This window comes from Phyllostomus hastatus, unplaced genomic scaffold, assembly GCF_019186645.2.
Source record: "Phyllostomus hastatus isolate PE091 unplaced genomic scaffold, TTU_PhHast_1.1 phas_scaffold_200, whole genome shotgun sequence".
NCBI lineage: Eukaryota > Metazoa > Chordata > Mammalia > Chiroptera > Phyllostomidae > Phyllostomus > Phyllostomus hastatus.
Window position 1 is genome coordinate 11,804,157 of NW_025334016.1, and position 144,179 is coordinate 11,948,335.

General features: G+C 41.7%; 5 protein-coding genes, 1 non-coding gene and 2 pseudogenes across 14 annotated transcripts; 3 read left to right on the top strand and 5 right to left on the bottom strand.

The window, feature by feature from the left end:
- Nucleotides 1-4,041: 4,041 nt before the first annotated feature.
- On the bottom strand, nt 4,042-9,857 carry LOC123832644 (complement factor properdin). Its single transcript, XM_045860403.1, has 9 exons — nt 9,592-9,857; nt 9,356-9,506; nt 7,722-7,897; nt 7,146-7,316; nt 6,818-7,009; nt 6,458-6,631; nt 5,997-6,188; nt 5,728-5,839; nt 4,042-4,269 (listed from the first exon to the last, which is right to left on the bottom strand). The coding sequence occupies exons 1-9, from the start codon at nt 9,668-9,670 to the stop codon at nt 4,104-4,106; spliced, it is 1,413 nt and encodes a 470-aa protein (XP_045716359.1). The 5' UTR covers nt 9,671-9,857; the 3' UTR covers nt 4,042-4,103.
- A 4,420-nt stretch (nt 9,858-14,277) lies between these two features.
- On the bottom strand, nt 14,278-27,531 carry ELK1 (ETS transcription factor ELK1). The gene is made up of 6 exons (XM_045860404.1): nt 27,340-27,531; nt 19,966-20,239; nt 17,549-17,998; nt 16,497-16,916; nt 15,728-15,829; nt 14,278-15,642 (listed from the first exon to the last, which is right to left on the bottom strand). The coding sequence occupies exons 2-6, from the start codon at nt 20,173-20,175 to the stop codon at nt 15,544-15,546; spliced, it is 1,281 nt and encodes a 426-aa protein (XP_045716360.1). The 5' UTR covers nt 20,176-20,239; nt 27,340-27,531; the 3' UTR covers nt 14,278-15,543.
- Nucleotides 27,532-28,722: 1,191 nt separating this feature from the next.
- Nucleotides 28,723-36,291, bottom strand: UXT (ubiquitously expressed prefoldin like chaperone). The gene is made up of 7 exons (XM_045860406.1): nt 36,246-36,291; nt 35,955-36,061; nt 34,730-34,811; nt 34,523-34,590; nt 34,151-34,258; nt 29,051-29,114; nt 28,723-28,816 (listed from the first exon to the last, which is right to left on the bottom strand). Exons 2-7 carry the CDS (start codon nt 36,050-36,052, stop codon nt 28,763-28,765), a joined length of 474 nt encoding a protein of 157 aa, XP_045716362.1. The 5' UTR covers nt 36,053-36,061; nt 36,246-36,291; the 3' UTR covers nt 28,723-28,762.
- Nucleotides 36,292-49,661: 13,370 nt separating this feature from the next.
- LOC123832647 lies at nt 49,662-50,325 on the bottom strand (annotated as a pseudogene).
- A 3,708-nt stretch (nt 50,326-54,033) lies between these two features.
- On the top strand, nt 54,034-76,125 carry LOC123832709 (CXXC-type zinc finger protein 1-like). The gene is given in 9 exon segments (XM_045860440.1): nt 54,034-54,201; nt 73,005-73,088; nt 73,205-73,368; nt 73,734-73,941; nt 74,043-74,150; nt 74,473-74,522; nt 74,739-74,835; nt 75,750-75,902; nt 75,979-76,125. Coding segments are annotated over 9 exon segments (1,179 nt in total).
- Nucleotides 76,126-81,195: 5,070 nt separating this feature from the next.
- LOC123832638 (zinc finger protein 81) lies at nt 81,196-133,940 on the top strand. 9 transcript variants are annotated; one of them, XM_045860390.1, is made up of 7 exons: nt 81,196-81,298; nt 86,628-86,674; nt 87,780-87,841; nt 88,242-88,479; nt 118,653-118,779; nt 126,005-126,100; nt 131,090-133,940. In XM_045860390.1, exons 4-7 carry the CDS (start codon nt 88,408-88,410, stop codon nt 132,781-132,783), a joined length of 1,989 nt encoding a protein of 662 aa, XP_045716346.1. In that variant the 5' UTR covers nt 81,196-81,298; nt 86,628-86,674; nt 87,780-87,841; nt 88,242-88,407; the 3' UTR covers nt 132,784-133,940. The 9 variants fall into 9 exon arrangements, with proteins under 9 accessions (XP_045716346.1, XP_045716345.1, XP_045716340.1 ...); XM_045860389.1 differs by having other exon boundaries at nt 86,628-86,670; XM_045860384.1 differs by lacking the exon at nt 87,780-87,841.
- Nucleotides 106,051-106,190, bottom strand: LOC123832868. The gene has a single exon (XR_006788127.1). It is a non-coding gene; the product is annotated as a small nucleolar RNA SNORA48 (small nucleolar RNA).
- On the top strand, nt 106,319-106,481 carry LOC123832848 (annotated as a pseudogene).
- Nucleotides 133,941-144,179: the final 10,239 nt, after the last annotated feature.

A 144,179-nucleotide genomic window follows, 5' to 3' on the forward strand; every position in this document is an offset into this window, starting at 1 on the left:
ATGCGCAATTTGGGGAGTGGGGGCGGGGTGGGTGCTTGTAGCAAAGGTTGGAGTGGGTGGTCATGCAGGCCCCCCAACCTGTCTCATTCTGATCTTCACACCCAGTCGCACCCATACACAGGACCCTCAGCAAATACTCGGTTCCCAGTGTTGATATGCACCGCAGAAGGCATGTGGGGGTAGGAATGGAGGCACATCCGGAGACACAAAAGTAGAGGACGCCCTCACAGCAAAGGGTGGGGGTCACACGCAGTACCCCGCGGATAAGTTGCCCAAGTACACACAGGCTCAGCTAGGCAGAGAGGTGCAAGGGAGGTATAGACAGCGTTAGACAGGTGGAGGTTGGGACTTGGGCAGGGTACACATCTCTGCCCTGGCAGGGGTGCTGGAGGCACACAGGGAGTAATATACACATAAAAATACATGTAGACACCCACAAAAGTAAGGAAACACACGGAGGCATGTACAGACAAAAAACACACACCAATCTATGTATCTAGGCATACATACAAACCCAGGGTAACACACAAGGGCATACATGCATACATGCACACATATACACTTACACATGCACACAGGCACCACACTCAACACACACAGAACCTGGAAAACTCACATAAGTATGGACATCCAGACAAAACACATACCCACAGACAATGATGGACAAATCTAGATCAACCACACAGACACAGTCCCTGAACTCTAGCCCCGATGTACCTATACCTATGCCCCTCTACACACACATTAGGTTGCACACACTGGGTCCAATCGTTTGCCCTGGACACAGTCAAAACCCACAGTAACTAAGTATCAGTGCCCACAGCTGTCTCCCTCTGCACCACAAAACTTTCCACAGAGGAAGACACACCTTAGGGTATGTACACAGTAGGTGCCAAATGTTTGTGACATGAGCAAATGGCCTTTATAGTCTTGACAGAGGTGGACTGTGAAAGCCATTTTGTCAGCTCCTATTAAGATCCTGATTACAATGAGAGCACAAGTCTATTTTAAAATACCCAATGCTTAGCCATTTACATGTATTGTCTTATGCAACCCTCACAACAATCTTATGGGGTAGTTAATATCATTTCTATTTACAGATGAAGTGACCCAAGAATTCCAATTCATTCCTAAAGCATCATGTTCACTATGTGATCCCCACATTTTCTTTTTTTTTTTTAGATTTTATTTATTTATTTTTAGAGAGGGAAGGGAGGGAGAAAGAGAGAGAGAGGGAGAGAGAGAGAGAAACATCAGTGTATCAATGTGCAGTAGCTGGGGGTCATGGCCTGCAACCCAGGCATGTACCCTGACTGGGAATCGAACCTGCAACACTTTAGTTCGCAGCCCAAGCTCAATCCACTGAGCTATGCCATCCAGAGCTAATCCCCACATTTTCAAAAGAATGTTCCAGAAACAGGTGAGAGTATGGCTGGAAAAACTAATTCAAGGGGCATTATGGCAGGAGATGAGGTCAGAGAGGTTATCAAGGACCAGATGGGCAGGGCCTTGTGGGCCATAGTGAGTGATGAGGGTGGACCAAATGAGGTAGAAGATATGGCAAGAAGTAGGCAGATTTGGAGCCTCTTCTGCCTGCAGGATTTTCAGATGAATCATCCACTTACCTATTCATGTGTCCACTCTTCATTCATTAAGTTATTGGCCTGTTTAAACAACATAGTAATGGTGTGGGATCTGGAGTCAGAGTGCGTGCCTTCAAACTAAAAATGATTGACTCACCTCTAAGGGTGTGGGATGGGAGAGAGAAAACTCCATTTTTGTATGTGCTGTGACTTCTGTCAGGAATGTTCTCCCCCTACCCTCCCAAGGATCATCTTTGACCAAGGTCTTCAGGAAGTCTCCTCTTCCAGGTCTTGTATTCCATTTCCTTTTCCCCTAGGCTCCCACAGTCCTCAAGTCAAATACCTCCAAAACGTCCTCTACTTCCTCCCCCATCCCAGTCAGCTCCAGTCTCACCTCCAGTCCTTTGCTTTGGACATTCTTTCCCCATCTCTCCGGGATGCCTTCTCTGGCACTTAATACCCCAGTTTTCCCCACATTGTGTAACTCCCCAAGAATTGGGTATTTCCCAACATTTCAAAGTATGTGTGCCCCAGTTTTTTTCTCAATAAGTGAAGTAAACAAGTTATGCTGGACCTATGGTGCCCTCTCTGGGGGACAGGAGCAGTTGCAGGGCTACAGACCTTTCTGGCTCCTAAGGAATCTGTTGCTAGGCTGCTTCTTCTCAGGGGTTCTATTTCTAGTTTCCTAGTACTTATGGACCCCAGCACCATTCCCTTTCTGCAGGTGGTTCAATTTCTATAAATTAATATTTGTAGATTGTTTTGCAAAAGAATGAGGATTCCCCCAGGAGTGTGTCAAGTCCTTGAAGCAGAGGTAAGGCTCCTCTTCCATCTTCTCCAGTAGGAATTTAAAAGAAGGCCCCAAGAATGCTTTCTTTGTTGTGTGTACCTATGTTTATAACATACACATCCATGTTGTCTTAATGTGCATGTGTGCACATACACACCACTATAAGTCACATTATTACAGTACACACATGGTTGTAACTTCACACTCACTGCACAAACTCAATACATCCTTAATTTTTGTACAGACCCATAGGCAACTTACACTGCACACACACAAAGTTCCACTTTCTTGTAAACACATATCTCTCTCATACTCTGTATTAGCAACCAGAACACCTCACTGTGGCTTATTCCTGCCAAGATGACCAAATACTTAATAAACTTTGTCTTCATCTCAACCCATCAACTAGCCCATTTTACACAAGGGGAAATCAACCCAGACAACTGAGTGTCCTGACAGACTTCGGGTGTCACAAACCTTCCATCTGAACCCTCCCACACACAGGTGCCCCTCCACTCACAGGACTAAGTCCTAAACTCTGCTCCTGACATGGGGCTTCAGAAATGTCCAGTCCACTACCTTTAGTGTTTGTTTCCTTCTTGGTAAATGGGGATAATAATAACCCTCATAGGTTCATTGTAAATTAAATGAATTCATGCTATGGAAGCTTAAAACACTACCAGGCACACAACAAGTACTCTCTAAGTACTAACTATCACCATAATTATGATTCTTATACTTTGTCTCATTACAAGGGGCCTAGCATTCATAATTGCTAAATGAATGAGCAAGTGCTAAGGGCATTGGTGTATGGGTTTGTTCCATTCACCATGGAGACACATACTACTCTGACTCCTCTTCTTCCGTATCCCCCACAATGTCCAGGACTATTGTTAGTAGGTGTTGACAAGATGTTCCAAGGAAAGGATCACCTATTCTGAGTCTGTTCCCTTGTTCAGATGTCCTCTCCTTCTACCAGCCCTTCTCCACCCCAGATGCCCAGACTTAGTTGTAGTATACAGTAGATGCTAATGACTATTGAATGAATGAACAAATGCTAACAGGAATCTGTATCTGGGTTTGCACTTCTCCTGGCAGATGCTGCCTCCAGCTTCTCTTTGCCCCTACCTCAACTTAGAGCTCTTCATAGGCACTTCCTCACCAGCTCCCACCCTCCAGAGCTATTTGTTGCCACTAATTGCAGCATTGAAGTTGGGCTGTTGGACGTGCGTAGGTGCACATGCTGGTGCAGCAGGGTGCCCACCCCAGCCATGCCTCTGCTGCCTGCTGCTGTTCACCCAGGACTGATGTGGAATCCACCAACCCAGAGGCTCTGGTGGGTGGGAACCTAGGGAGCTTTAGGAGGTGGGGAGATGGATAAAGTATGCCAGCTAATCAGAAAGTGCCTGGCAGGGCAGGTAGCCAAACAGGAAACCCATAATGGAGTTCTGCAGAGGGACATGATGGGTGGCCCCAGGCACTAGGGGGTAGGGGTGGGGGTGGGGGCAGACACTGGGGTTCTGAAAGCAGCAAATGGGTGGAAGGGGTGGATACTCGCCTTCATTCCTGCCAAACTGTGGCCATCATGGAAAATAGTTTTCCACAACAGGCCACTGTGACTTTATCTGTGCTGTGCCTTTTTGCCTAGAAGATGCTATTGCTCTACTCTTGGGGAAGAGGCTGCTTTATTGAGGACTGGGAGGTTAGGGTGTCAGAATGGAACAGAGGTGTTAGAGCTCCTCATCCTCAGGGTCTTTGCAGACAGGTGCGTGTAGACATGGACGTTTCTCTTCCACTACCACCTTCTGCCCCTGTAGCATCTCACACACTGATGATGGTTTCCCCCAGAAGGTCACATTCTTCTTTCCTTGACCTTCAACGATGGTAACAGTGGGCCTGAGGCATTGGGGGGGGGGATAGAAGGGAGAAGCTCAGAGAAGGCAAGAATACATTCAACAAACTCTTATTGAGTGCATATTATGTGCCTAACACTATTTTTAAACTGTGAGATATTGGGCAGTATCTTTATCTTCCTTGTGTCTCACTTTCCCTCATCTGAAAAAATGGGAATAATGGAAATAATAATAACAATACCCACCTCACTGGGCTGAGTGAGGATAAGTGAGTTAAGTCAGGTAAACTGCTCAGAGTTGTGCCTAGTACACAGTAAGTACTCAATAAATGCCAATGATTGTTACTAGTTGACACAAGCTACATTCTCTTACATCCAGAACTCTACATCTCTCTCTCCATTGCCCACTGGAAAACAACCAAATGCTTAGCCCTGACATTCAAGGTCTTATTTTTGTACCTAAATCTCTGACCCAAGGCAATCTCTGCCTCTCTTCCACTTTATCCAGACTCAGTCCCATGTCCAGAATGGGCTTTGCCTGGGTTATTTCTCCCACTAGGCAAGCCCTCCATTCACTCACATCCTGATTTTCTCAATCAGCCCTTTCCCCGTTCATTCCCTTACTCTGCCAAGTCCTTCATGCCTCCATTCAACACCCTTAAGTCATCTTCAGGACCCCTCAAAACCTCACAGCTGGAGAGAACACTTTCCAAATTGTAGGCTTTTCATGAGATGGGAACAAGCCACTTAATCTAGTAGCTTGATGTACATTATGTGGAAATAAGAAGGGATGAGTGGGTGTTTTATCCCTCTCCCATATCTGGGCTACCCTGGCCATGGAAACACTTTGAGCGGCTCATCACCTGTGTCCAGGACTCTGTTCACACAGTCCCGACACCTTCCTGTCAGGGGAGGCCCAATCAGTTTCCTAACCCCAGGTTCAGGTGGCAGTCCCTTTTCCACATACCAACCATTCCTCATATGCCTTCTGTCAGGGCCCTGTCTACCATGGGTCTCTTGGGAAATCCATGGGGTCTGGATTGTGTTTGTCTGCAGCTGTTGCCAAAGAGGCTTTAGAGTGCCTGGGCACAGTGAGACACCATGTGAGACACTGAACCAGCCATGGAGGCATGGGTGACTGAAGCAATGAGTAAGTGAATAGAAGCATGAGTGACTGTACAAGCCAATCAAAGCATGAGTAACTGAGAGAGCGAGCAAATGGACACAAGCAGGAGTGAGTGAATGGGAGAATGGCTGAGTAACTATATTAGTGACTTGAGGGCAAAGAGGCTACTAACTCTCCCTTCAATATCTTATTTCTCAGCTTCTTCTTTAGTTTCCCCCACTTCCTGCAGCTGGGAAATGACACTTGGTGGAGCAGGCACCTTAGGCCCACTGGTGGAAGCACTGGTTGGGGGTAGCTGACTCTCCTGCCCTAAACACTGACATAGCAATATCATCACCCCTTCTTGTGTGATTGCACAATTTGCCTCCTCACTCACGAGAAGTTGGGGAGATGGGCCTTGCAGAGGCGCTGGCGACTGCGGGTGGGGTTGGGTCCACATGGGGGCGTGCACAGCCCCCAGGTACTCCACTCTGACCATGAGCCTTCCCCTGAAATGAGAGGAGGGAGTTACTGAGTCAGAATTAGTGGTCTCGGGGGGTTAGTGAGACAGAGGCTACAGGGACATGGGATCCATGGCAGACAGTCAGAAATCTCCATCACTTCATGGGCTGCCCACCCTCACAGGAGAGTCTGGGGAGCACTCACAGGAGCAGCGCTGGATGTTGTAGCAGTGCCGGATATCCTGTTGTTCCCCAGGACATCGATGTCCATTAAATTTGCGGCCCTTGCAGCTCCTTGAGCGTGTCTGCTGGCCTGGGATCTCCTGACAGCTGATGCGTTGCATCTTTGGGCGGATACAGGTGCTCCATTCCTCCCATGTCCCCCACTCTCCATTTACTGCAGAGACAGAAATAGCAGGGGCTTGCACCAAAGAAGGGAGCCAGCAAGGGGGTTGGTTCCCCCCCCCACAGGAAAGGAAGGAATGAGTGCTGGGGGAGGGAGTGGGGGTGATCAGATGTGGGAATGGGGGAATCAGAGGTGGAACCAAGGCATCAGGGCCTGGAATGAAGGAATTTGAGGTAGGAACAAGGCATTAGAAGCAGGAACTGGGCAGCAGAGAAGGGTGGAGATTTAGGCATGGAAATGGTGCATCTTGAGGTGCTTACCAGGGCAGGGCACAGCCGTGTTGCAGATGTGGGTCCGGGTAGCTTCACCAGCACAGAAGGGGCCGCCATGCTGGGGCACAGGGTGATCACATGTCCGTTGTTCTGTGGTCTTGCCAAGGCCACAGGTCACCGGGCAGGGGCTCACAGGGCCCCATGGCCCCCAGCCTCCAGCCACTGTTGGGGGAATAGGAGTGAGGGAAAGGCCACCTCAATCTCCCCCCATCAGCCCATAGACTGTTGAGGCAGACCATCCCCAAATGAAGAGCTCCATGGTCACATGGTCTAAGATCTATCCATGAAATGGCAGAGCATCTGTGCCCAAATCAAGAGCAGAGCATCAAAGGCCTTATCACTATGTACCTGGGCAGGGTGGCAGGCCGCTGCAAGCCCGCTGCTCATAGGCTGACCCTGGACATGGCTTCCCAGGGGGCTTCGTGGAGGGCTCAGGTGCAGAACATGTGCGACTTCGTCTTTCCACAGGCATGTTGGGTCCACCATGGCAGGAGCCTGAGCAAGGGCCCCAAGGGCCCCAAGCAGCCCAGGCCCCATGTGCTGTGGTGGGGTGGGGTGGGAGGAAGCCAACTGTGGTCACGCATGCTGAAGTCCTCCCACCCTGGCAGTTCCCTGCTATAACACTCAGACCCACCCTGGGTGCCTGCATCCGTGCCCTGTGGCTGCCCTCACTCACTGGGGCAGATCTGCTTCGTATCACAGTCCTCTGACTCCTGTGCGTCTCCTGGGCATTGGCCCCCACACTTGGGGGCTGGCTGATCACATGTTCGACGGCGAGTCCGGGTCCCTTTGGAACAGGTGACAGAGCAAGGTGCCCAGGCTCCCCAGTCGGACCAGCCGCCTATCTCTGTGGGAGAAAAGAGAAAGGGACAGGATGGAGTTGGAGGTGTTATTCAGGGTCCTTGTTTCCTCAGGTACCCCACATCAGCTAATCCTGTCCCTGCATCTTCTGTCGCACTTGGTCCACCATCATTGCTCATCTGGACTACTGCAGTAACCTACACACCGATCCCTCTGCCTCACCCCTCATCACATAGACTGTCTTCCTCTGGACATCAAGGAGGTCACAACCCAAATCAGATTATATTTCTCCTCTGCCCGTACCTCATATCACTTAAAATGAAAGCCACACTTGCCTCCTCCTTAGAGCCTTACAAATATCAGGCACTGTCCCACCCTCAGGGCCTCTGTCCCAATTATTCCCAGCGCCCAGTAACAGGCAGTGCATGCCTGTCTAGCTGATCCTCCTCACCGGGACAACATGGCTTGTCCTCACAGGCCTGCAGCTGCCACTCGAGGGTCCCAGGCTGCACCTTCTCAGGGCATTGTCCGCCCCAGCCTATGCAGCGCCGGTGCCGCAGCTGGGAGCCCTCAGTGCAGCTCACTGAGCAGGGAGTCCAACTGGACCACACTGACCATCGTGGGGGCCTGCAGAGAGAAGTGTGTGTGTGTTTGTATATTTATATATCTCCCTCCCATCCTGGTGCAAGCTGGCAAGGATAGCCTATAGGGCTATAGAGTGTGCGCAGGCATAGTTTGGGGTGTGGGATAAATATGTGTGAAATAATGAGAGTATCTACCTCTTAAGGATGTTGGGGGACTGAATGGGAAGAGATAGGCACACAGTAAGTACTTAATAAATATAATTTACCTTCACGATCAGGGACCTGGGGCTGCTACCCTTTCAAGTCCCCCAAGGATAGTGCCAGGCATGCAATAAGCAAATGTAAGGACTAGGGATCCAGAACTCATGTCAGAAACCCACTAGGCCACTGTTGTACAAACAGGAAGTGCTTAATAGATAGGATAAATTATCCCCATGAGCTCAGAGAACCCATCAGATATATGCCAGATCTGTCCTCAAACACCTGCACAACATAATGTTAAATAGATGTGAACTGTTCACATGACTAGGGATCCAGAACTACCTTCAAAAAACTTGTAAGCTTCTCATCCCCAAAGTGTATCTGGGATATACAGTAAGCAGTTAGAAAACATATCTGGCATACAGTAAATGCTCAATACATCTAAGTGGCCATCATGACTATCCTCAGAAATCCTCCCACTGCCCCTCCCACTGCCTCTGCAGTGCACTTGGTATGCTGGAAGTACTCAGTGAATGTAAAGTGCTATCATAATTAGGAGCCTGGAGCTGCCCTCAGAATTCCCCAAACTATCTCGCCCCCACAATGCATCTGTATATAGAAAGTACTCAACATGAGCAGTCACCACAATTAGGGGACTCAAGCCACCTTCAGAAATACCAGAGTTAGCCCTGACTGCTGTGGCTCAGTTGGTTGGGTGTCATCCTGCAAAGTGAAAGGTCACCGGTTCGATTCCCAGTCAGGGCACATGCCTGGGTTGTGGGCCAGCCCCGGTGGGGGGGGGGGAGGTGAGAGGCAACCGATCAATATTTCTCTCACACATCAATGTTTCTCTCCCTTTATCCTTCCCTTTCCCTCTCTCTAAAATTAAATCAATAAAATCTTAAAAAAAAAAAAGAAATACCTGAATTGCTCCCCAGTCACAATGCTTCCAGTATGCAGGAAGTGCTCAATATATGTAAGCTATAGCAGTACATTTACCAATGTCTAGAGACCTTTTGGGTATTACAACTGGTGTGGGGAGTTGTTATTGGCATCTAATAATTAAGAGGCCAGAGATGCTACAAAACACCCTGCAATAAGTACATAGGTCAGCCCCCACCCCAATAATAATTTTTTGGCCTCAAATGTCAACAGAACAAAGACTGAAAAATCCAGAGCTATGGTCATGATCAGGACCTTGGAACCATCCTTAGGAATCCCAGAAAAGGAAAGAGTCCAGTTCTGGGTTGCCCTGCAGACAGTCCTTCTTGCCTTCCCTCAACCCCAGGCTCCCCCTAACCTGCATGCCTGACAGAGCTTACTGTCAGGCTCCTGGAAGGCATAGTTAGGGTTGAGACAGCAGTCTTCCTCACGGACATGTTCCCCCAGGAAGTCCTTACACTTCCCTGAAGATTCCTCATACTGGCTGAAGCAGAGTACAGGGTCTGAGCCTGTAAGAGAGTGGGGAGAAGGGGTATGGTCAGGGATGTGGTGGCCCCAGGCCCCCCTGGGGGCAAGCTGATCTCATTCACTTACCTGTGGCTGGCAGGGTGAGTAGCAGCAGCAGTGGTGGCCACAGAAGCAGTGACCAAAAGGCCTGTGCTAAGGTAGGCATGTTGAGCACTGCACTCCTGCAGCCCCGCCTGGCTTTATGTGAGCTGACCTGCTCTGGGAGTCAGTGGGAAAGAGGAACCAGGGGCAGGAGGAACTGAGAGGGCAAAGAGCAGCAGTGGTGGGGAGGGCAGGTCTTTACAGCTCCCACCTCTCCCTTCTTGTTGCTTCTGCCCCTGTGCCACCTTCTCCACTCAGCCCTCCCTACTTCCTGTCTCCCTCTCAGTCCAGTTTTGTTACTGTATCCCTAGCACCCCATGCTCCGCCCAGCAACCCTGCAGCACTGAGTCAATAGTCTTTGACCAAATTCTTACTAAAGGGAAATGAAGCACAGGAGTTTGGAGCACGATGAATTTCCTAGCTGTGTAACCTCGGGCAAGTCACTTGAACCTCTCTGAGACTCTGTTTCTTCACCTGTAAAATGCACACTCCCTATCATCATAGGATCAACCTCATGGGGATATTTAGCAAGGCTGAAAGGAGTGTGTCCCTCCTCATGGGGTGAAGTTACCATTGAGGTAATTGCTTAATTTTCCATCCTGACTTAACCCACCCTTCTCTTTCCTGAAAAGGAGGTCCCTTGTGGTCAGCATGGGGAAGGGAGGTCAGCACATGGGAAGTGAGAAGGGGAAGTGGCAAGACCATGGGGACGATTCAGGAGTGAATTGGGGATGGCCACTGTCCCAGGGGCCCGGCTGGAAACAACCTTAGGGCCTGTGGAGGGGTGGTAGGGAGGGAACTGGCCTGGTCATATTTCATCAGAGTAACTTGGGTAGGTGACACTCCCCTCCCTGAGTCTATATCATAGGGTTTGTTGCCAAGCTTGGGAGCTAAGTTTTTTTTTTTAAAGTCCTTAGCACAGTGTCTGGCATATAATAGATGCTCTGTGTTTGTTATATACATTTATCCAACATTTATTGGTCACCTATTGGAGCCAGATGCTATTCTCAGCATTGGGTGGAGCAGAGAATAAGACAGCCCCAAATCCTGGTCTTCAAGGCGCTTACACTCTAAAAGAATACACAGATAATAAATGTCACCTCCCTCACAGAGGCCTTTCCCAGATACCCTTTTTGTATGGCACCCTCGTCACTCTCTAGCCCAGTGACTCTCAAACCTTAGTGTGTGTCAGAATCATCTGGAAGGTTGGTCAAATCATAGACTCCTGGAACACACCTGCTTCTGATCGTGCAGGTCTGGGGTCAACAACATGCATTTTTAAGAAACTCCCAGGTGACAATGACACTGCTGCTCTGGGGACCACACTTAAAGAACCATCATTCCAGTCCCTGACCACTCTTTTTCCTTTGTAGACCTCATCTATGAAAACTATTCTACATGCTTATTATACTGTTAATAATTCCTCTTAAACCCATTTTCCATGCAGGTAAAACTGAGCTCCATGGACTTGCTATCTTTTTATAACCATTAATGAGCCATCTTAAAAACAAGAACATTTAAAATAACAATAAGGCACTTAAGAAAGGTAGGAAAGCAATCTTCCCTGCATTCAGAGGGAGAAATACCATTCTGCACATTAAAACCAAGTAAAAGAATTTGATTTAGTCAGGCTTACCATTAAAACAGAACTTCAAGAATATTAATCTTGTTTTATGGGTAATAAGGTGTGTTGACACTGAGATGTACTTGTTTCCTGATAATAGAAGCCTGTCTCAAAAAGTTTGCTTTGAACAAAGAGGTCTTGTTAGCATTCTAAGACTTCAGACGTTAGCACTGTGTTATCTTGTGAAAACAAATTCGAGAAACCTGTACTTCTGGTTGGCTGCTTTATCTAATCATCCACTGCCCTGGTAATAATGTTATAACTGGTATTTCCTTTGATCCTAAACTGTATAAATAAATACTCATAGGATTCACTGTGGAAGAGGACTGTCAGTGCTTTCTTCTTCTCTCACATATTTGGGCAATAAAATGACTCTGCAGATTTCTTATTTAAACAAAGAGTGAGTCTTGTCTCTCAATGCAATTGCAATGCAGTTGTCTCTAGCAATGCAATTATTGCACTGCCACCTTGTATGATGTATTTAGGTTTCTTGTCTGTCGCCCTCTCTCAAATGCCAGCTCCACGAGGGTAAGTTGTTTTGTCTGGTATGTTAACTGCTGTCCCTGCAGAGCTCAACAAAGATTTGCTGAAAGCAGAAATAAATGAAATAAAACTCGAGAGATTCTGTGAACTGCTAAAAGGGAGAGTCTAGATTAAAGGGTAAAATATGGGTGTCACAGGGGTGGGGGTGGGGAGATAGTGTCTCAAGTGCCCAGACTGGACCAGAGTTCTGAGAAGGGGGAAGGGAACCAAGGCAAAGCACAGGGGAAGTCCAGCATTTCAAATTTTGGAGAACTGAGGGGAAATGGAACACAGGGGTTGAGAAGGGGCCTGAGAAGGACGAGGACAAACCAGGGGATTTTCTCATAGGCCTGGCACATTTACTCCATGGTCTCTCACGCACTCTCATTCTGTGTTGATCATTTCCTCTATTTTTAAAGATAGTTACACACACAGTTCTAGATTTATGGCCTCTACTGTAGTCTCATAAGAACAGCTCACATACATACAGGATCACTCAGCTTCTCAGATATTCTCTCAGTCACTCACTCGAGGAGTCATTTTCTCTGTCATGGAGTCCCAGTCTAACAATTATCTCCTACTAACAATTCATACACACAATCATGTCTTATAGCCTGTCTCATTCGGTCAATATGACCAATATTTACTCGCATCAGTTCACACAGACTCACACCTTTTCATGTGTCAATCACTTAGGCCATAGGTGGCAAACACAAGGCCCTCGGACCAAATCCAGCCTTCCACCTTGTTTTATCAGCCCGGCACTTTGTTTCTACCCGGTGGCAGCACCGAGCTCCTTGGCCCTGGTTAAGGAGTAGTTACATTTATACAGCCTGAAATTACATTTGGCCCTTTGAAGGCAACTGCAAGGTCAATGTGGACCCCAGTGAAGATGAATTTGACACCCTTGATTTAGGCCGTCATTTTCTCACATACAAAGTCACTGATTTACAGCCACCACTAGTTTCTCATGAAGTTTCTTGCGCGCGCGCGCGCGCACACACACACACACACACACACACACACACACAAAATCACCATCTCCCCTACTTCTTCATACTCAAGGCCCCATTTCACATATCCAGTTTGATTATAACTAAGTTTCACACATATATATAATCAGACAGTATCTCAGACATTGTCTTACTCACCTAGTCTCACATTTCTTCTCAAGCAGCTTCCAACATACCAGTCTTTGATTTATAGGCTTTAATAAAGTGTTTTGCAAAGAATTTTACACACAGCCACACAGCCAGTTTCTCAGGTACTGCCTCAGTCACCCATTCAGTGTTATGATATTTTTCCCTCAGTCAGTTTCTGACATCTGTGATCACTAATTCACAATTTGTACTAGGTTCTCAGTAAGCCTTATACACAGTCTCTCGGGGTCCATCTTAGTCATTTTACACCATCATTTTCATCAGTTAGTTTATCATGTAGCCTCAAGCTCAACTATAGCTTTGCTGGTTTCCTGGATACACCAATCACATGGTCTCTCAGTGTCTTGCAGTCTGTTTTTCACAAAAAATATAGTCTGATTTACACTCTGTTATGAAATGTTTCACAGACCCACACTCTCACACGACTGCTCAATTTTCTTTCACACAGCGCGGACTTTATTTCTTATCATCTTACAGTTATGGGGCCTCTTGCACCATTTCAGACACACTCAGTCCCATCATTTTCTCTCCCTTTCACAGTCCTTGAACCTGTGGGCTAGACTGCAGTAGTAACTGTCGATTAATTTCTTACTAGTTCTAAGTATAGATACACACACGCATGTATACACACAATTGCAGCTTCTCATACTCTCCCAGCCCCAGCCATTTTTTGTTTCTCAGTCTTTGCTACTCTTACATAAACAATATTCATACACATAAATCATGCATTATTATTTTGTGTGTCAGGCAGCCATTTGGCCTCACAGCCATTTTCTCTCATACAATTAACTTTGCACATATACTCCCATGACTTTAACTGATACAACAGCCTTGCATGAACAGTTTCACACACAATCCACCTCCCAACACTGAGATACCTGTTTACATACCGTGAAGTTTTTTGCCTACACATAGTCCCTGACAAGCTGACAGGCTCTCGCACCTTTTTTTGATCACTCTGTTTGTCTTGTTCACCATCACCTGGTCAAACAGTGGCTGGTATGCAGTCCCTACTACCTTCTCATAAATATTACTTCACACGCATCACCAGTTTCTTGTACAGTATCTTAATCATTCATTCATTTGTACAGTGAATTTCTCACACAAACACAATGTCAAGTTTGTGGTTATAACTTCTACTCTCTCACACATGATTTCACACACAGATACACGCAACCAGAGATTTCTACAGTTTCTTTTTCACACCCAGTTACCAAGCTGCAGTCTCTACTACTGTTTCTGATGCAAAATATCACACACTCTCTCTCAGTCAATCTCACACCCTCATCACCTTTTATGCACAGCAATGCCAGTCACGCTGAGCCCTCATAACATCAGGAAAAGAAATGCTAGCAGCCTCCAGCATCACCTTTAAAAATATATATTTACAGGAACAATTCCCCATTCTCTGGGACTCTTAGAAAAAAAATGATCCATTTTGGGGGAAGTAAATTGAACAGTGGAGACAGGTGTAGCACCGTCCCCCAAATCACCAACCCCCAGGTCTCCAAGCCTGGGCTGGGCCGGTGCTGACAGGTGGTGAGCCAGGAGTCCTTTGAACCCACCCTTTCCAGCCTGGAAATCATACAGGACAGGCTTTATGCCCCTCTATTCCTCCCTCCCAACTCCAGGGACACTTAAAGGGTCCTTTGTACCCGCCCGCAGGAAATTGGGGGGCTGGGAGGGAGGGAGCTGAAAATACACATTTGGTATCAAAAATAAACAGTTGGGGGTGGCAGGAAGATACACCCCCATCCCTTCCTTCCCACCCACCCCATCTCAGATATAGGAAGAGATGACCCCTCTCCCCTATCGAAAAGCCCTGTTTAAAAATAGATTATACTATCAAAATGGCAGAGGGTGGGGGACAGGGAGACCTGGAGTACTGTCTGGAAGGGTCCCCCAGACGGGGACTACTCCCCCAAATAACCCTCCATTGGGAGGTAAGAGGCAGGACCCCAGGAGTTTGGCAGACATGGGAATGGCTTCTCAGGGGCAGAAGAACAAAAGGGGCATTCATCCCGGGCCAAAAAGGTGGCTGATAAAGGATAGGCTGTCTGAGAAAAAGGCTGGGGGGTGTTGGTGAGAATTCCTATTCCAAGGGTGAGTCTGACTTGGTCAAGACTCCAAAACCATTTTAATGGCACAAATTCTTCCCGGACCCTTGGGGACAGCCAGGAATAAGAAACCACAGCATGCGAGCTCTTCTACCTATACCCCAAAATGGAGACAGGGCTCCCTCAGCTTCCCAAGGGCAGGCTGAGAAATAAATAAAGGTCCTTCTCAAGCCAGACCCCAACTGTCTCATCTTGGGGGACAAAATGTGAAGCTGGAGATGTCCTCACCACTGCCCCGAAAAGGGTTGGGCCAGGCTCCTCCCAGTGGCCTTCAAAAAATAAATAAATAAACCATCCCCACTACTGCAGTAGGAGATGTACAAGTGCGGCCACTGGGAGACTGACCAAGAATAGAGAATAGATAATTTTTCTACGGAAAAATTATTGAGAAATCTTTCTTCCTAAGAATCCCCACCCCACCATGACTATAGCACGAGTCTGTTCTTGAGACAGCTGGCTGGAGAGAAGTTCAGGGTGTGAGTAACCCCAGAAAAGGTGGTGGTGGTGGTGGTAGTCATGGCTTCTGGGGCCCTGGGGAGAGCACCACGGGGGTGGAGAGGCCGTCCACGCTGATGGAAGGGATGTGCACCTGGGCGCTGCCACTGGATGGAAACTGGGAACAGAAATAGAGAGAGGTCATGGATAGGGACCATGCTAGGTTCTCTCATTCACTCCGAGATGGGGGAAGAGGAGCATACCTGGAAGGAGAGCTTGGCCGGGCTACGGGGAGCAATGGGACTCAGGGTGCTCCAGAAATGAATGCTGGGGGGCAGCGAGCTGGGCGTCAGCAGCACCGGGGTCTGTGGGAAAGCGGTGGTCAGAGCTCAGGTAAGCAGAGGGCAGGTGTGGGAAAATGGAAGGAACTTGATACATGCCCTACCAGATTTTCTACTAAGACTTCCGAGGTTAGTCCCCAGAAGTACACAGACCTACACCATAACTACTAAGGCTGTGTCCGTGAGATCTCTCCAACTTTACAATGACAAACCGTCCCAACTCTTAAAAGTCCACCCTAGCCTCACTGGGTAAGACCCCCTACAAGACGCTGTCCACAGGAGGATTTCAAACCGTATGAGTCATTATCCCAAAAGCTCAGGCTCAACCCCCAACTCTTATGTTCTACCTTTTACCTCACAGAACCCACTAAGCAAATCCCAGGTCAAAAAGCCCCGCTCAGGTTCTGCATTCCAAGCCCCAACTGATAAACACTTCCCACACATGGCCTCTCATTCCTTCATTCTCCGCCCACAAAAATTCCCAGAGTTGCCCTTCATTTGACTGAGATCCCTCAGCCTTGGAGCCTCACTCTTGCCCTTCTTTTATCAACCTGTATCTGCACCTTCCAGCTCACTCAGATAAGATAACCACGTTGGCCCTTGGGGTCGATCTTACGCCTCTGTCCCCTGCCCCACGCCAAACAATTCCATTTGTCCAGGGAGCCAGCCCCGCCCCTCCGCAGGCACTCACCAATGTGTGCGTAGGTAACAGGGATGGCGTTAGTGCCGGCCCAGGCGCCTGCAGACCGGAGCCAGTTCCCGATCCTGGAGTCCGTTCGGGTCCTGGCCCACCTAGCAGGCTAGGGCTGAGTGGAAGCTCCAGATCCCGGGGCTTCCGGCCCTTCTGAGGCTGGGGGATCTCTGTGCTGGAAGCTGTGGAAGCCCCGAGGCTGCCCGAGGGTGCTGCGGTCTCCATAACAACTGCAGGAGGGACTTCCCGCCCGGGCCTAGGGGCTTCCGGCACAAACCCCGCCTCCCCACTGGCTGCAGTGTTGAACTCTTCCTTGGGCTCTTCTACTTTGACTTCTGGGGGCAGTGGTCGGCCCAACCCGGGCTCCACATTCAGCTCTTCTGATTTAAGGTTCGGGGCCTCGGGCGGGGTCAGAATGACCTGGGAGAGGAGGGAGTATGTTGGATTGCTGGGATGGCGAAGCAATGACTTCCCTCGGAAAGCAGCACTTGGTACTAGGGGCATAACTGCATATCGGAGCAGGTCCTCCAACAGGATTGGGACTTTGCCAAGGAACTAGGGCTACTTCTGGGGCAGTTTCTCTTGAGGGCAAGGTTGCCCCTAGGGATGGGGCGGGGCGGGGCTGGACTCCTGGGGATATTACCCCAAGTCTTGAAAAACGGTAGTTCTAAAAAACTAAGGACCAGCTGCATCTGCCTCACCTAAAAACTAATAAATATGCAAATTCTGGGGCCCATGCCCCCAAACCTGTGAGTTAAAAGGCCCTGCAGTTGATTACAGGAGTGAAGTGAAAGAAACAGTGCATTAAGCAAACACATAGGTTCAGGGCACCTAAAACAAGTTGGGTGTACTACTAATTGTAAGCGCACTTAATCTAGCTACCTTCTCAGTATCAGCATAGCCCATCTCCCCAACCCTTTCTTCAAAGGCACCTGTGTCCCTCCTTCCACTATATCTCCTTTAATAGAATGTTTATGTCCCTTCTCTTACCCATCCTCATTTACAAATTATACATCCCTCCTCTTACTGAATTTCCATATTCCAGCCCTTACCTGCAGAGGCAGGCCAGCCTCTTCTGCCTCTAGGCAGGCCTCCAAGGGGCTTGGACTGGTGCTCCTGCTCCCCGAAGGGGGCACTGCTGCTCCTGCTGAGGCTGTATTGGAAAGCACTGAGATGGACCTCGGATGCAGGGGCAGCTGTAGCTGTGGCTGCAGGGACTGAATGGTGAAGGTGGAATAGAGGCCTGAGCGCATGTACTCGTTCCGGCTGCTTCGCGCCAAACCACCTGGGCCTGCCATTCCTGCACCCTTGGGTGTTCCTGGCTTCCCAGAGGCAGATTCCCCAGGGACGGCATGTACAGCAGCGGGGGCCACATTTGCCACAGTGGAGGTAATAGACACCTCAGGCTGGGGTGGACAGTCCTCAGTGGAGCACCCTGCAACCTCAGGATAGGACACAAACTTGTAGACGAACTTCTGGCCACTCACTTTGCGGATGATATTCTGGGAAAGGAGGAGACAGGATAGGGGGCCTTAGAAGAAAAGGCCAGGGTGCAAGGAGGGTGTGGCTTCAGGGGACAGTGGAAGGGTATGTCTCCTAGAGTCTTCTCTCAGGTCCCTCTCCTGTCTTTTTACATATACCATCCCGCCTCTGTGTCTGCCTCCCCGTTTGTTCCCCCTCCCAGCCCATTTGACATCTCACGCACCTCTCAATTTTGGACTCCTCCCTTCTCCTCCTTCAGTTTCTCCCTCTCTTTTTTCCCCATCCCAATTCCCCCTCTGTATTTGCCCCAGTTTCTCCCCTTTCTCAATTCTCCCCTCCTCCACAATTCTTCCTGTGGCCTCCTGCCCTTCTCTTTCCGTCTCCCTTCCATGTCTCCCCCAATCCATCCCCCTCCAAGTCTCCCTCTGTCCTTTTTCACTTTCATCTGTCCAATTCCCTTGCCCCCATCTCAGATACCTCCCCACGCACACACCTAGTGGCTCCTCTCCATGATGGGGCCCACCTAGAGAAGTAGGTGCAGGAACAAGCTTTCCTCCTGGCTCCAAGAACCAGGGGTATCTAGGGTTAACAGGGTCAGGCCTTGGGGGTGGCTGCCAGGACACAGGTTTGGAGTCTAGTTAATGCAGTAAGACGGGAACATGAAGTAATTGACATAAATGTTGGAAGAGACTAAAGTAATATAGAATGTGGTGATGCATTACTAATATAGAGGATTATTTAAAGCTATTGATACAGACATTGAACAGGGCAAGGTCAGGATGAGGAGCTACATTCTTAATACTTTTGTGGAGGTTTAAGCTAAGGCAAATAGAAAATGAAGTAACTGATAGCAACTAAACAAGAACATTAAAATACTAATAATAAATTTGGGGGAGACTCTCAAGGCTGGCTTGGGTGGGTCACAGAGCATGTTTGGGATATTTCAGGATGGGTCTTGGAGTGTCACAGATGTTCTGGTGGTCTCAGAGCACAGTGAGGTTGCCTCATTATTAATATTGTTTTGGAGGTTTGAGCTAAAGGAGTGAAATATGAAAAATGGAATAAATGCTATAAATGATTAATGGTGTACGCATAGGTCCAGGGCTGTTCTGGAGGAAAAGAGGCTTCCGAGGGTGTTGGTGGTGCTGGGCTACCCTGGGGATATCTTCATGCTGGTCAGGTATGTCACAGGGTGGGTTTTTTTCTCAGAAAAAGAATGAAAAGGGATATTCATTAATGTGGTTTTGGAAGTGTCAGATAAAGAAATAAAATAAATAACTTGTATAAATATTGGGGGAGAAGGAGAACTCAGCACTGGTGTGGGAGTCTGAGAGGATGAGGAACATTTCAAATTGTAGCTACAGGAATAAGATGATAAAATAAGAGAACTGATATAAATATTGGGGTGGACCAGTGTTTCTCTGGAAACACAAGAGGATGGGGTGTGGAACTGGCATTATATATTTTGTTTGGGAGGTTTTAGCTAAAGGATAACAAAAGAAAATAAAATAATTAATGAAGAGGTTAAGGGTCTCAGATGATGAGATAAGGAAAAGCTAGTATGATACTGTCATGGAGGTTTTGGTTCAAGAATCTTCTGGATTTCTTATACTGGAATAACAGCAGATTATGTAAAAAAAAAAAACTGTGGAGTGTAGGAGTGATCCAGGGGTTCCAAAGCACAGGATGAGAAAAGTCATTATTCATAGTGTTTTCAAAAGTTATGGCTATAAGAATAAGGTAAGAAAATGAAATGTGTGGGACATGGTGGAACAGTGTGACTTTTAAGGTTTTAGCCAAAGCAGTAAGACAAGAAAATAACAGATAAAAATGTTGGGGAGTCCAACATCGGTCTGAGAGTACCACAGGATAGGGTAAGAAATGGCCAAGTTTAATATTGGTTTCAAAGTCATAGCTATAGTGATTAAGAAAATGAAATAACTGATATAAATTTTGGGGTCCTCAGCCCTACTTTCTGAGGCCTTACCTTATCATAGTAGTACCGCAAGGCCCGGCTGAGCTTGTCATAATTCATGTTGGTCTTGTTCTTGCGCAGTCCCCACAGCCGGGCCACCTCCTCGGCATCCACCAGCTTGAACTCACCACCATCCCGTGAGGTCCAGGAGATGATGTGGCCATTGCCTTGTTCTCTCAGCAGCTGCAGCAGAAACTGCCACAGCGTCACAGAAGGGTCCATCGTTGGAGTAGTGTTCACGCCATCCCAGGGGTACCTGGAGGGTAGATGGCTCAGAGCCAAGAGTCTGTGGGCACAGGATGGACGAGAGGTCAGCAGGAGAGGATTCTTTTCTTGCTATCTTGCTTCTACCTCTGTCCCCAAAGCCCATCATCATTCTCTAAAGACCCTCAGACTCAATTCTAAGCTTAGCCCAGCTTTGGATGACCCCTGTAATGGGTTAAGACTTTTGGGGACATTAGGAGAGGATAAATAAATTTTACATGTGGGACAAATATGAATCTTTGGAGGCCAGAGGGAAGACTGTAGTAGACAGACTGTAGTCCCTCCAAAGATGTCTGTATCCTAATCTCTGGAAACTGTGAGTATATTATCTTATATGTCAAAAGGAACTTTGTAGATTAATTTAAGGTTCTAGACCTTAAAACAGAAAGGTTATTCTGGATTATTTGGGTGAGCTCAATCTAATCTCAGAAACTCTTAATAAAAGCAGAGGGAGAAAGGCAGCTCAGAAAAATGTGATGACAGAAGAGGCAGAAGAGATTCAAAGCACGAGAGGGACTCAAACTGCCATTGCTGGTTTTGAAGATGGAAGGGTGCTGAGCCCAGGAATGTGGCAGTAGCCTCTTACACCTGGGAATAGCCCTTAGCTGACAGCCAGTGAGGAAACATAGACCTCAATCCTACAACATCAGGGAACTGAATTCTGTGAACAACCTGAATGAGCAGGAAACAGATCTTCCCCTGGAGCCTCCAGAAAGTAATGCAGCCTTGCTGACGCCTGGATTTAGCCTGGTGAGACCTGTGCTGGACTTCTGACTTACATAATAAATTTGTTATTTTAAGCAGGTAAGTTTATGATAATTTGTTACAACAGGAATAGAAAACTAGTATAATGCCCTTCACCTGAACATTTTCATTTGCATTTTCTACCAAATCACACGTCCACTTTTCCAGGAGGTTCCTTCTGCCAGCTCCTCTCAAAGGCTGTTCGCTCCATGTAGGGCCCCCTTCCTCTGTGTAGAAGTCTTCCTCATCGTTTGAGTCTCAGCCCCAGGGGTCTAGCCTTTATGAGACCTTTCTAGAACTGAATGCCTGCTTTCTTCTGTCCCTCTATCCACACTCCTCAGACCTGTTCCTGTCTCTGTATGTTCTCCTTCTTGATAACAGCCATAACTACCATACATGCCAGGCATTGTTCTAGTCAGGCAATATGGCCTAGTGGACAATTACCCAGGCTCTACAACCAGACTGCCAGGGTTGGAATTCTGCCTGGTTCTGCAACTTGGTAGCAGTGTGATCTCTGGGCATGTTCTTTAACCTCTTTGTGCCTCAATTTCCTCATCTGTAAAATATGGATAACAATACCACCTAGTTCATAGGGTTATTGTATAGAATGAATATAATATGCTTGGGGTATGATAAACTCTAAACAAGTATTAGTTTCTGATTTGTTCATAATCCCTTAGCCCCATTCCAAAAAACTCTAAGAAGAGAAGGCTTCTTTGTAACCTTTTTGGCAGCAAAACCTGATTTGAAACAAAACAAGGTCCTTTGTGGCTTTTATTCATCTCTACTTAGTGTGACTGTTCATGTATTTTGCTGCAGAAATCTGAATGTGGCTATTTTGGAGCCCACTAAGGGTGTTATGTAACATCTTGTATGTGCACCTCGTTATCTTTCTAAAATCCGAATATTTTGAAATTATGAAACATCTGGCCCCAAGGGTTTCAGATAAGGGCATATAAACCTGTACTGTTATTTTTACAGGTATTTACACATTTCTCCCTTGTCATGACTCTGGGAAGTAGGTACTGATGACTGCTAATTTATAGAGGAGCAAGCCAAGGCACAAAATGTCTAAATGATGTCTATAGGCCACACAGCTTTAGGTGGCAGAGCCAGGATTTGGACCCAGGCAACCAGGTTCCAGCTGTCTAAGCTTTCAAACCCTTAGGCTAAATTTCCCTTCACACTAACTGCTGTACACTGACCTCTCCCTTGGCCCATTCTGCAGAGGACAGGACCTTCCCTGTCCCCCTATAACTGCTCTCTTTGCTGAACTTCCTGGTCCTTACAGAATGAGCTTTCGTCAACTGGTCACTGGCTGGGATTGCTGGGTTAAGAATAAGACCTTCCAAATCAGGTTTCAAAGAGCCTCTCTCTATTATTTTTAGCTTGATTCTTCAATCTGTAATTAAATATACGGTATGAGCTTCTTATGTCTGAGCTGTTTCAAAGTTCATTCCACAGACACAATTTTAGGCAATTACACAAGCCATAGAGCCATGAAGTGTGCAGATTAGAGAGTCCTGGCTTTGCAGCCCTCGCAAAGTTTATTTCAAAGGCCTGCTTATTTCAGAGGCACAGAGAGTTCAGGGGGACTCCTGGTGGCAAACACAGGCAATTTTAGCAGTTCTTCCTTCAGTGGCAACAGAACCTATCAATTCAGGTAAAATCTGACAGTTTGCTTCAAGCCTTAATAGCACACAGGGTTTCATATTTTATTATTGTATTTCTCATTTGACCCCTTATAAGAGTTCTAGTAATTGGTGTTATTTGAATGTTTACCTTTCTTCATCTCATTTATTTAGCAAGCATTTATGGAGTGCCTACTGTGGGCCAGGTGCTCTAGTGCAAGTGACATTTTAGTGGGGAAAACAGACACAAAGCAAGATAAACAAGTAAAGAGTGTGAGATGATGATAGAGCTATGGGGAAAAATGAAACAGGAGAAGAGTTTTTAAAAGACTGGCAGGGGAGGGTCATCACTGAGGAGGTGACATTTGAGCAAAGACCTAAAAGAGGTGAAGGAGTTGGTTTGTGATGCCCTGGGGAGCAGCGATCCAGGCAAGGGAACAGCCTGGGCAAAAGGGTCTGAGGCTCGAGGGTGCCAGGCAAGTTGGAGGAAGAGCAGAGAGTCTGGCATGGCTGGCCAGGAGGGAGCAAGGGGACAGTGGTAGGAGATGAGACCAGAGGGGCAATGGGGGCCAGACTGAGTGAGCCTTTTCCAGGCCCTATAAGGACTATGACTCTGACATTAGAGCCACGAGAGGGTTATGAACAAAGGGGTGAGAGGCTGTGACTTGGATTTAACAGGATCCCTCTGGTTCTTGTGAGGAGAACCAACTAGTGGCTAAAGAGGCTACTGCAGTAGTCCAAGTGAGAAATGGTGGTGGCAGCAGCAGCGAAATTTGCTGACATAAAATGGGGGTGAGAGAGGAACCAAGGGCGATCCTAGGCTTATGGCCTGGAAGGATGGAGCTTGGATCAACTAAGATGGGAGCACTGCAGGAGAGAGGTTTTAAGGGGAGATGAGGAGATCAATTTTGGAGATGGTCAATCTCAGAGGCCTATTAGACACTTACCTGCATGCTGTGAATAATAACATTAATTTTAAAATTAGGAACCAGTGATACAGCCCTTACTATGTGCTATAACCATTTTACTCATTTAATCCTCAAAACAACACTATAGGGTGGGCATTATTATTATTTTCCCATTTTCCAAACGAGGAAATGGAAGCACAGAGAAGTTTAGCAACTTAACCAAGGTCACACAGCTGGACGTTGGCAGAGCCAAGGTTCAAACCCAGTCAATGATCCTAGCCACCTTACAACACCAGCTCTCTATGGAGGGCTTTCCTGAAGAAGTGACATTTGAGCAGACATCTGAAGGAGGAGAGGTAGCAAGCCATGCTGACATCTGTGGGAAGGGTGCTTTGGGCAGAGGGAACAGCATGTACGAAGGCTCTAATGTGGGCACAAGCACCCTGTGAGTCCATCCCAGCTCCCACCTCTGAGGATATGTATGTCCTGTCCTCCCTGCCAGGAATGCCCTTCCCCCTTCCAGTACTTGATGAACCCTTTATCTCACAATCAAGTTCTGGTATCTCCCAGGAAAAATTAATTCATCCTCTTGTGGTCCAATGCACCGAATAACTGAATAAAGCCCTTACAAAGCTGTTCTCTCTGGGTCTTCAGCCTCATACTCCTCTGCCCTGTTCTAGCTGTGTGACCTTGAGCAAGTTACTCAACCTCTCTGAGTCTGTTTCTGCATCTGTAAAATGGGGATCTTTCCTTCTCAAAGTAAATTACCCTCAAAATACACCTACTCTCAAAGGCTTTTGTAAGGATTAAATGTCAGTGTAGGTAAAGGGCTTAGAAAAGTATCTCTAGTACATGGCAGACATCCAAGAAATGTTAGCTATGCCCCAGTGTGTCACCCTTTTCCCTCCCCACAATCTTATGTATCACCATGACCACTGGGCGTCCATCATGTCTCAGATCTCATCTGCTACCCCTCCCTCTACTCTGCTACAGGTACAATGGCCTCTTTTGTGTGCCTTAAACATGCCAGGCACAATCCCACCTCAGGGCCTTTGCATCAACTCTTCCTCCTGCCCAGTGTACTCTTCCACTAGACATTATGGCTCCCTCCCTGACCTCCTTCAGGCCTTAAGTCAAGAGTCACCTTCTAAGTGAGGCCTGCCCTTGCCTAAGATTTCAACCATCCTAATATTCTATTCCTACCTTCCCTACTTCATTTTTCTTCCTTAGCACTTGTCTAACACACTATCTAATTTTATTTATTTGTTTCATTTACATGGTCTGTCTCCTGCACTTTTAACAAATATATGCTCCACAGGGGCAGGAATTCCTGCCTGTTTTCTTTCCTCCCACATCCTCAGTGCCTAGAAGAGTACCTGGTACTTAGTAGATACTCAGTAACTGAATGAACAGTCCCAACCAACTAACCCCCTTTTTAAAAAAAGATTTTATTTATTTATTTTTAGAAGGGAAGGGAGGGAGAGAGGGAGAGAAACATTAACGTGTGGTTGTCTCTTACATGCTTCCCTACTGGGGACCTAGCCTGCAATCCAGGCACATGCCCTGACTGGGAATAAAACCAGTGACCTCTTGGTTCGCAGGCCAGCACTCAACCCACTGAGCTACACCAGCCAGGGCCCAACTAGCTAGCCTCTTAATTAGCTCTCATATGCCCTCCTCATCCCCACGTGCCCCCCCAATTTGTCTGAAATTATTTTTCCCATTCATTCACACAATAAATCTGTATTAAGCACCTACTATATACTAGGTATATTCTTAGGTGCTGGAGACCCAGCAGTGACTAAGCAGACAAAAACTGTAAGCCCTCATGGGACTCCTGATGGGGAAAGACAACACAATAAATTGGCATACTATACTGTCTGATTGACAGTAATAAGGGGCAAAGGGAGAAGTAAAGCAGAGAAGGGGTCTGACTCCTGCTAGGTGTGCAAGTTTAGATGGTCAGGGACTAGGTGACATTTGAACAGAGCCCCAAAAGGAACCATGTAGAGATCGAGGGTACAGTGTTGTGGGCATGTAAAGGCCCTGAGGCTGGACCACTGGTGTGTTTGAGGACAAGTGAGGAGGTTAGTGTGGCTGGAACAGAGTTGGGAGTGTAAGAGATAAGGCCAGAGAGGTTACTTGTTTCATTATTAAGTCACAGATATTCTTTATTTACACTGGAGAGGATTCTAGTTCTGATCCCTCCCCTTTCCAAATGAGGAAACGGGTGCCAAGAGAAAGTGGTTAAATCACTAAGGTCACACATCTTCTGGGATTGGGGGTGGATAGATGCTGCAACAAGGTGTGCAATGCAGACAGCTCTGCAGACAGAGGGAACAGCAAAAAGCTTGGAGATGGAATTGATGTGGTTTTTAAGGAGTGGGGCTGCACATAGGATGGGATGATGTGAGAAAGAAGAGCCTCAAAAATTATCTTGTGTTCTGAAGGGCACCCTAACCTGGTACTTAATGGGTCACCTTTGAGTAAGGTATTTAGCCTGTCTATATCGAAGTTTCCTCAGTACCTATCTAGTAGGTTTATGGTCAGGATTAAATGAGCTCACTAATATAAAGCACTTTCCCTGGAACTCAATAAATTTTAGTAGGTGTTCAATAAATATGGGCTACTATTAGCATTATCACTAATGTATTCATTTATTGTTGTGAAGAAGAATGTCTTAATGGTTAACAGTGTGCATGAGGGGTTGTGTTTTAGAGTAAAAAAGACCTGAGTTCAACCAGCACATAAGCTGATCCACTATTAAGAAGGTGGGAGGTGGTCAGGGAAGGCCTCGGCTGAGCCACCACAAGGAAAGGAGAGGAGCAGAATAAAAGTGAAAGGCTGACCCTCCTGGAGGAAGGATTGCAAAGCACTGGACTCATGAGAGGGGAGGGGGTGTGAATGCAAGCAAACGGGGAGCAGAAAGGCCAATGAGCAAATCCCCTGTAAAGGTGGGGTTGTGGTGGTGTAAAGGCTTATACTGTTTACTGGGCAAGGGGTGCAAAACAGTGCATTGACTACTGCATAATAATGGTGGGAGAGAAAAGTCATCACACAGGGACTGATTAAAAGGAGAGGGGACAAGACCATGGACTTAGGCTACTGATTATGGGGAGATATGAAGCACTAAAAGCACTGAACTGATCCACTATTAAAAGGAAGGGAGAAACCCAAGGACTAGAGGACTGACACTACCAAAGAGGGAGGTTAGGGCAATGGGCTGATAACTAGGGAATGTGTATACAAGAATATAACACAGACCGATTCACTGGAAAATGGTGTGTGAGCGCACGTGTATGATAAAGCCATGGACAGATCCACTGGGGGATTGGAGGAGGATAGGAATACAAATTCACAGATTAATTTATTGTTAAAGAGGAGTGGAGGGAGTACAATGCCACGGATTGATTCACTACAAGAAACAGGAGCCGTGGAACAAACAAGGCCACAGACGGAGCCCCTGAAAGTTGAGGAGAGGAGAAACACCCTCGGACGGACCTACTGTCAAAGAGTTGGAGAGTGTCAAAGACTGGTCCCCAGTAAGTGGGGGTGGAGGGGCAAGACCATGGACGAGTCCACTGTAAAATGAGGCGGGGAAAATTATAAACACGCAGACCGATCCACTATTAAACAGGAATGGGGATTAGGCCACAGTCAGATCCATTACAAGGGGTGAATGGAGGGGACAATGCCGCAGGGAGGTCCACTATCAGTGGTGGTCGTGGTGGGGAGCCGAACACCAGCGGGCTGTGGGCCAAGCCACATCCCTCGCGCGGGGGCGGGAAGAATACGTAGGGTCACGGACCAAACCCTCCACCCTCCAGGCCCCAACTCACCTGTGCTTAGGGCAGCGGCAGCGTTGGCAGCTCCGGGGGGCGGGGGCTCCATGTGAGGCCCCACCGCCCCCCAGGCCAGGGTTCCAAGGCGGCGGTGGCGGTGGTGACGGTGGTGGTGGTGGTGACGGTGGTGGTGGCTGTGGCAGCAGCGGCAGCGGCAACACCTAGAAGCCGCCCCTGCGTTTCCCCACAGCTCACGTGGGCTGTGGAGGAGGTGCCTAGCGTTTCCTGGTTCGCTGATTGGCCAAGAGCCGTAGATTGACCTGGACGTCCAGGGTTGGGGGCGGGCCCTTGTCTCTCAGAGCTATGCCTTGACTGGCCCGAGAGGAGCTGTTGGAAAGCAGATGGCGGGCTCCAAGGGGGTGTTCTCGGCCTCGTGGGTGCTACACGCTGATTGGCTCAAGAGTGAGTGATAGACCATGGGCTATTGACAAGGTTCTGGGGGTCACCTGCCTCGCACAGATTAGCCTCTAGGGGATTGACAGAAGACAGCTTTGGAGCATTGATTGGGGTGGGTGGGCCCGGCTTTTTGCAGATTGGAGAATGAGGGACTCCTAGACAGCTGCCAACACAAACAGGGTGGTGCTGCCCTCCATGCTGCTCAGCGGAAGCAGGACTTATATAGAAGTGGGCGTAGCAGCCGGCAGGAAAGGGGTCGGGCCAGGGCTCTGCGTAGGCAGGCAGAGTAAGTCTATAATGATTGGCTAGAAGACGAATTTAGAACGGAGCCGAGGTAGGAAAGCAGGACAGCTGCCAGACAAGCCAAGAAGCAGAGTGGTAGAAACTGAATGCTGAGGGCGGGGTCGGAATTATAAAGCTACAGTCAGAGTTATAAAGGGGTTGAACTTGGCTTTGCATTTATTGGATGCTGGACTCAACCTAGAAATAGGGGCCAGACCAGGGAAGGCGGGATCTGGCTCTGTAACCCTTGGTGGAAACTGGAACTATTTAGAAGCAGTAGCCAGGCCAGTTTGGGTCGGACCGGGCATGGGTGTAATTTAAGGTACCTGAGGAATGATTAGGGTGTGGGAGAGGGATTAACCTTAGGGCCAGGAGTGAAAGGTTGACTGCCTTGAGAACAAACCTCCACCCTGAATTGACCCATTCTGTATAGTAATTAAAAGAATGGTGTCCAAGAAAAGAAATGGAAGGGTCAGGTGGGGGCCCAGGTTGTCAAGGCAACAGGAGAGGGCAGAGCAGTTAAGTCTAACAGCAAATGCTGCCAAGTAACAGTCTGGAGGTAGGACTTCAGGTGCACTTTAAAGGTTCCACACAGAGACTGGATTATCTCTGGGCCTCCTAGTAACTTTGTGCTTTAGAGACAGGCCACCTTAGTGAACAGTAGGGGTTAAGGGGAAAAAGAAGGGCCGTGTGACTCAAACAGGCTTTCAGGCTCTTTAATATCTGGAGAGGGGGGAAGAAGTCAATGGCGAGGCTCCTCTGGGATATTCTGCAGGCCTTGTAGTTCTCTAAGCCCCTGAAAAAGAGGACAGAAGGGAATGAACAGAGACTAGGTCCAGGCCCTGTCCCAGGCTTGCTCTGACCTCCCCTCCCTCAGAGCTACCCTAGCTCGTTTAGCTCCAGTTTAGCTCCAGTTTAGAGGGACAGATGGACCTTCCAGTCTCTGGCTCTCTCCCTTCCTCAGGTCACCACCTGAGGAAGGTAAATGCATTTGGAGACAGAGTCTGGGAGTAGGGTGAACTGCTCTCACCTCTAGCAAGATGTGGATATGGGCCTTGATATTCATCGAGTCCTTGGTGAGGCTGTCACTGAGCCTGGAGAAAAGAAATAAGAAAGGGCAAAGTGAGCCCCATGATCATGAGGATGAGGCTTCCTCATCACTTCCAGAACTATCTATGTCCGGCATGACCCCCACGTGGCAGGTGGTTGGACTTACCACTACCAGAACTACTCCTATGCAGAGATGCCTGGCCATCATCCGGGCTGCACTATTCAAAAACATTTACTGAATCCCTACTCTATGCCTGGTGGGTTTAGGTACTGGAGAGACAGCAGAAAACACAACAAACAAAAATCTTGGCTTCGTGAAGCTGAAATTCTCATTGAGAGGGACAAATAATGGTATAAAATATAGAGTATGTCAGATAGTTCTAAGTATGATAAAAAATTAAGACAATAAGAGAGATAAGGAGTACAAGAGTGGAGGTGTAATTCTAATTAAAGTGCTTAGGGATGGCTTCACTGAGAAGTGTTTGAGTAAAAACTTAAAATGAAGAAGCGAATCATCTGGATATGTGTGGAGGATGAGTGCTCCAGACTCAAGGGGCAACAAATGCAAAGGCACTGAGGTCGGGGTGTACCTGGCATATTTGAGGCACAGCAGAGAGACCGGTGTGGCTGGAGAAAACTAAATGAAAGCGGATTGTAGGAGGTGAGGTCAGAGAAGTAAGTGGGGAAGGCAGATCCTGTAAAACCTACAAGGTCATGGTAAGGACTCTGGCTTTTACTGTAAGTGGGATGGGAGTTAGACTGTGATCACAGCAGGGATGTGAACTGACTAGGGTTTTAGAGGCTCCATCCGGCTGCTGTTCGGAGAATTCACTGTGGATAAGGAGATCTGGTATGGAAGCAGAAGTCCAGTGAGGGAGCTACTGCAATAGACAGGCAAGAGTTGGAGACTCAGGCCATAGTAGCAGCAGTTGAGGTGATGAGAAATCATTGGATTTGGGATATATTTTGAAGGTAGAGTCAAAAGGATTTACCAAAGGATTAAATGTAGGGTGTAAGAGAGGGGGCTCAAGAAAGACCTAAGCAAATGGGAAGCTGGAGTTGGCTGAAACCACTCTGGACCTGGAATGTTGAGTTACATAAACCAGTCTCACCCAAAAGAATCCTCAATGACACAAAGGGTTAAGGGAGGCTTTTCTGAAGAATAAAGAATGAGTAAGAATTAAACAGTAAGGAAGGTCTTTTCCACAAAGAAGGCCAAGAGGCAGGAAAGAGCTTTTTGAGGAGCAGTCAGGCCAGAGTATTAGAAAATTAAGTGAATGATGGAAGAAAATTGTTATAAGGTCCAAGAAGTAGGGAGGGGCTAGATCATGCAGGATCTTGATATCAACACAAGAAATGTGGATTGTGCTGTAAATGTAAGAGTCAGTTTTAGGGAAACTAAATACTGTAAAAAAAGTAGAAGGCTGATAAATTAGAAAAAAATGGTATGAACCTATTTATATACCAAGATCTCCCAAATTTATATTTTCAGTCTAGACCTCTCTCCTAACTCCAGACTTGGCAGTTTTAACTAAATCTTCAAAAACTCAACTTCAATGTTTAACAAGCACTTCACACTTAACATATCCTAGACTGAACTCATGATCTCCCCCTCCAAATGTGCTCCCCACTATCTCCTCCATCTCAGATAATGACAACTCCATCCTTCCAGCTGTTCAGCCAAAACCCTGGACTCCTTTCTCTCACACACCCACATCCAATCAAGCACTCTATTTAAAATTACAACTGTAATTTGTTCTAATCTGCATTCCTCTATAGCATTGTCTAGTTTTTTATTTTTTTTTAAAGATTTTATTTATTTATTTTTAGAGACAGGGGAAGGCAGGGAGAAAGACAGGGAAACATCAATGTGTGTTTGCTCCTTGCACACCCCCAACTGGGGACCTGGCCTGCAATCCAGGCATGTGCCCTGACTGGGGATCAAACTGGCGACCCTTTGGTTCGCAGGCCAGGACTCAATCCACTGAACCACACCAGCCAGGGCCCTCTGTAGCACTGTCAACCTGTGACACACTACATCACTGTCTTCATATTTTTTGTCTGTCTCCCCTGGCCAGAATGTAAACTGTGTAAGATGTGGCAGAGACTTGGTCTGCTTTGTTCCCTGCTGTATTCCCAGGAACCAAAACACCCATAGTAAGCACATAGTAAGCACCCAATGTATGTTGAAGGAATAAGTGAATGACTACTCCACTGAAAGGAATCTGAAGTCCTCAAAAGATGGTAGTCTATGTTTAAGGACAATAAATAAACAGAGGATGGTGTTGTTGCCAGGAAGCAAGAATGCTTTCAGGAATATCTAGGGTAGTGATAAAAAAAACAGAGGAATGACCCGGGTCAGCTTGATCCCTTGATCAGGGACAATTTGAACATCAAAGAAAAGAACAAAATCACTTAATGGTACAAGCTTAGTCTATGAAAGGCTGTGAGATCAACACTTAAAAAGGAGAAAAGTATAGTCACCAAATGCTAGTTGTAACACAAAAGGGATATATTTAATTTACTACTACTGATTTAATATGCAAGGCAATGTTAATAGTCAGATGGTTATTCTGCTCCTTCTATAATGACATATCTGTTTATGGGTGTGAATGTGTACTCCTTTCTGTGTAATCAGGAAAGAATATACAAAGAGACCTGCTCCTCCCACTCCCCAAACAAAGAAATATACTAAGAACAGGAAGAACTCACAGGCCATTTTGACCACATAAAATAACCTGAAAGAAAGTTCAAAGTTTGCCATAAGTAACCAAGCATTTTAAAGTGGGGAGTGAGCTACACAGACTCAAATTCTCATTTTCTAGAAAGATTAAACTTCTAGGGAGTGCTACTAATTATAATTAAGTAATAAGAGATTCAACATTTCTCATCACACTGATAAACCATGCCAGTATTCCAAAAAGACCAGACAAGGGAACAGGCACTAACAATCTAAATACCTCATTTTAGGGAAAGACATCAAGTTTCATAAAATTAAAATCTATTTGAAAGGTTCATGAATCCCATGATGTAACAAGAAAAGATTTGTTATAAGAAATGGTCTTGGTCTAAATGACCACCAGCTCAGAACTGTGTTGGCCCAGGAGAGTAGGCTCCTCAACCAACATGATCACCAACAGGTCTGATCACTAAGATTTAGAAATCTCAGCAAGTCTGAGGCTCTTTGTAGGCTACTAAGACTGAAACCCTGCAAAGGTTCGAAAAGAGAAGTACTAGAACCCTAAGGGAGGCAAGTTTGGAAGAGATAAACATAGAAATAAAGATAAATATAACCTAGACGGAATTTTAGATCAGTAGTATTCACTTTAGTGAGGTGTTGTTAATCTAAGTATATTGCTCAGCATCCCTTCACTCACTGCACATGAGCCATGCTTGCCTCTCCTGACTATTCTTCTACCACCACAGGCACACAGGTCCCTTGCCAGGAATGTTCTTCCCCAGAGAGCCTGCTGTCTTGTTAACTCAACCAAATGACTCAAATGTCACTGCCTCTGGGAGGCCTTCCCTAGCTACATTGCAAACTTTTCATCCACACTCCCGATTCCCCTTCCCTGCATGAAACCTTAAAAACAAGCACAGCCCATGCTTTCTTATCACATTACCTCCCTATCACCACCAACAGAGATCTGCTTCAATCCTCCCTTCAACCTGTTTCCATCATATGCTTTTAAATTCATTCAACAAACACAAATACCTACTACATGCTAGGTACTATGCTTGTCACTTGGGGTACAGACAAAATACCTCCCTTTGTAAGCCTTATATCCCAATGGGAGGAGGCAATGAACATTAGAAAGAAGTAAACATTAGGAGGTCATAAGTGCTAGGGAAAAAAAAGAAAAAGTAGAACAAGGGAAGGGAATCAGGAGTGCCAAGGGTTGCAATTTTAAAGTGATGTTACAAAAGACATTATTGAGAAAGTGACATTTAAGTAAGACTTACACTGAGTGAGGAGAAAGGAGCCATGCAGGTACCTGGGAAGGAGTACTGCAGGCAGAGAGAACACCCACTGCAATCACCCGGAAGTGGGATCATTCTGGGATGTTTAAAGAAGCCTGTGCAGGTCAGTGTGGTGAGAGTACCGAGCAAGAAAAAAAAAATTAGCCAGAGGTGAAGCCAGAGGTAACTTGTTTTACTGTTAGTGATTTATAGGCTTAGACCCTACGGCTCTGGTCAAAATTGTGGTTATGTGTAACAGTATAGTTCTTCTAGGATGTAAGCCTTTAAGAAGCCCTTCTGTCTTGTTCACTGCTGCCTCCCCACCATCAAGCACAGAGTCTGGCATATAGCAGATACCCAATGCATGTTTGTGTGAATAAGAAATATTGGGTTGGCCAAAAAGTTCATTTGTTTTTTCCCATAAAATGGCTCTAGTACTTAGTTGTCTTTAACTTCATTCAAAACAATTTTGTTAGGTTGTATTGTGACAGCTGTCATATCAGCATGCATTTAAAAAAAGTTATCAAAATTGATAAGTTTTTGTGTAGCCATTTAATGCTGAAGATGGAAAATATACAACATTTTCAGCATATTTTACTTTATTATTTCAAGAAAGGTGAAAACACAACTGAAATGCAAAAAAAGATCTATGCAGTGTATAGAGAAGGTGATATGACTGATCAAACATGTTAAAAGTGGTTTGTGAAGTTTTATCCCGGAGATTTCTCACTGGACGATGCTCCACGGTCAGATGGACCAGCTGAAGTTGATAGTGATCAAATCGATACATTAGTTGAGAACAATCAAGGTTATACCACACAGGAGATAGCCAACATACTCAAAATATCCAAATCAATCAATTTACTGGTGAAAATGAAAAATGTGTCTATAATTTTACAGGGGGAAAAAAAAACGGACTTTTTGGCCAACCCAATACAAAGACCATTGAGTGCTTAATAAGTGCTATACCTGGGGCTGAGCTTTGCATCCCTATTTTCCTCAGCCCTAGCCCTGAGGAGGGGAGCTGAGTCCCTAAGTATCCCAGGAAGCCATGGGAAAAAGGGGAGGGGTGTTGCAAACAGTGGCATTTTTAGACACTGTCCTCATTAAATAGACTTACTTTGTGAGGAGATTGCTCTTCCGATCAATAAATTTGAGAGCTTCTGCCAATGTCAGCTCCAGGAAAAAACCATATCCAAGGGCCACGTAGATCCGTGAAGTGTCCGGGCTAAGGAAACAGTGGTTAGAAGAAGTGGGGGAAAGTTCTCACCCCTGTTTAGCATACCATACAGTTTAAGATCTTCTTACTCCCCTTTCCTGCCTTCCCCAAGTTGAAGCTCTGAGGGGGCAGGGATTTTGTCCTATTTTATTCCCTGTCACATCTCCAGCACCTAGCAGAGTGTCTGGTACATAGCAAATACTCAAACAATTTGTTGAACAAAGGAAGGGAAAGCTGAACCCTGTGGGATTAGAGGGGTAGGCAGACACTCACACCACTGTGTCAACAAAGAAGTTACAGCCCAAGTCCACCTGCATATTTAATTCCGAGTGCTTAGCTTCCTGTGGGATCAGAGAAAAAGAGGTAGGAGTTAGTGGTTAACTTTTATGTCAGGTGACAGGTTCCAGTCTGAGGTATCTCCTCCCATGCCCCTCCCCTACCCACCCCCCACAAAAAGGTACCCAACCTTGGCATCCTTACCTGGAGACGCTCAATGACATTTCTCAGTTGAAGGTATTTGGACAGCTGCTCATATACCTTGTCACGATGCTCTAGTACCTTTCTGGTGGGACATGATGGGACAAGAGTAAAATGGTGACCAATGGGAAGCCCTGTCCTTCTCGGAATACCTCATAACATGACCCTCTGATACCCTCAAGTTATGGTGCCCTAAGGAGAGGTTTTAGTGCAGAAGTTAAGATTTGGACTCCAGGTCAGACTGTGTGGGTCCAAACCCAGGCTAGTAAAAAGGAGATTTTTACTAGCTGTGACTTACTGGTAAGTACATAACCTCTTTAGGATTCAATGTCCCCGTCTATAAAGTACGGATGACAAGTATTATCTCATAGAGTCATTAGGTGGATTAAATGTGTGTTTAAAGTACTTAGAATGGTACCTGTCAAGTAGTAAGCTCCATATATGTATTATTTATTATTGTTAGAAAGTGGGAAGGTGGGGGAGAAAGAGAAGAGAAACATCAATGTGTGGTTACCTCTCATTTGCCCTCTACTGGGGACCTAGGCATGTGCCCTGACTGGGAATCAAACCGGCTACCCTTTGGTTTGCAGGCCGGCACTCAATCCACTGAGACACACCAGCCACGGCTGATATCTATTATTTGTTAGTATTATATACTATTCCCGATGCCTCTCTCCAATCAGAATGTCCATTTCTCACCCTAGAAAAGTCCTCCATCCCTTTTAGGATGCTCTTAATTCTAGTTCTGAACATTCTACTTCTTGCTCAGATTAATAATGATAATAATAATTTTCCATACTCTTTGACCTCGTATCCACATTAAATCCTTTACAAGAACAGAAAACTCCAAACCACCACCAGAGGAAGGTTCCATCAAATTCCCCATTTCACAGATAAGGAAACAGACACAGAGAGACGAGGCAAGGCACCATGTGTTCACACGGGTGCTTAAATGGCCAAAACCGGTTTTGACTCTGAGAACTCTGGCCTAGGAAAGCTAGCTCTTAACCGCTCAGGGACATCACAGACTGCGCTTGCGTGGACAAATGCTTAAGACGCCACGTCCGGGTCCAGTCGCACTGGGACAGTCGCCCCTTCTTCCCTCTCGGACGCGTAGGGCCGGGCTCCGAATGCCTTGCGCACCAATCGGAATGCTAGGCCCTGACTCCCAACGTCCAGCTCACCACGTGGAACGTCCCTAACGCCCCACCCCGGCGCTGTCACTCACTGCAGGTCCCGCTGCAGCACGTCAGAGATGAAAGTCTCATAGCGCAGCACTTTCTCCCCAGTGGCATCCAGAGCCCGCCGTTTAGGGGGCGTCGCCATGATGGGCTCCTGAGGAATGAGGAGGGGGAAGGCCACGCTGACCACTCAATGTGCCTTCACGCACAGTAAATCTGCACCCTCTCAAAGTTGGGAGTGGGCACATCCGGCTAACATTTAGTGAGGCTGATCCGCTTTCTTCCCCTTTCAACTCTGGGACCCCCGTCACCCAGAGATACCCAAACTCAGGCCTCACCTTAGAGCCGCCAGCAGTAAGAACGGTTGGTAGGAACCGTGGCTTCCGGGTGGCGCGGCTAAATGACGCATGATGAGGGCGCCGGCCAACCAAACAGGTGGGCAGAGCGGTCCTGAACGAATGGCCACAGGCCGAGAAGGGGAGGGCGGGGCTTTAAGGAATCCTAGGAGGTTGCTGCACATTGCAGAGGTTGGGAACAGGGATTGCATGCGCGGAACCTCTGAGGACCGTGCGTGGCTGGTGGGGGTGTTCTGGGGAAGGCGGGACGAACAGGTGGAGGTAGAGTAAAAAACACTGAGTATATGAAAGCCAGATCTTTGGAATCAGAAGGGCAGGAATTGTTTATGGTTCTGGTCTGTGAAAGGGGAGTACCTGCCCGTGACCTATCGCCCTGGATTTTTATTTTTTTACACGGGAATTTTGCCTTTGATTCTCGGTACTGGGAATGAATGTGAGCATTTTAAAAGTTTCAAACGGATACAATTTTTCGAAAATTCATCCTTGATAATTTCAGTTCTGCGAGTTACAATGCATAACTGGGATTCAAGCAGAAATTGACAACGCACTTTGTTTAATCACCTCATTTAATATGACCGTTAAATGGAGGGTCATTGAAGTCCTCAGCCCAAGATCAGCTGTCTTATAGTTAGGAATAGTTTCTATGTTTTAAAAAAATGTGTAAGGTTTTTATTATTATTATTATTTGCATTCAAGTTACTGAGTGGTTTTTTTTTTTTTAGATCTCTTTCAGCCAAATGATTTTATTAATTGGGAATAATGAGCATCCCTTTCTGATTTTCCCCAAATTTAAAAATGTAAAATTACTATGAATCTATTCTAAGAGATTGCCCAATTCTAATTCCATATAGATCAAGGTATTTAAATCATCATTCAATTAAATGCAGAATCTGGATTTGTTACATATAATCATTTAAGTAATCTAAATAAATGGCTATAGTTCATGTCATTATAATCCTTTTTGTGGAGAAATGTTTAGATAGCTGTTATCAAATTAGTTTTCAATTTTCTGGGTTTTCAGGAACAGAAAGCTGAATAAATAAAATCCATAGATCACACAAACAAAAGAAACCTAGTTTAAAACAACAGCTTTGCCCTCTTCTAAAGCCTTTTGTCTGAGCAGTTTGCAAATGGTACTGATCTCAGTTTTATCATCAGCTGACAGTGAAATTCTCCAAGGGGAGACAAGGAATGAAAAGGAGAAAAGATACTAAACAATGGACACAGCCAAGTGTTGGGGCATAGGCAATGCTAGAGAGTGGGTGCTCAGTGGTCAGCCCTTAATTATAAAGAAGCCTGCCTTTTTCAGATAATTGTGCAAGAAGAGGCAGTTCAAAACAGCCCACACTAAAGCAGCCTGGAAATTCACAGTAGAGTTCCCCAGCTTTGCTCAGAGTCCCTGGCTTCAGGAAAAGTAATTACCTATAGTCTGAGTAAAAGATGCCGACTTTACCTAGTTTGTTCACTCCTCTGTATGTACATAAAAATATATATATCATGCCCTGGCTGGTGTGGCTCAGTGGATTGGGTACTAGTCTGTGAACCAAGAGGTTGCCGGCTGGTTTCCCAGTCAGGGCACATGCCTGGGTTCCTGGCCGGGTCCCAGTGGGGCATGCACAAGAGATAACCACACATTGATATTTCTCTCCCTCTCTCTCTAAAAAATATATATATATATTTATATATATATAAAATAAACTGGCAGTCATGGGCTGAATCCATCTGAGAGATGTGTTTTGTTTGGCTTACAGAGTTTAAAAGAAACAGTATTTATGATTTGCCAACACTTAAAATGGAAAGATGAATTTAAATCATTTTTTATTTTCCTGTTACAGTTGACATACAAAATTATATTAGTTTCAGGTGTATACCCAGTGATTAGACTTTACATATTTACTGATCATCCCAATCAATAAATCTATTACCCATTTGACAGTATATGTAATTATTAGAATATTATTGACTGCATTCCCTATGCTGTACTTTACATCCCCGTGACTATTCTGTAACAATCAATTTGTATTTCTTAATTCCTTCACATTTTTCACCCATCCCTCCAACGCCCTGCCCATCTGGCAACAGTCAAAATGTTCTCTGTATCTGTGAGTCTGTTCTGCTTCTCCATTTATTTTTTGTTTTTTTAGATTCATTTATTGATAGATATATATATTTATTGCCTTTTTATTGTTCATGTGTTCTTCTCTTCCTTCTCTTCCTCCTCCACCTCCTCTTCTTTTTTCCTTAAGACCCTTTAACATTTCATGTAATACTGGCTTGGTAGTGATGAGCCCTTTAGCTTTCATTTATTTTTTGTTTGGGATGTTCTTGTATTCTTAATGGTAGCTTTGCCATGTAGTGTAATCTTGGTTATAGGTCCTTGCTTTTCATTACTTTGAATATTTCTTGCCAATCCCTTCTCACCTGCAAAGTTTCTGTTGAGAAGTCAGCTGAGAGTCATATGGAAGCTCCTTTGCAGATGACTAACTGCTTTTCTCTTGGTGCTTTTAAGATTCTCTGCCTTTAACCTTTGGCATTTAATGATGTGTCTTGGTGTGGGCCTTGTTGCATTCATCTTGTTTGGGACTCTGCACTTCTTAGACTTGTATGTCTATTTCCTTTATGAGGTTAGAGAAGTTTTAATCATTTTTTCAAATAGGTTTTCAATTCCTTGCTCTCTTTCTTCTCCTTCTGGCACCCCGTGATGCAAATGGTGGTCTGCTTGAAGTTGTCCCAGAGGCTCCTTATATTGTCTTCATGTTAGGGAGTTCTTTTTTTTTCTTTTTGCTGCTCTGACTGGGTGTTTTTTTCTTTCTTATGTTCCACATCACTGATTTAATTATCAGCTTCATCTACTGTACTGGTGATTCCCTGCAAATTACTCTTCATTTCAATTAGTGTATCCCTCATTTCTGACTGGTTATTTTTATAGTTTCCATGTCCTTTTTTTTATGCTGTTCAAGTTCTCTCTAGGTGCAGCTAATCTTCCCCTAAGTTGAGCATCCTTACGACAAGTATTTCTTTGTCTCTTCTTTCACATGTTACTTCTGTTTAATATTCTTTTCTCACATCAAGGAAAAAATTGTTTTTCTCCTTTAATATCCCTCATAGTAGATGAAATATTGCCTCCTTGCTGTGGACTTCTGTGGGTACACATTGACACATTTAATCAGATGTCCATTCAAACAGTAGACCCCTGTGAGGTCTAGTTATGTAAATATAATCACAGGGATCTACTCTGTAAGTTGGTAGCATAGCCATAGAGAAAGGAATTTTTAAGTGCTTAAAACTTTACTGTGCACCCCAGTTAGAGTATATCCTAAACAAAACACCCTGCAAAAATTTAAACTATTTCTAGTAATTATATTTTTGGTAGTAGCATTGGTATTCTTATTTTGATTACTATTGCCTCATCGTATTATTTGATATTAGGTAGTGTGATTCCTTCAACTTTGTTCTTTCTCAGGATCACTGTTGCTGTGTGGGGCTTTTTGTGGTTCCATATAAATTTTTGAAATATTTGTTCTAGTTCCGTGAAATATGTCATTGGAATCTTTATAGGAATTGCATTGAATCTATAGATTGCTTTGGGTAGTATGGACAGCTTAATGATGTTAATTATTCTTATCCGTGAACACAGTATGTGCTTCCACTTATTTGTATCTTCAATTTCTTCAGTGTCTTATAATTTTGCAAGTAGAAGTCTTTTACATCCTTGGGTAAGTTTACTCCTACGTGTTTCATTCTTTTTGTAGCAATTGTGAATAGGATTGTTTTCTTAATTTCCCTTTCCGTTAATTTGTTATTTGGCATATAAAAATGCAACTGAGAAAACAAATGGAACAGGAACAGAATCACAGAAATGGAGATCACATGGAGGGTTATTAGTAGGGAGGGAGATGAGGAAGAATGGAGGAAAAGGTACAGGGAATAAGAATCATAAATGGTGGGTACAAAATAGACAGGGGGAGGTTAAGAATGGTATAGAAAATGTAGAAACGAAAGAACTTATATGTATGACTCATGGACATGAACTAAGGGGGCGGGGAATATTGGTGGGGTGGTGCAAGGCAGAGGGGAATAAAGGGGGGAAATAGGACAACTGTAATGGCAAATCAATAAAATATACTTTAAAAAATGCAACTGACATATGAATTTTAATTTTGTATCCTGCTACTTTTCTGAATTCATTTATCAGTTCTACTAGTTTCTTGGTGGAATCTCTGGGGTTCTCTATGTACGGTATCATGTCATCTGCAAATAATGACAGTTTTACTTCTTCCTTCCCAATCTGGATGCATTTTATTTCATCTTCTTGTTTTGATTGCTGTGACTAGTACTTCCAGTAGTATGTTGAATAAGAGAGGTGAAAGTGAACATCCCTGTCTTGTTCCTGATCTTAAGGGGAATGCTTGTAGATTTAGCTCATTGAGTATGATGCTGGCAGTGGGTTTGTCATATATGGCCTTTATTATGTTTAGATATGTTCCCTCTAATCCCACTTTGCTGAGAGTTTTCATCATAAATGGTTGCTGGATTTTATCAAATGCTTTTTCTGCATTTATTGATATGATCATGTGGTATTTATCCCTCATTTTGTTTATATGGTGAATCAAATTTATTGATTTGTGAATGTTGTATCCACCTTGCATTCCTGGAATAAATCCCACTTGATCATGGTGTATGATCTTTTTGAAACATTGCTGTATTCAGTTTGCTAATATATTGTTGAGGATTTTAGCATCTATGTTCATCTATTCTTATTTTGAAACTTTGGCATGTATTTGGTGGGGGTGCAGAGGCTATTCAGCCTATAACACAGGAAGAAGATAGATTCAAATGTGTACAATATGTTAACCTAAATTTGAATCAGAAGTATCAACATGACTCATGATGTCTTTTATGATTAAAAATACTTATTTTTCTATGTCTGTGCACTAAAAAGTTTTAAAAGTAATGGTCAATGCAGTGGCAATGAAAAGTCCTACTGTACAGATGGGAGTCTATACATACCATTACTTACAAAAAGCAGTCAGGGCTCCTTTTCAAAATGAATATTTTAGGACTATAGAAAGAAATATATAAAATGATGTTGGAATATCTTGTCATTCCAGCTAGCAAGGAAGCTTTCAAAGACTACTCTATACATGTTAAAAGAACTCACAAATCAATCATAGAAGCTTCCACTGGCAAAAGATGGGACAATTGGAACATCATCATGGATATGTGTGATGAATTGAAGTACATGAAATATGTTCAAATCCAAGAGTGAATACAGGAACAAAACAACTCATAGGTCACACTTAGAGGTACTAGTAAATCACTTTGTTAATTTGAAATTTCCTTAAATAAAGGGAAAGAATCAAACATTTATTCTGCCTATTTTATATGACCTGTGATTCAGGATAACCAAGTTGTTGATGAAAGGTTTTTAAAAACAAAAGTGATCTTTTATTGGATGAAGAAGGCATAATAGAATTAGAATACCATTTTTTTGCAAACTATTTTGAAAGTAGGCAATAACCACCAATTACTGTTAAAATCACACACACACACACACACACACACACACACACACACACACAGCCCTGGCAATTTGACATCCCAACCTGATGGAAACACATTGGTCACATTGACAAAACGTTGGATTGAAATCTTATTAATAGATGTAACCACCAATTTACCAGAAATATAGGGAACAGGGGAACATGTAAAATAACATTCTGAATACATCCATTTGCAACTTCTTCAAGACTATCTCTTTTCACCAACACATACACGCAAAGAGAAATAAAAGAAGTGGGTGAGGAGCACCCACTAGATTAAGAAATATATCAGCCAGTTATAATGTGTGAGCCTTATCTACATCCTGATTCAAAACAAACTGCTATTTTTAAATGTGTGAGAAAATTGAGGACATTTCAACATTGAATACTTGCCGATAATCTGGAACTGTAACATTTTTAGGTGTGGTAATATTACAGTAATTATTTTCAAAGGCATTCTTATTTGGGAAAGTAACATTAAAATATTTAAGAAGAAATGAGAGGATGTCTGGGATTTGCTTCAAAATTATCTAAGAGGAAGAAGGTGGGGTATAAATGAAGGTTTATACATTGTATTTTGCTGTTATATCTCAAGTCATAACAGCTCTCTACCTTTTCCCCCCTTTTATTCAAAAGTTTATTTAGAAAATCACAGAGGTAGAAGAAATGAGCTGTGGAAGAAGTGAGCCAGCTTGACTGAGTGGGCTCAGGAAACAAGTTAAAAGGCAAAAGAAGGGCCATTGGAGCTTAGGAGAAAGAAAGCAAAGGTATGCACCTGGAGGGAAGAAAAGCCACTCCCCTCCCTTTTAAAATGAAATTGATTTGGTGGAGAACTCTGGTTATTTGCTTTGTAGAATGCTCTACAACCTGATCCAGCTGATTTTTTTCATCATAATCTTTTAATTTGTTTTTCCATTCTTGGTATTTCTTGTAAACATGAGCTACATCTAGATGCTAGTTTAGATTTAGGTTCAATTGCTCTTGGTCATGCTTCAGAGATGGTGCTGTGTGCTTCCTATTACCAAATGTCTGTCACCCTGTCTTTATTGAAGCTAAGATTGATGTGCAGATTCAGATGGTATCAACTAGGTTTCAAATTAACACATAATTTTTTACAAAAACAATATCCTATCTTTTATTTATTTAAAAATCCTCACACAAGGATATATTTATTGATTTGAGCGAGAGAGAGGAAGGGGAGAGAGACAGAGAAATGGGGGGAGAGAGAGAGAGAGAGAGAGAAAGAGAGATTGAGCGATTTGTTTCCTCCTCTACATGCCCCAACTGGGGAATTGAACCTGCAATCTAGGTATGTGTCCTGACCAAGAATTGAACCCACAGCATTTTGGTGTACGGGACAACACTCCAACCAACTGAGCCACCCGGACAGGGCAATATTCTGTAAGTCTTTTAGAGTAACTGGTTTTTTTGTGTGTGTGTGGTTATTTCTCCCTTTTCATTCTATTTTTGGGATGTCTTCTCTCTCTTTTTTTTTTTCATTTGTTTTGTTACATGTTTACCTTATTAAATATTTCAAAGAATTAGAATGAGCTTTTTTCTTTAAAATATTTTTATTCTGGATATTTTCCAACATCCAGAATAAAGTGAAGAAAAAAGTATGACTCCACCTTGTCCTTAACATCCAGCTTTGAGTTGATACTGAAGCATGGCCTTTTGCCAGGCTTTAAACCGTGCTTGAAATCTTTTAATTTGAAATAATCTAGATTTACAGAAAAGTTACAAAGATACTTTGAAGAGTTTCTGTATGCCCCTCACCCAATTTTACACATTATTAATATCATATATTTTCATGGTATCTTTGTCAAAAATGAAGAAACCAATAGCGATACATTACTATTAACTGAAACTCCAAACTGTATTTCTATTTCACTAGTTTTTCTTTTTTTAAGTATTTTTATTGATTATGCTATTACAGTTTTCCCAGTTTTCCCCCTTTATCCCCTCTCTGCCCTACACACCCCAACCCTCCAGCATCCCCCCCCGCTTAGTTCATGTCCATGGGTTGTACATACAAGTTCTTTGAGTTCTCTCTTTCCTATAACATTTTTATCTCTCCCCGTCTATTTTATGCCTACTAATTATGCTTCTTCTTCCATGTACCTATTCCTCTTCCCTCTCCCCACTGAAATCCCTCCATGTGATATCCATTTCTCTGATTTTGTTCCTGTTCTAGTTGTTTGCTTAGTTTTTGTTTTTGTTGTTTATCTTTTCTTTTAGGTTCATTTGTCGATAGTTGTGAGTTTGTTGTCATTTTACTGTTCTATTTTTGTCTTCTTTTTCTTAGATTAGTCCCTTTAACATTTCATATAATAATGGCTTGGTGATGATAAATTCCTTTAACTTGACCTTATCTGGGAAACACTTTATCTTCCCTTCTGTTCTAAGTGAAAGCTTTGGTGGATAGATTAATCTTGGATATAAATCCTTGCCTTTCATGACTTTGAATAATTATTTCCAGTTCCTTCTTGCCTGCAAGGTTTGTTTTGAGAAATCAGCTGATCGTCTAATGGGAACTCCTTTGTAGGTAACTGTCTCCTTTTCTCTTGCTGCTTTTAAGATTCTCTCTTTATCTTTAATGTTGGGTGACTTAATGATGATGTGCTTTGATGTGTTCTTCTTCGGGTCCAACTTCTATGGGACTCTCTGGGCTTCCTAGACTTCCTGGAAGTCTATTTCCTTTGCCAGATTAGGGAAGTTTTCCTTCATTATTTGTTCAAATAAGTTTTCAATTTTTTGCTGTTGTTCTTCTCCTTCTGGCACCCCTATAATTCGGACATTGAAACATTTCAGGCTGTCCCAGAGGTTCGTCTCTCTTCACTTTTTTGAGATCTTGTTTCTTCATTCTGTTCCGGTTGGATGTCTATTTTTCCCTTTTGTTCCAAATCGTTGCTTTGAGTCCTGATTTCCTTCCTGTCACTGTTGGTTCCCTGAATATTTTGCTTTAAGGTATCTCATTTTCATTTTGGATATCTTTTATTTGTTTTTTCATTTTTTGACCAAGCTCAATCAGTTCTGTGGGCTTGATTACCAGAGAATTCTTTAAATTCTCCATCAGATAGGTTGGCTATCTCCTCATCGCTTGGCTTTCTTTCTGAAGTTTTTCTCTGTTCTTTCATTTGGGTCTTATTTCTTTGTCTTGGTGCACCAGTCTGGTTGTTCTAGTTGACTGTTTCATTAATTCTGTGGTTGTCAGATTTCCATGCAGTTTGATTTTCTGGCACTTCTGGTTGTTTATTGATTTTAGATTGGTTGTTATCCTCTTGGTTGTGCGAGGAAGCGAAGGGTTTCTACCTATGCCTCCATCTTGGCCAGAACTCTAGTTTTTTCTATCAATGTCACTTTTCTGTCCTAGAATCTAATCTAGGTATCATATTGCACTTATTTGTCATATCTCTCCAATCTCCTGTGATCTGTAACAGTTTCTTACTCCTTCTTTGTTTTTCATGATCTGGACAGTTTTAAGGAATATTGGCCAAGTATTCTGTAGAATGTTTCCCAAATCTGTTTTTTTCTGATGGTTTTCTCTTGATTAGAATAGAATATGGGTATGGGGAGGTAACAGCAAAAGTATTTCTGATATGGGGTCTCTTTAGATACTCACTGTCCTGCCTCTCTCCATCTTGGGAGGAGACCCAAGTTGTGCCCTCTGCAGATGGAAAGGGCCAAGAACTATTTGACTCCAGCACCTCCTGGTTAGGGTAAGTTGAAGTAGACCAATATCAGAAATCTCTCTTGAGAGTTTGCAAAGCCATGACATTCTACTTCTTTCTAATACTTTGGGGTTTCAATAACAATTTGTTTGAGCAAGCCAGGTCTTCATTTATAGTGCTCTGTAAAATGGTTATTTATCTTTCTTTTCAGAAAGAAAATTATTTATTTCTCTTACCTGGCTCAGAACCAGTCCTGCCACTCTATATAAATACTCTGTGATATGTGTGTGTCTTTGGTACCTCATATTCCCTCAGCCTGCTTTGATTTTACAACATAATTTACTACCACCTCATATATATTTTTTTATTATTTTAATATTTGATTTCCACCAGTAGAATGTGAGTTCTTCATTGTGATGTGGTTGGTGACTCTTCACTGATGAATCCTCAGTGCCTTTTTGTAGCAAGTTCTGAAGGGCTGAATGAATTTAATAAATGAGAGGGAAGAGCCTGAAATACAGGTATGTTGCCAGCAGGAGGAGCTTTAGGATATCTCAATGGACCAGGACAGTTAATTTGTCAGTGGCTTATGGTGCCTAGGGGAGTTCCACCTAGCGCTTGTGCAGTTTAACCATGCACCTGAAACTCCTAAGGATCTTTATTTTTTTTCATTTATACCAGTATTTTATTTTATTTTATTTTATTATTTTATTTTATTTTTATTGTTGTTCAAGTACAGTTTTCTGTCTTTTATTCCCATCCCAGCCCACCCCCCTAGCCCTCCCCACCTCCTTCCCATTTCCACCCCCCACCTAGTTTTTGTCCATGTGTCCTTTATACTTGTTCCTGTAAACCCTTCCCCTTTTCCTCTTTAATTCCCTCCCCTCTCCCCTCTGGTCACTGTCAGCCTGTTCTCTATTTCAGTGTCTTTGGTTATATTTTGTTTGTTTGTTTTGTTGTTTAGGTTCCTGTTAAAAGTGAGATCATATGGCATTTGTCTTTCAACATCTGGCTTATTTCGATTAGCATAATGCTTTCCAGTTCCATCCATGATGTTGCAAAGGGTAGGAGCTCCTTCTTTCTTTCTGCTGCATAGAATTCCATTGTGTGAATGTACTATAGTTTTTTGATCCATTCATTTACTGATGGGCACCTAGGTTGCTTCCAGCACTTGGCTATTGTAAATTGTGCTCCTATGAACATTGGGGTACATAGGTTCTTTTGGATAGGTGTTTCAGGGTTCTTAGGATATAATCCTAGCAGTGGAATTGCTGGATCAAAAGGCAGATCCCTTTTTAGTTTTCTGAGAAAATTCCATACTGTTTTCCATAGTGGTTGTATCAGTCTGCAATCCACCAACAGAGCACTAGGGTTCCCTTTTCTCCACAACCTCTCCAGCACTTGTTGTTTGTTGCTTTGTTTATGATGGCCATTCTGACTGGTGTGAAGTGTTATCTCATTGTGGTTTTAATTTGCATCTCTCTGATAGTGATACTGAGCATCTTTTCATGTGTCTCTGGATCCTCTGTGTGTCCTCCTTTGAGAAATGTCTGTTCAGATTCTTTGCCCATTTTTTAATTGTGTTGCTTGTCTTGTTAGAGTCGAGTCGTGTAAGTTATTCGTATATTTTGGAGATTAAACACTTGTCTGAGGTATCATTGGCAAGTATGTTTTCCCATACAGTTGGTTCTCTTTTTATTTTAATACTGTTTTGTTTAGCTGTGCAGAAGTTTTGTATTTTGATGAGATCCCATTTGTTTAGCCTTTCCTTTATGTCCCTTGCTCTAGGGGACATATCAGTGAAAATATGGCAGCGTGAAATATCTGAGATTTTCCTGCCTATGTTCTCCTCTAGGACTTTAATGGTGTCATGGCTGACATTTAAATCTTTAACCACCTTGAATTTATTTTTCTGTATGGTGTAAGTTGGTGCTCGAGTTTCATTTTTTTGCACGTAGCTGTCCAGTTCTCCCAACACCATTTGTTGAAGAGGCTATTTTTACTCCATTTTATGTTGCTGCCCTCTTTGTCAAATATTAATTGACTGTAGAGACTTGGGTTTATTTCTGGGCTCTCTGTTCTGTTCCATTGGTCCATGTGCCTGTTTTTATACCAGTACCAGGCTGTTTTGATTACAGTGACCTTGTAATACAGTTTGGTATCAGGTATTGCGATCCCTCCTACTTTGCTCTTCTCAAAATTGCAGCAGCTCTTTGGGGTCATTTATGGTTCCATATAAATTTTTGAAGTGTTTGTTCCATGTCTGTGAAATATGCCATTGGTACTTTAATAGGTATTGCATTAAATCTATAAATTGCTTTGGGTAGTATGGACATTTTGATTATGTTAATTCTTCCAATCCATGAACACAGTGTATGTTTCCATTTGTTTGTGTCTTCCTTGATTTGTTTCTTCAGTGCTGTGTAGTTTTCTGCACACAAGTCTTTTACCTCCTTGGTTAGGTTTATTCCTAGGTATTTTACTTTTCTTTTTGCTATATCAAATGGAATTTTTTCCCTTGATTTCTGCTTCTGCTGTTTCATTGCTGATATACAAAAATGCCTTTGATTTCTGGATATTGACTTTGTATCCTGCTGTTTTGCCAAATTTATTTATTAGGTTGAGCAGTTTTTTGGCCGAGTCTGAAGGATTTTCTATGTACACTATCATGTCATCTGAAAACAATGACAGTTTTGTTTCCTTCTTTCCTATTTGGACGCCTTTTATTTCTTTTTCTTGTCTGATCGCTGTAGCTAAAGCTTCCAATACTATGTTGAATAGAAGTGGTGAAAGTGGACAACTTTGTCTTGTTCCTGATCTTAGTGGAAAAGATTTTAGTTTTTGCCCATTGAGTATGATGTTGGCTGTAGATCTCTCATATATGGCCTGTATTATGTTGAGGAATGCTCCCTCTATTCCCACTTTGCCGAGTGTTTCTATAATAAATGGCTGCTGTACCTTATCAAATGCTTTGATATGATCATGTGATTTTTGACTTTCCTTTTGTTTATGTGATGTATTACATTTACTGATTTGTGAACATTGTACCATCCCTGCATCTCTGAGATGAATCCCACTTGGTCATGGTGTATGATCTTTTTAACGTATTGGTGGATTCAATTTGCCAATATTTTGTTGAGGGTTTTAGCGTCTATGTTCATCAGCAATATTGGCCTGAAGTTTTCTTTCTTTGTTGTGTCTTTATCTGGTTTGGGGATTAGGATGATGCTGGCTTCATAAAAGGAGTTTGGGAGTCTTCCATCATTTTGGAGTTTTGGGAATAGTCTGTGAAGGATAGGGGTTAGCTCTTCCTTAAATGCTTTGTAGAATTCTCCTGTGAAGCCATCTGGTCCAGGGCTTTTGTGTGTCAGGAGTTTTTTGATTTCTGCTCCAATTTAATCTGCTGTTACTGGTCTGTTCAGGCTTTCTGTTTCTTCTTCATTGAGTTTTGGAAGATTATATTTTTCTAGAAATTTGTCCATTTCCTCTGGGTTTTCAGATTTCTTGCCATACAGTTTTTCATAGTAATTTCTTACAATCATTTGTATGAAACTCCCAAGGTTCTTGTTTAGAATAATACTCTTTTTTATTCAGGAAGTCTGGGTTAGGGTTCAAGATTCTTCATTTTTTTTTAGAAAGGTTTATTAGAAAATTCTGACCCTGAGCTGTGTAGCACGTGAAGCAGTACTGCTACTCATTAAAACCAACTGAGGAAATGTGCCTGTTTCCAAAGTGGTCCTTATACAAAATGTATAAAAAGCAGTTTCTGGTGTGACTTGTGCTCTGAACCTCTGCCCCTTGATATTCCAAAGCACCCCACCAATGCCTATGGGTACCCATTTTACAGATGTGAAACCGAGGCACCAAGAAGCTGTTGTACCAGTGGTTACACAGTGCAGTGGTTGTTAGGAGTTGCCCTTCTTGTGATGCCTTGGTGGAAAGTGATGGGAGACAGAGGCTGAGGGGTCTGGTGAGGGGCAAGTCTGTGTGGTTTTTCCCCTATTGCTAAAGGAAGAGATAAGGTACTCAGGGAAGGACTATCGGGTTGAATGGGAAACCTCTCAGGCGCTGTTTAAATTATGGAAGGGAATAAGCCTTTGGGAGAGGCAAAGACTTCACTGCCAGGTTGGGAGGTGGGTAGAGGAAAGGCTAGTGTTGCTGGTGAGGAAGCCTGATCTATAGGCCTAGTTAGAGACTTCGCTGTAGTAATATTTGTGGGTGGCTGAGGTCATCTTCCAGCTACTGTCTAGAACTCAATGACTTCCAGCAGCAGCAGCTGGGCCAGGAAGCTGTGGCCGATTGGGAGCAGAAAGCCATCCCAGATCAGGACAAAGAGCTCATTCATTCTCTGCCTGCTCATCTTCTCCAGCTGATCCCCAATATGGTGCAGCTGCAGCACCAGGCATTCCACTTCTTCTTCCTTGCTCAGACTGTTTTGGGCCAGCTGGAAGAGGTGGTTGTAGACAGGGTTCACCAGGGCTATCATGGGCATGTTGTTCACCCTCAAGTAGTCAAAGATGTTGCAGATAAAGGTGACATAGCAGATCCAGCCCCTGCGGGGAAAGGGATCTCAGCTGCTCCAGAGCCTGGTACTCCTGCTACAGCCGATTGAGGAGTCCATGCTGGAAGACAGTCTGATCTGCTTGTCTGCTCTCTGCCTGAATAATGGCACAGCACATGTCCTGCTTCCTTGCCGAGCACAAGGTCCTACAGACAATGGTCCACAATCACATTAGCCACTTTCTCCAAGTCCATGGCACCTGGATCTCAGAGTGCTGTCTTCAGCAGTTGCTGGGTCTCTGCATTGAAAGACTGGGTTTTATACTCCTCACTACCAGGCTCCCCCATGACCATCCAGCCCCAGCAGCTCTTTACTGGGGTGGAATTAGTGATAGCACCATGTGCCCAGAGCCATTTGACAGGCATGATGTGTGCAATGCACACCCACAGCATTGCTGGTGAGACCAAGATTCTTAATTTCTAACATATTCCCACACCATGCTGCTGGTCCAACACATCACACATGAATTAACAAGATTGTATGACTATCTCCTAGGTATGTTAAAGAATAACAGCATCCCCACCAATTCTAAAATTTAAAATTTCTTTTTATAGAAATGTAGCAATTAGGAGAGTGTAGGCTTTGGAGACAGATAGACATGCATGTTAATAACCCTTTCTATCTTAGGTTAATAATCATCTTTGTCCCTATGTTTCCTAAGCTATAAAGTGGGAGGAATAATATGTACTTGGCAGAATTATTATAAGAGTTAAATGGACAGATGCAGGTAAAGTTATCAGGACATTTTCTAGCAAATGGCACTTAAAGCATTAATATGAATATAGTAGAGCACTTTCCATTTTAAAAGGGTTTCTCATGTGCAGCCTGGTTCACTGCCATGAAATAGCTAATGATTTAGCTTGTATGATTGATTGATGATTGGTGATGAAATGACTCCAAATTTCACTGGATCAAGGGGTAATGAGGTTGAGTTGGCCAGCTATATTCCCAAAGTGGAACTGCTAATCTCTTCCTCATGGGCAGCAAGGCCCAAAGTCTTCTTTTCTGATGCTGGATGAGACACAATTACCCTGACTTATTATGACAGCAGTGTATAAATGTGTAGGGAGAGAGGAGGAGCTCAAAATTAGTGTATGTGGCAATATCCAGGCTGGTGACTGTGAAATGTGGGAAGCCTGGATTCTCTTGGTTCCACTGTCTCAGTAGCCTGCCTGCCTTTCTCCTAAAAGAGACACAGGAGGAAATAATGGCTTCTGGCTTGATGACAAATATTTACAGATGAGTAGGAATTTGATACTTCTCTGAAAGATAGACTGTCCTCCTTTGCTTAGCTAGGAGGTTCCTAAAACATACTGTAGCAACTGCTGCCTCGATTCCTGAACATGTTTTGCCTGATCTTAGGCTGCTTGTGGATAGGGGAGGGATACACAGAAATGCTCCCTTTCAACCTCCCACCTTCCCGGGCTGACTGCCCGCCCCTAGGCATCGCATTCTGTGGAGCGCTGTGGTGGAGACTCTATAAGGAGATAAAAATGTCTTTGACTCAAGAAATCCATGTTCTCACTGGGGAAATGTTTTTTCATCTATTAAGTGTTTTACTCATGCCCACATTCTTTCTGGGACTATGCTCAATGTTGGAGAAAGAAAGGAATAAGTTTGGAAGAATTTAGAGTCTAATATTGAAAATATAAACTAAGGCATGTGTTAAAGGTGCTGTTAGAGCTATGAGACTGGATATAGTAGATTGCCTTGGGGGTGAGTGTGGACATTGAGCCTTCATTAGGTCACCACACCACAGAACTATCCCCACTCTCATCCTCCTAAGAACTTTAGGGGAGGTGGTATCTGAGACAGAATCTGGAATCAGCAGCCTTCAGGTATGTGGCTATAGATATCCCCCCCAGGAGGAGTGGGATTTGTTTAACTTTTCTCACAGGACCTCATACAGAGATCTGATACTGAAGAACTACAGCAATCTAATGACAGTATGCACAAATGGCATCATTCCTTCAGTTAGTCATTTATGGAGCAAGTATTTCTGAAGCACCTATTGGTTGTAGGATGTGGGCTGGGGATTGGGAAAACACCAGTATGTAAAACAGAAATGATCCTTGCCATCATGGGGCTTGTTGCCTAATGACTTCCTTATGATAATGAAGACCTGTATTTTTCAGTGACTTTGTTTTCTCCATAGTTAAAAACCTTGGGGTTCCTTAAATGTGTATCTAAGCTTGGGCATGAGTTTCAGATATCAGAGATCTTAGATATACTGGGGACACAGAATGTGTATTTGAATTTGGGATCCTTTTGGAAGACTTTTATTGGAGTGATGAGAACTTCAGTAAGTTAATTTGCTGCTCTTCCAGTCATATACTTGCCTGTCTTTAGAACCCCTGAAAGTGAAAATGTTGGCAGCTGTTTTCATGGGAGGTCTTATTATCCTCTGCGTAATCCTCCCATATCATGTACTCTCCCCTATGAGCAGGACATCAATTATGAAAACTCAACCTAATCTCAGAGGAAGGACTATTTGTCATTTAAATTTAACATTTTCGTAAGGGCTCTTAATATCTCCCTGCTGGGACTTTCTGGTAATAACTTCTTTTTGTCAGCATCAGTCTCAATTATCATAGAATCACTGTTAGTAAATTATCTAAAACATCTATACCTTATCCCTGCAATTGCCAATATGGTCATACAGTAAAGGTTCTCAAAGTCTGCCTTTGCTCATAATTGCATTCTTTTACAATTTAGGGTCTGTACTTTGAAATTCCTGTTGGCCATATGGACTCATTTTTGTACATTACATCCCTAAGATTTACTTTATAATTGGAAGTTTATACCTTTTGATACTCATAATGACTTTTTAAATCTTTATTCTGGCATTCCTTTCTCTACATTTTAAATATTTATCAAGTGTTTTTCAGATGGGAAGTCTACTTAAATACCCATGGTCAACCTCTCTGCAGGACATATTTGGGGAACAGCTATGAAATTACCTGTGCATGGTAAAAGTCACAGGGATGATTTTTTGTCCTTTGCATTAAAAGAATATTGGAAAGGCTCTGAATTTGAAAAGTCATGTGTGGCAGACTAAATAATGGCCCCTAACAATATCCAGGTTGTAATCTCCAGAACCTGTGAATGTTCACTTATATGGCAAAAAGGAATTTTGCAGAAGTGATTAAGTTAAGCATCTTGAGATGGGGAGATTATGCTGGATTCTCCAGGTGGGCCCTAAATGTAATCACAAGTGCCCTTATAAGAGGGAATCTGAGGGAAATTTAATTACAAAAGTGGAAATAGTGATGTCATGACAGAAGCAGCTTTGAAGATGGAGGAAGGGGCCACAGCCAATGAATACAGGCATCTATTACAAATATTGAAAAAAGGTAAGGAAACAGATTCTCCCCTCAGAGCTTTCAGAAAGAGCCAGCCCTGCCAACACCTTGACTTTAGCACAGTGAAACTTATTTCAAACTTATGACCTCTAGAACTGTAAGGTAAAAAATTCTGTTGCTTTAAGCCACTAAGTTTGTGGTAACTTGTTAATGAGCCAACAGGAAATGAATACACCATCTAAGAACTGGAAAAGTCACTTAGGGAAGTGGAATTCACTTAGAAGAAAGTAGTGTCTCGGGAAAGATACTATGAATATTATAATAGCTCAAAAACATGTTTTTCACTGAGAATTTATATATGTATTTTCACTAATTTGAATCAGATATTGTTTATAAGATAATACAGCCTTAAAAATTACTAGAAAATCTCTGTATGAAAATAATGAGCATAATACAGCTTTATTGCAGAACAGTTACTCTTTCAACCTGAAGAAGAGCTTAAGGCAGGAACCATATGCATGCACAGGAAATAAACGATATAACTTGTATCAGATATATAAGAGAAGGGGATAATTCCTATGACAGTAATGAATAGAAAACTTTATCCAGTCATCACTCATCTCTTCATCAAGAGGGGAGGTTTATTCTGGAGAGAAATCCAATGAATATAATATTTCTTTGGAAGTTTTCAACATGAAGGCTAACCTCACTCAGCACAAGAGACTACACATCAGGGTGAAGGCCTATGAATGTAATGACTTTGGGAAAGCCTTCAAAAATATCCATTTTCTTAGGAATCATGTGAACACTCATACTGGAGAAAAATCCTTTGGGTATATTCAATGTGGAAAGACATTGAATGTAAGCATATCCATAAGGCATACATGAGAATTCACAATAGAGCAAAATCTTATGAATGAAATTAATGTGAAAAAGCCTCCAGCAAAAACTCTTACCTTAAAAACCAGAAAAGAATATGTAATGGGGAGAAACTCTATGAATGTTAGGCTGAAAATGCCTCTACTTTTCCTATATCCTTCAGGAGTTACATGAAGATGTGCACTGTAGAAAAACCTTGTGAGTGTAATCAATGTAGAAAAAAAAATCCAGTCTGAGAGCTCATGATAATACATACTGGGGAGAAACACTATTAATGTAAGATTTTCCAGAAAACCTTTGGTGATTCCTTTTCCCTTAGGAAACATGGAGAACTCATACTAGACAGAAACTATGGATGCTTTTGCTTACTGTGCACAAGATAAGTAAAAATTAGAGTGAGATTTTATAAATGTTATAAATATAGAATTACCTTTGTTGTGTTTCATCTTCAGAGTGGATCCCTGACACTATTTTCTGATAGGTTGGGTATAACATATGAGAGAATAAAAGCAGTTAAGAATGGTACAAAAGGAGCCAAGTGTTTCTGACATGAGCAAATATGAATATCTTTTTTCCATTCTTTTTATTGTGGTAAAATATGTATCACATGAAATTTACCATTTTCACCATCTTTAACTTTTCCATTCTACTATTTCCAATTTTTCTGGGAACTTAGCTTTTCATTGTGCTTTTTATAACAGTTGAATTAATTTTATTATATGAGCTATAATCCAATACTATCATTGTTTATTTTTTGTCCAGATTTTCAGAAGGAGCTCCTCCATGTCGACTACTGTAATCCCTTCTACCTTCCCCTGCCTTATATTCAGGCAGCCAGTCACATGCTTTCTGTCCTATGGATTAGTTTTCATTTTCTAGAAATATCTGTAAATTGAATCATACAGTATGCAGTCTTTTAAGTCTGACTTCTTTCACTTAGCATAATTATTTTAAGATTCGTCAATGTCATTGTATTAATAATCCATTCCTTTTTATTGCTGAGTAGTATTTGATTGTATAGATATACTACAGCTTGTTTAACTGTTCACCTGTTGTTGGGCATTTGAGTTGTTTCCAGTTTTTGGCTATTCCAAATAAAGCTGCTCTGAATATTTGTGTACATTTCTTTGTATGGATATATTTCCTTTCATCTTGAGAAAATCCAAGAAGTAGAATGGCTAGATGATGTGGTATGTAAATGTTAAACATTTTTTACAAAACTGCCAAACTGTTTTCCAAAGCAATTGTACTATTGCACATTCCCATTAGCAGTTCCAGATCCTCTACATCCTTGTCAACACTTGGTATAGTTGTTCTTTTAAAGTCTAGCTATTTGAATAGATGTGTAGTGTTATGTCGTGGGATTTTTTAAGATTTTATTTATTTATATACTTATTTATAGACACGAGGGAAGGGAGGGAGAAAGAGTGGGAAAGAAACATCGATCAGTTACCTCTCACATGCCCCCAACTGGGGACCAGGCCTGCAACCCAGGCATGTTACATGACCTGGAATTGAATTGATAACCTTCGGCTTTGTGGGACAACTTCAACCAGCTGAGCCACACTTCCAGGGCTCATTGTGGTTTTAGTTTGCATTTTCCTAATAACTAATGATGTTGAACATCTTTTCATGTGCTTATTTGCCCTCTGTATATTTTCTTTGGTGAAATATGTATTCAAATATTATCCCCAGATTTTAAATTGGTGTCACTTCCTATGAATTGTTGCTTCTATTCCCAGCTCATATCACCGTAAATAGGTATCATGCTTCTTAATCTAGCTATCTTACTCCCTCTACCAGAGGAGGTAGAAGATCATGATTATTTAACTTTAACCAAAGAATCTTCCATGCTTCACTCTGATCTTGAGACTACTCTATAATACCCAGACTTAGAATTTTTTGGTAGATGGGTCATATCTAAGACTGAACAAGAATGTTTTCAAGCTGAGTATGGTGTCACTACTTCCTCAAATATTATCAAATCTAATCCCTTTCCTAAAGTCAAGTCACCAAAACTAATCAAACTTATAGGCAATGACTTAAGCCTGGCAGCGAACAAGGGATAAAAGAGTTAACATGTACACAGACTGCAGATACTGCTTTGGTGTGGTTCATGATTTCCACATGGTATCAAAACAACAGAATTTCTTAACTGATGCTGGCATATTAAGTACAGCGAGCAAATTTGAGCTTTACTAGGTGTCTTGCTCCTTCCCATGGAACTGCTCTCACCCAAATATAATTAACTCAACAAAGTAAAGATGATCTGGTTATGCCAGATAACTTCTATGAAATCTCGTACAAATTGATGTCACAACTACCAAATTCTGCACATATTGGGAGAAAGCTGGATGTGATGGGTTATGGAGGCACCTAAATAGCTGCTTGATTTCTCCAGACTATCTGAAATGGAATTTGGTGGGAAAATGTTCACACTATGACTTATCACAACAAAGAAAACTTTAATTTTTCTGAGACAACATAGGTGAAGAATTTTAATCAGGTAGTAGAGGAAGTTTCCAGTGAACATTCTACCTGCTAGACTCACAGTCCCAGAAAAATTATAAAGATGGGACATGGCCAGGAACTACATAACATTTAGTTCTGTATTCTGAGGGACCCTCAGAACATTTACAAATGGATTTCAAATAACATTACAGGGATTTGAATATATACTTATTGTTTTCCACCTTTTCTTTGAATGGTCAAAAGCTTCCCCTTATTGAAAGGCAGAGGCTCTTATTGTGGCTTAAAACAGTAGGTTTTTGGTCTTTGCTACTTGGGAACTCCCTATTTAATTCTCTACTGCAGAGGTACTCAACTTACTGGAACCATAATTAAGGAACTTTGTGAGGTGTTGCCTGTCAGTCAAAAATTACACTGTCCTCATCATCCTCAATCCTCAGAAAACATAGAAAGAAGCACTTTAAAATTAATTAAAGCTTGCTAAACTCTCTAAAGAGTTATAATTATCTTGGCCTAAGTTACTCCAATTGGCCCTAATGGCCATCTGGTCTCCTCTGGCAAACATGGATTTCTATCTAGTGAACTTGTTACAGCCAGGATATGGCATCTCTTATTTTAGATTCCACTTTGTTGCAAGGAGATGTGGCTCAATAGTGTAAAGCAGCAATTTTCAATCATGGCACACATAAGCTAATTACTAAAATTCTGCAGCATACCAAAAATATATTATTGTACCAAGCTGACCAAAAATAGGTATGATTTTGATTCATTCACACTGGATGACTATTGTGTTGGCTGTTGTCATTTTTTAAATTTGACAATCTAAGGGAAAAGAGGTAGTGCCCCTGACTAAAGAGTCAGATATTGCATGTTTTAAAAATCCTTGTGGCACACCAGTTGAAAATTGCTGCTGTAAAAGACCAATGGCATGTACTAGGACTCATTAGCAACAGATTCAAGCTGCCTTTTCAAAGGAATCACCTTCTGATCTTCTACATGACTTATAAGTAAGAGACTTAGTCTACTGGAAGGGACACCAATGAAAACCCATTATGGAGTCCTACAGGAAGTGCCTCTATCAGGTCTTCCTTTCTTTTCCTCTCAATAAAAGTATTCCTAATCAAATGCATTTTTTTCACATCTAATTAAGACCAGCAGCACTGTCCTGTCCAAACAGATGACAGAAGCATTATTAAGGAATAAAATTTCAAACAACAATCTTATCAACTCATTATGGGGGCCTTCTTTTCTTAAATGTAAAATTTTTAATATTTTTTGTTTTACAGTTGTTCCAATTATTTCTTCCTTCACCCCCTCCACCCAGCCCATCTCCCACTTCCATAGTCAGTCCCCCTCCATTGTGCATGTCCATTGGTCCTTCATATATGTTCCTTGACTAATCCCTTCATCTTCTTTGAAACAGTCACCCTCTTCCTTCTCCCCTCTTACCATTGTCACTATATTCCATGATTCTATGCCTCTAATTCTATTTTGTTTTTCAGTTTATTTTGTTAACTGGATTCCTCTTATAAGTGAGATCATATGGTATTTGTCTTACACTGACTGGTTTATTTCACTTAACATAATAGTCTCCAGTTCCATCTATGCTGTCAAAAAAGGTAGGACTTCCTTCTTTCTGTCTGCTGTGTCTTCCATTGTGTAAATGCACCATATTTTTTTAATCCACTTATTCACTGATGGGCACAAACTGTTTCTAGTGCTTGGCTATTTTAAATAACACTGCTGTGAATAGGGGTGTATAAGTTCTTTTAAAATGGTGTTTTAGGCTTCTTAGGATATATTCCCAGCAGTTCCATTTTTAATTTTTGAGGAAATTCCATACTGTTTCCCACAGTGGCTGCCCCAGTCTGCATTCCCATTAATAGTGCATGAGGGTTCCCCTTTCTTCACATCCTCGCCAGCACACTTATTATTTGTTGATTTATTAATGATAGCTATTTTGGCAGGTGTGAACATCTCATTGTGGTTTTAATTTGCATCTCTCTGATGACTAGTGATGTTTATTTCTGGGCTCTCTATTCTGTTCCATTAAGCCGTGTGTCTGTTCTTATGCCAGAACCAGACTGTTTTGATTACAGTGGACTTGTAGTATAGTTTGATATCAGGTATTGTGATCCCTCCAACTTTGTTCCTCTTTCTCACGATTGCTGAGGCTATTTGGTATCTTTTTTTGTTTCCATATAAATTTTTAGAGTATTTGTTCTAGATCTGTGAAATATGCCATTGGTATTTTAATAAAAAGTGTGTTGAATCTATAAACTGATTTAGGTAGAATGGACATTTTGATGATGTTAATTCTTCCAATCCATGAATGCGGTATATGCTTCCATTCATTTGTATCTTCCTCAGTTTCTTTCTTCAGTGTTCTATAGTTTTCCAAGTACAGGTCTTTTACCTCCTTGGTTAAATTTATTACTAGGCACTTTATTTTTGTGTCACTATAGTAAATGAAATGTTTTCTTAGTTTTTCTTTCTGATAGTTCATTATTGGTATACAAAAATGTCATCAATTTCTGAACATTGACTTTGTATCCTGCTATTTTGCTGAATTCACTTATTAGGTCGAGTAGTTTTCTTGTGGAATATATCAGGTTTTCTAAGTATACTATCATGTTGCCTGCAAATAATGACAGTTTTACTTCCTCCTTCCCAATTTGGATGCCTTTTATTACTTCTTATCTGATTGCTGTGGCTAGGACTTCCAGTACTATGTTGGCAGTAGGTTTTTTTAATATATTTTATTGATTATGCTATTACAGTTGTCCCATTTTCCCCCTTCACTCCCCTCCATCCTGGACACCCTCTCCCACCCATATCCCCCCTTTAGTTGTGTCCATGTGTCATACTTATAAGTTCTTTAGCTTCTACATTTCCCATACTATTCTTACCCTCCCCCTATCTATTTTCAACCTACATTCTATGCTACTTATTCTCTATACCTTTTCCCCCTCTCTCCTCCTCCCACTCCCCTGTTGCTAACCCTCCATGCGATCTCCATTTCTGTGGTTCTGTTCCTATTATAGTTGTTTGCTTAGTTTCTTTTGTTTTTGCTTTAGGTGTGGTTGTTCATAATTGTGAGTTTGCTGTCCTTTTACTATACATGTTTTTTCTGTATCTTCTTTTCTTAGATAAGTCCCTTTAGCATTTCATAAAATAAGGGCTTGGTGATGATGAACTCCTTTAACTTGACCTTATCTGAGAAGCACTTTATCTGCCCTTCCATTCTAAATGAAAGCTTTGCTGGATAGAGTAACCTGGGATATAGGTCCTTGTCTTTCATGACTTGGAATACTTCTTTCCAGCCCCTTCTTGCCTGTAAGGTCTCTTTTGAGAAATCAGCTGACAGTCTGACGGGAACTCCTTTGTAGGTTACTGTCCCCTTATCTCTTGCTGCTTCTAGGATTCTCTCCTTCATTTTCATTTTTACCTTGGCTAATGTAATTATGATGTGCCTTGGTGTGTTTCTTCTTGAGTCCAACTTCTTTGGGACTCTCTGAGCTTCCGGGACTTCCTGGAAGTCTATTTCCTTTGCCAGAATGGGCAAGTTCTTTATTATTTGTTCAAATACATTTTCAATCTGTTGCTCTACCTCTTCCCTTTCTGATACTCCTATAATTCGGATGTTGGAATGTTTAAAGATGTCCTGGAGGTTCCTAAGCTTCTCCTCATTTTTTTTTTGAATTCTTATTTCTCCATTCTTTCCTGTTTGGTTGTTTCTTTCTTCCTTCTGGTCCACTCTATTGTTTTGACTCCCAGCTTCCTTCCCATCATTATTGGTTCCCTGTGCATTTTCCTTCATTTCTTTTATGGTAACCTGCATTTTTTCATCTAATTTGTGCCCAAAATTAACCAATTCTGTGAGCTTCCTGATCACCAGTGTTTTGAACTGTGCATCTGATAGATTGGCTATCTCTTGGTCCTTCAAAAGTATGAGTCCTGGGGCATCGTTTTCTGTTTGAGACATGTCTCTCTCTCTCTCTCTCTCTCTTTTTTTTTGGGGGGGTGGTCTGGTTGCTCCTGTTACAGTGAGGGGCGGAGCCTTAGGTGTTCACCAGGGCTGGGCACTCCATTCACTAGATTGTGACGTTGTATGTGGGGGCGCAGGCAGGGGCGGGGGTGGGGGGAACAATGGCAGTAGCTCCATTCTCCTGGGACCTCAGTCCCTTCCCTGGGATCCTGGCCTGTGCGCTCTGCCCTGGTCCACAATCACTGCCTCACTGGGTCCGCCAGCTGCAGCTTGCGTACTCAGGGTCCACCCACTGCAATCTTGCGCATCCCGGATGCCTTATGCGCTCCCCATTGCCTTATGCGCCCAGTTCTCCCTGTTCTCCGGGCACTGTGACCCGCGCCCGGCTGCTCGTCTCCGCCCCTCCTACCGGTCTGGATGAATGGGTCTACTTCAACTTCTTGGCTGTCCAACTTCCATTCAGATAAATTCTCTATCAGTTCTGGGTGTTATTCTGCCTCTAAATTGTTGTTGTTCTAATCTTGGTTGTGCGTGGAAGTACGGTGCGTCCACCTATGCCTCCATCTTGCCGGAAGTCTTCGTTGTTGTTGTTGTTGTTTTAAGATTTTACCTATTTACTTTTAGAAAGAAGGGAAGAGAAGGAGAAAGAGAGAGAAAGAAACATCAGTGTGTGAGAGATACATTGATTGGTTGCCTCTCACAAACGGCCAAAGAGGGACCTGGCCCACAACCTAGGCATATGCCCTGACTGGGGAATTGAACTGGTGACCTTTCAGTTCGCAGGCAGGTGTTAATCCAGTGAACCACACCAGCCAGGGTCACAATAGTTTTTTTTGTATATGGCCTTTATTATGTTGAGGAATGCTCCCTCTATTCCCACTTTGCTATGTGTTTTTTGTCATAAATGGGTGCTGTACCTTATCAAATGCTTTTTCAGCATCTATTGATATGATCATGTGATTTTTGTCCTTCATTTTGTCTATGTGATGTATTACATTTATTGATTTGCAAATATTGTACTATCCTTATATCCCTGAAATAAATTCCACTTGATCATGGTGTATGATCTTTAATGTATTGCTGGATGCAGTTTGCTAATATTTTGTTGAGGATTTTAGCATCTGTGTTCATCACAGATATTAACCCATAATTTTCTTTTTTTTCTCTCCCTCCTTTCCCCCTCTCTAAAAACAAATAAATAACATCTTACAAAATAAAAATAAAAGAAGAGAAAACCAGCCCTCTGGGAACAGAATCGGTCCTCTAGGCCCTGACCCCAGGACTCCCACTGAAAGTGTGGAATCTGCCCTGCCTCCTTCCCACACTGGGCAGGGCTGGGGAGAGCAGGGGGACAATGATGAGGCCCTTGTGATCCTGGGTTTTGCCTTGGGGTGTTGCTTGGAGGCCTGAGAAGATGATTCCATTGCTCCCAAGTCACCAGAGTGACTGTACATGAGAAGTGGCAAAACTGATAAAAAGGCTTATTGTGACATTTCTGTGTAGTTGGGCTATTTAGTTGGGAAAAACAAAGCCTGAAGATGCTATTAGTAGTCTTTAGTTACTTAAAGGCAGCACATATGAGTCACAATGAGCTGCATCCTTTCATAACTATTGTTTTATATTTATTTAACATATATGAAAGCAGAATGAGTGATATAGTGAACTTTTAGGTATTTAACATTCTGCTTTAACAATTATTAATGCATTGTCAATTGTGTTTCATTAATAGCCCTTTCTAACTTCTCTCTTCCAATTATTTTCAAGCAAATACTAATCCTATTTTTTATATGCACATATTTCAGTATACATTTCTAAAAGCTAAGGACTCTTGAAAAATTTATCCACAATATTATCACAACTAGAAAAGTAAAAAAATTCTCAATATCATTGACTATCCAATAATATTCATATTTCCCTATCATTTTTTTTTCAGTTTGTTTGACTCAGGATCCCATGAAAGTCTATATTGTGATTGGATTTGTCTCTTAGTTTCTTTTAACATAGGGTATAAGCTCCCCTTTCCTGCTTCTCTCTCATTCCTTGACTTTTTTTTTCTTGGAGTAAGCAAGTTGTTTGTCCCTAGATTTTCCTCATTCTGACCTTTGCTAGCTGGTTTCATTTTACCAGTTCTTCCATCTTTTGTACTTCCTCTTAATTGGTAGAGCTAGAGACTTGATCATATTCAGCCTGAAATTTTTTGATAAGCTCTGTTATTCATGGTTGTATACTTCCATTAAGAGATACATACATACTCTCTGGTTTTCTTTCTTTTTGTAATGTTAATAGCTGTGTTAGTCTGCCTGGGCTGCTAAAACAAAATACCACTGCCTAGCTTAAACCACAGATATTTATTTTCTCACATTCTGGTCATCCATGATGAAAGTGTTGGCAAATTTGGTTTCTACTGAAGGCTCTTATCATGGCTTGTAGAAAGTGGTCTTTCCTTCTGTGCTTGAGGAAAAGAGAGAAAGCTCTCTTATGTTTCTTCTTATAAGGACACTAATCCTAACAGATCAGAGCTCCACCCTTACGACCTCATTAACCTTCCTTTTTCAGTGGTTCCATCTCCAAAAACAGCTGTCCTGGGGGTTTAGGACTTTAGCATATGGACTTTGGGGAGACACATGCCTTCAGTCCTTAACAGTATCCACTGATGACCATTCATTGTCAAGATCCTTTGTTGCACCAGTTTTTGCTCTACTCAAACAGAACTTAGGTTTTAGTTTCAGAAGGCTTGCAGACCTCAGTTAAAAACCTCTGAGCCCTGGCTGGCGTAGCTCAGTGGATTGAGTGCAGGCTGCGAACCAAAGCATCACAGGTTCGATTCCTAGTCAGGGCACATGCCTGGGTTGCAGGCCACAGCCCCCAGCAACCACGCATTGATGTTTCTCTCTCTCTCTCTCTCTCTCTCTCTCTCTCTCTCTCTCTCTCTCTCTCTCCCTCCCTTCCCTCTCTAAAAATAAATAAATAAAATCTTTAAAAATTTTTTTAAAACCCTCTGAACTATATTGTTTCCATAAGGACCGAAGAAATTAATCTTAAATTTCTGCAGGAGAAATTTAGGCTAAACATTGGGAAGAATTTCTGACTCTTAAAGGTTTTAAAAGAACAGCAAATTTCTCAAAGGACACTTTCAAAGGAGGTTTATAAAATGGGTTTTGTAAGTCCAGGAACCTGAGAGCTAGACTTTACCCCAAGTGATCCACTGAAATGTCGGTGAATTTATAAAACTAGTTAACATTTACTGAGCACCTTATACTTGCCTCTCAACAACCCATTGGGGTAGACAAAGACACAGTCTGTTGTATACATGAAGAAACAAGTGAGAGGCAAAGCCATTTCACTAAGTTCATGGAATTAGAAACAGCAGATCCACGGTTTAGACCCAGGCAGATGGGCACCACAGACTACACGCTTATTACACCAAACAACTGCCTATCATCGGCTCTTCCTTCTTTGGCAAGAAAGACATGTGACTGTCATTATTCCTGGTTCTAAGGGGACGGCTCTCTGCTGAGGATGCTGGTGGCAAGTTGGTCTGAACCCTCTCAGCCAGTGCCACTGTGCCTTGACCTCTGTCCTCTCCTCTTCTTCTTCCAGTGCTCTGCCCTACCTAACCTTGCCCCTGGGAGCAGCCTTGCCATGCAGATCACTGAGCAAGAGTCCTTCCATCATAGGGACTATATGACACCACGTAACCTCCAATGTGTATTCAATGTGCTACCCACCCTCCAGAGAACTGCCCCCTCATGTGGTGGGCCATAGCTGTCGCAGCTGTATAGTGTCTGGGGATAAGAACATGCCATTGTGGCCTCGACAGGGCTGCATGTGCCACAGATAAAGGAGGGGGCCATCCCCAGGCTCTGAGACCTTGAGCCTTGGCAACTGTAGAGGGAGCATGGTATGTGGTGGGAACTTCTGGTTGGGGGAGTGTCTGATAGTGGGGAGGTTGTGAAGTGAGCAGATAGAAAAGGAGCTCAAGGAGCAGTCAAGCAGCTGTAGCCTGTCCTAGTGAGATGGCCAGCTTGGCTCTGGGAGGTCCTCCATAGCCCCACCCCAGGGAACTGAAGGCCCAGTGGTTGGAGAGAGGCAGTTCTGTGAGCAGTTTGAGCCTGGGGGATTTCGCCTGCTTTCCTGTCTGCCCCCAGTGACCCCTGGGAGTCGAATCCTATGACTGTGCATGCCAGGCCCTGCCCTTCCTGCCAACCTAGGATTCCAGTAGCTGTGACCCTTGCATGCTGTCTCTAGCATCAGTGGTAGGCAACAGCCAGCCTTGCTTCATCAGTAAGTGAATGCTGTCTTCATATCTGGATGCTGGATTGATTCTACAACCAGAACTCTCTTGGCTTCCTTCTCTGGCTGGAATGACATCAACCTTGCCAATTGCCACAGCTTTATCTTAAACAAAAACTTTTATCAAGCACTTGCTAAGCACCTGCCACTGGCCTTAACAGTCTCCCCACGTGGTCTCACATCACAGCAACCTCGTGTGGTAGGTGGGTGCTGGCTCTGCCCTAATATCAGAGACAACCAAGCTGAGAAGCAGAGGTGTCAGACTGTCACTGGGTCTCTTATCCCATTAGACCTCCACTCACACTTAGGAGCTCAATGTTTGTTGAATGAAGGGTGGCAACTTCACAGGAGGCCACCAATCTGCACAGGTGACAATAGAAGCCATCCTAGGTGCCTACCTCTTGCTTTCTGTGCATCACCTGGGGGGAAGGGGACTTACCCTATCTGGGGCACTGCCCCAGCACCTGAAGCTCTGATATAGGCATCTACATGGAACAGAATGTGGGTGTAGACAGAAATCTTGCCATCACAGAAGAGAAGCAAACAGGTACCCATTCAAATTTTCAGGAGTCAGCAAATGGATGTAAGTTCCAGGCTTTGACACAGGGGTGACTTCAGCTCTGCATTCACTGGCACTCTGGCTAAGGATGCAGGGGTCACTGGTGCTGGGAGGGCCTGAGCAAGTTAACACTGCCAGCAGTGGGGTTCACCAATCTCAGCAAAGGGGAGGCACTGGCTTCCCCAGAGTCTCTCTTCCTGCCTTGGGTTTGTCAGATCTGGGTCAGCCCCTCCTTTCCCCAGTTTATGCAGCCAGAAGGTGTCTGAAGCAGAAGACCAGCTCATCAAAGCTGCTGGCAGTTAAACATACAGCTCACATGTCAGGCAGGCACTCCACTGGGATGGGGCATGTCCAGGAGGGAAGCATGAGAGCAGTGGCTCCCCTTCTCTCTCTTTTCATCCATGCGGGCATTGAGAAGGAATAGTACATCAATTTCTCCTGGTTTTGCACTGCCCTTCCCTCTATCTTTGCTAATCAAAGTGTGGTGCCCAGACCAGCAGCACTGACAACATCTAGGAACTTGCTAGAACTCAAAACCCCAGGCCCTACCCCAGACCTACTGAGTCAGAAGCTGCACCATAATAACATCTGCAGGCAGCTGGTGTTTGCGTTAAGTTGTGGAGAACCTTGGCTCTAGGTTTCCAGTGTTGCTGCAGCTCTGACTCTGGGAGGCTGAACCTGAGGAAACCTCAGGTAGTGTGAGTAACAGGTGAGTGCCACTCTCTTCCCCCATTTTCCCCCAGCTTCCTCTCTCCTGCTTTAGGACCTGAAGAAAGATCCCAAGGGCAGACTGATGCGTCAGACTCCAGTCAGTCTTGATTGCAAAACTCAAGGCCAATCTCAAGGGCAGAGGTCCACATTCAGCAAGGAGTCCTGGAAAGCAAGCTCGCAGGGTAGTCTCCTAGGTAGGGAGCTCTAATTTTCTTTCTTTGTTGTGTCTTTATCTGGTTTTGGAACTAGGATAATACTGGCCTTGTAAAAACAGTTTGGGAGTCTTCCCTTTTCTCAAATTTTTTGAAATAGTTTCAGAGAGATAGGTCTTAGGTCTTCTTTGAATGTTTGGTAAAATTCACCTGTGAAGCTACTTGGTCCATGGCATCTGTGTGTTGGGAGTTTTTGATAACTGCTTCAATTTCACTAGTTGTTATCAGTTTGTTCAGGTTTTCTGCTTCTTCCTGATTCAGTTTTGGAAGATTGTATGTTTCTAGAAATTTATCCACTTTACCCAGGTTGTCCAGTTTCTTGACATATAAGTTGTTCATAGTAACTTCTTATAATCCTTTGCATTTCTGTGTCATCAGTTGTTACTTCTCTTTCATTTCTGATTTTATTTATTTGGGTCCTCTCTCTTTTTTTCTTGATGAGTCTGGTTAAAGGTTTGTCCATTTTGTTTATCTTTTCAAAGAATCAGCTCCTGTATTCATTGATTTTTTGAATTGTTTTTTAGTCTCCATGTCATTTAATTCTACTCTGATCTTGATTATTTCCTTCCTTCTACTCACTCTGGATTTTGTTTGTTGTTGTCCCTCTAGTTCTTTTAGATGTAGACTTAGATTGTTTATTTGAGATTTTTCTGTCTTTAAGTAGGCCTGTATTGCTATGAACTTCCCTCTCAGGACTGCCTTTGCTGTGTCCCATAGGTTTTGGTTTGTTGTATGTTCAATTTCATTTGTTTCCAGAAACGTTTTGATTTCTTCCTTGATCTCATTCTTAACCCATTCATTATTTAACAACATGTTATGCAGCCCCCATGCATTTGAATGTTTTTGAGTTTTTTTCTTGAGGTTGGTTTATAGTTTCAAGCCATTGTGATTCAAGAAGATGTTTGATGCAATTTCAAATTTTTTGAATTTGTTAAGGCTTGTTCTGTGTCTTACCATGTGATCTGTCTTTGAAAATGATCTATATGTGTTTCAAAAGAATGTATACAAGGTCTCTCCAGAAGGTATCCAACCATGCAATATGAAAAATAGAGACATTTATTTAAGAAGATACAAGATACAAGAAACATTGTACATAGAAAAATGATACCTCAGTCCCCTTCAAAGTAGGCACCTTGGGACCTCACACAGTTCTCCCAATTGCCATCAGCTGCCCCATCATATTTTCATGAATCTTATCAAAGGTCTGAAATCTCTTCCCTTTCAAAGGTGATTTTGGTTTTTAGAAAATCCAGAAGTCTCAGGGTACCAGATCTGGGTGGTAGTGGGGCTAAGTCACCTGGGTGATTTGAAATTTCACCAAAACACTCTGCATGAGATGTGAAGCATGAGCAGGCACAATGTCATGATGAAGCTGTCAATTACCAGTTGCCCATAGCTGTGGCTTTCCAAATCATCTGAATAATCTCCACAGAGGAACGTTCAAGCTCAACACAAAATGTGTTGCTGATTCATTGCTCTACATGCTCAGTCATTTTGTATATGACGGCCACACAGTACACATGCTCACTCAGCAGCATGTACCATCCCCACTGACTACGTGAAGTTGTCATTGTTCACACATTCACATTCCAGTCCACTCCCCTTGGCTGCCAGGTTACATCAGTGTCCCATAAACCATTCTCGTTATAATGACAACGGCTGGACTTTTTCTGGACAGACCTTGTAGTTTGCTTCTTTGGGGCGAAATGTTCTGGAAACTTATTCATCCTGTACTTTTGTTTTCTCTCCCAATAGGTTTGGCCAGTGAAGAAAAGAGTCCAACTTGGCCAGGAGAAAGAGCTATAAAGAATTGAAACAGACTCCAGTTTTTCCTGTTTCAATCTCTGCATCCTTTCCCTTTTTTTCTTCCTCTTCCACATTCTCCTCTCCTGAAACTTGAAAACCCTTAAGGATTACATAAATGGCCCTCAAAGAACTCTTCTGAAGGCTGTAGGCATGACATTTCACTTATGATCATGAGAAAAAGTCATCAAAAACTGAAACAGTCTCTCAACAGTTCCAAGTTTTTAACAACTACAAATAAGGAAAATTGAACCTGGTACAGACCATAGTCACATATCCCTTTTCTTGCCCCATTTAAGCTAATCCTGCCTCACCCTGGCTGGTGTGGCCCAGTGGATTGAGTGCTGGCCTGCAAACCAAACAGTCACCAGTTTGATTCCCTGTCAGGGTACATGCCTGGGTTGCAGGCCAGGTCCCCGGTTGCGGGCGTGTGAGAGGTAACCACACATTGATGTTTCTCTCCTTTTCCTTCTCCCTCCTTTCCCCTCTATAAGAAGGAATAAATAAAATCTTAAAAAAATAAACTAATCCTGCCTCAGGGAGTTTATTGTTCTTAAGTTTCTAAGTGATGCACATCAGTTGAATAAAATCTTTAAACACTATTTGAGTCACATTTTTTTCTTTTGACCAGACAAGTCATTCTGCAATAATAAAGGGCTTCATTCATTAGAAGGATGTAACAATCATGAATGTTTAGGGACCTAACAGTAGAGCTTCAAAATATGTCAAGAAGACCTGGTAGAACTGCAAGGAGAAATAGACAAATCCATAATTACAGTAGGATATTTCAACACCCCTCTCTCAATAATCACTAGAATAAGTAGACAGAAGATGTGAGAATATAGAAGACTTAGTTAGCACTATCAAACAACTTGCCCTCATTGACATTTATAGAACACTCCAACCATTATAACTGAAATGCAGGTTCAGCTGCCTGCTGCAACGAAAACCAAATTTGAAAGACAGATGCTGGTGCCAAAGGAAAGAGGTTTATTCCGGTGCCATGACCTGGGAGAATGGTGGACTTCCATCTCAAAAACCAACCCCCCTTTCTGCTTAAGCCCATCATTCTTGCAGGGATAAGGAGGGGAGGGTTTTTTTCCTATCCAATTATCTTGCTAGCTTTTGGCATGCTCAGGTTCTGTCCATTCATTTTTCTAGCTTGTGGCCTGCTCAGTGTAAGAACCTCTCTGTGTGCCATTCTGGCCAATGGGGAAAACTCCCTGTTGCAGAGAGAGGTTCCCAGATGATTGCAAAGCTCAGTCTTGAAGGGTGAGTGGGAATTGAAAGAATAGTGTGATTGTAATCTACAATGAGAATATTTTTTCTATTTTAGATTTGTTCTAATATATTTTTCTTTATATTTATTGTAGGCAATTGTGTGTAAGATTGAAATATTTACATATTCATGTTGCATCAAATCATTATGGAATGACCTTTTCAATCTCAATTAATACTTTTTGTCTTAGTATATTTGTTTGATATTAATGTAAATGATCTGGGTTATTTTGATCAACACGTGCCTGGCAATTTTTCTTCCATTCCTTTCTTTTAAATATTTCTGTATTTTTATGATTTGCTAAGTTTGGCATTAACAGCACAGGGCTAGATTTGTTCATTTTCATCCAAAATGACTATCTTTGACTTTAACTGCAGAGTTTACTTCATTAACAATTTTATCACTCATTAAGTAATACAATATGAACTTCAAATATGAACTTGTTCCTACCTTCTTTACATTTTGCTTTCTATTTTTTCTGCCATTTCTATATATATATATATATATATATATATATATATGTTTTTTATGTTCTTGACTGTTAAAAATGGATTTATATAGTTTTTTTGCTTGTTTTTCTCATTGCCTACTTCATGATTAAAATAATAGCAGATAGTGAAATAGTAATAATATGAAGTTATTCAAAATAATTGGAAATGATTAGAGGATCAATATTTCTGCCATATACAATAATGCAATGATCGATTTATCCCAATATGTGAAACAGTGAGCTGTTGGCATCAAAAGAGACAAGTGTATCCATGTAGACTTGTGGTGTGACTGGTGTTCTGCAGAATGACCCCCACTCGACCTCTGTGCTTTCTCTGCTACTAGCCATTTGAACTTTAGGCAAACTCTCAGCTTTGCCGGGGGTCTTGAGCATGCGCAAACCAAACACATTCTTGAAGGGGCGGGGCTGAGGTTGAAGCGGGAAGCAGCCTGTTCACTTCGCGCCTGCCGCGAAGCTCTCCATAGTTGAGCGCCGGCTGAGGTATTTTGTAGGGGCTTTGACAGGGCACCTTGGTTTTTTTTATCAGAGGGGTGAGTAAGGGGGATTTTGGGGTTGATAATGGGGGTCTTTGGAGTCATGATGGGGACCTGTTCTAATTTGAGTTGAATGCTCAGATAAGTAATTTCCGTCTTTCTTTTTTCCTCATATTCTGGTATTGAAGTTCTGTCAAAGACCACAGTTGCGTATGCATTGTTTCCGTTCTTGTTAAGTTCTGTGTTTTTAAAATTTCAGTTATTTTTCTTTTTATCAAAAGTTATTTAGAAGCACCTTTACAATTTTCAAAAGTTAAGCCTTTTATTAATGTCTAATGTAACTTACCTGTGCCTTGTGTGATGCTTATTAATTGGATTGTGTTTCGACATCCTTTAAGGTTACTAGGGTCACTTTTTATTAATATTGCATCTCTAACTCCAAAATAGTATGGGTTTGCCAATTGATAATTGTCTTATTGAAAATGTGTATATTCTTTTGGTGTGTGTGCTTGCTCTATTAATCACTGAGAGCAGTGATTTGTTTGTATGTGCATATACACACACATTTTAAAAAATATTTATTTATTTTTTTAGAGAGGGAATGGAGGGAGAAAGAGAGAGAGAGAGAGAGAAACATCAATGTGCGGTTGCTGGGGGCCGTGGCCTGCAACCCAGGCGTGTGCCCTGGCTGGGAATCGAACCTGCGACACTTTGGTTCGCAGCCCGAGCTCAATCCACTGAGCTACGCCAGCCAGGGGTACACACACATTTTTTTAAAAAATGTATATTTATATATTTTTCCTGGTGTTACTGGGTACATGTAGGCATGTGTTTCAGAATAAAGATTGTCAAATTATTCTAGGTGAGTCAGTCAGGGCAGACACACCATGACAGGCATATGCAGGTGGGGAGGGGGGATGGGACTGGGCATGGCTCAATGTTCTGAAGGTAAGACAGAACCTGGTATGTGTAAGAATGGGGGGATGGACATAGGAGGTCGGGAGAATCTGGGAAGGGAGCAGGACCTGGTAGGGGGCAGAGTTGGGTATGTATCCATGCAGTGTATGGGTCCCACAGGGCTGGGAGAGTAAGGCAAGCCAGAGTGTGTCCAAGAGGGCATAGTTAAGCAGTCAGGGCCTGGGGAGACTAGGTGGACTGGGCAGGAAATGTGGGTGGGCGGAGCATGTCTCAGGGGTGGGCCATGTGTGTTTGGGTGGGCTGAGCAGAGCAGCAGGTGTATTCTGGAGGATGGGGCAGGGCATACTGAGCTGAGCAAGTAAGTGTAAAGAGGTAGAGTCTAGTTTTTCTGAACAGTTAGGCAAGGCCTTCTGCATTCAGGTAAGCAAGGTGAGGCCAGTGGACTAGCCAAGTGTGTCTGGATAAGGTTGGCAAGCAGCACCAAGTAGTTCCAGTCATTCTCAGGCAGGCAAGACGTAATGTATCCAGGCAGGTGCAGAGGGCCACCTCCTTCATTTTGGCCAGGAGGTGAGGCCAGGGGTGTTAGTGCACAGTGAGCCTGTCTCCATGTGCTTAGTGTTGACCCGAAGCCTTCCTCCCACCAACAAAAACACCCTACTGTAATCCCTGGTCTCTGGTGAGTCCAGGATACAAGGTAAATGGGGGAGTGGAGCTAGTGTGAGTTTCTACCCCTCAGTTCTTGCCTATAGTACCCTCAGAAGCCTTGTCATGGTCCTAATGGCAACTGCCCATTCAACCACAACTGCCTCAACTGCAGAACTCCAGGCTATCCCAGAAGTACCAGATGGTGGCAGTGCCATTAGCATTTACTGCCATTGGCAGAAAAAGACGCATCTTAGACAACAGCCACATCCCACCTGTTGACTGAAAAAGATCTGTCTCAGGACTGAAAACTATACAGGGACTTTTTTGTAGAGGACTTTTGACAATCAAAATCTGATGAGTGTATGGCAGAGTCGCTGGGTAGAAGGATAGAGACAGTGAAGGCAGAGAGGTTCAGCGATGAGGAGAGAGGAGGCAGGGGGTATTCAAAAATATTTAAGAAACAAGTTGGGGAGACCTATCAGCATTTTACGGGCCTACAACCCTGGATTAGTGACATGTCCAATAGGGTTCTAGCAAACATGATGCATGCAGAGGCTTAAAATATGCTTAAATATTGGGGCTTTTGCTTTTTTTGGATCTTTTGGAACCCAGTCACCATGTGAAAAATAGGCTGGCCTGCCAGTTGATGGAGATTCGTGGCTCCATCAATTCCATTGACCTACCAAACTTCAAACATGTGAATAAGACCATCTAAGATCAAACAGCCACTAGCTGACTACAGCTATAAGGAGAAACCCAGGCAAATCCAGCACAACCACCAAGCTGAGCCTATCCTAATTTTAAACCTACAGAATCTTGAATTAATAAATGATCATTTTATCCATTGATTTAAAAGATGGCTTGTTACACAGCAAAGTAGTTGTTTGTTTGTTTGTTTTTGCTTTTGTTTTTGTTTATGAGGAGTTTCCATTTCTGGATCCTGCACTGTAGAAGCAGAAAGTGAATATGAGGGAACTGCAGAAATCAAAGAAAAAGGGGGAATGGAAGGTGACAGATATTGTGGAGTGGGAGACATTGAAGCAGAGGTTGGGAGCAGAGTGCAAGACAAGGGTACAGGATTAGGGGATTCCCCTACTCCTGTCCTGACCACAGTTATCCCACAGGAGGAAGAGAAGCAGAAACCCATGGAAATGTGGAAACATGCAGATCAGATGGATGCTGAGGACCCAGTCCTGGTGAAACAGTGCCTGGGATCTGGCTGTGTGAATCCCACTCGGCCAGGTTCCAAGTATTGCTCAGACTACTGTGGCATGAAGCTGGCAGCTGAGTGAGTACGTCTGGAGGTTAAGCAACAGGGCTTGGGGTAGGGCATGATCTATGCCAACTGTAAGTCCATCTACCCCCCTACCCACTCATCCACCATTCATCTACCCACCCACCCTTACAGCCACCCACCCACTGATCTACCCATCCGCCTTCTATCCACCAACCCACTCATCCAACCTTACAGTTATTTACTCACCAGACATCTACCCATCCACCCATTCATCCACCATTTAATCACTCATTCACCAGCATTCACTCTTCTACAATTTATTATCCTATATAGTCACCATTCAGTCACTCATCCATTTCCTCTTCTTTTATTACCCCCACCTACCCATTTCATTTTCTTGCTGTCCCCCCTTCCAGACGCATCTATGAGATCCTGCCCCAGCGCATACAGCAGTGGCAGAACAGCCCCTGCATTGCTGAAGAGCATAGCAAGAAAATGCTTGAGAGGATCCTCCGTGAGCAGCAGGACACTCGCACCTACCTAAAGACCATGGAGCATCAGTTCCATGAACTTGAGGATATCATTATGCGTGGCAAGCAGCAGACTGTGTGCAATGATGAAGAGGTGAGTGGGATAGGTAGGGTGTAGCAGAAATGTACCTGGTATCTTGCCCTGCCCATCCCCACTTTGCTCTGTTTCACTGCCTCCTCTATTGTCCTGTGCAGAGCACCAGATTTATGGACAAAGCCCACCAGAAGATCTTCTGTGTCTCCTGTGGGAAATCTATCAGTATGCAGGTCGCCCTGCGCCACATGGAGCACTGCTTTGCCAAGGTTGGGGCATTGGCTGGGGGCTGATGGGACAAGGGTGTTTTTAGGTAGGTGGGTTTCATGAGGAGGGGGACAGGTTTGGTGCCTGGGTGTTTGTTGTAGAAAGGACTACAACATACATTCATGGTTCTACTCATTTGTGCTTTTCTTACACACCCAGCATGAGGGCAAATATTGTATCATCAACCAGTGGAAAGGAGGGCTGTTGGCTGGGCAAATAGGAGCCTAGGGTTCATGGAGGACAAATGTATTGTTTGGGGCTTTTTCATGGGAGGGGATGTGGTGTACTTCCACAGTTCCTCCCATTTGTAATCTTTCTTCCCAGTATGAGTGCAAATCGTCCTTTGGGTCCTTGTACCCCACTTGCATTGAAGGGTGAGTGTGGGTGCTGGTCAGGGTCAAAGACATGATGTGCACAGGGTCAGGAACGGGGTGGGCAAGATCATGGGCAAGATGTGGGTGGGCTCAGGGGCAGAGGTGGGTGGATTCACGGTAGGGTATGGGTAAGGTTGGGGACAAAGTATGGGCAGGGTTCAGGATGGGACCTCCCTTCTCCTGACCTTTAGCACCTCACTTTCAATCTCCCCACAGGGTCACAAGGCTCTTCTGTGACTTTTATGACCCAAAGAGTAAGAGGTACTGTAAGCGGCTCCAGGTGCTGTGCCCTGAGCACTCAAAGGACCCCAAGGTGGGACTCTTTCTCACCCTCCAATCCTTCCATCCTCCCTGCCTGACCACCCTATTCCTCTCTTCATCTCTGCTTGAATGCCTCCCATTTCCTTCTTCCTTCTGCCTGCCTGCCTTCATACCACCTGAGCGACTAACCCCTATGTTCTCTTCCCTTCCTGACTACCCCACATTCCCCCCTCCTCACTGCCCAGTCACCTTCTATTCTTACTTTTCTCTTTGCCTAACTGCTGTTTATTTGTACCCTCCTTGCTTGACCCCCACTCACATTTCTCTCTGCCTGACCACCCTCTATTCCTCTACTCCTCACTGCATTCTTTATTCTCTTTCTTTGCTCAACCATCCTCCATTCCTTTCCCACCCCCTGTCCTACTCCCTCCTTTCCTCTCTACCTCTCTGCATGGCTGCCTTCAACTCCTCTCTTTCACACTTTCTGATCTTCCTCCATTCTAATTTTCATTTCTTCATTGCCCCTAATCACCTTTTCCCTGCTTGTCAGCTCCTAAATTTTATCTTTCTCCCTGTTTATCCAGCTTCATTTCCCACCTCCCCTGCCTCATTCCTCATCTCCTTCATGCTGTGCCAAGCCTCATTCATCTACCTCTCCCTGTCAGATCTTCCTCCACTCTTCCTCTCCTGTTTGGTCTCTGTTTTTCTGTCCTGTCCAATCACTTCCATTCCTCTATCCCTGCTTGTTAACTTCTTCCTCCATCCTCCATGCTTGATCATCCCCTTTTGCCCCCTCTTCTCTACCTAATCAGAGAATTTCTTTCTTCCTCCTTGGTGTGTCACTCCTCATTTCTCTCCTTCATGCTCAACTGCCCTCCATTCCCCTATTCCTCTCATTATGCCTACCTGATCACCCTCTACAGCTGTCCTCCTCCATACCTCATCATTCTTCATTCTTCCCCACAGGTACCAGATGATGAGGTATGTGGTTGCCCACTAGCACACAATGTCTTTGAACTCACTGGTAATTTCTGTCGCCTCCCCAAACGCCTGTGCAACCACCACTACTGCTGGGAAAAGCTGAGGCGTGCAGAGGTGGACCTAGAGCGCGTGCGAGCGGTAAGCTACAATGCTGAGTGAAGCTGTGAGGTGGGATAGAATCCTGGAATACCCCTCTCATGCTGACCTTCCACAGCTGTACAAGCTGGAGATGCTGAGTGAGCAGGAGGGCAAGGTACGCACAGCTATGAAGAACCGGGCAGGTCTGCTGTCCCTGATGCTTCACCAGACAATCCAGCATGACCCGCTCACCACTGACCTACGCTCCAGAATACATGACTGAGCCCTGTTCTGCTGTGGTCCTGTACCCAACATCCTGTGCAAGGATGGCACTTGACGATTTCCTCAAACACACCTGTTTCTTTAACCACTTCTTTCTCAGGGCATCTCAGAATGTCTCTGTATTTTGTTTATCATTTGGTCTCCTGCTTCTGTCTATCCCTTTCTGGGAGGGGGTCTTCAAAATTGTCCCCTGTTTCTACTCATTCTTCCATCCGTGAATCTGGAATGGACCAGGGGAATCTTCTCTACTTTCATGTCCCACTGCCCAGAGTTTTGTTTATAAACTTTGGAAGAACAAAGTCTTTTCATATCTCCTGATGAACCCTAAACCCATCTGTCTGGCCACAAACCCAATTCTGGAACTCCAATGGCAGTGGGTAACAGTGCAACTATATTTAGGAACAGGCTACAGTGATGCCCACTCAGTGTTCAGTGGGTCCTATTCTGTCAAGGGAGCTGGGACTTTGTGAAGGGGAACTGACAGTGCTGACCATTGTTCCCTGCAGTCCCCATCCCAGGCCATCAGGTATATAGTTGGTGCCTGCTGAGTGCACAGCCAATTCACTAACTTCTGTGTATTTGTTAATACTCCTTAGGCCAAAGGTGTTGGGAAAATGTTGGAATAGGGGATAGGTGAGTGTGGAATAATCCTCCCTGATGCTTCCACTTTGGGATACTGAGGAGAATTCAAGGTGTCATGACAATCATGCCCTGGCCCCGCCCCCCATACCTTGTTCTATCCCTGACTATCATATGAGGTCCCAGCCCATCCAGTTATGGTCAGACTGTCTCCCCTCAGCCCTGCTCATCACATCCTGTCCTCCTCCCCCTCACACCCTGCTCTGGCTCTGTCCTTTCCAGCCTGCCCTATCCATCAAGTCCCCATCCAGCCATGCCCATTTCAGACTTACAGGGTTACCAGAAGGGGGCTGGGACCTCTGGCAACTTCTACTTTTTCCAGCCCCAACCAGGCCTCCTGTGCCAGTAGAGGTGTGTCTGTAATGTTGTCTCTGAGTACTGGTCCCTTAATAATTTTTAAATTAATTTTCACAATTACATTTTTCCCCAGGGACTCACATATTTCACCTAATGTTTAAGTATGTTGCTTTAGACTTATACCTCACATTTCACTATAACTAGTTTATATTACTACTGATTTGGTGCAATATCTCCTTTTTTATTATGAATATTGTATTTTTTCTTTCAATTTGATCAGATTTGTTAGGGGCTGGTTCATATAATTAAATATTTGAAAGGACCAGCTTTTGTTTTATTTATACTCCCTAAGTTTATATTTTTTATTTATTTAAGCATTAATTTTTATGAATTGCAACTTCTTGAGTTTTGTTTTGTGTTTTATTTCCATGTTTTTGCATAAGTTCTTTTTCTAATTTATTTTTCATTTTTATTATATTTATTGGGGTAACATTGGTTAATAACATTATGTAAATTTCAGGTGTACACATTATAATATATCTGTATACTGTTTGTGTGCTTACCACCCAAAGTCTAGTCTACTTCCATTACCATGTATTTGAACCTGTTTACACCTTTCATCCCCCCCAAACCCCCTTCCCCTCTGGCAAACGCTATTCTGTTGTCTGAGTTTATGAGTTTCTTTTTTGTTTGTTTAGTTATTGCTTTTTGTTTTATATCTCACATATGAATGAAATCCAAATTCCTAACCTAATTACTCTTTGTTTCCCAGTTTTTTTATACTAATGAATTTGAGTCTACACACTTTCTTCTAAATATAGTTGTAGCTCATAAACTCTGAAATTAAAGGTGCAATTTCAGAACTGATTTATCATTTTCACCCTAGCTATTGAGGGAAGTGTCTTATTTTGTAACTAATTAAGGTGGTTCTTTCTTTCTTTCTTTCTCTCTTTTTTCTTTTTTGTAACCTGGTTTTCCTGTAATCAGATAATGTAGCTGTTGAATATGAATTTTTAAGCATTATTCAAGATTTTCTTAGTAGTGTGGATACTCAAATGAATTTGGTAAAACTTCCATGGATATAAGAGAAGAAACTATATTCTCTGTTAGGTATGCATTATTCATTACAACTTTTTAATCTACTTTGATGATGAAGTATTCTTTACCCTGATTTTTTGCTTTTTGTCTACTTCAGCTATTATATTATCAAAAGATACAATAAATGTTATATTTTAAACAAATTGCTTCATGTGGTTCTGTGGGGTTTCTTGGGACAGGAATGGGGAAAGGGAATTCTAAAGTGTATGTATTAGGCCATTTTACACAATACCATTAATATATTTTCCTTGTTTTGCCTTAGTGTTTTTGACCTTGAATTTTCCTTTGACAAATACAACACAACTGTTGCTTTTATTTTGCTGCCACTTACCTAGTGAATCTTTGCCTAAAACTTTGTGTTTTTCTCTTTAAGATATATTTCTTGTGACCATATATTAGTACATTTTACCCTAATCCCACATTTGTGTCTTGAAATTCAGTCCATTTATTTAAATTCATGTAATTATAATAATCTTATATTTTATATTGTATTATGCTTATTATCAATTTTACTATTTCCTAAGTACAACTTTTATCCTTTTTTCTTCCTAATATCTTTTTTTAAGATTTTATTTATTTTTAGAGACAGGGGAAGAGAGGGAGAAAGAGGGGGAGAGAAACATCGATGTGTAAGAGATACATCAATTGGTTTCCTCTCGTATGCCCCCAACTGGGGACCCAGCCCACAACCCAGGCATGTGCCCTGAGTGAGAATCAAATCAGGAACCCTTTGGTTCACAGGTTGGCACACAATCCACTGAGTCACACCAGCCAGGGCTGTTGAGTATTATTCTAGTTCATTAATTTTGACTCCTGTTGATGAGCATCCATTTTTTGTTTCCAGGTTTTGCTGCTGTGAACCGGATGCCATACATATCCTAGGTTCATGTGCAAGTGTTTCTCTTGGATATATCCCTTAGAGAGGCCTGGCTGGATTGTGAGGTATATAAATATTCACTGTAGGAAGGAATGCCAACTATTTTCTTTTTAAAAAATATTTTTAGCCCTGGCTGCTGTAGCTCAGTGTATTGAGCACAAGCTGCGGATCAAAGGGTCACCAGTTTGATTCCCCACTCAGGGCACATGCCTGAGTTGTGGGCCAGGTCCCCAATGGAGGCCACATGAGAAGCAACCACACATTAATGTTTCTCTCCCTCTCTTTCTTCCTCCCTTTCCCTCTCTCTAAAAATAAATAAATAAAATCTTGAAATATATTTTACTAAAAATAAAGTGTGTTATGCTTTATACAATCTTTCAGAATTATAGGATTTTTCCCCTTATTATTCATCTGTATTGTTGGGTATTATTCTTTTTTAAATCATTTTTAAAGATTTTATTTGTTTATTTTTAGAGACAGGGGAAGAGAGGGAGAAAGAGTGGGAAAGAAACATCGATGTGTGAGAGATACATTGATTGGTTGCCTCTCACACGCCCCCAACTGAGGACCAGGCCACAACCCAGGCATGTGCCCTGACTGGGATTGAACTGGTGACATCTCAGTTTGCAGGCTAACACTCAGTCCACTGAACTACACCAGCCAAGGCAACTATTTTCTAAAGTGGTTTCACTTATTTACATTCCTTCAACAGGGCAGAAAGATCCTATGGGTGCACATCCTCTTCAACACTTGGTATTATCAGACAAATTTTTACAAATTGATTAAGTAAGTGTAAATGTCATCTCATCATGTCCTAATTTGTATTTCCCTGATCACTAATGGCTTTGAACATTTCTTCATATGTTTATTGGCTCTTCTTTCCTTCTTCTTTGAAATGATCTAACAGACCTATTTTTTAACATAAACTAGTACTATTATGACACTCAACAATATTAACAATGATTCCTGGCACTGTATTAGAAATGTATATATGCCAAATGTGCTTCTGCTGATTCCATTTCTTCTTTCATTTATTTATCCAACAAACATCCAGACCAAGGATATAGGGGACCCCTCAAAACACCTTCCTCACCTGAGGATTCAGAAAGGCCTTCAGCAGGGCACAGAGCCTTCTACCTCTGTCTGGAGGATCCCAGGAGGAGATGTTTGAACTTGGTTTTGAAGTGTAAGTAGGCATTCCCAGGTGAAGGGCAGCATGACTTCTTCCCCTTTTGCCCCCATGATATCTCCCAGAAGGGCCAGGCATCTCCAGAATTTCTGTATTGGAGATGATAAGGGCAAACCGGTTGAAGGGCAGAAGTAGCCTGTCTTAAAGCTACATTTGCAATGTAAGGGCATTATCACTTCATAGACTTTATTTTATGAAGAAGTAAAATAATAGTTTCCTAAAGATATTTTTATCAACACATTGCATTAAGTTAAGGAAAAATCAATTACTGTTGGCACACACTTTTATTTTAGCTTGGGTAGCTGGAGTGGGAGATAATGTAGATTATGGGAACATTCAAATTCCACAGTCAGCTTTCACGTGCTGAGCAGAGGGAAAGGTAACACTGACTTCTTCCCTTTTTTCTCCAGTGCTATATTCTAGGGCAAGGCCTACACGTCCCTGATTCCTTTCTCTTCTCCCCTCATGGTATGTTCCAGGAGAAGCCTGTAACCCATTTGCCTTCTCCCCACTTCTCATCTTATAGTATTTGCTAGGAGATGACAGCCACTGGCACTTGTGCTTCTTTCCAGAGGCCCCTCGGGTATATCCCCCCTTGGATATTATTACACAGACACATAAGGTAGAGATTCAAAGCTCCCCCCCCTTCAGAAAGCGCGCTCAGAGAAATGTCCCAAACTCTGCTCCCCTCCACCTGTGAGAAGGATTCACCGCTCGTCTCTGTGATTTTAGAGACTTCTTCATCCTCAGTATGGAACGGGCACTCCTTCAGCACGGTGTACCCCACAAAGAAGGGCAAACTAGGCACGGCCATGCTTCCCACTGCTGCCGAGGGGCACCGAATACCCCAAAGCAAGGACTGCAGAACATCTCCGGGTTGACTCGGGTGTCAGCAGCCTCAAATGTGGTTTTGCGCATGTGCAGAACCTTGATCCTTTTCTGCATTGCCCCAAATCACGAGAAGGGGAGGTGCTAGGGGTTGTGACCGGAAGCGGCTGTGGTTCTGACTAGCTGTCCGGAGAATCTCAATGCTGTTCACCAGAGGTGTTTTGCTGTGGTGAGGCCCTGGGGAGGGTGAGTGTTGGGGAATTTTGTGTGGTCAGTGATGGACTCGATTGTCTGACTGTAGTTGGGTGGTTAGCTCATTATTTCTCATTATGTTATCATCTCATATTGATATTAAGGTTTTAAAGTTTACTCAAACTCACAAGGTTTGGTGCATTATGTTCTAAGTATTTTCTAAGAGTTGATCATTTTACTTTTGCCCCTGAGTTATTTAGAAGTGCGTTTTCAGTTTTCAAAAGTTTATCTATTTAATAGTTTTCTAACCTTAGAAAAATGTGGTCTGAAAAATGCCTACATAAAGCTCATTCCTTGAAATATGAGGGGATGCATGGCCTACTACATGGTGAATTTTTATAAATGTTTCATATATAACTCGACAATATTATTTAGTTATTTAGCTGTCAGTTGTGTTGTACAAGATTTGTACACTTTTGTGTGCTTCTTCTATTCCTTAGAATGAGAAATTTTCTACTGTGATGCTGATTTGTCCACTTCTGATTCCTGCTGTCCATGATCTGTTTGAGTTATGCTTCATATGAAGTGTGAGACTTAGATTGAGGTTCATTTATTTGAATGTCCCATTACTCCAGCACCATTTATTAAAAAGACTATTCTTCCTCTGTTTATATGTTTTGCACCTTTGTCAAAAATAAATTTGCCATATTTGTGTGAGGCTATTTCAAGGTTCTCTATCATGAATAGGTGTGTTTTTGTCTTACTGTATGAATTTATATGATCTCATGATTTTTTTATCTTTGGCCTGTTAATATGGAGGAGTACACTGATCGAGTTTTGAATATTGAACTAGCCTTACATTCGTAGAATAAACCTCACCCGATTGTGGTATATAATTCTTTTTATGTATTGTAGGAATTGATTAGCTAATACTTTTTTTGAGGATTTTTGCATCTAAGTTCATGAGAAATGTGGGTCTCCAGTTTTCCTTTTTTATACTGTCTTTGTCTGGTTTTAGTATTAGCGGGTCATAGAATGAGTTGGGAAGTGTTCTCTTCTATTTTCTGGAAGAGATTGTGTAGAATTATGCTAAATGTTTGGTAGAATTCTCCAGTGAAACCATCCGGGCCTGGAAATTTTCTTTTGGGAGCTTTTTTATTATCTTTAATTTCTGTAGAAGTTATATTACTATTCAGATTACCTAGTTAATATCTTTTCAGAGTAACTATTTAATAGTTGGTGAATTGTGAGAGTTTGTGTTTTGTGAGGAATTGGACCACTTCATCCAAGTTGTTTAATTAATGTGCATGAAGTTGTGTGTGGTATTCCTTTTCCTTTGAATGGCTGCAGGAGCTGTAGTTCTATCTCCTCTTTCATTTCTGATTTTGGTAATTTGAATCTTCTATTTATCTTTGTCAATCTTGCTAGTGGATTACCAATTTTATCAATGTTTTTGAAGAACCAGCTTTGGCTTTCATTGATTTTCTGTATTGTTTTTCTGTTTCCAATTTGATTGATTTCTGCTCTTGTGTTTATTACTTCTTTCCTTCTGTTTGTTTTGAGTTTACTTTGTTCTTGTTCTAGTTTCTTGAGGTAGGAACTTAGATTATTGATTTAAGACCTTAATTATTTTCTAATAAAACATTTAAATTTATAAATTTTTCTTTCAATACTGCTTTATCTACATCTGACAAATTTCATTTATATTTTCATTTTCATTCATTACTTTTTAATTTCCTTGAAACTTCCTCTTTGATCCATGGATTATATAGAAATGTATTGTTTAATTCCCAAGTGTTTGGAGACTTTCCTGTTATCTTTTTGTTATTCATTTCTAGTGCAGTACTATTATGATAAAAGGACATATGCTTTAAGATTTCAATTTGTTGAAGTTTGTTTTATGACCCTGGATATAATATGTGTTGGAGATTGTTGCATGGGTGCTTTAAGAGAACATGTATTCTATTAGTGTTTAGGTGGAGTAGGGTGGGTGTGTTCAATTAGGCCACACTTTTTTTGGTCCTTTGATTAAGGGGAGGAGGCTTTTCTTTGAAGTTTTTTTTGTCAGTGGCTGTTGACAGTTTTGAGTTATAGGCTTCTCCAGTGATATATGGGAGGGGAAATGAAACATATAGAACTTACCACTGTGTTGTTTCCCCTAACCTGAGGTCTGTGGGCTCTCCACTTTTCATTTCTACCTTTCAGTCTTTGTATTTGTTGTATTGTCATTTTTGTTCTGGTCTCTTCTACATTCATTGTTGTCTCCTATATTTCTCCTCTGTTAACTGTGTTAATTTATATTTTGCTAAGGAAGTACATGTTTCACATCAATATTGAAGTATGTTGCTATGCATTTATACATAGTATCCACAATAACTACTTTGAACCACTGCCATATCTGGAAAAGATTTTCCTCTCTCATTGTATATATGTAATATTTAAACTTTTCTCCTTTATCTGGTTTGCTAGTGGGTTATCTTATGATGTTGAATCTCAAAGACCCAAATCTTTATTTGATTTAAACTCCCTATTGCTATGTTTTATTTCTTTAAGATGTTATTTTTATTAAGTGCTGCTTTCTTTCCTCGGAGGTTTGTTTAATTTTTTTTCTACTTCTAATTCTTTAGATTGAACACATAGCTCTTTTAATATTTATTTTATATTAAAAATAAAGCCATTTAAAGCTGTAATTTTCACTTTCTATATAACTTTGGTGTGTTCCATGACTTCTGGTAAAGACTGTGTATCTTGTGTATTCATTTCCCACTTTGGTCCTGGGTTATTTAGGAAAGTGTTTCTTTTCTTTTAAAACAGACTTATTTAGCCCAGGCTGGGTGGCTCAGTTGATTGGAACAACCAAAAAGGGTTCAATCCCTGGTCAGGGCACCACACCCAGGTTGTGTGTTTCATCCCCAGATGGCCTAAGTATGGGTGGCAACTGATCGATGTTTTCCTCTCACATTGGTATTTCTACCTCTCCTCCTCCCCACCACTTCCTCTCTCTCTCAAAATAAATAAATATAACCTCTGGTGAAGATTAAAAAAACAGACTTACTTAGATACATTCCAATGCCATCAAATTCACCCATTTAGAATATGCAATTCAGTGGTTTTAACTACAGTCACAGAATTGTGCAGTCATCAAAATTCCAGCCAAGATGCAGGCATAGGTAGATACAATTTGCCTCCTCACACAACCAAAAGGAAAACAACAAATGTAAATACAAAAAATAACCAGAACTGGCAGAAAATTGAACTACATGAAAGTCCGACAACCCAGAAATTAAAGAAGAAACATTCATTCAGAGTAGTAGGAGGGGTGGAGATGGGCAGCGGGGCCGGAGAGGACATGCAGCAAGGGAATGGCTGGTCGACCTCGCAGTCTGATGTTTGCATGCAGATAAACCTGAAGGAACAGCTTGGGAGTGAGAAAGACCACACAACACAGGGTACCAGTGTGGGGAAATAAAGCCTCAAAACCTCTGGCTGTACAAATCTGTGGGAGTTGCGCTGGTGGGATGAACTTCCAGCCTCACAAGAGAGTTCGTTGGAGAGACCCACAGGATCCTAGAACATACACAAGCCCACACACCCAGGAATAAGCACCACAAGGGCCCACTTTGCTACTGGGTAGCAGAGTAAGTGACTCAAAGCTGGGCAAGAGCCAAGCAGGCAGCATTATTCCTTCTCTGACCCCTCCCCCACATACAGCACCACAATGCAACCAAGTGGGTTGCCCCACCCTGGCGAATACTTAAGGCTCTGACCCTTATAACATACAGGTGTGCCAAGATGAAGAACTAGGGCCCAAATGAAAGAACAGATAAAAACTCCAAAAATAGGACTAAGTGATGAAGAGATACCCAACCTGTCTGATGCAGAGTTCAAAACACTGGTAATCAGGATGCTCACAGAAATGGTTGAGTATGGCCACAAAATAGAGGGAAAAGTGAAGGTTTTGCAAAGTGAAATAAAGACAAATATATTGGGAACAGTGAAGGGAAGAAAACTGGGGCTCAAATCAAGGATTTGGAGAGAAGGAAGAAATAAACATTCAACCAGAACAGAATGAAGATACAAGAATTCAAAAAAATGAGGAGAGGCTTAGGAACCTCCAGGGCAACTTTGAACATTCCAACATCCAAATCATAGGAGTGCCAGAAGAAGAGGAAGAACAAGAAATTGAAAAGCTATTTGAAAACTAATGAAGGAGAACTTCCCCAATATGGCAAAGGAAATAGACTTCCAGGAAGTCCAGGAAGCTCAGAGAGTCCCAAAGAAGTTGGACCCAAGGAAGCACACACCAAGGCACATCATAATTACATTATCCAAGATGAGAGATAAGGAGAAAAATCTTAAAAGTAGCAAGAGAAAAGGAGACAGTTACCTACAAAGGAGTTCCCATAAGACTGTCAGCTGATTTGTCAAAAGAAACATTGCAGGCAAGAAGTAACTGGAAAGAAGTATTCCAAGTCATGAAAGGCAAGAACCTACATCCAAGATGACTCTATCCAGCAAAGCTATCATTTAGAATGGAAGGGCAGATAAAGTGCTTCTCAGGTAAGGGTAGGTTAAAGGAGTTCATCATCACCAAGCCATTATTATATGAAATGTTAAAGGGACTTATCTTAGAAAAAGAAGATCAGAACTATGAACATTAAAATGACGATAAACTCACAATTATCAACAGCTAAACCTAAAAAAAATAAACAAACTAAGCAAACAACTGGAATAGGAACAGAATCACAGAAATGGAGATTATATGGAGGGTTATCAGTGGGGAGTGGGGACAATGGAGGAAAAGGTACAGAGAATAAGAAGCATAAATGGTAGGTACAAAATAGACAGAGGGGGTAAGAGTAGTATAAGAAATGGAGAAGCCAAAGAACTTATATGTACAACTCAAGGACATGAACTAAGAAGGGGAATGAGGGTGGAAGGGGTGTGCAAAGTGGAGGGAATAAAGAAGGAGGAAATAATGGGACAACTGTAATAGCATAATCAGTAAGATATACTTTTAAAAAAAGAATTGTGCAGTCATCAACACAATCTATTTTTAGAATACTTTCAACCTATACATGTTAGTCTTTATGTATTTACCCATTTTAGGCATTTCACATAAATAGAATGACAAAATAGGTGGTCTTCTGTGACTAGCATTGTTCACATAAGATAATGATTTCAAGGGTCATTCAAGTTGTAGCATGTAACAGTACTTTTCCTTGCCAAATAATATTGTATTGTATATGTATACCACACTTGTTTATCCATTCAACAGTTGATGGACATTTAAGGTGCTTTCCATTTTTGACTACTATGAATAATAGTGCTGTAAATATTTGTGTACAAGTTTTTGAGTAGACATGTCTTTTATTTTTCTTAGGTAGGTACCTGGGTGTGGAACTGCTGGATCATATGGTGACTCTGTGGGTAATGTTTTACCAAACTGTTTTTCAGAATGGCTGCATTATTTTTAAATTCTACAAGCAATGTATGAGAGCTCCAGTTTGTGCATACCTTACCAGCACTAGTTAATTGTCTTTTTTCTTAGTTTTGCTATTTGTTTCTTTCATTAAAATTTTTTATTTTTGTTGTTCAATTACACTTGTCCCCATTCCCCCCCCATTACCCTCCCCTGCCCTACCCACCCCCCCCCACCTCCCACATTCAATCCTATTCCCCATTGTCTTTGTCCATGGGTCCTTTATATTTGTTACTTGAGTTGACCCTTCCCCCTCTTTCCCCTGTTATCCCTCCCTTGCTCTTATTTTTGCTATTTTAATGGATATGAATAGAAAATTTTGATTTTGATTTTCATTTCCCTTAATTCCCAACATTAAAACATCTGCCAGATTTTCTTTGTGGACATGCTATTTGATGGGATTTTGTAGAAGTTCCACGGGCATAAGAAAAGAAAGCATATTATCTCTTATCTCTTTCTTTGGTACAACATCACCTTCATATTTTAAAATTTTTAACTTGTGCATACCTTTTATTTTATTTTTTATTTAATCTTTATTGTATTTTCTCCATTACCATTTAGTCCCTTATACCATCCTCCACACTCCTATGTTTATTTTATTTTACTTCTTACTTATTTTACTTCCTCGTTTTCTCTTCACCCCATCTCTTATTTCTATTGTCTTAATGAAGTTCCTTTTTGCGTTTACGTGGATATTTTCCCTTTCCTAAAAAGAATGACTAAATCTGTAGCACCTCTTTGGACACAGAGACACCCTCTCCTCCTTCAACAGGAGAAACAATTTTACCTTTGGATATTAAAATTGGACAATTTTAGTCCCTCCCACGCTATTAGTATTTCCCTTGTGACATGTCTCTTGTAGTTTAAGAAATTTTAGTTAACATTTTTATTCCAAATCACTGTCACGTTTTCAACATCTATTAAACAGAACTACATTTACTTTGAGTCTACCTCATATATAATAAGTACTGTGTGATATAGTATGGAGAATGTGAATTTTGAAGCCAGGTAGACTGGATTTTACTTAACATCACTAAACCTCTGTTTTTGTAGGCACAAAATGAAACAATAATTACAGCAACACATAGATGACAAGACTGTGCAAATTAAATGAGGTACCTGCTTCTGCTCATTATGTAATTTCTCATAATAACAATACTTGCTAGTATGAATTAAAAGTTTACTTGAGCTGGTCTGGTCTGGTGCTATGTGCCTTACAAACATCATCTCATATAATTTTCACAATCACTTGGGATAAATAGTTTTGACTCATTTTGAAAAAAAATTCATATTCTTATAACTAAAATTTGACAAAGCTAGAATTTAAGCCTTTATTAATTTTAGTCTAACTCTATGGTCTCACTCATATTCCACTTTGATGAATAACTAGAATAGGTATTGACCAGACAGTGTTTACCCCACAGCATCCAGTGCTGTGAACTGTACTTTGATGCCTCCATGTAACATGTGTGGGGTGAATACTGAATGACTGACCATGTGGACACTGTCTTCCAGGTTTCTTGGAGTCTGGAGTCCCTGGTCAAGACCCCATAGTGAAGTCTGCATCTTCCTTCCAGCCCAAGCAGCTGTGGTTGAGTCCACCAACCCTGCCTGACTTTAGACTTCCTGGAAAAGCCGAGTTGTCAGCAAGAGAGCCTGAGGGCTGAGGCCCAGAGTAAACATGCTAGCCAACCAGAGCTCTCCCCATTGGTCATTGGCCCTGACTGCAGAAGGAAGAGACAACTTATGTGAGGTAAGGAGAAGGAAGAGGTGCCCAGGGGCAGAAATTCACTCAGAAGATAGTGTCTTATTATTTTAATATGTACAACTTTTAAAAACCAGGCAGCATAATCAGGATTTTTATTGGTAATTTATTTCCCTTGTGTGAATTTCTTTCTCCTGTCCATTGCTTATTTATTTATATATTTTAAAGAGTTTTAAAAAAATATTAAGGTTAATAACCCATTATCATTGTCATATATTTTGGGAATATTTTTGCCACTTGGTAGTTTAAAATTAGTTTTTAGTTTTATTTACAAATGGTAAAAGGTCAAGTAGTTCTCTAAGTCTTCTTTAAAAATGACTCCTCCCACCCTGGCTGGTGTGGCTCAGTGGATTGAGTGCCGGCCTGCAAACCAAAGGATCTCTGGGTCGATTCCCAGTCAGGGCACACGCCTGGGTTGTAGGCCAGATCCCCAGTAGGGGGCACATGAGAAGCAACCACACATTGATATTTCTCTCCCTCTGTTTCTCCCTTCCTTCCTCTCTGTCTAAAAATAAATAAACAAAAAAAATCTTCAAAATATTTTTTTTTAAAAAATGAGTCTTCTCTGCTTTGTTTCTCCCAGATTCCAGCTTCCTAGAGAGAAGCACTCTTAATTTTTTAACAGACTTAATATTTAGTTTTGGACATTATCTATTGACTTTCCATGATAGGAGGTAGAGATTTAGCCTTTCTATATACCCCCACTCACATACACATTTGCCTATAAATATCATTGTTTTCATCAGATCCACCATCAATATTTATGACTGTGAATGTGTATAGTTGAGTCATGTGATATCCATGCTGTGGTTACTATTTCTACACAATTTTTTCTTTTCCATGCAAGAGTTTTCTGGTTTTAGTCATTTCTTTGCTTTATTTTATATATATATATATCAATAATTCAACTCCAAATTATTCCTAGTTGTTTAAATCTTTCTGTATATTCAAACATACTAGATAATAATCATAGTGACAATAATTGTAAATACTCATATAATGTTTACTATATGCCCAACACTATTATACACACACAATATATAATAACTCATCTTCATAACAACCTCAAGAAGTGGGTGCCATAGTTATTCTCATTTTATAGAGAGGGAAACTAGGACATAGAGAAAAACTAACTACTAGCCCAAGTTCACACAGCTAGTAGTAGGTGGGGCTGTTCTCAAATCTGGGCATCAGTGTCTTCTCTTTGAAGAAATCTTTCCTGGAACTTGTTGACTTACTGAAGGCTGGTCTGGTTGCTCTCTCAGCTTAATGTACAACTATTACCCTGGTCTCTTCCCTTTGCCATCCCCCAGGAAATCCTTTTCACCTCTGTCTTATCATATACCCCCTTTCCTGGGGATCCTATATTTTCCTTCCTTTTTTACTTGATCCACTATCTTCCTCTTTATTGGTTTACCCCCCTCATTTTGTGGGAGCACATCCTCTAGTCTGTCCTTGCAAATGGGTACATGACAGGTGGATTTTATGAAACTTTGCATGTCTGAAAATGTCATGCAAAATATATTTATCTAATATATACAATTATAGAAATAAAAGTCATAAATGCCTTTGTATTAAATTTATTTAACTCTGACACTAAATTTATCTTTTCAAGTGGATATAGAGTTCTAGGCTGGAATCTTTTTTGTGCAGAATTTTAAAAGGCTGTTTCCAGTCTAATCCTTTTGTATCCACACATACATTTTCTCTGCTTTTCTTTTTTAGCATTTATTTATTTTTTATTTATTGTTGTTCATTTACAGTTGTCCCGCCTTTTTCCCTATTGCTCATTCCTACCCCACCCCTCCCCACTCCCACAGTCAGTCCCCCTATTGTCCGTGTCCATGAGTCCTCTATTCATATTCCTTTGCTTGCTCCTTCCCCTTCTTTCCCCCCTTATCTCCCTCATCCCTCTCCTCTGGCCCCTGTCCATTTGTTCTTTATTTCCAAGTCTCTGATTCTGTTTTGCTCATTTGTTTGTTGTGTTGACTAGGTTCCACTTATAGGTGACGTCATATGGTATTTATTTGTCTTTCACCACCTGGCTTATTTCACTTAGCACAATGCTCTCCAGTTCCATCCATGCTGTTGCAAAGGGTAGGAGCTCTCCTTCTTTCTTTCTGCTGCATAGTATTCCATTGTGTAAATGTAACACAGTTTTTTGATCCACTCATTTACCAATGGGCATTTAGGCTGTTTCCAGCACTTGGCTATTGTAAATAACACTGCTATGAACATTAGGGTGCATAGGTTCTTTTGAATTGGTGATTCAGGATTCTTAGGGTATAGTCCCAGCAGTGGAATCAGACTGTTTTTATTTGATTGTTCAGCCTCCTCTTTTTAGTCTTTGTTTTACTTATTTTCATTTCTCTTTTGCTGTCCTTTCCAGTAATTTTTAAATAAAACTTTATCTTCCAGATCTTCTTTTGTGTTTCTCATTAATGCTGTTATATATTTTTATTTTAAATAGCTCTTTTTATTTTCAGAATATTCACTTTTAATAGCATGCTATTTTTGTTTGATGCATGCATCTTATCACTCTAAAATATTAGTACTAGTTTTTTAATTTTTTGAGTAACAATATAGACACATCTCAAAATTGAAACTACACAAAAATTTTTAAATATAAAAATCTACATAATTTAAATTCTCTTACCCATCTTTCTCCTATCTGCTCACCTATATCTAATACATATAACCAGGTTAGTTTTCTCTGCATGACTAGGGTTTCTTTATGCAAATAAAAGCAGCCAAGAACACATTCTTACTTTGTCCTTCTTACTTCACAAAAGGTGGCCTAATATACACATTTTATCAGTTTTTGTTAATTGTAAGCATTTTGGTGAAATATAATGTGAATTATAAACAGTGTTGCAGTGAACACAAACTTTTTGTTCATTTCTTCTCATGTACATGTGTATACACCTCTCTTAACTATATATGTAGGGGTGGAGTTAATGGGTCATAGATTAAGCCTATTTAAAACAATGGTTTTATTGTGAAATAACATTTACAGCTCAGTGATTTTTCATTATGTCAGTCTAGAAAGTGTCCACAGTCAGCATTTTAGAATCCCCCTACTCCCAAAATAATTACTATCCTGACATTTATGATAATCACTTCCATTAAGAAGAAAATTACAAGCCACAGAGTAGAAGAGATAGACAACAGAGTACTTATAGGCAGAATATGTCAAGAACAATAAAACAGTACAGAAAAGCAGGCTACACAGTAGTCAGAGGCCTTATTTGAACAGGTACATAACAAAAGAAGATACCAAATTGCTCACAAACACCAGAGATATCTCATTATGCCCAATCTCATTAGTGATCAGGGAAATGTAAAATGTAAACCACGATGCAATACCACTGCACTCCCACAAGAATGGCTGAAATTAAGACGACTGATGATGACAAGTGGTAGCAAGAATGAGGAGCCATATCAGCTGCTCATAGGCTTATATCAGCACATCTAGTTGCTGATATATTAACTCATATCAGCAGCTCATATGCAGCTGGTGGGAGTGTAATTGGCATAGTCTCTTTGGGAAACATCTTAGCCTTCTTCATCAAAGCATATGTAGACCATATGAGGAAACAATTCCCCTAGGAAAATACCAACAGAAATCCTTGGCTGATGTACTGGATACATGCATAAATGCTCACTGTAGTGTTACTAGACCTGTGGAGAATCATCTCCCAACAATATCTACCCTTCATTGTCTTGCCTTCTGCAAATTTTCCCTTGAGTATACTACTCTGTCAGCCACTCTGACTGATATGACTGACAGAGGTGAGGGCAAAAATTGTTCAATTTGTTTTATGCAACACTTAATTAATCAACAGGACTCCAAATGGCAGAATGAGGGCCAATCTGCAGTATTTTGCTCAACCATGACATCCAGGGTTCTGGATTCAGTCAGGTGAACAAATCCTTTAAAGCCATCAAAGTTTACCTTACAAAGCCAGGTGCCTTTCTACCTAAGTTTCTATATTGATCTTTCTGCTTGGCGTGAGACACTACTCCAGGTACAGCAGGATGTATTAACAATTGCACAGACTCTGCCTTGGCCCAGAGGGGAAAGTTCAGCTTCCAGAACAACACTGGACAGTAAACTGAGCTTGACCCAGAATGCCTTCCAGGGCCAAGATAATATGTTGATCACCTCAGATAAAATCAGAGACAAATGTCCTACCACCTTTTCTAATTGGATGATTCCTATCATGAGAATAACTGCCCTCGAGGTGTACATAAGTAACAAGCTATTTACCCTTCTAGGAAGCTCCTAGTAGCAACCAAGTAGGTAGCCTCCTTTTGGAGAGATCCCCAGAATCATTTAAAAGCTACTCGAACCACCGGTCACCACCTTGAACAATTGCAGGTCACATATGACCACCCTTAAGGTGCAGATCATCATATTTTTGGGAGGAAGGCAAGTTAATGCTAGCTTCTGCACAAGAAGTATAATGCCAGGGTGCCCCCAGAAGAAAGTATTGTTTACAGTTGGTGGGATCCCCTAAGTAGGGCCTCCAGCAGTCAGGAGACATAGATTGAAAATGCCTTCACTGTGGCCTCTCAGCCAGCTGAAAGTCTCTTACTATAAAAGATAAAAGGGAACAAGACAGGAAATTGATTTTATTCAAGCTACTGTAATCAAGAGAGCACCCCACACCTGAAGATCAGAGCATCTCATCAGGGTGAGTTTGTCTTTTGCTTTCTTTTTTTTTTTTAAGATTTTATTTATTTATTTTTAGAGAGGGAACGGAGGGAGAGAGAGAGAGAGAGAGAGAGAGAGAGAGAGAGAGAGAGAGAGAGAGAGAAACATCGATGTGCGGTTGCTGGGGGCTGTGGCCTGCAACCCAGGCATGTGCCCTGACTGGGAATGGAACCTGCGATGCTTCGGTTCGCAGCCCACGCTCAATCCACTGAGCTACGCCAGCCAGGGCTGTCTTTTACTTTCATAATGAGGATTAGACAAGTTGTGGCAGGGAGATTTACAGGTGGAATTATTTCTGTGTTCAGGGGAAGTTTCTGTCAGCTGAAAAGGAAATGTTTATCTCTGTGTCTAGCTAGTTTAAGGGGAACAAACTTCTAATCTCAGTTAATTATTCATGAGACAGTGGGGAGTTGGAGGGTCTGTGTCTGGCCTTTGAGCAAGTTTGATAAAAGGAGAAAGGTCTGTGTTTGGCTTTGTCACAGGTAAACCCTGGAAGTCTTGTGGGTGTTCATGAGAAAGAGTGGACAGCAAATCTTGTCTAAGTTATAAGGAGAAAGGTGTTTTTGTGGCAAGTCATTTCTAAGAGCATAAAAACTGTCACTGTTTTTAGGGCTCAGGTGAAGTTCAACATTGTCAAGGGTCCTCGGTTCTGTTTGAAAACTTGAATCTAGTTCTTATCATTGGAGAGACAGCCTAAAGGTGTTCATTCCCACCTGTCCTATATGCCCATGCTACCAGCTGCATGGCATTCTTCTGTTACACAGAATGACTGAGCAACAGCCAGGGGAAGTGGTTCGAGAAGAGGAGACATTTGGAGGTATTGACAGGTATTGTGTGTGTGTGTGTGTGGTGCAGGAGCTGGGGCCCTCCCGGCTGTTTCTGATAGACTTCTTAGCAAGCTTAAATGGAATGTTAATAACGTTGTGGTTGCAAGTATTGGCAGACCTGACAGTCAGGTAAATTTAGCACTCACAGCAGTTGGGGGAGATGTACCAGGGCATTTTCCTTTGTGAGGAATGCTCAAAGGGTGATTCTGAAAGACAAAGATTATTAATGCCCCTCCTTTTCCTATACCTCCTGGGGTGTAAGGTATGTTTCTTCAGTTTCTGTGTTGTTGCTTACCCTCTACTGACACTAAATCATTATGGTTCATTCTAGTAGCTATAAATTCACTCCCCCCACTCATCTCCTTCTAGTTTCCTGACCTTTCATTTCAATCATTCGGATGCAATAAGAACACAAGCATATTTATAAATTTACAGAGATTTGCTATGTTCTACCCTTTGGCCCATGTGGTTCATTGAAGAGGAACACAGTAAGCAGTGTACTTAACCAGGTGGTCATTATCATTATGATCTAGGACAGTGTCAATCCAACCAGAGAATCCAGGTGACCGAATCAGAATTAAATTTAAATCTCTTAACCACCCTCCCTTCCAGCTGGTTTGCCACCCATACATAGGGTTAGCAACCAGGCTAATCTGGGGTTGCTGTTAGGTGAAAGGAAGAAAATTGATTATACCCAAGAATGTTCAAGACAGGATCCCAAATTATCAAAATACACCCATATAACCCCTAACACCTTTTGCTCTGATCATTCCTATGGAGCGGCTGAAAGGAGATGAATCACCTGTGGGGACAGCCACATTCATGGACTAAACTGCCTTACTAGATAGCATATATGGAGCAGTAGGAAGTGAGGGAGGCAGAGTCTGAAATCCTTTGGAGTTTCTTTTTTTGAAAATTCTCACCTGAGGACATTTTTTGCATTGTTTTTAGAGAGAGAGGAAGGGGGAGAGAGAAACATTGATTGGTTGCCTCCCTTATGCACCCATACCAAGGATCGTACACACTCAGACCAGATCAAACCTGCAAACTAGTTATGTGCCCTGACTGGGAATCGAATCCACAACCTTTTGGTTATGGGACAATGCTCTAACCAACTGAGCCACAGTGGCCAGGACTTGAGTTTCCTTTTGAGGAAGCCATTCCAATGATCAACAATATCAGATGCCAGTGTGTGGTAGGGAGTGTGGAAAGTCCATCAAATACCTTGACTATCAGCCCATTGTTACATGGCTTTTGCAATAAAAGATGTTCCATTTTTAGGCTTCATATAGTCTGGAAAGCTGAAAACCTGACACAGGTTAATTCTAAGGGCCAGAATTGTATGGCTGAAGTGGGCTAAGCAGACTGAAACAGAAACATTTTGACCTGAAAAAAGTATCAACAGTGATGCAACATCAGTGAAAACTGTGAGAGGGGACTTGAGGTATGATGTAGTCAGTTGGCCAGGAGCAGGTGGGGCCACACTTTGTGCTATGTGCCATTCCTCATCACAAGTCATGTTTTGGAAGGAGTCATAAATTTGGTACACAGTGGTAGCTTCTGTATCAGAAATGCAGTATTGTCATTTGTGCCCAGTCTGTTATGATGGATGCATTGCTATGTCCAATGTGATGATGAATGCCGAAAGCACTGGCAGTAATATGGTCAGTGAAGGCTCAATCATCAGCTTGATTCCAGTCACTGTCATCAAAGAATGGACGCTTACCATGGGCATCTACATGGGTGATCAAGATCATTGAATTAGTAGCTGCAATTTGTTTCCACAGTCTGTGATATCAAAGAGCGCTGTTCAAGCTCTCAATGTAGTCTTCCAAGTGGGAGCCTGAACAGCTGGACATTAACAATAGTTCAAGTATAAATAGATATGAAAGGGAATATTGTCTAGAGTTATGAGAATAGCCTTTTCTGTCTGCTGACTGGAGTGCTCACATCCATTCTTAGTTCTGCTGAGGTGGAACAGTCAAGCAGCCCAGTTGAAACGATTAGCATCCAGCTTAGCCAAACCATTTGTGGATCAAGTCCAGGCATTGGGGGGGGGGGCTCTGTGAATTGAGGGCCCCATTAAGCTCAGCATCCTTGGTCTGGTTGGCAGAGTGGGAAATAAATTTTTCCCCAAGGGGATAGCTATCCCATTTTTATGTAAAGCCAGGATGCTGCTGGAACCAGGCCAGTTGTGATCTTGAATATGCTCTTTCCTTTTGACAAGTTAAGCTTGTTGGGCCCTTCCCACGTTGTTAGTCATTGAGTCTGAATTGACCTACTCCAAAATGAAACTCTCAGGCTAGAGAGGTGCAAGGCCATCATGGCTCAGGTGTTCACTTTTGACAAAGGCCCAGTGGCAAGCTAATAGCTGCTTTTCATAAGGAGTATAGGTGGTAGCTGTGTAAGGAAGATGACAAAGTCAAAACCCCAAGGGGCTATTTTGAAAAAGGGCTGCCCCCCTTTGCTAGGACCTCAATAGGTTAAAATCATCAATTACACAAACTGGTAGCTCAACAGGGCCATTTAGGCTTTTCAGACCCTGAAAGTAGGAAGCCAAGAATGTGCTACAGCTTGCTGGACAGCATCCTGAACTGCCTGTTAGTTTGTGTCCTATTCAGAGGACACTGGTTTGTAGTTTAGGATCAAGTAGCATGCCCAGGTGAGGCACAGACAGTCTCCCATACCTAGGGAGTTCAGTATGATGCTGGGCTTCCTTTTTGGTATGGTGTTCAATAAGATAGAAGTTTTTCCTTGACTGCAAGAAAGATAGAGCATTGTGAATCCACCCAGAGGTCCCAGGCACTTTATTTGGTGATCTAGCCCCTGAATTTTGTCAGGGTTTACCAGCCATCTCTGATGGCAAAGGTTTGATAATATCACAGGAAGAGCCACTGAGACTCAGGCTTCTGACTGGCTGACCAAGAGGACTTCATTTAGATAGTGAAAAGTTTGGACAACAGAGGGTAGAGTCTGTCACCCTAAAGCCTGACCCACTTACTGGTGTGAAACACCAAAGTACTTTCATTACTCCCAGAACAGCACTGCAGATGTGTATTGAAGGCCTTGCCACATGAATGCAGCTTGGGCTTAGTTCTTGGTGTCAAGAACTGGGAAAAGTATGAGATTTTACCCTACCTGGAAGCTAAGAGGTGGGCTTGTCACAGTTCCAAGTATGTTGACAGAAGTCATGAGACTCCTGAGTCAGTGATTAAAGACTTTATTACTCAGAGATAAAGAAAACTGTAGCTAGAGTAGCTTGGTTGCATGTTAAGGAAAAAGATTAAACTTTCTTGCAAACCCAGGAAATGCTCTTCACAAATGTAGAATAGAAAGAAACCTGTTTTGTTATTAAAATAAGCATTAAACCAGATTGCAGTGCACATCACAAACATTGGCTAAGGAGATTGCAAAGACAGAAATCTTACCCTTTTGTGTAGCTGAGAAAATACAGTCCATCACATGCATGTTCTCATGATAAATAACTTGTCCTTGTGCAAGAGGACTTGACAGTGTTGTTTTTTCACCATTCTTTCATAATTCACCATAGGTTCACCTGGTATTTGGAGTGGCCATCTGTGCTAGTTAATTGGCTTTATCCAAAGGCAAAATCAGACTTCTCTTGTCTCTATGACAAGCAAGTGGTTACAGCTTGGAGACAGGCACCCAGCCTAAGCTCCCAAGGTGACAGGTAGATAGGGGCTGTGTTGTCCTTGATGTTTGTGTTTCAGAGAGATGGCTTCCAGACCTTTAAGAAAAATTCCTGGGTTGTAATGCTGACAAAAGGTTTATTTAGCCTTTTAAAAGATATATATAATCAAAATGGCAGGGGAATGATTTACAAATACCAGTATTCTGTAGGAAATGCTCTAAGAAAGGAAAGCAGGTCTCTTTTTGGCAGCAGGGAAAATTCCTTTCTTTCTATCCTGAACAACAGTGGGAATAAATTGACAACTTCTGTCAGATTCCATATGCTCTAGTATCCTCAAAATGGAGATTACATGTATTAAGGGAACTTTTACCATTACCTGAGAATTGGCTTTTTGAAAAGAGAAAAACTTCAAGCCATCCCAACTTCATACACACCAGATTAGACAAAACTTATGTTCTGCAAGCATTGATTCTATAAAATCCAACTGCCACCAGGTCCTGATAAAGTTGGTTAGGGAAAACTTCTGGTGCTTACCTTCAGAGTGACCTGTAAAGAATTCTGCTGACCAATAGTACATCTCTTAATATGTTTGGAGTAAGTTCATTTTTTTTGCAGGTGTAGTGAGAGTCTAACGCCTTTAAAATCACTGTCTCACTCAGTTGATTTTGTTGATGACACAACAGTATCAACAAAGCATATGAAGACCCTGAAATAGGAATTTTCTTGTTAAGGAATTCCCATACTAGAGTTGAATTTCTTTTTAGCTCGTTTCTTAATCCATTCATCCATTTCCTTTTGGAAAACACATCTGTTTTTAAAGAATGAAAGTTTCTTATTGTATTAGGGCTTCTAAGTTGAGTTGGCCTCATTTTAAGAATGGCTTTTGCAGATCTTTCAATAGGATCATTGTCCATGGAAATGTTGTCATTCTGCCCAGAGTGGGCTCTACAATGTATGACTGATACCTGAGCAAGCAGCTGTGAAGCCCCTAACAACTCAGATATTAATATTCCATGAGAAGAATCAATTAGTTTCCATTCAAGTTGAGAATCTCCTCTTTTTTCTTTTTATTTATTTTTATTTATTGGAGTGACATTGGTTAATAAAATTATATAGGTTTCAGGTATACAATTCCATAATCCATCATCTATATATGGTATTGTGTTCACCATTCCAAGTCTCCTTCTATCACATATATCCCCCTTCAACCTTTCCTGCCTCTCCCACCCCCTTTCCCTCTGGTGATCACTATGCTGATGTCTGTATCTGTAAGTTTTTTTCTTAATTCCTTCATTTTTTTCACTGAGCCCTGAAACCCCACTCCCTTCTGACAGCTGTCAGTCTGTTCTCTATTTCTGAGTCTGTTTCTGTTTTGTTAGTTTATTTTGTTCATTAGATTCCGCATGTGAGTGAAATCACATGGTATTTATCTTTCTCTTACTGGCATATAATGATCTCCAGGTCCATCCATGCTGCCTCAAAGGGCAAGGTTTTCTTTTTTTATGGCCAAGTAGTATTTCATTGTGTAAACGTAGCTAAGCATTTTTATCCATTCACCTACTGATGGGCAGTTGGGCTGCTTCCAAATCTTGGCTATTGTAAATAATGCTTCAGTGAACATAGTGGTGCATATATTCTTTTTTAAATATATGTTATTGATTATGCTATTACAGTTGTCCCATTTCCCCCCCTTCACTCCCCTCTACACTACACATCCCCTCCCACCCACATTTCCCCACTTTAGTTCATGTCCATAGGTCGTACATATAAGTTCTTTAGCTTCTACATTTCCTATACTGTTCTTACCCTCCCTCTGTTTATTTTCTACCTAACTTCTATGCTACTTATTCTCTGTACCTTTTCCCCTCTCTCCTCCTCCCACTCCCCTGTTGCTAACCTTCCATGTGATCTCCGTTTCTATGGTTCTGTTCCCGTTCTAGTTGTTTCCTTAGTTTTCTTTTGGGTTTTTTTTTTTTTTAGGTGTGGTTGTTAATGATTGTGAGTTTGCTGTCATTTTACTGTTCATATTTTTTGTCTTCTTTTTCTTAGATAAATCCCTTCAACATTTCATATAATAATGGCTTAGTGATGATGAACTCCTTTAATCTTATCTGAGAAGCACTTTATCTGCCCTTCCATTCTAAATGAAAGCTTTGCTGGATAGAGCAATCTTGGATGTAGGTCCTTGCCTTTCATGACTTTCAAAACTTCTTTCCAGCCCCTTCTTCCTGTAAGGTCTCTTTTGAGAAATCAGCTGACAGTCTTATGGGCACTCCTTTGTAGGTAACTGTCTCCTTTTCTCTTGCTGCTTCTAGGATTCTTTCCTTAATTTTAATCTTGGTTAATGTAATTATGATGTGCCTTGGTGTGTTCCTCCTTGGATCCAACTTCTTTGGGACTCTCTGAGCTTCCTGGACTTCCTGGAATTCTATTTCCTTTGCCAGATTGGGGAAGTTCTCCTTTATTATTTGTTCAAATAATTCTTCAGCTTGTTGCTCTTCCTCTTCTCCTTCTGGTACCCCTATAATTCACATGTTGGAATGTTTAAAGATGTCCTGGAAGTTCCTAAGCCTCTCCTCATTTTTTTGAATTCTTGTTTCTTCATTCTTTTCTGTTTGGTTGTTCCTTTCCTCCTTCTGGTCCCTTCCATTGATTTGAAACCCAGTTTCCTTCCCATCACTATTGGTTGCCTGTACATTTTCCTTTATATCACTTAGCATAACCTTCATTTTTTTTCATCGAATTTGCAACCAAATTCAACCAATTCTGTGAGCATCCTGATTACCAGTGTTTTTTTTTTAAGATTTATTTATTTATTTTTAGAGAGGGAGGGGAGGAAGAAAGAGAGAGAGAGAGAAACATGAATGTGCGGTTGCTGGGGGCCATGGCCTGCAACCCAGGCATGTGCCCTGGCTGGGAATCGAACCTGCGATACTTTGGTTCGCAGCCCATGCTCAATCCACTGAGCTACACCAGCCAGGGCGATTACCAGTGCTTTGAACTGTGCATCTGATAGGTTGGCTATGTCTTCATCGCTTAGTTGTATTTTTTCCGGAGCTTTGATCTTGTTCTTTTGTTTGGGCCATTTCTAGTGTGTGTCTTGATGTACCTGTTATGTAGTGAGGGGTGGAGCCTTAGGTATTCACCCAGGCGGGGTAACCCACATTGCTGTGTTGTGATGCTGTATGTGGGGAAGGCGTCCGAGAGGGAACAATGGTGCTTGCTCTGCTCTCTGCCTGATCTCAGTCATTTCCCCCACTTCCCACAAGCAAATTGGGCCCTTCTGGTGCTGATTCCTATGTGGGTGGGTTTGTGTACGTTCTAGGACCCTGTGGGTCTCTCTAACGAACTCTCCTATGAGGCTGGGAGCCTCTCCCACTGCCTCAACCCCCACAGGTGTTTTTAATCAGTGCTTTGAGGCTTTTTTTTTTTTTACCCGCACTGGGGCCCTGGGTTGTGCAGTCTGTCCCACTCCCCAGTTGTTTCTCCTGGTTTATCTGAGTGCAAATGTGGGACTGCCCCATCCACAATCTGCCACCCTGCCAGTTTGACAGCCACCACCTTGCCCGCCCTGGTCCGCCAGCCACCACCTGGCCACAAGTCCTCTCTGCCCCGGCTGCCTATCTCCACCCCTCCTACTGGTCTGGATGAATGTGTCTTCTTTAACTCCTTGGTTGTCAGACTTCCATACAGTTCGATTTTCTGTCAGTTCTGGTTGCTTTTTATTTTTAAATTGTTGTTGTCCTTCTTTTGGTTGTGCAAGGAGGCACAGTGTGTCTACCTACGCCTCCATCTTAGCCAGAAGTCCACATATATTCTTTTGAATTAATGTTTCAGGTTTCTCTGTATATACTCCCAGAAGTGGAATCAGTGGGTGATAGGGCAGTCCCATTTTTAATTTTTTGAGGTAACTCCATACTTCTTTCCACAGTGGCTGCACCAATCTGCATTCCCACCAACCATGCATGAGGGGACAATCCATTTTTTTTTTCAAATTGACCCCATTACATGACATACACCAAACATATATTTATTACCAGAATACAGATTCACTTTAAGTCCCAAACCAAGAATTGCAGCCCTACAGCTGCTATTAACTTGGCTGCTAGTGCTGATCTAATAACAGGCACAATATAGGATTCCATGATTTTCTGAGCAGTCACCACAGCATGTGCAGCCCCATGATGGCCCTTTTCATCCTAGGTACACCAACTCATCAATAAACATTATCAAATACACTTTTTAAACAGGAATATCAGAAAACTCAGGTTGCTACTTAGTGTCTTCTATTACCATTGTACACTTATGATCATCTATTTGGTCAGGATCTGGTAAAAGTAGCAGGGTTTAGGAGCTTGCATCTTTCGAGCACAAAACTGGGATTGGATAATGTTTTTTCATGGTTAGTCAGGTGGCATACTGACAAATGCTGTCTTATATAGTAGTAAGATAGCTGCCACAGCATGTAAGACATGCAAATAAGTGACTGAAGGTAAGGGCTTGAGCCTTTTCACTAAGTGTGGTGGCTCCTGCCACCACTCAGAAGTACCCAGGCACTCCCAGTGTCAGAGCATCCAGAAGAATTGAGAAAAGTGCCATTGGTCTATAGTCTAACCCCACCTTTTGATTTAAAATTCCAGTGCATTTATTTTCATGTCAAAACAAGGTTTTTCCAAATTTGAAATCCCCAAAGCTAGGGAAGAGCCAGTTTCAGTTGTTTCACAAGCCTCTAAGATTCTAGAGACCACAAAAAGGCTTTGGAGAATCATCAAGCAAGTGTTCCACCAGAGGCTTTGCCCTCTCTGCAGAAGCTGGGCCCCACTGCCTTCAGTATCCTCCAGCACCCAGATTGTCTAAGTTGTTTCTATCATAGTTGGCTCTCTCATCTGCTAAATTGCAGCCTTCACTTGACACCTAAATATTTTACTTCACTTAGGCAATATTAGAAACTGTCCAGAGAGTACTCATGCCCTGGTGATGCAAAGAATTGTAAGAAAGCCAAAGTACCAATTTTGCATTGCTCTTTAGTTTCAGAAGCTACCAGAAAATCCCCTACATGTGGAATAATTATAGATCCTTCCAGTGGCACAAACTTCCATAAGTTTTCCTGTGAATAAGTAGAAGAAATAATAGGAGAGTCCTGAAGCCCTTAGGGAATCCTTTGCCATGAATACTGGAGTCCTTAGTAAATAAAATCAAACAAGAATTTTGCCTTTGACCACTGGCCTGTGAACCAAAGGGTACCTGATTTGATTTCTGGTGAGGACACATGCCTGGGTTGCAGGCCAGGTCAGGTCTCCAGTAGGGGGTGCACAAGAGGCAACCACACATTGATGTTTCTCTTCTGTTTCTTCCTCCTTTTCTCTAAAAATAAATAAACAAAATCTTTTAAAAAAAGAATTTAGACTCATTAGCTAGAGGACCAGGAAAAGAGAAGCAAAACATAGACACGCTACAGAGAAAAACTTGGCAGACTATGGTACCAAAATGAGAATAATTGTAGGGCTAAGAACAACAGGAGTTAATGGAACAACACATTTATTTACTTATCTAAGATCCTATACAAATTGATACAGTGATTGTCATCATCAAATCTACTTCCTTCTTTACTAGAAGTATGGGAGTATTACAAGATGAATTCCTTTTTAAATTATCTTTGTTTTTTCTATTTTTTTTAATGTGCTCTAGGCATGAAACAGCTCTGGCTATCAACACAGGCATCAAGCTAGGGTGAACTGAACTTCCAGCCAATATGGAGGCATAGGTAGATACACTTTGCCTTCTCACACAACCAAAAGAAGGACAACAAATTTTAAAACAAAAAATAACCAGAACTGCCAGAATATTGAACTCTGTGGAAGCCAGACAACCAAGGTGTTAAAGAAGAAACACTCATTCAGAGTGGTAGGAGGGGTGGAGATGGGCAGCCAGGGCAGAGAAAACTCATGGTAGCATGATAGCTGGCAGACCAGTTGGTCCCACATCTGTGTGGGGATAAATTGGGAGGAGCAACTGGGGAGTGAGAGAGGGTTGCACAACCCAGGGTTCCAGCATGGGAAAAGAAAGCCTCAAAACCTCTGGCTGTAAAAACTTGTGGGAAATGCAGTGGTGGGAGAAATTCCCAGCCTCACAGGAGAGTTCGTTGGAGAGACCCACAGGATCCTAGAACATACACAAGCCCACACACCCAGGAATAAGCACCACAAGGGCCCACTTTGCTACTGGGTAGCAGAGGAAGTGACTCAAAGCTGGGCAAGAGCCAAGCAGGCAGCATTGTTCCTTCTCTGACCCCTCCCCCACATACAGCACCACAATGCAACCAAGTGGGTTGCCCCACCCTGGCGAATACTTAAGGCTCTGACCCTTATAACATACAGGTGTGCCAAGATGAAGAACTAGGGCCCAAATGAAAGAACAGATAAAAACTCCAAAAAATAGGACTAAGTGATGAAGAGATACCCAACCTGTCTGATGCAGAGTTCAAAACACTGGTAATCAGGATGCTCACAGAAATGGTTGAGTATGGCCACAAAATAGAGGGAAAAGTGAAGGTTTTGCAAAGTGAAATAAAGACAAATATATTGGGAACAGTGAAGGGAAGAAAACTGGGGGCTCAAATCAAGGATTTGGAGAGAAGGAAGAAATAAACATTCAACCAGAACAGAATGAAGATACAAGAATTCAAAAAAAATGAGGAGAGGCTTAGGAACCTCCAGGGCAACTTTGAACATTCCAACATCCAAATCATAGGAGTGCCAGAAGAAGAGGAAGAACAAGAAATTGAAAAGCTATTTGAAAACTAATGAAGGAGAACTTCCCCAATATGGCAAAGGAAATAGACTTCCAGGAAGTCCAGGAAGCTCAGAGAGTCCCAAAGAAGTTGGACCCAAGGAAGCACACACCAAGGCACATCATAATTACATTATCCAAGATGAGAGATAAGGAGAAAAATCTTAAAAGTAGCAAGAGAAAAGGAGACAGTTACCTACAAAGGAGTTCCCATAAGACTGTCAGCTGATTTGTCAAAAGAAACATTGCAGGCAAGAAGTAACTGGAAAGAAGTATTCCAAGTCATGAAAGGCAAGGACCTACGTCCAAGATGACTCTATCCAGCAAAGCTTTCATTTAGAATGGAAGGGCAGATAAAGTGCTTCTCAGGTAAGGGTAGGTTAAAGGAGTTCATCATCACCAAGCCATTATTATATGAAATGTTAAAGGGACTTATCTTAGAAAAAGAAGATCAGAAATATGAACATTAAAATGACAACAAACTCATAATTATCAACAACTGAACCTTAAAAAAAAACCCAAAAAACAAACTAAGCAAACAACTGGAACAGGAACAGAATCAGAAATGGAGACCATGTGGAGGGTTTTCAGCAGACAGGGGGAGTGGGGAGAATTGGGGGGAAAGGTACAGGGAATAAGAAGTATAAATGGTAGATACAAAATAGACAGGGGGAGGTTAAGAATAGTATTAGAAATGGAGAAGCCAAAGAACTGATATGTATGACCCATGGACATGAACTAAGGTGGGGGAATGCTGGTGGGAGGGGGGTTACAGGGTGGAGGGGAATAAAAGGGAGAAAAAATGGCACAATTGTAATAGCATAATCAATAAGATATATATTTTTTAAAAAAGCTAGGGTGAACTAAGGACTGTACTACTGCTTTGCGCCTGGCTGATATAAGAGCAACACTACAAATCAAGTGTCTCCTTGCCCATTGATTACCAGGGAGTTTGTCCATAAAACAGCCACAAAACTTGCTCAGCCAGCCTGGCTCCACCCAGCAACCTTCCCATTTGACTTAGGAAATGGATGGAGGAAGTAATGTTTATTGTGTTTGGGTAGATACCTCAGTTCTCCCAAGATCATGGTGGTTGGGGAGCATACTGTGATATTTGTATTTTGCTTATTATTTCTAAAACAGTCTTTCAGGGGAGGAGAAATAAGCTACACTCTCACCTGCTGTGCCAATTCTTTTGTGGGTGCCCGGACCAGTGCCTGAGTGGCCTTTAGATCCAGTTCAACCTGTTGTAGAATTGATATGGCAAAAGTGGCCATTTTTCCTGTCCCAGATTGGGCTTGAGTGATTACATCATAACCTATACAAATCAAGAGAAAATCTTTATATGGTAGAGGGCATACACTTTGAGATCATGGAACATTCAAGGCTTTGCAAAATGAGAACAATAAATACCCAGTACAGCTACATGCCAGGCCTAAAGTGCTTCACAGACTTATACTCCCCCACAAAGATAGTACCCCAGTGGGAACAGATATGAAAGCCAGATCTGGTTATTAATTCATTTAATAGTGCATAAAGTAGGCTAGAAATACAGATGTAAAGAACAAATACGAGTATGTTTCCAGGGCATGAACCAGCTACTGGGCACAGACCAAAAGCCAAGTGGGATAAACCAGGAGTTAGTTACTTTATCTCTGGCTTATAAGGGACAAGCACCACCAAACCTGGTACAACTCTGTCCAGGTTAGGGACAGTGTAATTCTTTTATAACTGATTTTGTTACCTCTCAACAAAAAGTTCTCAACAAAGGATATTGTTTTACACGTGGCCATAGCTTATGCTTTTGGAAAGCTATTTTTTATCAATTCAATACCTTGAATTAGCTTTGCGCAGTGGCAGTATTGTAGCCAATGAAGTTTATCTGAGGCACGATTATTGCTAATTGAAAACTTTTCAATATCTTGAATTAAACCAGTATCGTTATTCTGTAGGGCCCAGAGTGATGCATTGATTTGTTTCACTTTGGGATACTTGTCTAGCACAATGGGAGACTGCCACTCTCTCTCATAGTCCTTTTCTTTCTGAAGGCACATAGTAACCAAATCAGGTGCCGTTTCTCTAGGGAGTGCCACAAGCACTCCACCCTGAGTACAGAATACGGTAGCCTTTATTTTGCGCAGCAAATTTGGAAGCAGATTTCTAGTCAATATGTTTACAGGAGAAAGTAAGAAAGCATGTTCTTCATTAGAAGACCTATCTTTATAGGAACCATGGAAGAAAAGGAACAAGTAGAAAGCTGACATGAAATGTCAACCTGCATTGACCTACCACTAGATGGAAAAGGACAAAATTCTGAGGAAATTGCAGAATAAGTAGCACCAGTATTTACTAGAAAAGGCAAGTATAGGTTAGCCTGAAGGAAAGTTATTGAAACGTAGTTCACCAGTTTGCACCTCCGAGATTCCCTCCATCTGTTGATTTTGAGCCATTTGCCTATTATTCCCTAGCAGAGGGTTTTGTTCTGGGCCTTCCTGAATCCCTTGCTCCTACAGTATCTGTGTCTCCTGGTCTTATAACCAGCCCTCTTCTTGAATAATGTATTGGCTTCTTGAATAATGACCTACAGCCTTCCCATCTACCTTGGCTCCCTTTATATGTTATCCAGAGTAGGTGTTATTCCCTTAGAAAAATAGTTGCAACTGAGCAGCCAACACAGTTGTTTTTAATTGCTTCTTTTCTTCTTCATCTTTCTCTAGATTGCCCCAAACCTGAGCAGCTGCTGCTAAGATTTGAGTAATAGTCTATCCCTAGGCTGACACAATACAGACACCAGAGACTGATTTTGATCTGCCCCTCCATCCATACTGGTAAATTTTGAGATCTCAACAAAGTGCTGATGGAAATTAACAGGGAACTCACTGGTATTTTGGGTACATTACTTCAATTTCTCCCACTCACTTTTGGCAGAAAAGATTCAAGTATGGCCATCTACAGCCCCCCTTAGTGGGTCCCTAAAGCCCTTAGTTCTTCCATGGCTGTCAGGGGCAGCAGATAGTCTTCTGACTATGAAATGCCTGATGCAGTGGATCATCTTCTGGTCCTGATGTGTCTGCTCTATCAGACATGCAAAGCCTACTTGTTGCAGAATTCTGTGCAGCAACCAGTGCACATCCCATGAAACCATATTGCCAAGTACTCGTGCAAACTTCTGTGAGTCTTCCCTGGGCACAGGAAAAGAAACCCTTAAGTGAGTAATATTAGTGGAGTTGAAGGGCATATAGATTTTCACTATTTCAATTCCCTGCCCCCCAACCCCAGGGAGGTCTGGGTAGCTTCTTAATGGCATCAGCTTTATGAGCCATGTGGTTAGGAAGGGCTGGCTGTTTCTTCATTGAGTAAAGAAACATGTAGAATTAGCCCTGGCTGGTGTGGCTCAGTGGACTGAGTGCTGGTCTTCAAACCAAAGGGTCACTCATTCAACTCCCAGTCTGGGCACATGCCTGGGTTGCAGGCCAGGTCCCCAGTTGGGGGCACTCAAGAGGCAACCATACATTGATGTTTCCCTTTCTACCTCCCTCCCCTCTCTAAAAATAAATAAATAAAATCTTTAAATTAAAATAGATGGCATTTTAGTTTCCTTTTCCATGTTGGTACTTTTCCGTCTAGCTCCCTTTTTTGTTTTTCATTTCCAGGTGATGACTACAACTACTTTCCATTCTGTCATCTTCATATAGTATCACAGACTCTTACCCAAGTTCTCAATTATTATCTGATAGTGTTGCTTTATAATGTCTGCTTTCTTAGTTATGTGATATGTGGATGTGGATGAGAAGGGGACTCTTGAAGGTAGAATCTAAGCTAAGAAATTGAGTCAGAGTGTAGGGATAAAAAATTAATCTTTCTTCCTACCTTCTAAGTTCTTCTAGTTGGGTTAATAATCAAATTAGCCCTGGCAGGTGTGGCTCAGTGGCTTGAGCAGCAGCCTGTGAACCAAAGGGTCGCAGGTTCAATTCCCAGTCAGGGCACATGCCTGGGTTGCAGGCCAGGTCCCCAGTAGGGGGCACATAAGAGGCAACCACACATCGATGTTTCTGTCCTTCTCTTTCTCCCTCCCTTCCCCTCTCTAAAAATAAATAAAATCTTTTAAAAATAATCAAATTAATATGAGACAGATTAAGAGCAGAAAATGTTTAACATTTATTATGGATGTGCATGTGGGGGTGCCATAAGAATAAAAAACCCAAGGAGACATTGGGCAGTTGAGGCTTATATGCCATTTTGGACTAAGGAGAGGAAGGCAGGGTCTGGTATTTGTTTAAATCTTTTTGGCGTGATCTTTCCAGAGACTACTGCATGCAGTTATAACCATATACGTGTATATGTACATATATAGAGTGGTGCTTTGTGGTTGTTCTTTACATAAATTAGATCACATTAATTCTTGTTATTCAGCTTGCATTTGTCACTTGCCAGCACAACTGGGAGAATTTTTCTTTTTTAATTTAAACTGTATTGTATTGCCTGGCTGGTATGAGTCAGTGGATTGACTGCTGTCTTTCAAAACAAAGTGTCACCAGTTTGATTCCCAATCAGGGCACATGCTTGAGTTGTGGGCCAGGCCCCCAGGAGGGAGTGCATGAGAGGCAACCACACATTGATGTTTCTCTCCCTCTTTTTCTCCCTCCCCCTCTCTAAAAATATATAAAATAAATAAAATCTTTTTTAAAATATATTTTATTATTTATACTATTACAGTTGTCCCAGTTTTCCCCCTTTGCACCCCTCCACCCAGAATCTCCACTCCCCCAGGCAATACCCACACCACTGTTCGTGTCCATGGGCCATGCATGTGTATAAGTTCTTTGGCTACTCCATTTCCTATACGGTATTTTTTCACTCCCATGGTTATGCTGTAACTACCTATTTGTACTTCTTAATCTCTTCACATCTTCACCCATTCCCCCACACCCCCTCCCATCTGGTAACCATCAAAATACTCTCTGTATCCATGATTCTGTCTCTGCTCTTTTTTGTTTGCTTAGTTTTTTTTAGATTCAATTGTTGATAGATACGTATTTACTGCCATTTTATTGTTCATATTTTTAATCTTATGTTTAAAGAAGACCCTTTAACATTTCACATAATACTGGTTTGGTGGTGATGGACTCCTTTAGCTTTTCTTGTCTGGGAAGCTCTTTATCTTTCCTTCAGTTCTAAATGATAGCTTTGCTGGGCACAGCACTCTTGGCCACAGGTTCCTCCTTAACACAACTTTGAATATTTCTTGCCAGTCCCTTCCAGCCTGCAAATTATCTTTTGAGAAATCAGCTGACAGTCTTCTGGGAACTCCCCTGTAGATAACTGTTTTTCTCTTGCTGCTTTTAAGATTCTCTCTTTATCTTTAACCTTTAGCATTTTAATTATGATGTGTCTTAGTATGGGCCTCTTTGGGTCCAACTTGTTTGGGACTGTCTGTGCTTCCTGGACTTGTGTGTCTATTTCTTTCAACAATTTAGGGAAGTTTTCTTTCATCATTTTTTCAAATAGATTTCTAATTTCTGGTTCTTTCTCTTCTTCTTCTGGCACCTCTATGATGTGAATGTTGGACCTCTTCAAGTTGTCCCTGAGGATTCTTTTTTCTTCTTGTTCTGATTAGTTGTTTTTTGCTGCCTTATGCTCCAAATCATTGATTTGATTCTTGGCTTCACCCACTCTACTGATGTTTCCCTATAAATTGTTCTATATTTCAATGAGTGTATCCTTTTTTTCTGACTGGATCTTTTTTATGCTGCTGAGGTCCTCACTAAGTTCCTTGAGCATCCTCATAACCAGTGTTTTGAACTGTGCATCTGATAGATTGCTCACCTCTATTTCATTTAGTTCTTTTTCTAGAGTTTTGTTCTGTTCTTTCATTTGGGCCATGTTTCTTTGTCTCCTCATTTTGGCAGCCTCCCTGTGTTTGTTTCTATTTATTTGGTAGAGCTGCTTTGACTCTGTGTCTTGGTATTGTGGTCTAATGCCGTAGGTGTCCTATAGGGTCCAGTGGCACAGCCTCTTCTATCACCCACGCTGGGTGCTCAAGATGCACCCTTCACATGGGCTGAGTACATCGTCCTCATGTAGTTGAGCCTTGATTGCTGTTGGCAGATCCATGGGAGGGATTTACCTCAAGGCCAATCAGCTACAAGGACTGGCTGTGACAACTGACTACCAACCTCCAACCACTGTGGAGGATGTACTGTGCAAGGGCCCACTGCACAGAGCAGGACTTACTTCAGCAGGGCCCTGGTGCCCTCTGAGTCCACCTTTTGAGTGTGGTGCTTGTGGAGGTGGTGCTCCAACATAGTCTATAGCTGTTCAGTGGGTGGGCAGGCTCTGAATCCTCCCAGGAGTTGCAGGCCAAGATCAGCCATTGCCTGTGTCCTGTCCAGGGCCACCCAGCATAAGCTACAAAGCAGTCTGCCGATGGCTGCTACTTGTGCTGGGCTTGTAGGTGCCCAGGTGAGGCCAAGCTGTGAACCAAGGTCGGCTGCTGCTAGTGCTGGACCTGGGGCCTCTTAGTGAGAGGTATGGGGCTCATTGAGGCCAGATGCTTCTTGTTTGAGAGAATTTAGGAAAATCTGAAGCACGAGCCAAGAGAAACCATTCATATGGAAAAGCCACTGGAAACAGCTTGGGTGGGGTAAACAGTGTGAGCCAGGTTGATGGAGTCTTAGATACGGAGCCTACCTGCTGATTCAATAGAGGGGGGAAGGGCTCAGAAAAAGAACAATGGTCTCTGCCAGCTTCTCTGTCTGGGAGAAAGTTGTCCCCTGCCTCTCTTTGATGCCAGACACTTCAGTTCCTCCCCATATGCCTCTGGTACCTTTTGAACTGCTTCCCCAGTGCTGAAGTTCAGAGGGAGTGAGTCTGAGTAAGTTTGTGTGCGTGCAGGCCCTTTAAGAGGAATGCCTGGGACTTAAGAAGTTTCTGTCTTTCATAGCCTCTATCCCTGCTGGGTTTTACAGCCAGAAGTTATGGGGTCTTCTCGTCTAGGGACTGGAACCCTGGGCTGGGTGGCCTAGTGTGGGGCTGGGATCCCTTGCTCCCGAGATACCCCTCCTAATTTTTATCTGCCACTTGTGAGTGTGGAACCAACCCATTCTGCATCCCTGTCCCTCCTTAATAGTCTCAATGTGGTTTCTTCTTTAATTCCCTAGTTGGACTTCCATTCAGTTCAATTTCTGGCAGTTCTGAATGATGGCTGTTTTGCAATTTAGTTGTAATTTTGATGTGGTTGTGCAAGGAGGCAAGTCCTGTTTACCTACACCACCATATTGACTGGAAGTCCAGGGGTCTGGTATTTTAAAGGTAAAGCAGACACTTTACAGGTAGTCAAGAAAGAGCAAACATGTGATAAACAAATTCTTGCTGGGCCACCCAGCAATGGGACACAGAAGGGAGTCCAACAAAATGGCTTTGCTACATTTATCAGCCTGCCATATTATGATGCTTGTGACGATCCCTTCCTTTAAGCAGGTTTTTCTATTTGAATTCTTTTAGACAGGTAAGGTGGGGGAGGTCAGAGGTTCTTTCTGGGTCTTTTGTTTCTTCATAACCAGGTGAAAATCAGTATCCCAGAAAGAAAATTTATGTTTTTAAAGATTTTATTTATTTATTTTTAGAGAGAGAGGAAGGGAGGGAGAAAGAGAGAGACAAACATCAGTGTGTGGTTGCCTCTCACATGGCCCCCACTGGGGACCTAGCCTGCAACCCAGGCATGTGCCCTGACTGAGAATCGAACTGGTGACCCTTTGGTTCACAACCTGCGCTCAATCCACTGAGCTACACCAGCCAGGGCTTTATTTATTTGTTTTTAGAGAGAGGGGAAGGGAGGGAGAAAGAGAGGGAGAGAAATGTCAGTGTGTGGTTGTCTCTTGCATGCCTCCAACTGGGAATCTGGCCTGCAACATGTCCTGACTGGGAATGGAACCAGAAACCCTATGATTGTCAGGCTGGCACTCAATCCACTGAGCCACACCAGCCAGGGCCCAGAAAGCCTATTCAGGGGTGGCAAAACTTTGATCCCACCCAGGAGCTGGGGTAGGAGGCACACAAATTTCACACAGGGCAGATAATTCAATACTGGCCAAAAAATTGTGTCCTTGTCCATCTTTGCAGGGAAATCTACTAATTATCAAAACTGCCCATCTCAAAGCTTCCCTCTTACCAGGAGTCATTTTGAAGCTGGAAGGGATAAAGAGATTGAATGGAAGGGGAGCAATGGGAGTGGGGACAGCAGAGAAAGGAGAACGGTTTATTAAAAGAGAAAGTGACTTTAATCCTCCCATTTCACCTTCCATTTTCCTCAATCTTTCCAAATAATTTTAAACTTTCTTCTTAGAGTGATATTCATCCCATGAACACAAGTAATTCATTTCCTGGGCATGAAACCCTTCTAAAACCTACCACAGATAAGTTAATTCACTCAAGTCAAAAGCATCTTCCTCAGGCCACTGTAAGACTATATTTCATTCCAAATGTTATAGAGAGAGACTGTACAGGGTGAGGCAAAAATATATTTACTGTTGTTCCTATGGTAAATAATACAATAATTAATAGATAACAATAAAAGCATAAACTCTGTGTTTTGCCTACTCAAAACTGTATATTTATTTTTGCCCCATTCTGTATATTAGCCCTTTAAGAGACAGACCTGCAGGCAACATTCTTGGCTTCCCACATTTTACCACCATCACAGCTAATGGTGATCCTGATGGATTTTAGGTCTTTTCTAACACATGCTTACTCAAGAATAAAATCTGGAATTTGGAGAGTATGGTTTATTTGGTTAGTATTTGGAATGAGCACAGAGCTAGGAGGGAGGCATTTTATAATTCACTGGTCCTCTGCTGGTCTGCTCAGTTGAGAACTTTCAGACCATCCCATACTCATCAGCAGATTGTTGGGGAAAATTTTTTTAATTTCCTGACAACTCAGGAAATCGTGTCTACTAATGTAAAAAAGAAAGAAAATAATTTTATTACTGAGTATTAAACCAAACTATGATTTGCATCTTGGGCCATCTGCTAATGAGATTGCAAAGATAAAAAACTTTTAAAGGACAACTCAGACATTTGAGTAATCATTTATTTCTATGAAGAGAAGAGAGAGAAGACCCAAGAATGATAAAACTCATGAAGATAACTATCACATGAAAATATTTTCTGAGTATGAACATTCAACTTCATTTAGAATCCAAATTACACAATCATGTTTATACAGTGTTCAACATTATCTAAATAAAGAGACTACCTAAAAAAAAGATATATCACCCTTTTATGTAACTGAGCAGATATAACCCATCACATACACGTTCTCAAGATAAATGATAACTTCTTCTCATGAAAGAGGACTTAAGTGTTGTTTTTCTTGGCATTCTTTCATAGTTCACTGTAGGATCACCTGGTATTTGGAGTGGCCATCTGTGCTAGTTAATTGGCTTTATCCAAAGGCAAAATCAAACTTCTGTCTCTATGACAAGCAGGTAGTTTAAAACTTGGAGCCAGGCACCTAGACTAAGTTCCCAGGGTGACAAGTAGATAGAGACTCTATTGTCCTTGATGTTTGTATTTCAAAAAGATGACTCCCAGGCTGTAATTCTGACAAAAGGTTTATTTAGCTTTTCAAAACATTAACATACATATCAAATGGGCAGAAGAAAGATATACAAATACCAGTTTTATCAAGGAAATGCGCTAAGAAAAGGGAAGGGGTGGAGAAAAGTCTTTTCCCCTTTGGCCACAGGAAAAAAATCCATTAAGAAACCAAAAACCTTTGACTGTAGGTTCCCTAAGCCCCAGTTCCCACAAGGGGTGGCTCAGATAATCCTTGACAGCAGCCAGTGTGTGCTGTGAGTTGCATCACAGGAAATGAACACTCAACCTGAGGAACCTGTTGTTTAATAGCAGCCTGGAAGCCAGCCTCAAAGTTGCTGCCAATGCAAACCTGCGAAATGCCAGGGAAAGGGCATTCCCTTGCTTTCTTGTCATACCCAGCAAGATATACAGGAGCACAAGAGATCCATGGAAGTGTCTTCCAACTCCACTGGGAGAAAAAAGAAAAAAAGAAAGAAAACCCAGGCAACATCCAACCCAGCATCCCACGTGACATCATCAATCTTTGCAATGTGTTACAGTCACATTATCTGTTATCAGCCAGGGCCATGGGAGTGACAGCAGAATTCCATTGGCAGTAATCTCCAGTGACTCTGCTGCCCTTGCTGGGTTATTTCACTGGCCATACAAGGCTGTTGTATTGACACATTATATAATCACACCTGCCACCTTTTAGTCTTAATCAAGGCTGTGACTTCCCTTTGTCCTCTGGGAATTCTCTGTTGTTTCTGTTAGACCACCTGGGAGAGGTCACGGAGATGGATTGGAAAGTGATTTGCATGCCCTGCTACCATGTCTCCACATAAGTCAGTCATGAAATAGGAGAACCCCTTTTGCATTTTATTAGCATTCATACAACAAGCATTTAAAACACCATACCAGTGACATATTCAGCCATGGAAACTGCAATGACAGTACATTGAATTGGCCCAACCCCTCCCCTCCAAATGTGGCTTAAGTGCTTTTCCTTATTAATCCCTGCTGAAACCCTGTCAGCTGAATTTGACTGTACCCGCACCTCCTTGAGATCAGGTAGGAGGGACACTCATTAGGCACCTGTATCCAATATAGCCTTAAAAAGTCTGAGGTTCTCCATTCCCTGAAGTTCTGCAGCATTCTCAGAGGGTGTATGTGTGGCTTTTGGTCCCTCTTGGGAACAGGGAACCCTCTGTCCCGCCCCTAATCATTTCTTCAAAGCAGTTGATTTCAAGGTAGAAGGGGAGGGAGGGATGAGGCATGGAGTGAGAGTCTGGCTCCATTCCAGCAAGGAAATGTTTCCATTGGTTTTTGGTTTTGAACAGTATGGCCAGGTGCTCAGGGTTCAACCAAATAAACATCTCATGTTTTCAGTATGCTCAGAACTCTGTATCAGGCGGCAGGGTTCTCGTGAATAATGCCATCTATTTCAACTTTAGGGATGCCTCAATTCTGCAGCCAGCCACATTGCTCTCCAGTTTTGCCCATTGGCTAACTCAGGCTTTGCAGCACAGTAGCAACTTTTTCTTTTTAAGATGTCCACTTAAATTCAGAGGGATTGAGAAAAAAGGAAAAAATAAAAAATTCAGACAAGAAAAACAATGCAGAATATATTTTCTGACCATTATGGAATTAAATTAGAAATGAGCAATAAAAAGGCATCAAAAGAAAATGGCCACCCTGACTGGTGTGGCTGAGAGTGTTGGGCATCGTCCCACAAACCAAAAGGTCACCAGTTTGATTCCCAGTCAGGTCACATGCCTCGGTTGTGGGCCAGGTCCCTGCTTGGGGGGGTGTGAGGGGCAACCAATTGATGTTTCTCTCCCTCTCTTTCTCCCTCCCTTCCCCTCTCTCTAAAAATAAATAAACAAAATCTTTTTTTAAAAAAAGAGAGAAAATGGCCATATTTTTAAAAGTAAATGAGAGCAACAGTTGAGGGATCGATGTGAAGTGGGGTTTATTTTTTTAAGTTTTTTTAATATTTTATTTTATTTTAAGTATATTTTATTATTACAGTTGTCCCAATTTTGCCCCTTTGCCCCCTCTGCCTAGTACACCCCCATTTCCTCCAGCAATCCCCCTTTAGCTCATGTCCATGGGTCGTGCACATAAGTTCTTTGGCTTCTCCATTTCATTTCCTATACTATTCTTAACCTCTCCCTGTCTATTTTGTACCTACCAATTATGCTTTTTAATCCCTGCTCCTTTCCCCCCCATTCTCCTTCTCCCAGCTGATAAACCTCCATGTGGTCTCCATTTCTGTGATTCTGTTCCTGTTCTAGTTGTTTACTTTGTTTTTGTTTTTGCCTTTTTTTTTAGGTTCAGTTGTTGGTAGTTGTGAGTTTGCCATTTTACTGTTCATAGTTTTGATCTTCTCTTTCTTAAAAGTCCCTTTAACATTTTATGGAATAATGGTATGGTGATGGTGAGCTCCTTTAGCTTTACCTTGTCCAGAAAGCTCTTTATCTGTCCTTCCATTCTAAATGATAGCTTTGCAGGATAGAGTAATCTTGGGTGGAGGTCCTTGCCTTGTATGACTTTGAATACTTCTTGCCAGTCTCTTCTTTAAAAAAAAAAATTTATTTATTAATTTCTAGACAGAGGGGGAGGGAGGGAGAAAAAGAGGGAGAGAAACATCAATGTGTGGTTGCCTCTCATGCTCCCCCTACTGGGAACCTGGCCCACAACCCAGGCATGTGCCCTGCCTGGGAATTGAACCAGCCACCCTTTAGTTTGCAGGCCAGCACTCAGTCCACTGAGCCACACAAGCCGAAGCATTGCCAGTCCCTTCTTGCCTACGAAGTTTCTTTTGAGAAATCAGCTGATAGTTTTATGGGTACTGCTTTGTAGGTAACTCTCTTCTTTCCTCTTGCTGCTCTTAAGATTCTCTCTTTATCTTTAACCCTTGGAATTTTAATCATGATGTGTCTTGGTGTGGTCCTCTTTGGGTCCAACTTGTTTGGGACTCTCTGTGCTTCCAGGACTTGTACATCTATTTCCTTCACCAAAATTAAGGAAGTTTTCTTTCATTATTTTTTCAAATAAGTTTTCAGTTTCTTGCTCTTTCTTTTCTCCTTCTGGCATCCCTATGATTCAGATGTTGGTATGTTTGCAGGTGTCCCAGAGTCTTCGTATACTATCCTCATTCTTTTGAATTCTTATTTCTTCTTTCTGTTCTGATTGAATGATTATTTCTTCCTTATGTCCCAAATCGTTGATTTGATCCCAGCTTCCTTCCCTTTACTGTTGGTTCCCTGTAGAATCTACAGTGTAAATTTTTCTTTATTTCACTTATTGTAACCTTCATTTCTTCCACTATGTTGTTGCCATACTCAATGAATTTTTTGAGCATCCTGATCACCAGTGTTTTGAACTCTGCATCTGATAGGTTGGCTTTCTTCATTTTGTTTAATTCTCTTTCTGGGGTTTTGTTCTCTTCTTTAATTCGGTTCATATTTCTTTGTCTCCTCAATTTGGTAGCCTCCTTGTATTTGTTTCTGTGTATTCGGGAGAGCTGCTTTGAATCACTGTAAAAGGCACCTGTAAATTGTGTGGAGCGGAACCTTAGGTAATCGCCAGGGTGGGGCAACTCACTTCATTGCTTTGTGGCTCTGTACTGGGGGAGGGCTAGGAGAGGGAACTGTGCTGCTGCCTGGCTTCTTGGCGTTTGCCTAGCACTCACCCTGTTCCCAGTCATTTCACTCCTCTTATGTGACTTGTGCCCTTCCAGCTTTGACTCTGGTGTTGAATCCCTGAGTGGGTTGGTTTGCATACATTTTAAGACCAGGCCCTTTAAGCAAAGTTTGCTGAAAATCTAGCAGTTTCTTCCACCATCCCAACCCTCACTGGTTTTTACAGCCAGAAGTATGGGGATATATCTTCCCGACCCTGGAACCCTGGACTGTGCAGTCTGGCCTGGGGCTGGGATCACTCACTCCCAAAGTATCCTTCCCAAGTTTTACTCACCACATGTGAATGTGGGACTGCCTATGCCCATTCTTCCCTGATCACCTTTCCATACCACATCATGTCTCCTTGCCTCTGTGCCCTGTCTCCATGTCTCTACCCCTCCTACCTGTCTGGTTGATTATGGCTTCTTTAAAGACTTGGTTGTCAGATTTCCATACAGTTTAATATTCTGACAGTTCTGGGTGTTATTTGTTTTGAACTTTAGTTGCAATTCTTTTTGTGGTTATGTGAGAAGGCAAAATGTGCCTATCTATGCGTCCATCTTGACTGGAAGTCCCTATGTGAAGTTTTAAACAACGTATATACATACCTCCTCCTAAAAGTTATACAACACAAATTTTTAATTAAAATGAGCAACATGATAGGATCAGGGCCAAATTATGTACAAAATTATTATTTTAAAAAATGAAAGACTAAATGTATACACAATGAATAGCAAGATTTTATGATTTGATGTTTGTACTTTACACAACATTATGTATAATTACGTATTTAATAAATATGTGGTATGGTATATTATGGTGAAAAAAATCATTAAAAACTATTTCTTATCTATGTTCTCCCCATCCCCCAGTGCTGACCATATCAGCTTGAACAGGATTGTGTTGTTACAGGTCTCGGTGTCATTTGAGGATGTGACTGTGGACTTCAGCAGAGAAGAGTGGCAGCAACTGGACTCTACTCAGAGGCGCCTGTACCAGGAGGTGACACTGGAGAACTACAGTCACCTGCTCTCAGTGGGTAAGCACAGTCACGCTCTTCATCTGTGAGGAACCTTTTATGGGTAAAATTTTGTCCCCCAAATAAAATATGTTGAAATCATATCCCCCAGTACCTCAGAATGTGACCTCATTTGGAAATAGAGTCTTTACAGAAGTAATCAAGCTAAAATGAGGTTATTAGGGCAGGTCCTAATCCAGTATGACTGGTGTCTTTATGAAAAAGAGAAATCTAAACACAGAGACAGACACACCCAGAGAGAAGACAGTGTGAAGACACACAGGGAAAAGATGGCTATGTGAGTGGAGCAATGCATCTATAACCCAAGAAATGACTGAGACCACCAGAAGCCAGGAGAGAGGCATGAAACAGTTGCTTTCCTAATACTTTCCAAAAGAGTATGGCCCTGTTGACACTTTGATTTTGGACCCCTGGTCTCCATAACTGTGAGACAATAAATTTCTGTTGTTTTGAGTCACCCAGTTTGTTTAGAGCCATCCTAAAAAAAAAAAAAACCAAATACCGATTTTTGTACTGGGAAATGGGGTGCTGCTGCAACAAATACCTAGAAAAACATGGAAGTGACTTTGGAATTGGGCAGTGGACAGAGTGAAAAGGTTTTGAGGTGCTTGATAGAAAAAGCCTACTCTGGCTGGTGTAGCTCCATGGACTGAATGTGGGCCTGCAAACCAAAGGGTTGCTGGTTCAATTCCCAGTTGGGGCACATGCCTAGGTTGCAGGCCAGGTGCCCAGTAGTGGGCATGCGAGAGGCAACCACACATTGGTGTTACCCTGCCTCTCCTTCTCCCTCCCTTCCCCTCTAAAAAAAAATAAATAAAATCTTTAAAAGAAAAAACAAAAAGCCTAGATTTCCTTGAAGAGACTTGGTAGAAATATGAGTGTTTTTATGCCAGTACCAGGCTGTTTTGATTACAGTGGCCCTGTAATACAGTTTGGTATCAGGTGTTGTGATCCCTCCTATTTTGCTCTTTCTCAAAATTGCAGCAGCTATTCAGGGTCATTTTTGGTTCCATATAAGTTTTTGAAGTGTTTGTTCTATATCTGTGAAATATGCCATTGGTACTTTAATAGGTATTACGTTGAATCTGTAAATTGCTTTGGGTAGTATGGACATTTTTATGGTGCCCATCAGTAAATGAATGAATCAAAAAACTGTGGTACATTTACACAATGGAATTCTGTGCAGCAGAAAGAAAGGAGCTCCTACCCTTTGCAACAGCATGGATGCAACTGGAAAGTATTATGCTAAGCGAAACAAGCCAGGCAGTGAAAGACAAATACCATATGATCTCACTTTTAACAGGAACCTAATCAACAAAACAAACAAACAAGCAAAATATAACCAAAGACACTGAAATTGAGAACAGGCTGACAGTGACCAGAGGGGAGAGGGGAGGGAATTTCAGGGGAAAAGGGGAAGGGTTTACAGGAACAAGTATAAAGGACACATGGACAATAACAAGGGGGGGTGGAAACGGAAGGGAGGGGGGAGGGCTGGGGGGTGGGCTGGGATGGGGGTAAAAGGCAGAAAACTGTACTTGAAAAATTAAAATTAAAAAGAAAGAAATATGAATGTTAAAGGTGGTTTTGGTGAGGTCTTGGATGGAAATGAACATATTATTGGGAACTGAAGGAAAGGCAATCCTTGTTATAATGTAGCAGGTAATTTGGCTGACTTGTGTTCTCTTGAGTGGAAAGTAGAACTGGTAAGCAATGATCTTGGATATTTTGCTAAGCAGATTTCTGAGGAAAGTGTAAAGGCATGGTGTGGTTTCTCCTTGCAACTTAGAGTAAAATGCTGAAAGAAAGAGAATTTGAAGAAGGAGTTTTTAGTAAAAAGGAACTAGAACGTGAAGATTTAGAAAATTCTCTGCCTGTTCATATTGCAAAAAATGAGAAGGTGTACTCTGGAAAGAACACCAAGTCTGTGGCTGGACAAACAGTTGCTAAAGATTGGTGTATGACTTGTGGATCCAGTCTGAAGAAGACAGACGGGAAAAAATGAAGGAAAACTGTTGGATTTATGGGATTTCTGAGACAGGAAACAGGCTGGTGAAGCTATTTGGCTGTGAATATGTGTTGAACTCCAAGAAAAGGGGTGTATGACCCCAAGAATGGTTCAGAAGCCACCAGGGATATCACTGCCACCACAGGCCCAGAAGGCACAGGCCAGGAAAATGCAAGGAGAATGCACTGTCATCTCTTTAGTTCCAGAAGGTCAGTCACCCACTTGGTTTCAGGACTGAGGGAGCCGCACTACCACCTAGGGCTGAAGGTCAGCACATCTGATTTGAAGTCACACCTCTCAACAGTTACATGCTTTCTTCAAAGTTTTTTTCAACTTTCCCTTATGGTACTTTTTGACTATTAATTTCACGCCGATATTTAGCCTTACATGGATTTTACCACTGACTTCAGGCTGCATTCTCAAGCAACACAACCCTTAGAAGACCAAGGGTCAGTGGTTCAGTGGCTGCTACTGACCTCACACCACCCACAGGTCCTCAATCAGAAAGACCTGGGTTCACTGCAAATGACAGGAGAAAGTATGTCTTCTATATCCCATATTTCCTGTGTCCCACTACAGGGCAAAGATTCAATTCAGTCAGTACAGGGCTCTTCCATGTCCACTCACTATTACTGAGGGAATCCTTGGTAAGCTTCTTTTCCTCCTTTGACTAATATGCTTAAATTCAGTGAGTGAATACATTGAGACTCAGTAGCAAGCGAAAAGCTGTTTCTTAAAAAGAAACCAGTTATCCACAGAGGATGGCAGGACTCTGCTCCAATACCTTTGAGGGAAGACAGTAAAGATATATAGTTGGACTTGCTTGTATATACCTTGTTTATAGCACAGTCACCCTGGCAAAAGGCAAACTGCTTCTAGTGGTCTTTACTAATAGGTATGGCAACAACAACAACAAAAAAAGCATTTACCAGATCAGTAGTTGCATACCAGGCACCAAGGAATGTGTTAATTTGCTCACAATAAAACCACATCTGGTACAGCAGCTATAGTTGGAATCACAACCTACTTAAGCTTCTGATGATCCACTGTCATTCTCCAAGATCCATTTATCTTTTGCACAAGCTAAATAGACTAGTTCAATGGGGATATTGTAGGAATAATCACCCCTGCCTCCTTTAAGTCCTTGATGGTGGCACTATCTCTGCAATTCCAGTTGGCCTGTCTTACCATAGTAGCCCTCACTCAACAGATCAGGGAACCAGTGTGAGGATTTTGCCAGTTGCTGAGTATGTCTATTCCAATTATGCATTCCTGAACTGAGGAAGTAACCACAGGGTGGATTTGGGGACCCACTGGGACTACTGTGAGACAGATCTGAGCCAAAACTCCATCATCACTTCACTTTCATAAGCCCCTGCTCTGTCTGGTGGGCCACAGTGACCTTTTGGGTCTCCTGGAATCAGTGTCATGTTCAGAGCCAGTGTCCAGTAATTTCTGAAAAGTCTCATTATTTCCTTTTCTTCGATGCATAATCACCCTGGTAAAAGGCTGTAGGTTCCTTCAAGGAGGCTGGGAGAAAGGTTAGTAGTATATCTTTTTGGCAGTATAGTGGGGTCCTTCCTCAAGGGATCGGGTCTTCCCTTAATTCAGAGGTTTCTCTGTCTAAACTGGTTCGTCTGATAATTGACTGAGGATTCAGTACTCTGTTTTTATGTTTCAAATTAGATTTCTGTTCATTTGACCTAGAACACTTCTCTTTATACAGATGAAGTAGAGATTGAGGAGATTGCCCATCTGTCTGTTTCAGGGACATCATGATTAAGTAGCCAACAACAATAGGTCTCTGCAAATCAGACTATGCTGAATACTGGTGTGACCCTGCTGTCCATTACAGCAATCACATCCACCTTGCACTTGGCAGTTAAGTACATCCACTTGGCCCCTGACAGCCCTGGATCCAATTACCCCCATTACATTTAGGTTTTGCAATTCACTGGTCACAGTTCCTACTGTAATTTCTGACCTACAGAGAAGAGCATTCACAGAGTTCTTCAAGGACATGGGGGGGCTCCCCTCACAAATTTATTTCTCACAGTCGTGATGACATGTGTTCTTTGGACATTCCAGTGTGGGTGAGCAGATCTTACATGATAAATCCACTTTAACATTCCATTTTCCCTAAGCCTTTGGATATCTCTTTATACAGTATACCAAAGAAATTCTGGTATTTCAACTGCATTTAATATGGACCATTTTTTGGTCTGTGTTTTAGTCAACCAACCAAACTGTTCAAGCCCTGTTTAACCCTTCAAGTGGAAATATTAAATTCCAAATCTTAGTGTGACCATATCAATAAATTCAGCCCGATCCAACTTTGTTTCTTCCATTACACCACACTCTTACTATCCATTTCCACTCATATTTCCCAGATTTCTGTCTGTATAAATGGAACAAATCATGTAGTTCATTTGGTGTGTAGTGCACCTCCTCATGGGTCACACCTCACCCCTTGGAGCCTGATGAGACTTGAGTCTAGTTACAGGTATAGAAACAAAGAGGGGTTTGGGGGTGGGTGCTGAGGGGAATCAGCAGTGCATTCCAAGGCAACTGTCTCAGGGGAGGCCATTGCAATCTCCTCAGGCAAAGTAAGAGTAATCTGCTCAGTCAGGAGTGGAAAAGCTGGTTGTGCTGGCAAAGAAGATTCATCAGAATTTAAAGGTTCCATGTCCTCATATGGTCACATTCAACTTTCAGGATCCCGTTCCTTCTCAGTCAGTGCCTTCACTTTAATAGCAGACACCTGCCAAGTTGGGAATTCAATTTGGGTTGTAATTTAGCCACTCTCAGGATGACACTCAGGTTTGGTTTTCAGTAATCTCAGCTCTGAAGCTACAGAAGCTAAAATTTTCTTTCAGGACAGAAATAGAAATTTTTAGGTCATTTATGCAGTGTTTGAACTGGGAAATCAAATCTCTGAGCTCATCCTTTTCTTTTCCCACTTTGTCCAGAGATATTAGGAGCAATGAGCCAACCTTATTATACTTGTCTGACAGAAATTTTTAAGGTATTAAATGCATGGTCATCCAGGATCTTGCCTTTTATAATCACTTATTTAGGAGTATCCAATGGTGATATTTTTGTATATCTCTATTGCTGCATCATGCCACAGACTGTCAGTGCCCTCTCTAATAACTGGAAATAGTCATTAGTGCCTTGAAATACAATCAGAATAGGAAACCAATTCTAGAAGCCCTGTGACCAATTCAGAAAATGCATCCTTAAGATTCAAGGTCCTGTTCCCCTAAAACTACTCTTGGTACCAAAACCTGTATTAGTGTTCTCCAGAGAAATAGAACCAACAGTGTGTATGTGTGTATGTGTACACACACACACTATATATGTGTATACACACACACACACACACACACACAGAATACTCATATATGTAGGGGGGATTTATTTCAAGGAATTGGCTCATTCAATTGTGGGGACTGTAAGTCTGAAATTTATAGGGCAGGCCAGCAGGCTGGAAATTCAGGTAAGAGTTGTTTGCAATCTTGATTTGGAAATCTGCAGAGCAAGCCAGCAGACTGCAAACTGAGGCAAGGTTTCTATGTTGTGGCCTTGAGGCAGAATTCCTTATTCCCTTTGCCCTCAACAAGCACCCCAGCTGCTTGTGGTTCTTTACCTGTTGGAGTCACCCAAATCTTCATTTCTGAAGAGTCTGGGCCATTTAGTAGTCCTGCCTGAATTGGATTGTTGTAATTTTTCATTCACTTTAATTACAGGGCATGGTAGTATGCCCTAAGGGCTTGCTTGCATTCCAGACATACTCTTCCTTATCTCCATTATGCAGTAGCAATCCAGTTTCTCCTAGGTAGACACGTTCAATCACCCTAGCCAGCACAGTAATTCCCTTATTGCCTGTTGATTAAGAGGCATGAGGAGCCCAAAATGTCCCTAACTTCCAGTTTTGTGGAATCATTGTTGAATCTCCTGGTGGATGGAGCATTCCTCTCTTTAGAACTAAGACCTCTAGACTAGCAGAGCATAAAGTCAAGGGAACAGGAAGCAAACATTTTGCTAGTGAACCACTAGGGGTAATAGTGAATGCTGCCATTCCTGGCCCAGGGCCAAGGGGGTGGTACAACTACCACAGTGGACTTAAAGGACAGAGCATTGAGCCAATGAGAATTATTCTCAAGCCTTTAAAGTTGAATGGAATTTGCCCTGATACATTTCAGACTTGTGTGGGACCTGCAGTCCCCCCCTTTTTTTTTCATTTCAATTTCTCCCTTTGGAAAGGAAATATCTACCCCATGCCTGGCCCTCCATTGACTTTTGGAAGCAGATAACTTGTCAGCTTCCACAGGTTCTTATGTAGGGTAATTTTGTTCCAAGATGACTCATATTCAAGTCTCACTCATAACTGATTTGGGTGACTTAGATAACATTTGAGACTTTGAGTTGATGATCTTTAGATTCAGTTTTGGACTTAAGACTTTTGGGGATATCAGGATGGTGTTAGTATATTTTGAACATAGGAAGGATATTAATTTTGGGGGGTCAGAGTGCAAGCTCTAATGGGATATGTCCCCTCAAAAGATATATGGAAGACTTAACCCCCCAATACCTCAGAATGTGGCCTTATTTGGAAATAGGGTCTTTATAGAGGTAATCAGATTAATATGAGGTCATGGCGATGGGCTCTAATCTGACTGGTGTCCTTATAAAAAGGGATATTTGGGCATAGAAATAGATATGTATAGAAGGAAGATGATGAGGAAACACACAGGAAGGAGACAGCCATCTGATGGCCAGAGTGATGCATTTACAACCCATGGAACACCAAAGACTGCCACTAAACACCAGCAGCTAGAAGATGCAAGGAAGGGCTCCCTTGTGTCCTCCAGAGAGAACATGACCCTGCTAACACCCTGATTTCAGAATTCTAGCTTCCAGAAATATGAGATAAGAAGTTTCTGTGGATTTAAATCAGCCAGTTATTGGTACTTTGTTATAGCAGCCCTAGGAAACTAAGACAGAATGTCAGTGAGGGTATTTCCATTCTCAGCTGCTGAGTGCTCTGGGACGTCTTAAGTGTGTGATGATGTTGTCCTTGATTGGTCTGAGATTCTTCAGTCCCTTTCACCTCTGTGATTATTACTCTTTTCCCAATGAAATGTGGTTATTTTTCTAAAGAACAAATGGAAAGCAATTAGCTGGACCCAGTTCTCTATTATGTCCTATTAACAGGGTATGAAGTTCCCAAACCAGAGGTCATCTTCAAGTTGGAACAAGGAGAGGAGCCATGGATGTTGGAGGGGGAAACCCCATATGAAAGCTGTTCAGGTGAGTGTGGCCCAGGCAGAAGGGAGACATAGAAATACTTTTTTTTCTGAGAGGCTAGTCCCTTTAAAATGCTGTTATTGCTGCTTTTCTTGAAGGTTTAAACTTTAGAAACTGCTTGAGAATAAATAACATTGGCCTCTCAGGTACCAAATTGCTCTCTCCTTTTATTTTCTTTACTGTTATCAACTGTCTTCTTTGCTTGGCTTTCCTCTGGGAGAATTACTGCAATTCCTCTTCTTTGGATCATATGCCAGCCTTCTTCACTATGGATGTTGCTTTATTGGATATTTTCTTCTTCTATCTCATTTTTATGCTTCATTGCTTAACCCCAACCCCAGAGTCTTAGAGTCTTATCATATATTGTACATTCAGGTTTTAATGAATTTGCCTTCTTTGAAAATCAGTTGGTTGCCTCACTCCTGTTTTTCCTATTATCCTTTTTACTTTCTTCCTTTCATTTTTGTTCTTCTCATTCTAAGATAGCAATAAACTGTCACCTACAACCAGCCTCACCTCCTTCCTTTGTACATATTACCTTCAGATTCCTTACTCCTCTCCACCCCCTATCTCCATGCCACTCTCCCATCTTCCAACTTTGTGAGCACTATCACGTAGCATTTTTTCTTTTAAAATCAACTTTATCAAGGTATAACTTACACACAGTAAAGTGTATCCATTTCAAATGTACAGTCTGACATGGTATACACTGGTATAACTGCCACCCTAGTCATGCTATGTAACATTCTATCACACAGAAATGCTTCCTCATGCCCCTTGTAGTCAATGCCTACCACCATTTTGGCCCCAGGCAACTATTAACATTTTTTGTCACTATAGATTGTATTTGTCTTTATTAATGTTTTATACCAGAGGAATCATACTATCTGTACTCTTTTCATTCAGCATAATTATTTTGTGGTTTATCCATGTTATTGAGTATATCACTAATTGGTTCCTTTGAGATGCTGAATACTATTCCACAGTATGAATATATGGTTATTTGTTGATATGCCTGTTGATGACAGGTGGATATTATGACCTGCAGTGAACATTTTTGTATGTCTTTGTGTGACCATATGTTTATATTTGTCTTGGGTAAATACCTAGGAATGTAGTTGCCATGTCATATAATAAGTATATGCTTACCTTTATAAGAAATTGCCAACCTGTCTTCCAAAGTGGCTGTGCCATTTTACATTTCCAACACCATTACAAGAGAATTCCTGTTACTCTACATCCTCACCAACACTTGCTATCATCAGTCTCTTTAATTTTGCTATTATAGTATTAATAGATATATAGTATTATTATGATGTTAAGTTGCATTCACCTTGTGAGTAATGATGTTAACTATCTTTTCATATGCTTATTGACCATTTGTACTTTTTTGTGAAGTGTCAAGTATCTTTCTAATTTTATTGGGTTGTTTTCTTCTTAATGAGTTGTAAAAGTTGTTTATATTTTCTGGATACAGTTCCTTTGCCAGATCTATGTATTGCCAGTATTTTATTTCAATCTGTGACTTGCAATTTTATTTTCTTACTGGCGCCTATCAAAGACCAAAAATTTTAATTTTGATGGAGTTCGCCATCTTTTAATATTGTTTAATTGATTTGAAAGAGCAAGAGAGAGAAACTTTGATTTGTTGTTCCACTTATTTATGCACTCTTGATTGCTTCTTGTATGTGCCCTGACCAGGCATCACACTCGCAACCTTGGGGTATTGGGACAACACTTGAACCAACTGAGGTACCTGGCCAGAGTCTAATTTATCATCTTTTAAAAACTTGTTAGTATTTTTTGTGATCTGTTTAGCAAGTCTTTGCCTACAATAAGGCCACAAAGATTTTCTCATATTTTCTCTTATTAATTTTACCATTTTAGCTTTTTCAGTTTAGGTCCATGATCCATTTTGTACATTTGATGTAAGGATTGTTGTTCATTTTTTCAAGTTGATACCCAGTTGTTCCAGAACCATTTGTTAAAGAGACTTTCTTTTCCTCCATTGAATTTCCAGGGCATGTTCATCAAATCAATTGATTTTACATATGTGAACCTATTTCTTGACTCTCTATTCTCTGTTCCTTTGATTGATATGTCTTTCTGTTTTAAAATACTGGTTTTATTATTATTTAGGTATGGTGAGGACAACAGATCCATAGATGATTGCCACTGAAAAGATCATTTGTAACTCATAGCTCCCGAGATGAGGGGCCATGCCACACCATGCAAGACCAAAAGGGAAAGTACCAGGGTCAGTCAGGAGGCCGAAGTTGTGACGGGAATGCATAGGCAAGAGCCTTTATTGTGGTTTTCTTGAGAAAGAATGGGTGAGGCAGAGTAAGCAGGCTGGGAAGGTTTAGGGTTGGCTAGTTTGAGTAATTCATTAGAGGCTCTGTGGTGCAGAGACTGTCCCTAGTTGCCTGGTACCTGACCCTGAGGTGATTAGGGCAGAGAGATAGTGACTCAAACTGTGAAAGCTTGATAAAGGAGATAGTTGGTGGATATGGGCCTGTGGATTGGTTGGTTTGCATCTGAAAGGTATGCTCACAGGGAATTCATTTGCTGTGTCTAGGAATTAGCTACCCCTGAGAGGGACAGTCTCTTCAAGGATCAGCAAGGCACCAGGTGGCAGATTATCAAGAGTACAGAAAATAAGAAAATAATAGTTAATACATAGTCCTTTTGGCAAACCCATACATGCTTTTATAGAGTCTTGAAATCAGGTAGGATAAGTTTTCCAACTTTGCTTGTTTTTATTACTTTGGCTTTTCTAGATAATGAGCATTTCCATATAATTTTAGAATTAGTTTATAATTTTTTAAAGCATGCCTGCTGAGATTTTGTTTGGAGTTGAGTTGACTCTCTAGATCAATTTTAGGATAATTGACATCTTAACAATGTTGAGCCTTCTAATGCGTGAAGGTGGATATTTTTGTATTTATTTAGATCTTTGCTTTTGTTCAGTGATATTTGATAGTTTTAAATGTAGAAGTCTTATGCATCCTTCATTAAATTTATTCCTAATATTTAATTTTTTGACACTATTGCAAATGGCATTTTTAAATTTTTTTTTCAGATTGCTCATTGCTAGTATAGATCACTAGTGATTGATTTTTGTACAATGTGTATCTTGAGGCATAACTAATCCACCTATTAGTTTTCTTGTAGGTTCCTTGGGATTTTTCATGTAAGTAATGATTATTACTTTAGGGACACTTTTACTTCTTCCTGTCCAATCTCTTGCTTTTTACTTCTTTTCCTTCCCTTACTTCACTAAAACCTTCACTTACTTCAGTTCGATGTTGGATAAAAGTGGGAGTGTGGGTATGATTGACTTTTTCCAGATATTAGGGGTAAAAAATGTATATTATTAAATATGATTTTAGCTGTAGGTTTTTTGAAGCTTCCCTTTATCAGGTTATGTAAGTTCTTTTCTAATCCTAGCTTGTTAAAGGGTTTTTTTTAAATCATAGTTAAGTGTTGAATTTTGTCAAATGTTTTTTCTTCATCTTATTAGAGTGATCATGTGAGTTATTGCTTTTATTTTGTTAATATGTAAACTTATTTAATGATTTTCAAATATTAAATCAACCTTGTATTTCTGAGATAAATATTGGTGATTATGATATATTATCCTTATTATATATTGTTGGATTCTATTTTTATTTTTTGTTTAAAAATATTTGCATGAGTGATAGTTTTGTAGTTTTCTTTTTTGCAGTGTCTTTGTCAGGTTTTGATATTAGTTATGCTTGACCACATAATATGAGTTATGAATGATTTCTCTGTTTTCTGAACTAGTTTGTGTAAGATTGTTATTTATTCTTATGCTGTTTCACAGAATTCATCAGTCAGTCTGTCTGGGCCTAGGGTTTTCTCAGTGGAAAAGTTTTAAAAACAAATTCAATTTCTTTAATATATATAAGTTGTATTTTTGGAGGAATTTGTCTGTTTTCTTTAATGTCTAATTTAATTATGTTGTAGTCTAAGAATACACTGTATGATTTCAGCAAATGATCTATGGGAATGTTTCATGTGTCTCTGAAAATAATGTATATTTGTCCCTTTTCTTGGCTCTTGATGGGTGTTGTGTTCAATAGAAACTAATTACACATGATGGAGAGTTGGAGTATACAAATCCATTTTTGTTTGTATAGGTCATATGGCTACCACCACAATATTTTTCCTAGAGGCATGAATACATTTTTTCAGTTTTATTTTAGATGTAATTGACACACAGCAGTGTATAAATTTAAGAAGTACTGCATAATGACTTGACTTAAATACATTGTGAATTGACTACCACAGTAAGTTTAGTTAACACTCATCTCATATAGATATAAAAAAATGTTCTTTTCCTTGTGATGAGAACTTTTAAGATATGCTCCCTTAGCAAGTTAAATTGTTTTTTTGCCCACATGAATTTGGTGTTGTTGCTAATAAGCAAGAGGCAACAAGATTAGTGAGGATTTATAATCTAAAGCTAATGAGGACTTAGACTCTGAGTCATCCCCTCTGAGACTAGGCTCTCCATCAATATTTTCCCTGAAAACCCTTATCTTCATTCCACCCTACTTGATATTCAAGCTTCCTGCCAAAATTGAGCAAAATTGCTTATGTTGAAGTCCAGTCTGCAACATTTAATAACCATGTTTTAGTACAAAATATATAGATAACCATTCTGAGCTTTGCCTTCCTTATCTACAGTAGGTGAATAATAATATAACATACCTCATAGAACTTTGGAAAGGATTAAATGAGTTCATATGTATATATTTCTTAGAATAATGCCTGGAATATCATAAGTGTCATGCAAGAGCTTGGCACATAATACTGCTATATATGTATTTCCTGTTATCATTGTCATCATCATCATCATCAGACTTGCTGATTTCCCTGTATTCAATTTGGAGTAGTTTATATGTACCTTTTAATCTTCTGCTATCTATTCTTTGTGTCAATTTTACTTTTTTTCCCTCTTTTTAGATGGGAAGTTTGGGATTAATACCTCACAAAAAAGAATATCTGGGAAAGCTTCATTTCATAGTGAAATTGAGAGTGAAGATATAAGAGATGATTCATTGTATTCAATTTTAGAACTGTGGCAAGAGGCTGAACAGATAAAAAGATATCAGGAAAAACAGACCAAAACTGTGAGTCATGCTACTTTCACCGATAAGAAAATATTGAATACAGAGTGGCATTATGAATATAAAGACAGTGGAAAATTTGTTCATCCAAGCCCAAATCATATTACTGCTTCATGGAAAAGATCCCATAAACATGACTCATTTGAAAAGAGTTTTAAGCATAATTTAGACTTACATATTCATACTAAAAACAAAGCAACAAAGAACTTTGATAAAATTTTTGGACACAGTCAAGTTTTCACTCAGAGTTCTTATATTAACCATGAAAATATGCAGACAGGAGTGAAATTCTATGAAAGTAATCAGTGTAGAAAAGTCCTCAATCTCAGTAACAATCCAAAATTTCCTGTTGGGGAAAAAGCAAATATGTATACTGAATTTGGGAAGATATTCACCCAGAAGTCACCCTTCTTTGCATCTCAGAGAATTCATACTATGGAAAAACCTCATGAACTTAGCAAATGTGTAAATGTTTTTACACAAAAGCCACTACTCAGTATATATCTGAGAGTTCACAGAGATGAAAAACTACATATATGTACTGAATGTGGGAAAGCATTCATCCAGAATTCAGAATTAATTATGCATGAGAAAATTCACACTAGAGAAAAACCCTATAAATGCAGTGAATGTGGAAAATCATTTTTCCAAGTGTCATCTCTACTTAGGCATCAGACAATTCATACTGGAGAAAAGCTTTATGAATGCAGTGAATGTGGGAAAGGCTTCTCCCTGAACTCAGCCCTCAGTGTACATCAGAAAATTCATACTGGAGAGAGACACCACAAATGCAGTGAGTGTGGGAAAGCCTTTACCCAAAAATCAACACTTAGGATGCATCAGAGAATTCACACAGGAGAGAGATCCTATATATGTACTGAATGTGGGCAGGCCTTCATCCAGAAGGCCCACTTGATTGCACATCAAAGAATTCATACTGGAGAGAAGCCTTACGAATGCAGTGACTGTGAAAAGTCTTTCCCTTCTAAGTCACAACTCCAGATGCATAAGCGAATTCACACAGGAGAGAAACCTTATATATGCACTGAATGTGGGAAGGCCTTTACCAATAGGTCAAATCTCAATACTCACCAGAAATCTCATACTGGAGAGAAGTCTTACATATGTGCTGAATGTGGGAAAGCCTTCACTGACAGGTCAAATTTCAATAAGCACCAGACAATTCATACTGGAGAGAAACCCTATGTTTGTGCTGATTGTGGGAGGGCCTTTATCCAAAAGTCAGAGTTAATTACACATCAGAGAATTCATACTACAGAGAAGCCTTATAAATGTCCTGACTGTGAGAAATCCTTTTCTAAGAAACCACATCTCAAAGTACATCAGCGAATTCACACAGGAGAGAAACCATATATATGTGCAGAATGTGGGAAAGCCTTCACTGACAGGTCAAATTTCAATAAACACCAGACAATTCATACTGGATATAAACCCTATAAATGTAGTGACTGTGGGAAGGGCTTCACTCAGAAATCAGTTCTGAGTATGCATCGCAATATTCATACATGAAAGTAACTCTGTTTCTTCAAAATGAGAAAGCCTTATTACAGAAGTCAGGTTCAACTGTATATAATAAAATTCGTCCAAGACAGATCCTAAATGAATATATTACTTAATAAAAAGCATTTTTCAGGCTCTCTCACCTGAGATGAGAAAAATTATTTAGAAGACATACTCTAAGAATGCATTGAATGAAGGGGGATTTTCATATTTGTACAACCTCATGAAATAAAATAGAATTCATACTAGGAAAAATGCTGTCAGTTTGATGCATTAGGCAAAAGCCTTCTTATTGTAAAGAAAGTATTATAAAGCAAATTGTTATGAAATTCTTTATAGGTGGAATGTGAAAAATTATGTCAGTCATTTTTACTGTGTTATATTAACCAATTTAAAGTGACAACAAAATATATTTGATGTGTAGACCTACTCTCAGTTTTCTGGGTTGTTTGTGGCAGAACACATTGCACAACAGGAGGAATAATTGAAGTTCATTTATTGAATTTAATATAATTATGTCTGTCAGATATGTTTTCTATTGAATTTTCTCTTACATGAATTCAGTTTTAAAGTCATTATGGTTTTATATTTACACACACCTGCAGATATGATTTTACATAAACACATAAATGCGATCCTATTATTTATACTGGTTTCCATGACTTTGTATTTTTATCCTCTTTCATTGTGGTACAATGCAAAATAGCCACAGATCTCTCCTGTCCTTTTATGCATGCTCCTTTTTAATGTTACTCTGTTGTTTCTCTTATTAAGTGATAGAGCTCTCTCTCTACTCCTTGAATCTGAGGTTGACCAGGTGACTTGTTTTGGCCACTGTACATTAGCAAAGAGATTCAAGAAGCAGCTGGAGAAGTGTGAAAAAAGACTGTCTTGAGGCTTACTCTTCTTTCACTAGTCTTTGGAATTCTAAGATCTTCATATGAAGAAGCTGAGATTACTCTATAGAGGAATGAGAAACAAGATGGAGCAGAGATGAGCCAACCTAGCTGAGGCCCCTTAGGCCAGTTGCCAGACATGGGAACATGGCCTTCCTTGACCTTCAGCCCCACCCTAGCCAGCCCATACCAAAAGACGTCATAGCAGTTATCACAGCCAACCTGGAGAGTTGTGAGTTAAATAAAATAATTATTGTTTTAAACTGCTAAGTTTGGGGGTACTTCGTTGTATAACAAATGCTAATAATGCTTAAAAGTATATGAATGGGGGGATATTGTACCAAAACATAAGACATGTGGCATTTGGCTTTGGGCCTGGGCAGCAGGTAGAAAGGAAAAACAATGAGGAAATCTGTTAAGAAAGGCTGTAAAGGATGACATCCCATGCTGTTTAGTAAGGAAAAAATAGCAAAACAATCCCCATGCCCTGTAGGAAGATAGAGAATGTACCAATTGAACTTGTGGATCTAGCTAAGGAGATTTTCAACAGAATGTTGGAAGTATTAGTTTTCTTCTATTAACTGCATATGATAAGGTACAGAAAGACAGATATGAACTAAGAGAATGACTATTACAGATAAGGTCAGTCATATTCAGGGTGGTATGGCCATAGACAGAGAATGACTATTCCATTTGCAAGCAGAATTCAGAAGAAATACAAACAAATTTAGGACTTGCTGGGTTTGAAAATAACTGTTTCACACCTCCCGTCTCTCCAGTCAAAATATTTTCAGGGTGAAAAATGGCCTCATGGTACAGATCAAGTCATGAGTGTGGCTGTAAGACCCTTTGTTAAAATGTATGAAATACTTAAGTTGGTATTTGGCAGATCCTCTCAGCTAAGCTAAATGGCTTCTGTACACTTCGTGACTTTGTCCTCAGTAGGCTGACACACTTCTCAAAATAGAGAGGAGCCTGCCTTAAAAAGAATTTTCAATGTTGGGAGAGTTCCTTCGAGATGGCTGCAGAGTAGATGGAAGCTACACTCATCTGCTCCTGGTGCCAAATCAGATTTACAGCTAAATTATAGAGTAATCAGTCTGAATGACCAACTGAAGGACAGCTGAACAGGAGTATTATATTTAAGGATTTATAGAAAAAGCTACATAGAGACTGGTAAGAAGGGTGGAGACATGGAGAGGGATGGCCCCTGCACCCATGTGCAGCAGCTTAGAAGCCAGAGGGATATCTTGACTGCAAATATACCCCTTGAGGAGCATGGGGTCTCAGCCCCACATGAGGACCCCCAACCCAGAGCACCAAGGGCCAGGAAGTAGAGCCTGAATAGCATCCGGCAGTGAAAATCAGTGGGGACTCTGCCTAGAAGAGGAGGGAGTCTGCTAGATTATCGGGTGCTCTCCTAAAGGGCCAATACAGAGAAGCTTGCTCTCAAGCACTCACCTGGGGCTCCAGTAGAGGGAAGGCAACTCAGGGCATATGGGAGTCCTAAGGAGAACTCCTGAGTGGCATGGCCCTGAAGAGAGATCTGGAGGGTCACCTACTGAGGTCCAGGTCATGAGTCAATCTCTCACACTGCCCTCATGTGCCATCTTCCCAGGGTCAGGCACTTCTATTCTTACAGCACCAGTCTAGGGAGTACACTAACCAGTCCTCCAAATACTGGTGATTCTACCCTGCCAAGCTTTAGTCCAGCAGAAAGGACTGTTAGCTGCACCCAACAGGGACCTTTGGTGTGCTCTTTTCTCTGGAGAAAATATAGGCCCTCAGACAGACATGGGACTGCAAGGCTTTCGAACAGGGGCCAGTCTTCTTCCCTACCTGCAAGCTCGGCTAGCACCCCTGCCCCTCAAAGAGAAACTGTTTTGTTCTATCTTCCCAAGTCCTGGTGGCCCTGTACTGCTGAGCTCTAATCTACAGGGGGGAGAAGGGAATGTGTCTCAGAGCTGGGACCTTCAGAGTACATCTCCCTTAGAGATTCTGGTCGGGGGCTCGAGCAGGCACAGCTGCACAGCTAAGAAGAGCTGTAGAGCTTGTCTGCTACCAAAGCCTCAGCCAGTGCCACCCTCAATGGAAGACTGTCTTGATCTGTTTTCCCAAGTCCTAGTGGCCTCACCCTACCAAGCTCACTTGTGTGGGAGGATGGGAATGCCACTCAGAGTTGGCATTTTCAGAGCATATCGCCCTCAGAGGCTCCAGTCCGGGGCTCAGCTGGCACCACCACCAATGGAAGACGGTCTTGATCTGTTTTCCCAAACCCCAGTGGCCCTGCCCTGCTGCACTTGCTCCTACAATAGGGACAGCTGGTTGCACCCAACCTGAACGGGTGGTGCATTCCCTCTAGGGCAGCAGTCTCCAACCTTTTTGGCACCAGGGACTGGTTTTGTGGAAGACTTTTTCCATGGATTGGGGTCGGGGGAGATAGGAGGAGGAGTTCAAGTAGTAATGTGAGCGAAACTTCACTCACTCACCTGCTACTCACCTCCTGCTGTGTGGCCTGGCTCCTAACAGGTCATGGACCAGTACCAGTCTGCAGCCCAGGGGTCAGGGACCCCTGATCTAGGGGAGGTAGAGTTGGAGACTCTACCAGAAACTGAGTGGTATGGCTCTGGAGTAGAGGCCACATTCTCCCCATTGAATGCCTGACCACATTGCCTCCAAGTAGGGGACCCACTAATACTGTCCTTCTGACCTGGTTGCCTCACCCTGCCAAGCTTGCACCATATGGAAGGGGAAGTGGGGTGTGGCCAGCTGGAGCCCACTCCTCAGTATTTCTTCAAAAGGATCCAGAGGAAGTCCAGGCAACCTCACAGGGTGGTGGAACAGCTGATAGGTGGACGCTGAACTCAGACAGACTTGGACCTTCAGTTGATCTGGCCTTAGCTCAGAGCTGTAGGAAGCTGACCCTTGTACACAGCTTGGACCCTCCCCCACATACCCAGGCCCCTCCCATGTACACCCAGGCCCAGTAGACACAGTAACAATCAGTGAATAGCATGGGAGCTCCAGACAGGTAGCCCAAGGCTGGTTATACATGTCTGACACTGACCTGCACCAGAACCCCATTCAAGTGGGCTGAGAACCAACACAACCAGTGGTGGGCTTCAAACCACACCAGAGCTACACCCAACTAGCCACACAAATGGCACAGCCAAAGAGGAACTCTGGCAGGCACCAGAACTTCCTGGGAACAACTCTGCCTTGAGGGCAACCCAGAGGAGTGACTCATACACAGGGAACAAGGTTTATCCTTATACTCATTCAGCCTGAGGGTTAACTCCACCTATAAATGGGCCAACATATTCATGACTCAATTACAACAGGAGGGGGCACATAACCCACACAAGAAACATTTCTGGAGCACCTAGCTTAAGTGATCTAGAAGACTGTGCTACTTAGACCCACAGGGAAGTACATCAGGAAGCCCTTATAACAACATTGGGAATCATAGCAGATATACCCAATACACAGAGTCAAACACAAAGAGGAAGACAAAATGGAGATACAAAGAAATTTGCCCCAAACAAAAGAACAAGAGGAATCCCCATAAAAAATATTAAATGAAATGGAAGCAACCAAGATACCAAATACAGAGTTTAACCCTGTGGAGGTCGCAGTCAAAATTGGATCTCTTAGATACAATTTACTATTGAATATCACACACCCTTATGAAATATGTTATAACCAAACTGATACCTTAAACATTATGGCTTAACATTAGTCATGTATAAACACACAGCTAGTCATGACCCTGAACCTATGCACCCAATATACGAGGGTATGAAACAATATTTAAGAAAAGAGTTTGTTTGTATTTCTCAGGTAAGCTGCAACCTCCTCAGGGTTATTAAAACAATGTTTGTAAAGATGCTCAAGGACCCTAGGGGAAGAATGAGTGATCTCAGTGAGAACTTAAAGAGATAGTAAACATTAAAAAGGACAAAGAAACTATAAAAAAGAACCAGTCAGAAACAAAGAATACACTAGAAAGAATGAACAGCAGGTTAGATGAAACAGAGGATTGAATCAGTAATTTAGAGGACAAGATAACAGCAAGCACCCAAGTAGAGCTACAAAAAGAAAAAAAGAATTTTAAAAAATGAGGAAAGTCTAAGGGACCTCTGGGACAACATCAAGCGTAACACCATTGCATCGTAGGGGCACAAGAAGAAGAGTGTAACCAAGGGATCAAGAACTTATTTGAAGAAATAATGTCTGAAAACATCCCTACTCTGATGAAGGAAAAAGTCACACAAGTTCAGGAAGCACAGAAAGTCCCTGTCAAGATGAACTCAAAGAGGCCCACACTAAGACACATCATAATTGAAATGCCGAAGGTTAAAGACAAAGAATGACTCTTAAAAGCAGCAAGAGAAAGGTAACAAGGAATCTCCCATAAGACTGTTGATCACTTAGTAGAAGTATTTCAGGCTAGAAGGGACAGATACATGCCCCCCCCTCCAAAATGGAGGCCAATGAAACTAGACCACCAACTTACACATACACAAGAATAAACTCATAATGGGTTAAAGACTTAAACAATAGACTTAAAACCATAAAAATCCTACAAGAAAATGTAGGCAGTAAAATCTCAGACATTTCTTGTAGCAATATTTTTGCCGATATATCTCCTAGGGCAAGGGTAACAAAGGGAAAAAATAAACAATTGGGACTACATCGAACTAAAAAGCCTTTGTAGAGTGAAAGAAATCATCAACAAAATGAAAAGGGAATCTAGTGAATGGGAGAACATATTCACAAGTGATATACCTAATAGATTAATATCCAAAATATATACAGAATTTATACAACTCAACACCAAGAAAAGAAGCTGTCCAATTAAAAAATGGCCAAAGGAACAGAAGTGATACTTCTCCAGAGGACATACAGATGGACAATAGACATATGAAAAGATGCCCGATGTCACTAATCATCAGAGAGATGCAAGTTAAAACCACAATGAGATATCACCTCATGCCTGTCAGAATGGCTATCATCAATAAATCAACAACAAGTGCTGGTGAGGATGTAGAGAAAAGGGAACCCTAGTGCACTGTTGCTGGCAATGCAGACTGGTGCAACCCCTGTGGAAATCAATATGGAATTTCCTCAAAAAATTAAAAATGAAACTGCCTTTTGATACAGAAGTTTAACAGCTAGGAATATATCTGAAGAAACCTGAATATATGCACCCTGTGTTCATTGCAGCATTATTTACAATAGCCAAGATCTGGAATAGCCCAAGTATCCATCAGTAGATGACCAGATGAAAACGCTGTGGTATATTTACACAATGGAATACTACTTGGCCATAAAAGAGAAGGACATTTTATCTTTTGCAACATCACGGATGGACCTGGAGGGCACCGTGCTAAGTCAAGTAAGCTAGTCAGAGAATGACAAGTACCATATGATCTCATTTATATGTGGAATCTAATGAACAAAATAATAAAGAAAAAAGAAACACAAGCATAGATACATACAACAGACTGACAGAGGGGAAGGGAGTTGGGGGCTGGGTGAAAAAAGGGTGAAGGGATTAGGCAAATATATATATATATAGATATAGATATAGATATAAAAAATACACAGGCAGAGACAACAGTGTGGTAACAGCCAGAGTGAAATAGGGTGGAGCAAGGTACAAGAGGTCAAAGGCAGGATAAATAGGGAAGGAGACTTCACTTGGGGCAATAGCTGCTCCATTCAATATGCAGAAGATATTTTCTTGAGCTGTACACTTGAACCTGTATGATTCCCCCCCCCCCCAGTAAACTCAATTTTTAAGAAATGAAATGTTGCTGTGGCTGGTGTAGCTCAGTGGATTGAGTGCTGACCTGTGAACCAAAGGGTCACTAGTTCAATTCCCAGTTAGGGCACATGCCTGGCTTGTGGGCCAGTTCCCTGGTGGGAGATGTACAAGAGGCAGCCACACATTGATGTTTCTCTCCCTTTCTTTCTCCCTTCCTTCCCCTCTCTCTAAAAATAAATAAATAAAATCTTTTTTAAAATTAAAGGAGTACTGCACTCTTAGTGCTCTTTGAAATCCTGAGCCCATGTGTGGAAAAGCCTGGATTGTACTGTTGGACAAGAGGCTACACGGAGCAGTGATGGAACAGAGATGAACCATCTCAGTTGGGGTGCCCTAGATCAACCACATTTTCAACTGCCAGACATGTGAGTGAAGCTATCCTAGTCATTCAACTCTGGTCAAGCCTACTGTGGCTTGCAGCCTCGAGATGACCCTGAATGAGCCCTACCTCCTATATCCACACATTGTATAATCTTCTCCCCTTGAGTTTGGGCTGGTTATAGAGACTTGGTTCTAGTGATTTGAATTGGCAGAAGTAATGGGATGTCACTTCCAAGGTTAGGTTATAGAAAGACTATCCTTCCATTTCAGGTGCTCTTGAATGGCTCACTCTAGGGGAACCCAGCTTCCACCTCATGAGGCATTCCTGTGGAAAGACTCATGTGAGTGAGCTTGGGAGTATATTCTCCCCTAGTCTAGTCTTCAAATGAGACCATAGCCCCAGATGACAGCTTGACTGCAACCTCATGAGACACCTTCAGCCAGAGGAACCCTTCTGAGCCACATCTGAATTCCTGACCCACAGAAACTGAAATGGTAATAAGTGTTTGTTGTTTTAAGATGCTAAATTTTAGGGTAATTTGTTACAGAGGAATGGATTAGCATTACATCAGCCCAGACTAGAAAAGCTCTGCCATCTATCTGTCCAATCCATCCCAGACAACTCAAAGAATTATGGATTAAAATGTTTGTTTTAAGCCACTAAGTTTTAGATGGCTTGTTATCCAGAAAAAAACCTAATACATTTATTATTTACTGAATTTCCTCTTCCTCTATTCATCTCTAACAGAGAACCAGTACTAATCAACTACTATAAATAGTTTAATGTTTTAATCTGTGCTCACATACAGTCATGAACCACTTAATGATGGAGATATGTTCTGAGAAATGCATCATTGAGTGATGTTGTCTTTGTGGAAACATAGTGTACTCACACAAACCTAGGTGATATAGCCTACTATACACCTAGGCTCTATGGTGTAGCTTATTGCTCCTAGGCTACAAATGTATACAGCATGTTACTGTACTGAACACTGTAGGCAACTGTAACACAGAGAAGGAGAAAGAGATTGAGAGAAATATTCATGTGTGACTACCTCTCACGTATCCCCCACTGTGGACCTGGCCAGCAACCCAGGCATGTGCCCTGACTGGGAATTGAACCATTTAGTTTGCAGGCCAGTGCTCAATCCAACAAGCCATGCCAGCCAGGGCAAGAATTTATCTATAGAGGATAATGGGAAGGAGCAGCCATAAAGGTCAAAGCATGCCAGGTGAGCTAGATGTTCACAGATGGCAGGGTACTTAAGGAGCATTTCAGGGGAGGAATTGGCTACTATGGAGGTTAATTCATATGAGAATGGAAAACTGGTTCTTAGATTTTGTGACCAGGAGATCATTATTGACTCTGTTGACCATTATTTTATAAGTAAATTTAACTAAAAAAAAAAAACCAGCAAATTTGAAGGGATTTCAGAACTCAGGTAATGTTACTTCACCAAGAAATTTTCTGATAGAAAAAAATATTAGGTCATTGAGCTGTATTGCTCTATTGTTGTCTGGATCATACATTTTCAAGAATCCTGTTTGACTCCAGGCTAGAAATACATATTCTAGTCAACAGTGGATGGATCTTCCAAACAAAACATCAACAAGGATATTGTGGAACTGAACAACACATTAGATTAAATGGACTTAACTGATATATATATATATAGAGAGAGAGAACCTTTCATCCCAAAGAAGCAAAATACACGTTCTTTTCAAATGCACATAGAACATTTTCAAAGACAGACCACATAATAGGACACAAAACAAGCCTCAACAAATTCAAGAAAACTGACATCATATCAAGCACCTTCTCTGACCACAAGGGACTAAAACTAGAAACCAACCTCACTGAAAAAACTGAAAAACATTCAAACACATGGACACTGAATTGCATGCTATTAAACAATGAATGGGTTAAGAATGAGATCAAGGAAGAAATAAAAAACTTTCTGGAAAAAAATGAAAATGAACTCACAACAGTCCAAAGCCTATTGGACACAGTGAAAGTAGTCCTGAGAGGGAAGTTCATAGCAATACAGGCCTACCTAAAAAAAGATGAAACATTTAAAATAAACAACCTAACCCTACATCAACAAGAATTGGAAGAACAACAAGAAACAAAGCCCTGAGTGAATAGAAGGGAGGAAATAGGTCAGAGCAGAATTAAATGACATAGAGACTAAAAGAACAATTTAAAGGATCTGGTTCTTTGAAAAGATAAACAAAATAGACAAGCCTTTAACCAGACTCATCAAGGGAAAAAAAGGGAGAGGACCCAAATACACATAATCAGAAATGAAAGAGGAGAAATTACTGATACCAAGAAATACAAAGCACGGTAAGAAATTACTACAAACAATGATATGCCAAGAAATGTGAAAACCTGGGTGAAATGGACACATTTCTAGAAAAGTATAATCTTCCAGAACTAAATCAAGAAGAAGCAGAAAGCCTGAACATACTGATAACAGCTGGTGAAATTGAAGCAGTAATCAAAAAAACCCTGGCACACAAAAGCCCTGGACTGGACGACTTCACAAGAGAATTTTACAAAACATTTAAGAAAGCGGTAACTCCTATCCTTCTCCAACTATTCCAAAAAATCCAAGTAGAGGTAAGACTTTCAAACTCTTTTTATGATGCCAGGATCATCATAATCCCAAAAGCAGATAAAGACAGCACAAAGAAAGAAAACTTCAGGCCAATATCACGGATGAACATAGATGCTAAAATCCTCAACAAAATATTGGCAAATTGCATCCAGCAACACATTAAAAAGAGCATACACCATGATCAAGTGGGATTCATCCCAGGGATGCAAGGATGGTACAATATTTGCAAATGAATAAACATAATACATCACATAAACAAAAAGAAAGACAAAAATCACAGGATCATATCAATAGATGTGGAAAACGCTTTTGATAAGGTACAGCTCTGATTTATGAAAAAGTACTCAGCAAAGTGGGAGCAGAGGGAGCATTCCTCAACATGATTAAGGCCATATATGAAAAACCTACAGCCAACATCATACTAAACAGGCAAAAACTAAAAGCTTTCCCACTAAGACCAGGAACAAGACAAGGATGTACACTTTCACCACTTCTATTCAACATACTATTGGAAGTCCTAGCCACAGTGACCAGATAAGAAAAAGAAAAGGCATCCAGATTGGAAAGGAGAAAGTAAAACTGTCATTGTTTGCAGAATACCTGATAGTATACATAGAAAATCCTATAGACTCCACCAAAAAACTACTCAACCTAATAAGTGAATTTGGCAACTCAGCAGGATGCAAAGTCAATATTCAAAATTGAAGGCATTTTTTTAAATCAACAATGAAATATCAGAAACACAAATCAGAAAAAAAAATCCCTTTTGCTATAGCAACAAGGAAAATAAAGTACCTGGTAATAAACCTAACCAAGGAGATAAAAGACCTGTACTCAGAAAACTACAAAATACTGAAGAGAGAAATTAAGGAAGACACAAATGGAAGCATGTACCATGTTCATGGATTAGAAAAATTAACATCAAAATGTCCATACTATCCAAAGCAATTTATACATTCAGTGCAATCCCTATTAAAATATCAATGACATATTTCACAGATATACAACAACCACTTCAGAAAATTGTATGGAACCATAAATGACCCCAAATAGCCACAGCAATTTTGAGAAAGAAGAACAAAGTAGGAAGGATCACAATACCTGACATCACACTATATTACAAGGCCATTGTAATCAAAACAGTCTGGTACTAGCATAAAAACAGACACATAGAAAAGAAGAACAGACATGTAGATCAATGGAACAGAAAAAAGAGCCCAGAAATAAACTCATGTCTCTATGGTCAATTAATATTCATCATAAAACTAGAATATCAGTGAAAAAAGTCATACTTTTTCTCTTACCAATAAACATAACACATCACATAAACAAAAGGAAAGACAAGTAAGTGCATGTCCTCCTTCTCCAGAAGAAGTGCAGACACTTCTCCAAGGAGGACTTACAGAGAGCCCAGAGACATATGAAAGGATGCTCAGCATCACAAGCCATCAGAGAGATGCAAATTAAAACCACAATGAGATACCACTTCACACCAGTCAGAAACAAATCAACAAACAATAAGCACCAGTGAGGTTGTGGAGAAAAGGGAACCCTAGTACACTGTTGGAAATGCAGACTGGTGCAGCCATGTGGAAAACAGTATGGAATTTGTTCAGAAAACTAAAAATGGAACTGCTTTTTGACCTGACAATTACACCGCTGGGATTATACCCTAAGAACCCTGAAACACCAATCTAAAAGAATCTATGCACCCCAATGTTCATACCAGCACAATTT

Bases quoted from the DNA above. Each gene is read 5' to 3' on its own strand.
- LOC123832644 (XM_045860403.1), bottom strand. From the start codon at position 9,670: ATGCCTACCTTAGCACAGGCCTTTTGGTCACTGCTTCTGTGGCCACCA. The intron at 7,317-7,721 runs GTGAGGAGGATC...TTTCTCCCACAG, and splicing joins GGACAAGCCATGTTGTCCCG to AGATAGGCGGCTGGTCCGAC. The intron at 7,010-7,145 runs GTGAGTGAGGGC...ACCCCACCACAG, and splicing joins TACGAAGCAGATCTGCCCCA to CACATGGGGCCTGGGCTGCT.
- UXT (XM_045860406.1), bottom strand. From the start codon at position 36,052: ATGGCGACGCCCCCTAAACGGCGGGCTCTGGATGCCACTGGGGAGAAA. The intron at 34,812-35,954 runs GTGAGTGACAGC...ATGTCCCACCAG, and splicing joins GTGCTGCAGCGGGACCTGCA to AAAGGTACTAGAGCATCGTG. The intron at 28,817-29,050 runs GTGAGAGCAGTT...CCTCTTTTTCAG, and splicing joins ATATCCACATCTTGCTAGAG to GGGCTTAGAGAACTACAAGG.
- LOC123832638 (XM_045860390.1), top strand. From the start codon at position 88,408: ATGCTAGCCAACCAGAGCTCTCCCCATTGGTCATTGGCCCTGACTGCA. The intron at 88,480-118,652 runs GTAAGGAGAAGG...GTGTTGTTACAG, and splicing joins GAAGAGACAACTTATGTGAG to GTCTCGGTGTCATTTGAGGA. The intron at 126,101-131,089 runs GTGAGTGTGGCC...CCCTCTTTTTAG, and splicing joins CCCATATGAAAGCTGTTCAG to ATGGGAAGTTTGGGATTAAT.
- ELK1 (XM_045860404.1), bottom strand. From the start codon at position 20,175: ATGGACCCTTCTGTGACGCTGTGGCAGTTTCTGCTGCAGCTGCTGAGA. The intron at 16,917-17,548 runs GTAAGGGCTGGA...CTCCTCTCCCAG, and splicing joins AGGCTGGCCTGCCTCTGCAG to GTCATTCTGACCCCGCCCGA. The intron at 15,830-16,496 runs GTGAGTGCCTGC...GCTTTCCCACAG, and splicing joins TGTTACCTACGCACACATTG to ACCCCGGTGCTGCTGACGCC.